This window comes from Megalops cyprinoides, chromosome 24 (assembly GCF_013368585.1).
Source record: "Megalops cyprinoides isolate fMegCyp1 chromosome 24, fMegCyp1.pri, whole genome shotgun sequence".
Classification (NCBI taxonomy): Eukaryota; Metazoa; Chordata; class Actinopteri; order Elopiformes; family Megalopidae; genus Megalops; species Megalops cyprinoides.
This window is the reverse complement of record NC_050606.1, coordinates 23,085,791-23,229,969: the sequence shown is the minus strand read 5'-3', so window position 1 is coordinate 23,229,969 and position 144,179 is coordinate 23,085,791. Positions and strand designations below refer to the sequence as shown.

The 144,179-nt window shown below is 43.1% G+C and overlaps 1 protein-coding gene across 2 annotated transcripts; it reads left to right on the top strand.

Moving 5' to 3' along the window:
- The first annotated feature begins 58,942 nt into the window (after positions 1 to 58,942).
- Positions 58,943 to 139,762, top strand: LOC118770923 (CTD small phosphatase-like protein). 2 transcript variants are annotated; one of them, XM_036518700.1, is made up of 8 exons: positions 58,944 to 59,447; positions 109,588 to 109,745; positions 117,353 to 117,385; positions 120,412 to 120,513; positions 122,493 to 122,549; positions 124,443 to 124,535; positions 138,370 to 138,555; positions 139,475 to 139,762. In XM_036518700.1, the coding sequence occupies exons 1-8, from the start codon at positions 59,372 to 59,374 to the stop codon at positions 139,598 to 139,600; spliced, it is 831 nt and encodes a 276-aa protein (XP_036374593.1). In that variant the 5' UTR covers positions 58,944 to 59,371; the 3' UTR covers positions 139,601 to 139,762. The 2 variants fall into 2 exon arrangements, with proteins under 2 accessions (XP_036374594.1, XP_036374593.1); XM_036518701.1 differs by lacking the exon at positions 117,353 to 117,385 and having other exon boundaries at positions 58,943 to 59,447.
- The last annotated feature ends 4,417 nt before the right edge of the window (positions 139,763 to 144,179 follow it).

Here is a 144,179-nt window from a genome sequence, read left to right as displayed (position 1 = left end):
AAAGCTTGTAATGACAAAATAGTAATGAAAATACAGATGTTCAACATGGTGGTCAAAATCTTGACTAGTTCTTGACGTCAAATTGACGTCAAGGTGCCCGCTGGGTAGCTAGCTACATTTGTCTTTGTAAGGTGGTATTTGTACTTTTCAGTTGAATGTGCAAGTAGCTAGCTAGCTAATTTAGCTTTCAAGCACTTCACTATCTAACATTAACGTTAACTTTAGCTAACTGGATCTCTGTGTAGTTAACATTAGCGGTTGGTCTTTTATATAGCTATATTTGTTTCTTAAAATTATATGTCGAGGTCCTTGGAGATGACAGCATTTCACAGCTGTAAGGTAGAACTTGCACTGTACTGTGATGTTGTTCCCCTTTTCTGCTTTAAAGACAAACTAATGGCGAAATTTCCACCCAGTGAGAGCATTTTTTTCCACTAGAGGCCATGATAATGTATTGGCAACTGCCTGCCTGCCTGATTGCCTATGGTTTCACTCGAGACCAGAGTGGTGTTTGTGAGACCTCGTTAAGTGTTGTAATGTGTGCGCGTGTGCATGGTAAGTATATTGTTCTTTATTTTAAAATGTATTTTAAAATTATAATCCTTCTAATAATCCCCATTTTTACTAAAAGTATCGGTAATCTGATTAAGTCTTTTTTTCTGTAACTGTAACGGAATACAGTTACCTTTTTTTGTATCCTAATTACGTAATGCCGTTACATGTATTCCGTTACTCCCCAAGCCTGCATGTAATGCAACAAATGTTCCCAACTTCCCTTAGCATTCTCCCCTTTGCCCCCAATCCTGGCCAGCATGATCTCATAGGATGCCTGCTCCACCATTAAATCCATCCACTCCCTTATCCCTAGTATCTTTTGGGATTTCCAATTCCACAGCACCACTCTGGCTGCTGTAATAATACCAACAGTCACAATTGCAAACTCATCATTTGTTGTTCTGGATGTCTCTGCTTTATCTCCAAGGAGGCATAGCTGTGGCGACACCAGCAAAGTCTGCCCTAGCCAACCCCTCAGGAGTTCTAATACTTCACACTAGAATGGATGTACCAAAGGACATTCCCATGTCAAGTGCAGAAAGGTGCCAACATCTTTCTAACACTTCCAACATGTATTATTGTTAATCAAATTCATTTTATAACGTCTTGCGGGTGTCCAATAGTATCTGTGTAGTAATTTATATTGAATAAATTTGCCCCTTGCCTCTCTAATATTTCTGCCCGAATTGCTCAGAATTCTCAGCCAATTTTCATCATTGATTACACAATTAAGATCCCTCTGCCATATTATTTTCAAATTGTCACATGTATTACTACACAATCAATTAAAGGATCTGTAAAACATTGATGCTTTCTGACATTCAGAAGGTAATTTAAGATAATTCTAACACCGGATTGTTATCATCATTAAATTCACAGTTGGTAGCCTACCTATACAATTTCTAATTTGCAGATATCTCTAGAAATGACCCATCCCTTGTAAATTATATTTTTCCTTTAGTTCGGAGATTGAAACACCCCATTTTCATATAAGTCATCAATGGTGTATATCCCACTGGATTGCCATTGCTTCCAATATATACTTGTTTTCCCTATTCAGATTTCTGGGTTATGCCATATTGAAGCGTATGATTGTTTAAAATGTGACATTTTATTTTGATGAGAGAGGATAGGATTTGATCGAGCAAAATGGTCCCCCTGATGCTGTGAAAGAATGTAGAGTGGCCGAAAAGGTGCAGCCAAACTCCGCTCTATAGTTATCCAATTCAATCCAGCATCACCTCCATGCCAGTGTTTCCCCAATTGTACCATTGTACCAAAAGATTGGTTATACAGCCTCACATCTGGTAAACCAAGGCCACCCATCTCCCCTGGGAAACACATTTTACTCATTTTAATTCTTGGTTTCTTTCTTTCCCAAAAGAAATCTTTAATAATGGTGTCATACTGCTTAAATATCTGAGATGGTATACCGAGGGGCAACATCACAGAGATATAGTTAAACTGGGGGGGCACCACCATTTTTACAACACTGATTTTTTCCCCATAGAGAGAGTTTAATTTTCAACCATTTATCCAAATTAGTTTTTATTTCACGCAATAAAGTCTTATAATTTAATGTTATTATTTTGTCCAAATTAGAACTGAGTTTAACTCCCAGATATTTCATCCCTTTTGGAACCCATCTGAAATTAAACTTTGTTAATGTGCTTGAATGACAGACTTTGGAGATTGGCATAGCCTCTGATTTATTCCAATTTATGATGATATGATTGAATAGCCTTCATTAATGAAGGTACAGAATTATGAGGGTCACTAACTAGTAATAATATATTGTCTGCATACAGTATCAATTTATGTTCCCTTCCTCCTCCATGAACCCCTTTAATTTTTGATTCTGACCTAATAGCCACGGCCAAAGGCTCCAAAACAATGGTAAAGAGAAGTGGAGAGAGGGGACAACCTTACATTTATTTAGCAGACGCTTTTATCCAAAGCGACGTACAAAAGTGCATACAGCAGGTATGTCGAGTCCTCCTAGCGAGATTGAAAAATGGTGAAACAATACCATTTGTTATGACTGCAGCCTTAGGGTTTGCATATAATATCTTTATCCATTTATAAAAGCTAGGGCCAAAACCAAACCTTAACAGGGCAGGCAGCTGTCTTACCTGCTCCGGTCGTTTGTTTGTATATAGCATTGTTTATTGTTGTTTTTAGCCTGCTAGCACAGCCTGCATTTTGTATAACTACGTACAACACACAGACACTCATAGACATTGGCTTAAAGTTCAACAACCCTTTATTTATAAGCAAAATCAGCATCACCTGGCCGAACGAGATACTCCAGAGAGCCGGCAACAATGGAGGACACGCCAACCCCGGACCACAAAGAAGGCCCAGAGGCAATGAGCAGGGATCAGGAACCGGCTGAGGAGCAGGGCACACCGTACACCTTTGCCCAGCATCCTATTAGCCAACGTCCAATCCCTGGAAAACAAGCTTGATGACCTCAGAGCCAGGCTCAAATACCAGCGGGACATTCGGGACTGTAACAATCTTTGTTTCACAGAGACGTGGTTGTCTCCCACGGTGCCGGACCATGCCATTCAACCAATGGAGTTCCTATCTGTATACCATATGGACCGTAGTCGGGCAAGTCGAGAGGAGGGGGAGAAGTCGGGCAAGTCGAGAGGAGGGGGAGTGTGCTTGATGGTTAACAACAAATGGTGTGATACCTGGAACGTAACTGTTCTAACACGCTCCTGTTCACCCAACCTAGAGCTTCTGACCCTCACATGATGACCATTCTACCTCCCTTGCGAGTTCTCGTCCATCATTTGCTTTCCGTTTATATTCCACCACAAGCGGACACGGACACTGCTCTGTCTGAGCTACATGAAGCCCTCTCTAGCTACGAGGCTAACAACCGGGATACCGCCCTCATCGTGGCTGGTGACTTCAATCGGGCTAACCTAAAGACAATAAGACCGGACCTTTGACAGCACATCATGTGTCCCACTAGAGGAGAAAAGACTCTGGATCACTGCTACTCGCCGTTCACAGAGGGCGACAAAGCCATATCTCTTCCCCCATTCAGTAAGTCAGACCACTCCACCATTTTCCTCCTCCATGCCAAAATATAAACAAAGGCTAAAACAGGAAGCCCCAACATGTAGGGAGGTGACGCGTTGGTCTGACCAATTAGTGGCCGCTCTGCAAGACGTGTTCGACATCACTGACTGGGACATGTTCCAGCGCAGCTCTGATGATGACATCAATGTGTTTACGGAAGCGGTGGTAGGATTTATTGGGAAACTAGTGGAAGACTGTGCCCCAAAAAACAAAATCAGGACATTTCCCAACCAGAAGCCATGGTTGGATAAAACCATCCGCAATGCTCTGAGATCGCGCACCGCTGCCTACAACACAGGGCTGTTAACCGGGAACATGGAGGAGTACAAGGCAGCCTTTTACAACGTTTGCAGAGCAGTGAAGAAGACTAAACAGCAATACGGGAGGAGGCCGGAACAACACCTACAGCAGTCCGACCCTAGAGGATTATGGCAAGGACTATGTAATGGACTATAGAGGACTATATATCACGGACTATAAAGCACCATGCACTTCCCTGATGAACGCCAACAAATCTCTTGCCGACAAACTGAACAACTTTTATGCACGCTTCGAGGTGGACTGCCAACTAGCCAACTTAATAACCGGCAGAGAGGAGTCGGTGCTCACTGTGACGGAGCATGACATTCAATTCAATTCAATTCAATTCGTTTTTATTTGTATAGCGCTTTTTACAACACAAGTTGTCACAAAGCAGCTTTACATTGTTCCCAGGCCTGAGACCCCCTGAGAGCAAGCCAACAAGGCAACAGTGGCAAGGAAAAACTCCCTATCAGGAAGAAACCTTGAGCAGAACCGGGCTCATGGGGGGGCCCATCTGCTTCTGGCCGGCACTGGGCAGATAGAGTTAGACACAATATTATGCAATGTACATTTGTTATTGACAAACAATAGCAGTTAACAGTAGAGTGATTATAAGAATGTCTCCTAGGATGTCCGGGTCTTGGAATGCAGTTGGCTTTGATGGGCAGGGCAGCGAGGTAGCAGGACTGGAAAACGAGATGAGACGCTTGGGCTACAGCTCCGGACAGGAGCCCGGAGCAGGGAATAGGAAGCAAACAGAAAACAGTGGTTAGTGGATGATAAGAATGGCAGGGATGTAGAACAGAGAGGCAGGAGAGGAGGGGCAGAGAAAAAGGTGTGCAACAAGGAAAGACCCCGGCAGGCTAACATTATGGCAGCATAACCTAGGGGACGGGAGGCAAGGGACCGGCATAGTCATGAGGGCGACCCTAAGACGGTCAACACCAGATCACGGCACAGGGTCCATGAAAGCAATGACCACTTAGTCCACCAGAGACTCTATGATCCACGCCAGCACCAGGCCATGTCCCTCAGCTGAAGGATTTACTATATAGATATGTTTTGAGCCTAGACTTAAAGGTGGAGAGAGAGTCTGTTCCCCGAATCTCAGAGGGTAAACTGTTCCACAGGAGAGGGGCTTGATAGGAAAAGGCTCTACCGCCTACAGTAGTTTTGCCCACTCTTGGAATGGTGAGAAGCCCGGCATTTTGGGAGCGAAGGGCTCTCTGCGGAAGATATGGATGAAGAAGGTCCTTAAGATAGGGGGGGGCAAGCCCATTTAAAGCCTTAAATGTGAGTAAGAGTATTTTAAAAATGATCCGGTATTTAATAGGTAGCCAATGGAGAGAGGCCAGAACTGGGGTGATGTGCTCAAAGCGTTTAGTTTTAGTTAAGATTCGAGCAGCTGCATTTTGCACCAGCTGAAGGGGTTTTAATGAGACGTTTGCACATCCTGACAAGAGGGCATTACAGTAGTCTAATCTGGATGTTACAAAGGCATGGATTAGTTTTTCAGCGTCGTTAATTGATACGATTTTCCTGATTTTAGCAATATTTCTCAGATGGAAGAAGGCAGTCCTAGAGGTGTTAGTTATGTGAGTTTCAAAGGAGAGCTCGGGATCAATAACAACACCAAGGTCTTTGATGGCTGCACTCGGGGCAAGGGAGACACCATCAAGGTCCAATGTAAAATGAGTGAGTTTGCTCCTGATTGAATTTTGGCCTATGACCAATATTTCGGTTTTGTCCGGGTTGAGGAGGAGAAAGTTTCGGGCCATCCAATTCTTTACATCTGTTAGGCAGGCCTCCATGTTTGAAATATTCAGAGGGACATCGGGTTTGACTGATATGTATAACTGAGTGTCGTCCGCGTAACAGTGGAAATTAATGTCATGTTTACGGATGATATCGCCAAGAGGCAGCATGTATAACGAGAAGAGCAGAGGTCCAAGCACAGATCCTTGAGGTATACCATATTTTACTCTGGAACGAGCGGAGGATTCGTTGTTGATGGAGACAAACTGATATCGTTCTGATAGATAAGATCTAAACCAAGATAGGGCATGTCCACTTATGCCAACCAGGTTTTCGAGGCGGTCAAGGAGGATACAATGATCGATGGTATCAAAGGCTGCACTTAGGTCTAGTAGCACAAGAAGAGAGATACAGCCATTGTCACAGGAGAGTAGAAGGTCGTTGAGCACTTTCAGGAGAGCGGTTTCCGTACTGTGGTGAGGTCTAAATCCGGAACTGGAAAACTTCCAAAATGTTGTTAAAGTGTAAAAGGCACAGAGTTGCTTTGATACCGCTTTTTCCAAGAATTTGGAGAGGAATGGAAGGTTCGAATGGGCCTATCAGTTTGACAGGATCATTGGGATCAAGATTAGGCTTTTCAGAATAGGCTTGATACTGCTACTTTAAAGGGCGGAGAGGATACAGTGTCCAGACTAAGAGAGGCATTGATAAGATTTAATAGTGGTGTGCCAATTGCAGGCAATAGCTGGTTTTAGGAAGCCAGTTCGGTATGGGGTCAAGTTGGCTGGTAGAAGTTATTAGATGAATTGAGAAGAAGAATAAAAGTCGCCAAATTCAATGGGTATAAAAGAGTCGAAGCGTGAGGAGGACACTCAGGAGAGTTGAATCCCAGGAGGGCGGCGGGTCCGGATGAGGATCACAGGTCGTGTTCTCAAGGCCTGTGCTAACCAACTAGCTCCTGTTCTCACAGTAATATTCAATCTCTCCCTCTCTCAGTTACATCGTCCCCACATGCTTCAAACTGTCCGTTATAGTCTCTGTCCCAGAAAGCCCCAGCCCAGCTGCTTAAATGACTATATCGCCCCATAGCCTTGACCTCTGTGATGAAGTGTTTTCAAACCCTTCATCACCTCCTCCTTACCTGCAACCCTGGACCCTCTACAGTTTGCTTATCACTCCAACAGATCAACAGACGATGCCATAGCCCACATACACCACCCTGGCTCATCTGGACACCAAGAGGGGATCCTATGTTAGACTGCTGTTTATTGACCTATAGCTCAGAGTTTAACACCATAGTCCCCCCCAGGCTGGTCACTAACTGTGTGATCTTGCCTGCACCCTTCGCTGTGCAGGTGGATCCTCAACTTTCTGAACCGGCAGACCACAGGTGGTACGAGTGGGCCGCCATGTGTGAACTCCCCCTCACCCTCAACACGGAGCCCCTCAAGGATGCGTGCTGGAGCCCCCTGCTGTACTCCCTGTACACCCATGACTGTGTGCCATTTCAGTCTCCAACATCATAATCAAGTTTGCTGATGACACAGCAGTGGTGGGCCTAGACTGTTCTCCCTACTGCCATCAGGGAGACGCTACCGCCAGCTGAAGGCCAACACCAAGAGGATGAGGAGGAGCTTCTTCCCTCAGGCCATCAGACTGCTAAACTCTGTGCAATAAACTTTCACTTCACACTCACTTTGCATTCACTGTGCACATTCACTTTAACATTTGCACCACAGTACTTTGGACTGCACCCCACTGCAATAATACTGCTGCTTCACATACAAGTGTGTATATATACTTTTTTTTTAATTTATTTTTATTATTTTTATTTTTTACTTTTATATGTCTTATATATTTCTATTCTCTATTTTATTCTTATTTTTAAATTCCTTCTGGTGTACAACGACCTCAGGTACTTAAGCATTTCACTTGCATGTAACTGTATACGTGACAAATAAAAATAAAAACTTGAAACTTGAAAACTTGAAAACTATTTTGCCCGCCTCAAGACCCTCCTGCAGTCCATTTAGCCTTACGTTGTTACCCCGGCTCTCGAGATCTTCCTCTCTCTTCCACAAGATTTCCAGCCGCTTGTTATTTCGGTCACCATCATTCACCAAACCCGTAGTAATGCCCTCCATATTGGAAATGCGGTCTTCGGCAACTACGAGTCGCTCTTGAATTGTGTTTCACGTGCATTTCTCAGTTCGGTCATAGTTTGTTTTATCGTTGACACATCTGTAGCCACGGGTTTGCCAAAGTGGCACTCCATTGTTACAGATTTCCGCACACATACTTTCCAAGCCTATACTCTGGTCTGTCTGCTTTTGTGACGGATCTGGGATAGCGTCGCTTTCCGGAGTCGGGTTACTTCTTGTGGACATTCGAGCAGCTGAGGCTCCCTTAAAATATTTCGATGTGGATGTTGCCATATTGACCAAAATCGCCAGTCTCACTTGCTAAAACTATAACACCGGCAAAAGAATTGTAACAGGGGACAAAAATATGGTCGTAAGTTGTGAGGTATGCTATCACATTTATGTTATTTACCAATGGGCTCCAAGATCTTGACCAGAGTGCTGCCCACCTTGCTCGGCAATCCCATGTGACTCGCGTTTCGTTCTTTTTTTAAATTTGGGACGTAGGCGAGGCCCGGCACGGTGGGCACGGGCCGAGTTACGTCCCCCTTAGATTTCCTTTTGTGTGTCTGTGTGGTGTGCATGTGCATGTGGGTGTGTGTGTGGAGACTCCCCTGCGGTGGTAGGACTTCCCGCCTGGGTAGTGGAAGAGAGTGGTCCTCTCTCTCCCCCGTGCCCGGTTAGCAGGGCGCCAGATCAGAGTGTACTGCAGTGGGGCACATGTGCGGGAGGCTAGTGCATGGTGTGTGGGTTTATGGTATGTGGGATTGAAGCACCTGCTTATCTGGGTTCTGGGAAGGGGGAGGACAGGAGTGGATAGCAGGGCGGGGGAAGGAGAACCTAGCTGCGGGCAGGAACAAAACTGCGGTCTGTGTTTTTACGAATTTTGTGCATATTAATTTTTTCCTTTTTTCTAATAGGAAATAAAATAAAAAGTGCTTATCCTACTCACCTTGTCCTGGTGTCCTTGTGGCGGGCGGATCCCTAGGAGGGAACGAACCGGTTGGGGAGGGGCTGGACATACTATCCACTCCCGACAGTGTCCTTTGTCTCCCTTGCTCCCCTTCTCTCCCTTGTTTCCTGGGGCCACCGGGCTCCCAGGCTCCCTGTTGCTGATGGCATCACACCCTCATCTAGCTCTGCTAGGGGGACCCCTCCTTGCTCTGGGAGGGGGGGGGGGGGGGGGGGGGGGGAGTCCTTTCCCCCTGAAACAGATGCACTTAATTTTTCTGAAATCAGCAAGCTCTGAAAGAGGAAGACTCCTCGATCACTGATGCCATCCTGAAATCAAACTGATGTATCCTGAGCTCAATGCATCGCCAAGCATCGCGAAACTCATCCTTAACTCTGGGTGGCCAAGCTCTTTGCAATGATGCCCCGTTATGAATCCACAACTGGCTCTGGAAGCAAGTCCCTCGACAATGAATGATGCAACCTTAGAGACCGAAATGGCCCGACGCGAAGCTGGAGGCTGTCAAAAAAGACATTCTCATTGAATGCGAAGATGACCGGAGCTCTTAGTCATTCCTATGTCGACGACATTTGTACCTGGCAAGTACGCCAGAAGACCTAGCTGCGGGTAATTTGTTCCCCAACAATGGTCAGGCAACGGATCTCTCTTGCGCGTCTCTCTGTCTTCAGTGACAAACCCAGGAGCCTCCGGTGGAAAACGGACTGTGGCCTTCCAGTACGCCTGCCACAGATGAGCTTCCATCCCTCAAGTCTGATGGACTGGCCCCCCTCAATAGCTCGATGAGTATTATTATTATTTAATACTGCATCGTTTATTGCTTAGCATGATTTGTCTTGTACGAAATGTGATTGGACATATCCGCGACTCGTACAACAATTTTAACCGTTACAATTACCATTACGAGACTGGTTAGACTGACTTACAAATAGATGAGCTAAACTTGTCAAGTAAGGTAACTTTCACAGTTAGACATACGTCTAATTATGTTTTGCCAGCGCATGTCAAACTATGGTTATCACTTCATGATCTCCTGTAGTTTGACTTAGCTGCTGATAACCACTCCGAAACACACAAATCCTTATCATCACATTTCCCCTTTCCGTCTTGTCCTGTCTGTCAGAACTCAGGCAGGGACTCAAGCGCAGACAGAGGAGATGGATGCCAAAAACAGGTTTAATAATCCAAACGAGTAATCCACAAAAACGAAGTCAGGGCAGGCAGAGTCAAAACCGGGCAGACACGGCGACCAAAACCACAGGGCAAGAATGAGGAACGAAGTCAGGAAAAACAGGCAAAGTCCAAAACCAGAAAAACACAGCAAACAAGAACTGGGGCAGGCGTCGCCCTGCTGAGAAGAGCGTACTAAGGACTCGATGTCCCATAATGCCGCAGCCAGCAAGCACCGAGCGGGCAATATGGTGCTGGACTCGGGCGCCTCCTTAGGTGGGGAGGACTGGCGAGAAAGGGCATCGGGCTTGCCGTTCTTGGAACCTGGGGGGTAGGAGAGAACAAAGTCGAACCTGGCAAAGAACAGGGACCAGCGAGCCTGGTGAGGATTAAGGCGTTTCGCCGTACGCAGATATTCCAGGTTCTTGTGATCGGTCCACACCAGAAACGGGATACTCGCCCCCTCCAGCCAGTGCCTCCACTCCTCCAAAGCCAGCTTAACGGCCAGCAGCTCCCAGTCGCCGATGTCGTAGTTGTGCTCCGAGGCAGAAAGCCGGCGCGAGAAAAAGGCACAAGGATGGAGTTTGTTATCTTGTGCGGACACCTGAGAGAGCACAGCCCCCACTCCCACTTCCGAGGCGTCCACTTCGACGACAAACTGCCGGGCAGGATCAGGCTGGGCGAGCACAGGCGCAGTGGTGAAGCGCCTCTTGAGCGCCTGGAATGCCTCCGCAGCGACCAGGGGCCAGGAAAAGCGTCTGGAAGGGGAAGTCAGAGAGGTGAGTGGAGAGGCAACCGAGCTGTAATCGCGAATGAACCATCAATAAAAGTTTGAAAAACCCAGGTATCGTTGGAGCTCACGACGAGAAGTTGACGTTGGCCACTCCTCGACCGCCTGGACCTTGCGACGATCCATCCGGACCCCTCCAGCTGTGACAACACACCCCAGGAAAGAAATCGAGTCCCAATGAAACTCACTCTTCTCCGCTTTAACGAACAGGTGGTTCTCCAGCAGCCTCTGCAGCACTTGGTGGACATGAAGGCAATGTTCAGCAGGCAAGCGGGAGAAGATGAGGATGTCATCCAGGTACATGTACACAAACTTGCCGAGCATGTCACGGAGAACATCGTTTACCAGGGCTTGGAAAACGGAAGGAGCATTGGTAAGACCGAAGGGCATGACCAAGTATTCATAGTGACCCGTCGGGGTGTTAAACACGGTGTTCCACTCATCCCCCTCTCTGATGCGGACCACGTGGTAGGCGTTGCGCAGATCGAGTTTACTAAAGATCTTCGCTCCCTGCAGGGACTCGAACGCCACAGACATCAGCGGGAGAGGGTATCGATTTTTCACCGTGATGGCGTTTAACCCCCGGTAATCGATGCAGGGGCGGAGTCCGCCGTCCTTCTTGCCCACGAAGAAGAAACCCGCTCCGGCAGGAGAAGACGAGGGGCGAATTATGCCGGCTGCCAGCGACTCCGGGATGTACTTATTCATAGCTTCTGTCTCAGGTGGCGACAGGGAATACAGGCGGCCCCGGGGCGGAGTGGTGCCAGGCAGGAGGTCAATGGCACAATCATAGGGACGATGAGGCGGCAAGGAGGCGGCGCGGGACTTGCTAAAAACTCCCTTCAGGTCCAGGTACTCAGGGGGCACTCCAGACAGGTCAGGAAACTCATCAGCGATGGTGGAAGCTGCAGAGACTGGGACTGGAGCGTCTTTGAGACATTGAGATGCACAGAACGGACTCCACTCCGATATTCTGTTCTCCACCCAATTGATCCAGGGGTTGTGCTTGCAGAGCCAGGGGAGTCCCAGTACTAACGGTGCTTAGGGTGTGTCCATGATGTGCAGCACGATGTCCTCACGATGGTTGCCAGACAGCAGAAGACTCACCCACGGAGTAACGTGCGTGATTTTGACGAGCGGCCTCCCGGTGATGGCAACCACCTCTAGGGGGGTCTGGAGCGGGACCCGTGGCAACCCAAGCTGCAGGACCAGGCTAGCATCGATGAAGTTCCCGTCCGCTCCGGAGTCAATAAGAACAGCAACCACCTGTGGCTGGCCATGAACAAAGAGGGACGCTGACAGCAGTGGGCGAGTGATTGAGGAGTTTGGAAGAGGCATTGCGCTCACCTGTATCTCCCCGGTTATGGGTGAGCACTGGCTTTTTACTGGGCACTTAGAGACAAAGTGCCCTGGGTTACCGCAATACAGGCAGGACCAGGTCTGGATCCGCCTTTGTCGTTCCTCCGGAGAGAGGCGCGTGCGGTCGATCTGCATGGGTTCCGGAACAGAGGGCATCGCTGCAGCAGACATGGAAGGCCTCCGAAACTGCCCCGCTGATCCCCGAGACTCTGCTCTCTCTCGCCGACGAGCAGACAGGCAGTGGTTGATGCGGATGGCGAGGTCGACCAGGGCGTCGAACCCAGCCGGCAGATCCCGGGTGACGAGCTCGTCTTTAATCTCCTCAGAAAGCCCATGGAGGAACGCGTCGTACAGGGCCTCTTGATTCCAGCCACTGGTCGCAGCAAGGGTCCGAAAGTCAATGGCATAACTGGAGACTGAGCTCCCTTGCTGACGGATCTGCAGCATCTCCCGAGCAGCCTCATGACCAGTTGTGGACCGGTCGAACACTCGCTTCATCTCCTCACAGAAGGTGGTGTAGGAGGAGCACACAGGCGAGTGGGCATCCCACACTGCCGTTCCCCACTCTCTGGCACGCCCGGTGAGCAAGGTGATGAAATACGCGATTCGTGCTCGGTCTGTGGGAAAGGTGGATGGCTGGAGCTCGAAAACCAGAGAGCATTGCGACAGAAAGGAACGGCAGGTTCCAGGCTCACCAGCGTATGGTTCCGGAGGTGGCAGACGGGGCTCCCTTCCTGGCTGAGCGGCAAGAGGTTGCGGAGCAGGTGCAGGGAGGTCTTGTGCAAGCTGGAGCTGCTGCAGTTGAGTGGAGAGATTGTCCATGCACGCCGCGAAGCACTCCAGGGTCTTGCTAACCCATTCCAGCTGGTTCTGATGTCGGTTGAGCAGGGCTCCCTGTCGGTCTAACACTGACCGCAGCTGGCTACTGTCTGCTGAGTCCATAGTTGGCCAGTTCGTACTGTCAGAACTCAGGCAGGGACTCAAGCGCAGACAGAGGAGATGGATGCCAAAAACAGGTTTAATAATCCAAACGGGTAATCCACAAAACGAAGTCAGGAAAAACAGGCAAAGTCCAAAACCAGAAAAACACAGCAAACATTCCACAAATCAGGTCCAGAAATCGTAGTCAAAAAAATAAACAGGCAAAGCAAAGGAACCAACAGGCAAACCAGAACAGACAGCGAGTAGCGAAACCACAAACTGAGACGAACTGGCAAACAAGACAGAGACAAGCAGGGAGATATAGGGCTAGGCTGATGAGGTGATGGGATGCAGGTGTGCAGGTAGGCAGGTCGAGACAATCAGGTGGGCAGAGACAGGGCGGAGAGCGGGGCAGGGCTAGAACACAAGGAAAACAAAAGCACATGGACAGGGAAAAGAAAACAACCGGCTAAGACGCCGCAGTCATGACACTGTCTCACAGTAACCTTCTCACGACTGATTCATAATCCGTTTTCTGTTGTTTGTTTAGCTATTGTAGTTTATGTCGTCTCATCTGAATTTTGTATTCACAAACTGGGCTCTAATAAGCTTAAAACACCTCATTTTATTAATTATTATGTTCGTTGAGGAATGTTAACTATCCTCGCCAAATGGCCGGTGCCTCTGTGGGGATAGTCATGTCCCCTACATAATTGGTACCCTGTGTGAGGAAAACCAACATTTCCCCCTACACTGTACACCATTGTTGCCAAGATCACACCTGTCTAATACATACGAAAAACAACTGTCCTGCCTTCAAAGCCACACATATCTGATATATAAAAAATAATTGATTACCTGCCCTGGCTTGTCTGATATCTACTTGGCAATGCCTGCCAGAGTCCCACATGTCTAAAAATAACTGATTACTTGCTTTGGCTTAACTAACATTTACTGGCATCATTTCCACAAGTCACAACCCTTCAATGAAAAACACTTGGCAGTATCAGGGAGATATGACACTGAGCAGTCTTTTGTATAACACTGAATGAAGAAGCCTAATATTTGCAACCTCCTCCTCACAGAGTCCAATTATTTTTATCTTAAACTCAAGGTCCATCTTCTGGGCAATGTCCGAACAGTGTCTAACTCCGATTATCAGCCCCAACAACAGGCCGCACTCTGAAACTCACAGCATACAGATAACTCACAGCTGCATACCCCTGCCACAGTCTCCTGTACACTTCTGACCTTTCTTTTTAGTTTTTGCTCACATTTGTGTACACTTCCAGACCCCCACATACATAGTAGAGATAGAGTAAATGGCTGATTTAATATGTCAATAACTGTGGTTAAAATCAAAAACTGACATCTACTGGCAATGCCTACCATCTTCATTCAACAATTATCTCCACCAAGTAACAAGCTTGATCGTACCACGTCAAGCTCCGCTTTTCTCTGGTGGGGTGAAAGTGGCAACGCTTATGAACTATTTCCACCACATTATATCAAACTCTTGGTATCAGAGGAAAGAAGCACATGGAAAAAAATGGAAAGAAAAACTTAGGGCTCCATTTTACCAATTTAGTTAGGCCCGTGCGGAGTTCATGATACTCTTTTATTTTACTACATACCCTGATCAATTATGAATCCTCTTTGAGTAAATTTGCCCAAGTAGATAATATATTTTTCTCCCTGTTTTTAAGAACCAACTACAAATGTGTCATCTATCCATAAGTAGTGTTTTCATTCTTTTATTAGGTTCTGCAAGAGAAAAAAAACCCAGCTGTCTTGTAACAGCCTGTTGTTACTGGTTAGAGACATTTGGTTGCAACAGCATGTTATCCAAATAACTTCAGCCCTTTTCCAAATTCCAACAGGTGGCAGCGCAATGCTTAAAAAGGAGTGCTCGCAGAACCTGCCAAGTCCCAAGCAACAAAATGAACAGAAGTGCATGTGTACCCTGTAATCTGGCCTCTCATATTTTAAACATCCCTGTTTCTTAGAATTCTGTATTGGGCGAATGCCAACTATTTGGTCTGGCAGGCCTTTGGAAAGGGCATGGCAGCAGTGCTGCCGCATGTACTAGCACTCAGCACACGCACACAATGGCTTTCTCTCAAGCAGAAGCTGTGTTCTTCACATGGGGAGGCATTCAGGATGGGTGTGTAACCTTCTGACCAGGAGAGAATGCACAGATTGTATGTTTACCTGTGTGTAATGTCAGTGTAGACAGAAAAACTGAGGTCATTAATTCAGTCATTGCTTTTATGGTATTCAGAATACAGGCTGAACCAGTAATGGAAGTGTTTTGTGGGCATTGCAGAAATAGAGGAATTAGGCATAAAATGATATGTTCTGTTTGGTTGTGTTTGTTTTTCATACAGTAAGAGCAAAGGAGAGGGAGGCTCTGGTAATGAAAATACCATAAGATTAAAATTGGGCTGTCCTTCTTCTTGCTCTGCCAGGATGCGGAGTTACCCAATAATGTAACAAAAGCTGGTGGAGTCTGGACTGCGCAGGGTCAACAGATGTGCCTAAGATCCAGCAAATTTCTGCATAGCAACATACATGTTTAATTAGATACATTTATTACACACTGGGTGGATTCCATCCACCTCCATTTATACAGATCCATGAGGTGAACTAAAATGGATGAGTTCAGATTTGTTGAAGGGTATATAGAAAAAAGTGATTATTAAATCAGTAGTAATGTACTGTATCATTAGTCACTGTAACCTCTTATCCCACTTTGATCAGTCTTATAACCTTCCAACATTTCAGTGTGGAATTTTTAACGTGAAGTTACAAGGACAATCTCACAGTTTTTTCTAATCCACAGTGAAACAAGTTATGTCCTCTACAGACACAAACTACACCTGTGTTTTACATATACATAACCTGTACAGCTTTGCCATACTGTGCGTTCACCTGAACAAAACACCTTAATGAATGAACAGCATTCTGTGCTCATATTCTCTACTGTGTGGAGTAGAAAACTGGCTTTATTATGAGAAGGTTCAGATCCTGTTAGGGATCTCAGGGATAGAAAACAAGGCATACTTATCATGTAGTGCTACAAATCCAAGCCAGCCAAGACATACATACCCTTTGGTATAGGCTCAGAGGACTTTCTTTGCTATTTTGGGTGACTTTAGCAGGAGAAATTGACAACAAAATAACAATGGGGCTGTCCTATCTGAGCATTTGGGGGTAGTTTGCTATAACTTGGACCCCAAACTCAAGTGCCTCAGCCAGTGGACCCACCAGCTCCACCAGCCAAGCCGATCTAACCTTGTGTCACAGTACTGATACAGTTATGTTACAGGTCCAGCTCATTCTTGGAGATGTCAAAGGCAGAGAGGAACATTTGTTACAAAGTTAGATATTCACCATTTAGAGCTCCTGCAACACTGGTGACTGGAACCAGGAAGGATGTCATGTATGATGCATGCCATGGCTCTTGATATATCCCTATCTAGTCTGATAACAATTCACGATTACTTTTTGTTTCAAAATGTATCATTTGAAGTGGTATAATTTACTCTTTTCCATGACACTTTGTGTATCTGAACACTTCTTCTTGAAGTGATGGCAGGCATATTAATTTATACAATAAATTTCCCCTGACTTAGGCGAGATAAATTATGCAGGGTGTCTATGGAGCAGTTATTATAGTCCAGTCAGATCAAAGGAAAACCATTTCCACCACTTTTGGATTCCCTGGTAGGCAGTATATTATTCTGGTTGAAATATGATTCACAGTTGTGACGCTGTGTAAAAGGAGTTACTTATATTCATGGGACAGATTTAGATGGCTGGGGCTAACAGTGGCTAGCTCAGCTAAGTGACTAGTGCTAGCTCAAAGAATGGTGTTGTCTGAGAGATCCTTACGCACAATCAGTGGCGTTGTTAGGTCCAATCACAGGTCCCGAATATTTTCGCCCTGAAAAAGGAAGTCTTGATAGCAAAACAAGACAGACTGTGTAACAGAGCGGAACTTGACTTGCAGCGTCTGAAGGTGTGATAATATTTATTTATTATAAAGGTAGATATAACCTCACTGTAGCGAAGGACGAGAGCAGTCACCCCACCCAGCCTTGAACCTGGGTCTACGGGGTACCAAACATGCAACCTTGACCGCAACGCCAAAAAGCCAGGCTCGTTGGTATGGTAGTCAGAGCACATACTCAACCGTAGTGACAGCACTCCGTCACACTCCCCAACCTACCGATGCCCTCCCTTCAAACAAAAAAAAAAAAAGAAGACAAGCCCCAGGCAAACTTGACTTAGCCCCAGATCTTTTCAATAGCTAGAAACGCCCCTGTGCACAATGCTCTTCTTTATTTGAAGCATTCCATTTGTACCACCTTTTCCCTGTCTGTAGCTGCATTATCTTAGGATCTGAAGATGCTGACTTTGAGTGGCCAGTTGAAGTGGCAAATAGGCACAACTGACACAATGTCTTCAGTCTGGAAAGTGGATTCTTCAACAGAACACCCAGTCTGGGATTTTCAACTGAAGCAGGAAAAATGAGGTCATTCATTCAGTCTTTGCTTTAATGGCATTCAAAGTACAGGACCTGTTTCAGGAAGGTGTGTCATCCCAGTTTTAATGAAGTCCAGTGCTAAAGTGATATAAAATTGAAATTTGAACCTCTTTTTTAGGGTGTTGCCTTTCTCAGCACCAGTTTTCATAACTGTTACCGCCATCATAACATAAGGAGTTGGTATTCCATAAAAATTAGAATATATTTCTTTAAAATGGCCATTTCATCCCTGCATATGCACCACCTTAAATCTGCATAGGTAGTCTTGACTGTCAAGAATAATAGGTTGCTGTCTTGTGCCTGTCATTTCATGGATGTGCAGCACTGAAAGTCACCTCATTGTTTACAGTAGCTTATCAAAGTTTTACAATAAGATTAATTAGACTTCTGATTGGTGCAACAAACATATAGTTGTGAGCTACAGTAAGGTCTAGCCATGCCTGAACTGAGCTGGGCAGAACATTCATTTATTATCTTACTTTGTGCCCTGCTGAATGTATGAATTACAACAGATCCTCTGCAAATGAAGATGGAAGTAACATGGATACATGGAAGTAAAGCAAGTATTTTGTTTTTCATGCAGAGTGATGTGCTCCTTTGAATATGATGTCTGAAATACATATTGAATCAGAGTCTATGTCTGTCTAAGAGAAATTCAATTTTTATTCTACATTTGGTTGGCTGATTCTAATAAAAAATGGCCAACTGTTTCTAAATGTGGATCCTGCTCACCTGAATGTGCTCCTTGATGGCACATTCTCATCCACACATTAAACACAAGCCCCCCTGGGAGTAGGTACGAGGCAGCTGTTTATTCTTGCACATCAAGTCAAAAGAACACATCAGCATCATGGGAAAATCACTTACTGTGTTCATTACATCTGCTCATGGATAACTGCCTTGGTGGTTTGATTTTTAAAGACGATTATAATTATGATTTATTATTACATGGAATTACCCCCCTATTGCATACTCATACTGTCGCTATACTTGCTGTATGCACTTTTGTAAGTCGCTTTGGATAAAAGTGTCTGCTAAATAAATAAATGTAAATGTAAATTGCATGTGTGGAGTGCTTTCCATTTTTATGGGCTGGTTACATCATGTTGTTGTAGCTGTAATTGCATTCTGAAGGCAGTGTATCTCATGAAGGATTGATTAAATAAATCTACTTAAACACCACTCTGTTGATTAATAGGTGACTATTTCCATTTTGCAGAAATTCCATTAAGACCCTATTGCTAAGCCCACACAACATAGTGCAGGACATAGGCTTTTACATTCATCATATTCTCAAAACTAAAAACAACAGCTTAATGGGCTTAACTGCTACCAAGACAAGTTGATATGGGAGATGCAACCATCTAAAGGAACAACACTCATCAGGCAATCACACTCCACACAGTCCACAGGACTATGCATTGTACATGATCAACATTGCATGTTTTGGTTGAAGTTACACACAGTGTGGAGACCGTGTTAATTACAGGGTGTATTTCCAAAAGGGTCTGAGCTTCTGCAGTGCCCTCTGTCAGCTATTCCATCACATGCTCATCATAAACAAGCCCCTGGTACAAAAAATTATTCTTCAATATGTTGAAGCAGCTCCATATTTTACTATGACAACCCCCCCCCCCCGCTATGAAATAACTGTCCTGTGCATGATGTCATCATCAAAATGGAAGGTTGTGCTCATGAAATGATGGATCAATCAGTGTTCACAGCTACACATCCCTATGATTATTACTTTCTTCCAAGATTAAGTGTGGGAAGTCACAGGAGCAATGTGGTTAAATCCCAAGACATCATTACAACATTAACTTCTCCACACTCATACAACATATATTTCTTATGTCTCATTTCTCATTTATAAAAGTAATTCACGTCATTTGTTTTTTTTTCTTCTAGGTCCTGGCTGGGTCACCAGGCTGGATGAGAGGCAGTTCCTTACTGGAAGGAAACTCATGGATTTTGTGAATTTTCATAGACAAATTAGAACATTAGCTCTCTACCTCTAGGCATTGCCTTCATAAGAACGTACCTCTTCAGACTCTACCTGGACTGACCCAGCACACAATTGCTGCCCCCCCCGCCCATCAGTGCTGTCGTAAATTGCTGTGCTTTTTAAATTGTGCTTTTAAATTTGTCTCTTGTTGCCGCCTTTACCCTGACGCTCATTGTGCCGTTTGAAGTTGTTGAAGTTTGCCGTTTGAGTGTATCGTATTAGTTGCCCTATAGGCTGTAATTGTACAAATCTGATAGTACTGCATCCTCAAACAGACCTTGCTCTCAGCTGAGAACTGTCTCATTGTGGAACTGTACACATCCTGTCCCCGTACTGCCGCTGTACTTATTGTATGCACTTTTGTAAGTCGCTTTGGATAAAAGCGTCTGCTAAATAAATAAATGTAAATGTAAATGTAAATTAGTGAGCAGAGCAATATTGGAGACTACCCTGGATGAAATAATGAAATATCAGATGAATGATATGCAATGAAATATCAAATGGCTAGGCAGTTGAAGTGGTAGTTCATTGTTTCACAAATAAATCCCTTGAGTGGTTTATTTATCACCTTTGGGGGTTTTCTAATATAGGACAAGTATTGATTCTTTATATTTAGGGGCCAAGCACCGAAGGTGCTAGGCACCTATTGTAATTGTTAGAATTTTTCACTATTATTATTAGGTGCCAAGCATCGAAGGTATAGCCATATTGGATTTTCCGCCATTTTGAATTTTTCGAAAAACCTACTTTTGCAAACTAGTCCTAGACCGTTGATCCTATCACCACCAAATTTGGCACGTATCATCTACCGAGGAGTCTGACCAAAAGTTATTCAAAGAATTTTTCTAGGGCAAACCATGTGGCTGCTGTCGTCCAATGAATTTCCATGCCAAAGACACCAAAACAGGAAGTGAGCCATATGTCAGCAATGCTTGGTTGGAGTCACGCCAAAATTGGTTTACTTTATTGCCTGGGGGAATATTGGGTACCCACCAAGTTTCATGAAATTTGGCCATATGGGGGCACTATACCAAAAAAACTGAGAAAAAAAAATTCAAATGCCTATAGCTTTGGAACCAAAGTAGATTTTTCAACCAAATTTCTTGTGCATCATCACAGTGAAGGGCCCTAGCTGGGAAAGCATGAAACCTGTGTGTCCACCATTTTGTTTTTCAGCAATCTTGCTATTATAATTTTTCTATGGCAAGCCATACAAGCCCTAGGTGGATGTTGGTGGAATCTGGCACCCTCATAGAGCACAGTCCAAGGTATCCAGGCACCAAATTTGGAGTCAGTCCATCAATCCCTGTAGCGCCACCAACAGGCTAAATTTCAGAGTACATTTTTGCTTCTTACTTTTGAAACGTTTGTCCTAGACTTGTAATCCTTATTTCTGCTGAATCCCTGGGTCATGATGAATTGAATAGACTCATCCACTGTAATGGATTTTTGAAAAAAAAAATCATATTTTCAATTTTTCAAAAAACCTACTTTTGCGAACTAGTCCTAGACCATTGACCCTATCACCACCAAATTTGGTCCGTATCATCTATACATTTATTCATTTGGAAGACGCTTTTATCCAAAGCAACTTACATAGGTTACAGTTCTTAACAATGTTATCCATTTATACAGCTGGATATTTACTGAGGCAACTGTGGGCTAAGTACCTTGCCCAAGGGTACAGCAGCAGTGTCCCAGCGGGGATCAAATCGGCAACCTTTTGGTTACGAGTCCTGCTCCTTAACCACTATGCTACACTGCCACCCCACCCCTATAGAGGGTTCTGACCAAAAGCTATTCAAAGCATTTTTCTAGGGCAAACGATACGGCCGCTGTCGTCCAATGAAATTCCATGGTGAAGACACCAAAACAGGAAGTGAGTCATATCTCAGCAATGCTTTGTTGGAGTGATGCCAAACTTGGTACACTTTGTTGGTATTAGCAACACTGGGTATGCACCGTTTCATGATATTTGGCCACTTGGGGGCGCTATACCATTAAAAATCATTAAATACCCATTACTCTGGCAGAAAAGCAGATATCTCAACTAAATTCCTTGTGCTTCATCAAAGTTAAGGATCCTATCTGGGAACTTATCAAACCTCCACATCAGCCATTTTGTGTTTCATCCATCTTTGATTTTGTCAAGAACACATTTAACCATCCCCTCCAAGAGTTATGGCACAATGAGGTTTTGTGTATTACCTCTTTGGATCATCTTTAACAGTTGTTAAAGGATGGCTGCCATGTTGAACAATGTGGCCGGAGTGTACCCACAAATTCGCCTGTGAAGGCGCCATAAAGGAAGAGTGGCCATATCTCTGCAATGCTTTTGTTCATTGGCATAAAAGTCGATACACATGCTTACAATTAGGCCTGGGTGGCACACAGCAAGTTGAGTGAAATTTGGCCACTTTGGGGTGTTAAACTGAAAAAAAACAGGTTTAAACACTCATGTGTCCATGTACTTAGATTTTAATAACATTTTGTTCTAATGGACATCACAAGGCACAGACCACACAAAGAAAATAAGATATTGTGACCAATATTTGTAGATCGTTACATCATTACATGTCAGGTCCTAACTGGGCAATAAACACATAGTTCAATGTCCAAATGGCATGGCTGCTAAGATACAATCAGTTTGTAGCACTTAAAATAGGCACATCTCCTGCACCTTTTGACCTACTACCACAAATAATACACTAAATAGTGTTGAAGAAACACTTGGACTTTCCATATTGGCCTGAATGTTAGACAGGGTTTTTTTCTACTTCAGAAATTACACCTGGAAAGTGTGGGTTGTCCGACATGCAAGGACTAGACTTTTTAATATAATTAAAACAGCAAATGGTGCCATTTATCTGAGATTGTTGAGTGGTATTGGAAGTCCCAGTAGACTAGTTTATTTTTATTTAAATAACATATACATTTGAAAATGTGATTACACTGCATTTTTATTTAAATGTGGCAATTTCATCTGAAAGATGTAGAAAATATATCACCATACCTTGTTTTATTCAGTGTGTTTTATTAAATTGATATCAAATGAAATGATTTCTTTAAAAAGTAAGACTTGATCTTCAAAAAGTCTGATATCAAAAACAGGTGTTGAGAAATGGGGGTCCTTTTCAATTCATGGACATGTTATCATATTCAGCTAATATGGTATGCTCTCTTCCTTTTTCCCAAGTTCTTTGGATTTTTTCAAATACCCAAAAATTGCACGCCTCCAACAGCGTTGGCACTTCTTATTGCGACGTCCCAAGAAGGCACACTGCATTTTATGGCACTGCTTATGTTTAAGCTTAACATATATGTGGTGAGGGGCAGAACGGTGGTGCAAACGGGCAGCACTACTGCCTAACAATATGGAGGTTTCAAGTTCAGGGTGCATCTGCGTTCAGTTTGTACCTTGTCCCTGTGTTCATGTGGCTTTCCTCTGGGTATTCTGTTTTTTCTACCATAGTCCAAACACATTCAGGTAATGTCCATTGGACATGCTATATTGCCCATAGGTGTGAGTGTAAGAGTGGGTGTCAATGTGTCTGTTCAGCCTGTGATGGATTGGTGTCTTGTTCAGGGGTTGTTCTAAGTAGTGGCCCTGAGGTGCTTGGGCCCTTCATTGCTGCTTGCAGCTATATTGTCTTTTATCTTAGTTAACAGAATAATCAATTCTGTGTAAATTGATCTGATACAGTAAAAACATGGTTAAGCAATAGAATATCAAATCCAAAGAGGACACCAAAGAGATGAATCCAAAGAGATTAAAGTCCTTTGTTTTGGTGATGTTATTATTATTAAAGTTTTTATAGTGCAGTCTGATACCATGGAAATAAATTCAACAATAGCATTGTCAGAACTCCAGCCCCCTAGCTGTTGATGTTGTGTTCCCCTGGTCTGTCAATGTGGTCAATGTGCTTTTGTTTTCCCTTGTGTTCCAGTCCTGCCCCGCTCTCCGCCCTGCCCCCGCCCACCTGATTTCCAGATCGCCTCCACCTGCCTGCCTGCTCACCTGCATCCAATCACCTCATCAGCTCAGCCCTATTTAGACCCTGCTTGTCTCTGTCTTGTTGCTAGTTCATTCCAGCATTTTTCACTGTTTCGTATCCGCTTGCTTTTCGTGCTGCTTTATTCTGTTTGGACTCCTGCCCGACCTCGGACCTCGTCTCTGCCTGCCGCTCCTGACTTGATCGTCTGATCTGACTGACCATGTCAGGATCGGAGATCAGGACACAAACGCGGACCACAGGGTATACGGATCCAAGCTTCCGCTCCGTCGATCAGGCGGGGCGGCGGAGGAGCCCGGGGAGCAGGGCAGAGAGGGCTGCAGATGACAGGCTTGATCTTGGATACGTGGAAAGTGGGGTGAATACGGCGAAGAGAGAGAGCAGGAGCTTTAGCCGGACCGCCGTGGGGCTGATCACTTTAGCGATGGGGAAGGGACCGACGAAGCGGGGAGCCAGCTTGCGGGACTCCACCTTGAGGGGAAGGTCCCGGGTGGAGAGCCACACTTGCTGGCCCTGGCGATAGCGGGGTGCTTGGGAGCGGTGGCGGTCGGCAAACCGCTTAGCCTGAGCCGAGGAGCGAAGCAGAGTGGTGCATGCGCGTCTCCAGGTGCAACAGCAGCGCTGGACAAACGCCGTCGCCAAGGGGACCCCCATCTCCTCCTCCTGGGCCGGGAATAGGGGAGGTTGGTAGCCCACACTGCACTGGAAGGGCGATAGCCCCGTGGAAGCAGAGGGGAGGGAGTTGACGGCGTATTCGACCCAGGGGAGGTGCTGACTCCACGCCGACGGCTCCCGAGATGTCAGGCAACGTAGCACTGTTTCCAGCTGTTGGTTAGCCCGCTCGGTCTGGCCGTTGGACTGGGGGTGAAAGCCAGAGGACAGACTGATGGTGGCACCCAGTAACCTGCAAAAAGCCTTCCAGAAGTTAGCCGTGAATTGGGGACCACGGTCGGACACCACATCGGAGGGTAGACCGTGCAGCCGGAACACCTGGCTAATGAGTAGCTGAGCGGTCTCCCTGGTGGAGGGCAGTTTGGGTAAGGGTATGAAGTGCACGGCTTTGGAAAACCGGTCCACGATAGTGAGGATAGCGGTGTTACCATCGGATGGAGGCAGGCCAGTAACGAAGTCCAGGGCGATGTGGGACCAGGGCCGTCTGGGAACAGGCAGGGGTTGCAGCAAACCGGTGGGAGGTCGGGTGGACACAGACTGAGCAGGCAGCAGTGAAGCTCCGGATGTCCGCTGTCATGGTGGGCCACCAAAACCGCCAGCCGATGAACGCCACTGTGCGCCAGGCTCCAGGGTGGCCGGCAAGCCTAGACGAATGCCCCCACTGCAGGACCTGGGAACGAACGGACTGGGGAACAAAGAGGCGGTTAGGGGGACATGAGCTGGGACCCGGTTCATTCTGGAGGGCGGTGCGGACAGCAGTCTCGGTGTCCCACAGCGCCGCTGCGACAACGCATCGTGCTGACAGGACGGTGCTGGATTCCTGGGAGTCTTCGGCCGGGGCGTGCTGGCATGAGAGGGCGTCGGGTTTACCGTTCTTTGAGCCTGGACGGTATGACAGGGTGAAGTCGAAACGGGAGAAAAAGAGAGACCAGCGGGCCTGCCGGGGATTCAGGCGTTTCGCTGATCTGACGTACTTGAGGTTCTTGTGGTCCGTCCATACCAAGAACGGAGCACTCGCCCCCTCCAGCCAGTGCCTCCACTCCTCGAGCGCCAGTTTGATGGCCAGTAGCTCCCGGTCGCCGATGTCGTAGTTATGCTCAGTGGGCGTAAGGCCGTGGGAGAAGTAGGCGCAGGGGTGGAGCTTGTTGTCGGCGGACGAGCGCTAGGACAGGACAGCCCCCACTCCCACGTCCGAAGCGTCCACCTCCACCACGTACTGACGAGCGGGGTCGGGCTGGGTCAGGACAGGTGCCGAGGTGAAACAAGCCTTCAGGTCGCGGAACGCCTCCTCGGCAGCCGGAGACCAGGTGAATGGACATGCTGTACATGCTCAGGCAGGGAGTGAGAAAAGATCAGGATGTCGTCCAAGTAAACAAACACGAACTGATTGAGCATGTCTCGGAGGAGGTCGTTCACCAGGGACTGGAAAACAGCCGGGGAATTCGTGAGACCGAATGGCATGACCAGATATTCGTAATGACCGGACGGGGTGTTGAACGCCGTCTTCCATTCGTCCCCCTCTCGGATTCTGACCAGGTGGTAGGCATTGCGGAGATCGAGTCTCGTGAAGATGGTGGCGCCCTGTAGTGACTGAAAGGCGGACAACAGAAGAGGCAGGGGGTAGCAGTTCTTTATGGTGATGGCGTTGAGGCCCCGGTAATCTATGCAGGGACGGAGGGAGCCGTCCTTCTTCCCCACAAAGAAGAATCCAGCTCCTGCAGGCGAGGAGGAGGGGCGAATGAGGCCGGCCGCGAGAGACTCCCGGATGTATTTGTTCATGGCCTCTGTCTCCGGTGGCGATAAGGAAAACAGGCGCCCCCGAGTGGGGGACGAGCCGGGCAGCAGGTCGATGGCACAGTCATAAGGGCGATGAGGAGGCAACGAGGTGGCACGGGACTTGCTGAAAACCAGCTTCAGGTCCATGTATTCAGGCGGCAGTGCCGACAGGTCCGGGTAGTCCTCGGGAGCGGAAGCAATGGGTGATACAGGGGTCACGGCATCCCGAAGGCAGTGGGAGTGGCAAAAAGGGCTCCAGCCCAGGATTTGGTTACCGTCCCAATCAATGTGGGGGTTGTGCCGAGCTAACCAGGGGTGACCCAAGACCACGGCGGCTTGCGGGGAACTGATGACGTTGAGGACGATCTCCTCGTGGTGGTGACGAGGAAGTTCACCGGGGGAGTGGCGTGGGTCACGCAGACCAGAGGGGCCCTGGTGATCGCGTGGGCCTCCAACGGCGAGTGCAGTGGGATGCGGGGCAGGCATAGCCAGGCTGCCAGGTCGGCGTCGATAAAACTGCCATCTGCCCTGGAGTCAATCAGGACAGAGACAGTGTGGCTCTGACCTCCGACAAGCAGGGTGGCTGAAAACAGAGGACGGGTTTGAGAAGAATGGTGTAAAGGGGTTACACTCACCTGTAATCCCCTCGCTGCGGGTGAGTGCTGGCCCTTGGCCGGGCAGTTCACTCGGCTCAGGGGCTCCCGGGGGTGGTGGTGCAGGGCTCCTGGCCGCCGTCGGGAGGGGTTGATCACGGACAGAGCTGGGCAGGCTGCTGGATGCTCTCTCCCTGCGTCTCTGCAAAAGGCGCTGATCTACGCGGATGGCCAGGTCCACTAAGGTATCGAAGCTGGCAGGCAGCTCCCGAGTGGCCAGCTTGTCCTTGATGGGCTCCGCGAGACCGTGGAGGAAGGTGTCGAACTGCGCCTCCGCGTTCCACCCGCTGGTGGCGGCCAGGGTACGGAAGTCTATTGCGTAATCCAACACCAACCGGCGCCCCTGGCGAATCAGCAGCATCTCTCTCGCTGCCTCGCGGCCCTGCCTGGAGCGGTCAAACACCCTTCTCATCTCATCAGCGAAAGCGGCATATGAGCGACAGAAGGGAGCGCCGGCGTCCCAGATAGCAGTACCCCACTCCCTTGCACGGCCTGTCAGCAGGGTGATGACGTAGGCGATCCTCACCCGGTCCGTCGGGAACGTGGAGGGTTGCAGCTCGAACATCAGGGAACACTGCGAGAGGAACGAGTGGCAGGTTCCCGGATCCCCCGCATATGACTCGGGGGGTGGCAGCCGAGGTTCCCGGCTGGGAGACGTGGGCGGAGCCGGTGGGTAGGCAGCAGCGGGTGAAAACGGTTGGCTCTCCTGGCTGAGCTGCAACTGTTGCAGCTGAGCAGAGACCCCGGCGAGGCTGGTGGCGAAACCCTCCAAAGACCAACCGGTGGAGTCCAGCTGGTTCTGGTGTCCCCCCAACAGAGCACCTTTGAGCTCCGTCCTCAGCTGTGGTAGGTCCGCTGGGTCCATAATGGCTAGTTGGTTCTGTCAGGATCGGAGATTGGGACACAAACGTGGACCACAGGGTATACGGATCCAAGCGTTTAATCGGAATCGGTAGGCAGTTCGTGGTACAGGGACAGGCAGGGTTCGAAAAGATGGGGAAGCAGTCCGGGGGCAGATCCAGAATCGGTAGTCCGGGTGGGCAGAGTCAGGAACCAGGCAGGCGTATGGCGTCAAACAGATCCGAATCGGCAGGCAGAAAACGAAGTCAGGAATCAGGCAGGAACGGCGACAGCAAACAAATCACGGGAACTAATGCGGGGACGAGACAAGAAAAATCACTGAAATGAACTAGCAACAAGACAGAGACACGCAGGGAAGATATAGGGCTGGGGTAATGAGGCAATGGGATGCAGGTGAGCAGGCAGGCAGGTGCAGGTAATGAGGAGATCAGGTGGGCGTAGACCAGGCAGGGAGCGGGGCGGGGCTGGAACACATGGGAAACAAAATCACAGGTACAGGGAAAAACAAAAACACCGCGGCTTAAGGGGGCGGAGCCCTGACACATCACTTCATTGGAAACCATTTTGAATTAAACTGGCAATATTGCAAAAATTACAAGAACCAAATTCACAGCATAAAGCATAAATAATCTGACAAGTCTGCAAAATAAAAATAAATACAAAAAAAACTTTTTTGAAAGTAATTTTGATCAGATAATTCCAGATAATGAAGTCAGAAGTGTGCATGTCTGAGCAAACTGTTTCATTAGGTGAGCCTCTGATCAGATCAGATCAGATTCTGAGTCCAGAGAGTCCAGAGGCCAGGAGAAGTCAAAGCTTCCTCCACTGCCACTGCTTTAAAAATCAGACAAAAGTGAGTTAAACAGAATACATTAAGAACGTTTAGCTCCCTCACACTGCGTTTTGGAGCTTCTTGTTTATGACGAAGTCATCCGCATATTAATAAGGTAAATTAGATAAACTTTCAATCAGGTTTCAGTTCAAACAGGCAGAGCATTTCACAAAACAAGCCTGAAGCTAGCCAGACTAACCCTTACATTAGCATCAGATGTACCAGACCTAACTTTACATCAGCATTAAACATACCAGACATCATCAGCATCAAACATTGCCGCAGCAACCTTGTTTCAGCATTAAATACATCAGACTTAACATACATAACTTACATAACTTACATCAGCATCAAGGTGAAACACTGCAAGTTTCTTTTAAACTGATTGAGGATAATGCAATGAAACCTCAATCAGCAACCAGGGTTTATTAGAACATATACATCTGGAGCCAACTAGATACAGCACACTCAAGCTACACACGTGTGGACCATGAGTCTATATGTATATGTAGGAACTGTTGAAAGAATTGCCTGCAGAGTTCAGAGACAGGATTGTGTCGAGACACAGATCTGGGGAAGGCTACAAAAAAATTTCTGCTGCATTGAAGGTTCCCAAGAGCACAATGGCCTCCATAATTCTTCAACTGAAGAAGTTTGGAACAACCAGGACTCTTCCTAGAGCTGGCCACCTGGCCAAACTGAGCAATCAGGGGAGAAGGGCCTTGGTAGGAGAAGTGACAAAGAACCTGATGGTCACTCTGGCTGAGCTCCAGAGATCTGTGTGGAGATGGGAGAAACTTCCAGAAGGACAAACATCACTGCAACACCCCACCGATCTGGGCTTTATGGCCAGATGGAAGCCTCTTCTCAGTAAAAGACACATGAAAGCCCGCTTGGAGTTTGCAAAAAAGCACCTAAAGGACTCTCAGACTGTGAGAAACAACATTCTCTGGTCTGATAAAACCAAGATTGAACTGTTTAGCCTCAATTCTAAATGTCATGTCTGGAGGCAGCCAGGCACCACTCATCACCTGTACAATAACATCCCAATGGTGAAGCATGGTGGTGGCAGAATCATGCTATGGGGGTGTTTTTCAGTGGCAGGGACTGGGAGACTGGTCAGGGTTGAGGGAAAGCTGAACAGAGCAAAGTACAGAGATATCCTTAATGAAAATCTGCTCCAGAGTGCTCAGGACCTCAGACTGGGCTGGAAGGTACTTCCAACAGGACAATGACCCTAAGCACACAGCAAAGATAATGCAGTTGTGGCTTTGGGACAACTCTGTGAATGTCATTGAGTGGCCCAGCCAGAGCCCAGACTTCAACATCTCTGGAGAGACCTGAAAATGGCTGTCCACTGATAGTTCCCATCCAACCAGACAGAGCTTGAGAGGATATGCAGAGAAGAATGGCAGAAAATCCCCAAATCCAGGTGTGTAAAACATGAACAAGTGAAGGGGTTTTTCACCTTGAGTAGGCCTTTGTGAAACTTTTTTGAAAGTAACACTAGACTGCATTTGCACATTCAAATGAAATGTTATCACAGATGCTATAGTAATCCTTAAAACACTCAAGGGAACTACAGTGCAGCCTGAGGACTAATGAGCTGCTTGACTGCAGAGACACTATTGAACATTATGCTGTATTAGGACATATTAGGCAGAGTGGCATTGAGTATCCAAGCTTGTTTAATCACACACTACTGTTAACATCATATCACTATGCACAATACATGTGTTCACAGACTGCTTCTCAGCCATGCCTATGTTCAAAGTTTAGGTAAGAACAATTTAACAGAAGTAACTGCATTGTTTATTGTTGTGGAACACTGCGTCTGCTTCAATAGACAGGATTGTTCTCTCAGGCATCCAGCAGGCCACCCACTCAACTTGGACCTCTTACTGCCACTGCTACCTCTGAGGGCCTTCTGCAACCTGTGGCTTTGAGCAGCTACATGTCTGGAGAATGTACCACATATTGTAAGGAGTCCCTGCACCTGCTGGCACTACAGTATTGTATGTAGGCACTACATGTATTATCATAGGCACATGGTTCATGTCAGTCATGTGATCTTGGGTTGCAGATGCAAATCAACTGGCAGCTGGAAGCTATCCAAAAACCCTGCCGGATTCCAGGCTTGGAGGACTAGAGCTATACACCATTCCCCTGTGTTCTGGCTGTCCAGATTCCGTGCTCATCTTTTAGCAAAATTCTAATACATTCATCTATAACCTTTGCAGACAGAGCTGTATCTTTCACACTGAGGTACAATCTCAGTAACCACATTAACAAATTTATTAATGGTGGTGGCAGAATCATGCTATGGGGGTGTTTTTCAGTGGCAGGGACTGGGAGACTGGTCAGGGTTGAGGGCAAGCTGAACAGAGCAAAGTACAGAGATATCCTTAATGAAAATCTGCTCCAGAGTGCTCAGGACCTCAGACTGGGCTGAAGGTGTACCTTCCAACAGGACAATGACCCTAAGCACACAGCCAAGCTATGCCATGTCCTGCAGGATCTGTACAGCTGAATCACCATTGATTTCAGACTAAAGATTGAGGTGTGATACCCTTTAATTCCATCTCATATGCATAAGGGTGGACACTCAGAAGCATAACTTTTTTTGTTGTTAACTTTGGAATGCCCAATGTTTTTTCCCCTTTTTTCCACCAACTTGGAATGACCAGCTATGTTCTTTGATGCTGCCCCTATTGCTGAAATGCCTACTGTCAATGCAGGAAAACATGTGCTCTCCTCTGAAACATGTAATGTCAGCTGCCACTTCTTTACACACTGCAGTTCCCATGCTAGGCCTGCACAGACTTGAGTCAGAGGATGACACTTCATACACAGCTTTATGTAGGGAGAACTTCAGGGGCCCAATCGTCTAGCGATGCAAAGGAGCAGGCTAAGCCCCCAGCCGACCAATCTTCCCCTATAGCCCTCTGCAGAACAAAGGCAATTTGTTCCACAGCAATGGGCTCCCAGTTATCGTTGGCTGATGTCACAGCTGGGATCAAACACACAGTGCTCAATCTTTCTTTTGTTAGAGCACTTTTACCGACTGAGCCACTCAGGAACCCAGGATATCTTTCTTTCAATGATGCCACAACATATAGTCTGCTTTTTGCACACAAAATAATTTGACCTATTTTTCAATGTTCTTCTTGGCGAGCAGAAACAATGTGGATGCAAAGCTTATGGATAAACCATAGATAATATTCCATGGGAACTCATTGAACTTGTTATATTCATAGCTGTTCACACATTTCTCTGCACAAATTCCTCCAGAATAAGCCTGCAACTTTGATTCTACTAATTTAACCTTGTTAACAAGAATTAGTCCGTATCTACTCTTGGGTGGCAGTGTAGCATAGTGGTTAAGGAGCAGGACTCGTAACCGAAAGGTTGCCGGTTCGATCCCCGCTGGGACACTGCTGCTGTACCCTTGGGCAAGGTACTTAACCTACAATTGCCTCAGTAAATATCCAGCTGTATAAATAGATAACATTGTAAAGAACTGTAACCTATGTAAGTCGCTTTGGATAAAAGCGTCTGCTAAATGAATGTAAATAAATGTATCCTCTGAATATCAGTGTATCTCCACTCTAATTAAAAACAACTGGGTCCATGGCTGCCTATTGCATGTAGAGATAGGACATGCCTGTGCTGGCTTTTACAACCCTGCAATTTGAGTCATGTGATTCAAGAGATTTTATTGCCATTTGCACAGGTACAGGACAGTACAGGTACATTGGAATTCTTGTGCATAGCTCACCGAGTCAGCTTTTATGAAAAAAAGGCAATTAAAAGAGCAGCATAAAAAATAAGTAATAAAAACACCCTGTATAAAAAATACACACTATGAATAAGTACACACTATACACATTATATAAAAATACACACTGAATTACTGCACAATAAATTATTGCACTATTAATTTGAATTATTGCACAACCAAAACAAACCAATGGACTGGGGAAACTCCGTATGAGACCCAGAGAGTGAGAGGGGGTGAGGTAGTTGAGTACTAAAACCCAGTCCGTAAGGTGTAAAAGTGTTGTGAGGTGTATACAGTGTGAATAAAGTGGGGGGTGTGGCAGGGGCGTTTCTGGCTATTGAAAAGATCAGGGGCTAAGTCAAGTTTGCCTTGGACTTGACTTTTTTTTTTTCTTGAAGGGAGATCGGCATTGGTCAGTTGGGGAAGTTATATCTACCTCTATAATAAACAAATATTATCACACCTTCGGATGCTGCAAGTCAAGTTCCGCTCTGTTACACAGTCTGTCTGTTGTTTTGCTATAAACACCTCCTTTTTCAGGGCAAAAATATTCTGGGCTAGGCTTAAAATATTCAGGGCTATAGCTATAGAATGATTGGACCTAACGACGCCACTGGGGTGTGGTATTTCCTTCCCGCCTTAATGTTGTTTGCAATCATTCTGGCAATGGCTGAAAAAAGCTGTTGTGGAAGTATGCCTTCTGAGTGGTGATGCTCTCTGGCCTGTGGTGGCCGGTCGTATCCTGAGTTCTTCCACCTGAACAGAGAATGAGCTGGGTGGTGTCGATCGCTGAGGATGCTCTGTGCTTTTCTCCTACAGCGACATGTGTAGAGTGTGTCCATGGAGGGGAGGTCAGAGCCGATGATTCTCTCTGCAGTTTTGATGACTCTAGGTTTCCTCTCAGCCTGGGTGGTGTTTCCAAACCACACAGTGATGCCGCTGGTGAGAACGCTTTCAATGAATCCTCTGTAGGCCTGGATGAGGGGCTGACGTCTGAGCCTGGCCTTCTTCAGCAGCTGATGAAGTAAAGCCGCTGCTGTGCTTTCTTCACTGTTGTCACAGTGTTTATGGCCCAGCTCAGGTTTTTTGACATGTGAAGGCCTAGAAACTTGTTACTGTCAGCCCGTTCCACTTCAATCCTCTTGTACATTGTTATGTCTGTGTTAGGATCTATACTGCTGTAAGCATCTCTCAGTTACAACCAATCAGTTAGTGCCCAACCAATCATTTATTTTTAAAATTTTGACTGAACTGAAGGGATCTGAATCCAGATTTCCATATGGCGCCTGGCTTTATGTTGTATAGGAAGTGACTAGCAACCATATGTGCTTCAATTTGATTGTTTACAGACATGGCCCTGAACTACATTATATCTTTATATGGGATTAAAACTTAAAGCCATACCTGTTCCTTTGTACAACACCTGTATTTACCAAGCAGGCTGGGATTTTTTATGTATAATTTTGTGCCAATTACAATGGTCAAAGACATTTCAGTTCTAATACAGTCAGTGGTGTAAACCCAAGATTTGAGCCCATACTAAGGCTATAACATTGATGAGATGTTTTTGTTTCATAACTCAAAAAAGAGACAGTCCTCTTCTCATTCTTATTTTATCAATGGTCCTTTGTGTCCTTGACAATATCTCATACACATTTCAACAGATCATAATGCTAAAGTAATGTAATATGCCCTTTTAATGTGTTTAACTATGCTTGAAAGCTATAAATAAAAGAAGAAAACCTACACTACGTTTCAGAATCCCACCAAGCCAATGTATAGGCAGTCATTGTTTATATAACATTTCTAAGTCAGATAATAATGACCTTGTGCTACAATCTTAGGCCTCACTGACTGATTGTAAGATCAAGTATTGTATCACAAATTGAACGAAAATGATTTTGTCAAGACAAAGGGTTTTTTCCCCCTTCTGTATGGAACAAACCAGAACAGTGATTTGTGTATTTTACATGAAAGCACAAGTCTTGAAACAGTGTTTCTAAGGTAATTAAAAGGTAATCTGGGTCATTGTGAAGTACAATCTGATGTTTGTGCAATCAAGTAAAATTGCACTTAGTCTCTATGATCTCATGGATTTATTTTTAAGCAGGTATTTTAGTTAAAACTGTGAGCCAAAATGTTCAGCTTTCCAAATGACAATTAATGACATAAATAGATTACATTTATTTGATAACAAATGTTTACACTTTTTAACCTTTTCTTTGATCGGTACTCTGTTGATTAAATGTGAAATCGCTGTGTAACCGCCAGGTTTTCTAACCCACTTTATGTTGCTCAGTGCACAAAATCTAAAGACCCAAATTTTAAGACCCCTTTGAAAATACCAAAGTAGGAAATGAAATACGGATTTTTAACTGATTTGCTTATGCTCATACTTAAGGTTTTGCATTTTGCATTTCTCTTCCACTGCGCAAAGCCCACGCTGCTGTCAGTTTATTCGCGCACTGTGATTTGCTGTAAGCAGAGATCACACCTATGCAGTTCGGTGTAGAGATTGGCTGCTGTACTTAACTATCAACACTTCGGGTTCCTCCCCTTAGGTCCGTCAAACACATTCCACAGCCTGCATTCTGTCAATCCAGGAGGGACGGTTTCAAGAAACCCCGCACGCACTGAGGCTCCAGTCGTGCTCGCGTCTTTTCCTACGGGCTCGATTTAATTGCATTAGTGCGGAAAGCGGATAGGAAAACTTGACAACATTAAACCAACACTGTAAATAAACAACAGCAATTGCGTTAATTTTGGTAAGGAAAGACAGTCGGGATTTTTATGTACGTCGCTGTAGTGATAAAAAGGACTGTATAAAAGATTCGCTGGTTATACTTTTCTTTTGCGGTTTGGTGCTTGTCTCACTCCACGGCATTTCCATGAATCATTGATTTTCTTTGGCGGTGGCGTGGGGGTCGGGTGGGGTGGTGGTGGTGGTGGTTAGGGGGGGGGGGGGGTTGGGCAACGACAGGTTGTATGCTTATAGTTATTTTTTATTTTTATTTTTTATATTATTTCGCAATAGAATATTTACATACCCGCATAGACACTTATGTACATGGTGGTTAGTTGATGTGTTAGCCATTTCTTTTAGTTCAACTGGAAGCATGACACTGGGGCAATCTGTCAGATTATTTTAATGAATAATTATGGTATTGTCCTTTCCAGTTGAATGGGTCAGTTTGATGGACCCCCCACTTTTTCAGTTCTTTAGTGACATTACATTTATTCATTAAGCAGATGCTTTTATCCAAAGCGACTTGCAAGTGACATGAGTTCAGATGGCTCCACTATAAGACAGGTGGCCAAAAATAAATCAGAGAAGGTAATCTTAGAAAGAAAAAAAAAACATTTGAAACACTTGCCAAGTAGCTGGATGTCAAGAGAAGCCATAGAGATTGTCTTACACAAATGCAGACAATCAGCATGTGATAACCAGTTTGGGGAACATGATCTTGGGAGGGATTCTTATTGAGCCAAACTCTTTGCTTTAACATCTTGTTTTGCTCAGCTGTACAACTGACATTTTGAAATGGCTTTAAAAGTTGTCAGGCCTCACACTGGGTAAAGCTGCCTGCATGCTAACAAGATGATAACTGTGTGCAATGGATTGATTACACTAGAAATGTATTTTTTAGAATGTGAATGAATAATTCACAGACTCCAGCAAGTCTGATGTTGCTGTAAAAGCTCATGGAAGGAGCATTAATGTTGTGAAGTCTCCACAAATTCTCACTCTTTGGAAAAGTACAGTGAATCAGCACTCTCATCCCTGACAGAGTGATAGGTGCTCTTCAGCTCAGGGCTAAATCAGCTTCATGAATACTTTAATGTTACTTCTGAAACGTTACAAAATATTCCACTGTGGAACTGATAATTTAGATTGGAAGTAGTTATTTGTTGAAAACAAAATTGTCCAGGGCATTTTAGAGCTTTACAAATTTTACATTGTTCTCCTCAGCTATGAAACCGGGTGAAGTACAATTGTTACCTGTATGTAGCATTTGTGTCCCATTGAGGATTTTAGTTCAAAACTCATTCCCAGTGCCCTGGACATCACTGCTCACAGCTCCCTGCTCAACAAAAAATACTGTTTCAATGTATCAGCTGTCTTATTCATGTAACAGAGATATTATGGTTGCTGTTTTATTCAGCTACTTTGGAAAGGTGCCCACAGCAAATTCTTTTGATTACTCTCTTATTGTGGAAAATATGAAATCAGTTACTGATTAAAATGACTGAATGACTAATTTCATTGACAGGAATTCTCCATCCTCTAGAAAAATACTTAGTATCAGTGGGCTGGCCTCTGTTCAATATAAGTGCAATGCTTTCTGTCGATAAACATTTTTTTTTCACACAACATTATGCATCTTAGCAGTCACTGTAATTATCAAAAGATGTACTATTTAAGGAAAATACCATTTGCTTAAATTGGATATTCACAGAAAAAGACAAAGCACTTTGTGTTTAGTGTGACAAGAGGTTTATGTATCATTACTGTTCTAGCAAAGAGTGACATTGACATTGACATTGACATGTTTCTACATATCAGTGTGTCAACAATACACCCCCTGGTTAAGCATTGATTGATGTTGTGTTGATTTATAGAATCAATGTGTTTATTAACATGTGTGTTGCTGCAGGGGTTTTCTGCATATAAGGAGGTATCTGTTTGTCTGGTCGACAGCAGACCTCTTTAAAGGTAGTGAGTGTTAAATGTTTCGCCATTTGATGTATACCTAAATGCAGTCATGGCAGTAGTGTAACTGTAAAAAATGCTGAAATCAGTTAAAGGGATAATATATTTGTTTGTTTTGAGCATTTATTTTGTTTTTACCCAGGTAAGCTTAACAGCCCGCTAATGTCTGAACACAAATCAAGCAATCTTATTAATTAGAAGGGGGAGGCCCCTGGTGATGTACAAATTACAACAAGTAAGCAGGACAAACAAACAACTAATGATGAATCAATTCATTTACTCTATCTCTCAGAATGAATAATTCAGTATGCTCAATCTGGACTCATTCCAAAGAGGTGAGCTGTGAAAACATTGATCTCAGCATGCTAGGCTGTTGATTTTGTTCAAAGTGAGAAATTGCACCATGCAGTAAAGTGACATCCCACAGATATGCATGATTTCATATTTATACATATATATTAATATTTTCTGTACTTTTTTCCAGCAAAACAACATTGCATTTGATAACTGTAGTTATTTGGCTAAATACTGACAGATGAATATTAATACTGACTTTTGAGGTGCTTTGTGGATGTTGTTACAATACTGGGAGTAGGATTGCATAAACAGTATTATTTGCATTAATATTAGTTAATTAAGTGATGGGAACATTAAGCTAATCTGAACGGACTTCACTGGATTCTGTTCCTGATTGAGCAGAGCTCTGTAGTGGACCCTGCTGGCCTCTCTGAGCACCGCAGGGAAATGCAGATGCCAGGGTTGTGACCACAGGATTTGGGGCTCTGCTCTGATCTTTAGTGTTGCTCTGTTAGGGACAGCCAACAGGCCACTCTCTGGGTTCTCTTCTCAGCACAGGAAAGTGCTCACTCAGGTTTGGCATTTCTGCTACCCCAGGAGGAGCACAGACCCTCAAATATTAATTAAAATATGGAGGTGAAACCTTTGCAAGTTATTTCTTCCAATTTATGGCATATTGAGAGGTCTTTCCCTCCCCCTATTTTTTCACAAGTGAGAGCCAATCATACATCAGATGTACATAAGTAAATCTGAGGTATGTGAGATGTGTTCCCCACTTGCAAACAGAATAACAGGACTTTACATGTATACATATATTCTCAAATATTATATATTATAATCAAATAGTTTAATAAATATTTTACAGGGCTTAGGATTCCAGACCCCTTCAGATATGTTATATGTATATGAGTTTTCTCAGCTAAATTAAATAAATACATGATGCTGATTGCAATGCAAAATCAGGAGATAAATGTGAACAGAACATGTTCTGTGCTCACAAGGCTGTGTTTTTCCATATTTTGAGTATTAGACCTGGTTGTTCCAGCTCTATTTGCATACATAACCATGTCAGAACTGGGGAGAAGTGGTTGGAGTTGAGGTGCTAACTATGTACACACCGTGCTCTGGAAGGAAAGGAAGCCCTGGGCTTCATGTCTCTTTGAGTATGTGCAGTGGGGCCCTGCTCATTCAGAGGACCAATGACTGATATTTAGAATGGGATAGTGCCTGCATGTGGCCATTAAGAGAAGTGCAGCATAGGGAGGTCCCCCATAACCCACTCTTCCTCAAAGCTTTTACATGATCCCAAAGATTTGGCTTGAGATATGAGTACAGGAGACATTCCCCTGGGTGCTTGCAGAGGGAATCCCAATCTCTGCAAGGAGTTAAAGGGCTGTTGCGTTGCACCTGTGCTTTTGCGTTTTTATATATGAAGACTGCTGTTTGTGAGGAGTGTATAGAGATGCTAGAAACATCACTCTGCCATCTGCTGAATCTCCATCAGCAGCTGAGGATAAAGCCAGGTAAAGTGAATATGTATTCATTCTCAGCATATACAGCAAACCTGTATGTCAAAGCACAGTATCTGCTGCATTCTGACTTGGGGCAGCAGTTTAAGATTGTGCAGAATGGGGAATCAAGTGTGCGCTGAGCAGCAATGGTTTGGGCTCTTAAATACATCCATGTGAGCTGCATGTATTCACCACCCTCTGAAACAACAGTCACCAAAGGATCTCATGTACTAGACCCAAAATGACTAATGTCGTGTGTCTAAGGTGTCTTTCATTGAAGGCCTTGGATATTGTAATGTATATGCATTGGCACTGTATGTTTCGCTGGAGTATCCGTAGTTGTTACGTGAGTGACATCGTCTGTAACATATAGAGGGAGAAACAGAAGCTGCAGTAAGTCTCAGTTCAAGTTATAAGTTGTCCGTCTGATTCTTTACAAAACATAACAGATATGATCCACAATATGCATCTGAAATCTGTTTCTTGCCTGTTTCTTTTTTTTGCAATAGAGGAGAGGAGAAACAAGGGCTTTCACAAATCTTTGATTGTAACAAGGAGGGATTATTTTGGAATGTTAATGGATGCTGTATTCCATATTGCAGGTTGAAATGCTGCCGCTGCCATAAACATACATGAGAAATATTACAAGGAATATACATAATACAAGGAATATTCTTAAAGACTTAAATAATGCAAAAATATTTGATACAATTTATTTTGTTGATGTGCAAGCTGTGATTTGATTAAGTGTGAATTCAGGTATTTATTTAGTTTGGAAATTGGACACTCAAATAAAATCTTATTAAAAATTATGTGAATAGATGGTTTATACTTGGATATAGATATAGATAGCCAAAGTATAGATCACTTATGTTAAAAAAACAACAATTTCAGTCAGATATTTAAATGCATATCCAGCTGAAGTCTGAAACTAGGTCAAGTCCACTGCAAAAAGTAAATCTGCATCACACTAAAAAAGATTTCCTGCAGAGTGTTCCTCCAGACACTAATGCCCTATAGAACCTGTTGTTGCTTGAGCAATGTAACTGATCATCCCAAAGTAGAGTTACAAACTGTTCCATCTCTTTGCTGCTGTAACAGCTTTGCCCAAACTGGGCGCGTAATGGTGACACAATGATATCACAAAAAGAGATTTTCTGAGTGGGGCTGAGATGTCTACTGAGTCGGCAAACAAAAATCAATAAGAGAACTTTACCAGCTAGTGCTCTGTGGGGAAAAGAAAACTTTTAGTGTATTGGGCATGTCTGTCTTGTTCACAGACTGACAGCCTCCTCCCCTCTTTCCCAAACAGTCTTCCTCAGAAAGTCCAGAACTTATTCAACTTAACCTGTCCTTGCTGTACCCTTGCAAGGAAATGCATTCAACTCCCAAGAGCATCTTCATCTCATCCCACAAAGAAGTCGGGTCCCAACAAAAAAGAAATTACACAGTATCTGTCTCACCTCACAAGACAGAGCAGGGTTTAAAAGACTTGAGAGGGGTTTAAAGTGAAGCGTTCGGCTTGTCGGCTCTTTTGAAACACTGCCTGTAGTCACCTTGGGGCCCTTTCATGTCGCTGTGTGCTGCAGATTGCATTGTGCTATCCATCGGAGTGGTGTTTATAAACACATTCGGCATCATGTCACTGCCTGGGTGTGTGCACATTATGTGTCCTCCGCTCTGCCAGTCCAAGTACGGTGAGATGTCACCAGAAAGCTCTTTGATTCCCTTCTTGATGGATCTCCAATGTCAAGACTCCTTTTTTCCTTCTAAAATTTGTCTCTGTATGCCTGTAAAAAATGACTGTGAATCATCTCTGGTTTCTTCCCTTGGTAAACAGCACTGTCTGCTTCAAGCAAACCTGTGTGGAATGAAGGTTGTTTCATGGCTGTGCCAGGTTCTGAGAGAGAGGCAGCTAGCTGCAGGTTCAGAGAGAGAGGCGGTTAGCTGCAGGTTCCGAGAGAGAGGCAGCTAGCTTCAGATTCAGAGTGAGAAGAGGCTAGCTGCAGGTTCTGAGAGAGAGGCGGCCAGCTGCATGCAGAGGATATAACCCGGTATAGCACATGCTTCTGAGAAGCACTATTCAGTAAACATTTTGAGTTTATGATGATGAACTACTTTACAAGCAGAATACTCCAGACTGTCTCAAAGTATCTGTCAGAGCTGATGACTTGCTGGTCTTGATCACCTACTAATTTGACCTTCCTGTTAAATGTAATCAGACCTCATGTAACAAAAACAGTTGGATGCCTATTACAGGGTACTTTTTTGTAAGATATTCATGCATATTTACATGTCATAGTTTCATGTAAAGTTATAAGCTGTGCATAATTGTGAAATAGCTGCACTATATTGACTGTTTAATTTGACTGGCCATAAGAAAAAGGGACAGTAGTGGTTGGGCCTGTGTTTTTACAGCACATTTTTTCAGCATACAGCATTAACTCTGACTCCCTGTAGCATCCAGGAGTGCTCCTTACCAGCAGGGCACTGCTGTCAGAAGTATGTTAAGTTGCGGAAACATATCCCACCTTTTCAAAAGAGCTGTATGAAAGTTAGCACATGGCAACAAATGACATGGACTGAAGCTGCAGGCACATTAGCACAATTATACATGTATAGTTAGCAGGAGAAGGAGTACACCCACACATCACAATATAGTTAGAGTGAGAAAGGGTCTAGCCACACATCACCATTCATGTTCCTGTCATTGCCACAGCTGTGGCTCCGTCCCCTTTCATGTCTGTGGTAGCATGGATTTGATTTCAGGATCCAGAATGAATGAAGTGCCACCAGGCCAGGACTGTACAACCAGCAGGGAAAACGTGACCATGATTTAGGAGTGTCACTAGGTGGGTTGTTTGGGTTTTGTGAATTAAATGTTGTGAGCCAATGTCAAGCACTGCTCACATGTAAGGATATACTTCTGGTAAGAAGTCAGGCTCAACCATTCTAATGTCTCGCAGTATATTATTCCAAAATACAGCTGCTCATTTTAATCCCTCTTTGGTAGTAGGGTCGGGTATCATTTGGGTTTTTTTCTGATACCGGTGCTAAAGCGATACTTTTAAAATGGTACCAGTGCCGACATGGAGCCTAAACCGATACTTAAAAAAAAGCACAAAACGACGGTCGACGACATTAAAGAACAGCTTTTTTATTGCTAAGTATTACGGATAGGGGTGCACCTTAGCTTAGACACCACACTTCCAGTGCCACAACTCATGCACTGGGGGGCAGGGTGGAGCTTGCCTCCTGGGAGAATAAATAAATGGGGCAGTGGTGTCAAAGGGCAGGGGGGTGGAGTCCTCAGAAGCTGAGACAGAGTGCTCGTGTGCAGAACTTCTCAGATGTTTGACCCATTTGTTTTTTTATTTTTGTCACATCAATTAAAACTACCGTCTAAACGACCTTAGTCCATTTTAATAACAATAAAAAAATCTGAACGAAAAAACAACAAAGAGCGAGGGCTGGCTGACTCTGCAGTCACCCCAAGGAGTTGGCCTGGTGTTTGTCTAGGTGGAGGTAAGCTCACCTTTTCCCTCAGTGCTACACCCTCAACATTAAATTCATACATAATGACGTCCACGTTAAAGCACACATTAGCTTAGGTTACAGCTGAAGCTCAGGCAGGGTAATTACCGTATCCCCTAGACCAACGTAGTGCAAGTTGTTAAGAGCCCGTCTAGGCTTGTATATTTTTCTGCCCTTGGGTCTCGGGTGTAACACTAAGGCAATTTTGAACTTGAAATTGAACAATATATTAACTGTTAACAGTTTAACCCTTTTGCACATAAATTATTTTTATGCTATATAGTGCACGTGTTACATTACATGGTTTGTTATGTTTTCATTAGCATTATTAAGCTTCTCATAGTTTTCAGTTAGCATTTGCTATATTTTTTTAACATTAAAACGCTGTTTCCTCAAAGCTAAAATCAGCTAGAATTTTTCCAATCTAGTGTTCTAATCGCACCGGTTTTAGCATACGCGCTAAATGGCAAATCACACCGGTGTGACCGTAAGTGCGAAAGGGTTAAAGTATACTTAAATATATAAATTAAATACAAAACACTTAACAAATTTACTTTACAAATTCACATAATAAATAAAACCTAACCCAACCACAATAATTTAACACTAAATAACAGTACTGAAATGTCCATTTCGAAGCACCAGAGGGCAAATATTTCAATCGACAGCTGACTCAGGCATTTAAGTGGCAATGAAATGAGGGACCGAAATCTGCGTGCGACTCAGTCCGGTAGATACTGGTCATATTGGCACCAGGTTTCGCTACCCAACCCTATTTGGTAGTGGCTGAATATTGATTCAGTGGTCTGGTCTGAAATGACTGTGCACAGTATGACAAATCTCTTACCTGTGCCAGAATTCATTGCTTTTCAAACTCGTGCATGTGTCAGTCCTTCCACATGATGTCCTGCTTGTGTTGTTTTTGTCTTCCTATCTGTCAGTGTGGGTATGTCATTTGTTTGGTTTTTCTTGCGTACATGTGCTTTTGTTTTTGTTTACAGCCCCACCTCCTATCCCACCTGTGGCCTGCTGCCACACCCACCACCTGAAGCCCATCCTGCACACATGTTCCCTGTTATTTCATCACCAGTCTGTGTATTTATACTAGGGGTCGACCGATATGGTTTTTTCAAGGGCGATATGATGATTATCTGTGACAAAAAGAGGACGATAACCGATATTTTGGGCCGATATTTGAATGCTTTTAACATGTTTTTTTTTCTGTGTGAAAAGAAATAGGCTGTCCCAACATTGACTTAATTACAAACCCTTTTTACTTAGTCATATGTTTTCAGGCATAAAGTTAAATAAAGAGCAAAAAGATCAAATGAAAATTCTTTCTCAAAGATAAAAATAAGCTAAAAATTGAAATAACTAAAATGATGACATTTGACATTACAGATTATCTGTGAGGGTCACATTTAAACTGCAGCGTGTGTGCAAGGGCAACATGTTCTCATTCCCAACTCGTCAAATACGGTATCTTGGTCAGTGGCCCTACGCTTCAAACTATGACGCTCTACGTACCCCTCTAGAATTTTAAGCAAAAAGTTACCTTTCACCTACCTAGTAACGTTAGTCTAATCAAATCACAGCAACGAGCTCCTCGCAGAAGATGACGTCGATGTCAGACCCGTCAGACGAACTGATTTGAATGAGTATCCAACATATTGTATAGGATGTGTAATATTACGTTTCGGGAATGCCATTGATATGATATCTTTTGGCCAGCCCTGCACGTGCAAAACTGACGCTAGAGGGGTACGTAGAGCATTATAGTAGTTTGAAGCGTAGGGCCACTGACCAAGCTGCCGTAATGAGAACGTGTTGGCGAGGGGTGCACATTCGAATGAGACGGTGTACGAGAGAGAGACAGGGCCTACTTAAAGGGGGCTAATATTGTCGTTATGGGTAAATTTCTCTATGGTGTTATCTTATTTTGGCTATGCGACAGATGCCTATCGCCATTTCAAAAGCATTCAATTATCGGACGAATGATGGCAATCATTGCGTAAGAAATAAAAGCGAATTGATACATGATTTAGGCTTTTCATCATAAAGTATGAAATATCAAACCTTAAAACTAGCCTGTGAGTCCACGCTTTTTCTAAAGTTTTTTAACTGACATCAGTACACAGTTCAACTATTTCGTGGCATGTTATGAATATACACTGGGGTCCAAAATTATTGGGACACTCACTTTTTTTCTGAAAACCCACAATATTTTTGCTGCATATTCCATCAGACATTGGGAAAGTCATATTTATGTCATTGTCAATTTCAGCTTCATCTTCTGTGACCATGTTCCAACCTTCTTAGGTTTATATAGGCTTCAGTATGAGCATTCAATTAGGGGGCAGGGCAACGTTCAATCAGGCCTAATTGAAGTGATGGTCATTTTTGTTCACTTGTCTGCACTCAATAAGTATGTAGGTACCTTTTCAAATGTCATGGAATTGTCAGTTTGTTTGGCAGAATTAATGTCATACATATTATTAAAATGTTGGAAGTAAGGGTAGTCATCAGGCAATCGTGTGCCAACCACATAAAGAGATGTTTTGAAAATGTTAATAGTTGCCAAAACATGTAACTGTTTTCGCCACGCCATAAATTAGGTTCGAGTGATAAAACTAATAGCTACATGGACACATCCTCACTTAACCACAAAATGCCCAGGTGTCCCAATAATTTTGGACCCTAGTGTACATACAGTAACATAAGACAATAGTGCCAAGCTTGCCATAAAGCCAAACAACACAGTGCATCAAATCAGTTTCTGACCACTTTGTACTATATCACATATAGGCTTACGAAGGGTATTTGTCTTTCACACATGAGTGCACATAACAAGCGCACTAACTAAAGTTAAAGTCTGTTAAAAGTGAAACATAAGTTTGTTTATATTATACTGTTAGGCTTTCATTTTCCATGTACCCTTTTTAACACATTTAGTGTATACGTGAACTAAGTTTGTGTTAAATCAAAAAACTATAAAATATGCATACTCACTCATATCCAACTTATAGTGCGCACACAATTAGAAAATGCTCAGCAACAGTGTCACCTGTTGTTACAGTTGGCTTGTAAATGTATATATATGAAATAACCAGTGTCCTACCCAGTGTTGAAGTAAACGCCTTTTTTGTGTTCCGCATATATGACCACTATCTCAGGTGATAGGTTTGCTGTTATGTCGTCCTCAATGTGAAGGCTCAAAAATGAATTAATCACAAAACCAAACATAAAAGAATTCAGATTTATTTCTTACAATTATTTTATTTTATTGCATTACTGTAGGGTTGTCAAAATAACATGTTATTTTTGATTTATTAATTATAGAAAAAAGTAATGCGTAAAAAAAATTAACGTAGATTAATTAACGCAAATTAACTGCGTATGATGTCCCTTGACCCCATACGTCACTGTGCATTTAAGCAGCTGTGATTCACTTGTAGGTACAAGGCTGCAAGCCAAGTGCCAAAGAAAATCACAGCCGTGCTCATATTCAGTAGGCCTATGACGGCACGACCTCGAGTGTGATATTGCTTTTATACAACAGTTCTGTTGTATAAAAAGCTAAGGCTGTTTATCAAGTAACGATAATTTGAGACAACAAATTATGATTTTTGTTGTTTATTCGGCTCCGCCGACAAAAATGGTTCCTTCAGGATTACATTTACATGTGTTGTCAAGCAATAGGCCTACATAAACAGTTTCTTGACTGCAGGTTAGTTAGCTAGCTAGCTTCCTGCTTTTTATTATACACGAAAAGGCTAGCTAGCTACTTTCTTTCATACCCGACAGCAGGCTCGCCAGCTACGTAAAGGCTAGCTATATGGTAGGCAAGCAAGCCACTTTTAATCATAGACCACTACAGGCTAGCAAGATACTTTGTAGCATAGCCTACATGGACAGGCTAGATATACGGTAGGCTTGCTAGCTAGCTATTGTTTATCATACCAACTGCAGGCTAGCTAGGACTATTTTCAAATGTTTTTAAATGCTTCTCACAGCAAATATTGATATATGCAATTAATTTAGATTAAGTAGGCCTAATCACAAAGCATGTAATTAATTAGAATAAGTTTGGACCTATTTCAGACTCAATGTAGTGACATATTTCAATAGCTAGGACAGCTAGCATATTGCCTCCCTGCCTCCCCGCAAACTCCGCCTATGGTTTCATTTGAAAGAATAAATATACAATAGTATTTGTTAAATGTGCAGTGCCAAACTGTTGCAACTTATAGCATAAGTGCGCCAATAAGTCCTTATTACAAGTCCTTCTTTCATATTCCAAGCTTGTTTTTTAGCTTAAGTGTAGACTACTTACACTGATTCAAAAAGGTCCAATTAGCCTAGTGCAATTTGGTTAACGGCATGGTAGGGGGACAACGACCCTTTTACTAGATACTTAACCTTCCATGCTTGTTTCCTGCAGCAGGTCTGAGAAAACATTTGATTTTCAAGTTCAGATAACGTCTGTCTCAGCCAATGAGGGAATTTTGTGGAAAGAATGTTAGCCATACCAATAGCATTTTTTTCTGACAGAGGAGATGTGTTGGGATAGTACACACATTGCTTTTAAAAGTTTTTTATTGGGAATTTAGATGAAAATATACCGATAACCGATAATCAAAAATTTGCAAATATTGGCCCCGATTATCTCACGACCAGATAATCGGTCGACCCCCTCTATCTGCTCTGTTTGTCTGCCTGTTCGTCACAGTGTGTTAGCCTGTTTTGTTCCCGCCTGTTTGTCTTTTCCTAGCCCTGTTTTTTTTTTTCACTTTTTTACTGTCCTACTGAGAGGAGAGTGGGGTAGGGAAGGGTCCCAGTGGTCTTTGAAGCATTTGAAGCATCATTTTCTGTCATTTCTAAGGTGCAAAACCAGTGCTTTTCCCCCAGGTTTTTCCATATCTGAGATCCAGAGATTGAGTGTAGCAACAAGGCCTTGTGGTCTTTATGTAGGACTGCGGAAAACACTGGAAATCAATGCCGAGTATTGATGCAGAGATCAACCAAGACGGTCTTAAATGACACAGGGAGGCTCTGGGAAATCAATAAGCAAGCTATTCAGCTGTAAGAGTAAAAGCAAATGGAACAGAAACACACTGGTAAGTGCAGCCTGTGGACTGCAGAGATGTTTTAGGCACAGATGACTGGTGTTCCACAGATTAATGTCTGTAATGCATTATGCATTTGTATAGGTCCATTCCTTAAATTTGGAAACCACTTTTCTGGAGAGGAAGAACTCTCATCTCATCACCTCATTAGATGTAGAACCTATTGGGGTGCAACTAAGCTCAACAGCTCACTATAAATGAGATGACAGCATAAGGTTTTGCTTTGCAGAACAGGAAATACAAACATTGTAACACGTTTGAATAAAACATGAATAAAATATGGTAAAATAAAAAATGTTCATTAAGTCCACTGTCACATACTCAGCTTTATTTTACAGTATATTCTACAATAAATATTAGCGCCTGAAAATGAACCAGTCATTTATCACCTATAACAATACACCATAATGTCTACAAGCAAGTTAACCTCAAGGCATACTAATTTAACCCTAATGCGACTGTACTTTCTGATAATGTATGATTCCAGTACAACCTTACAGAGTTAATCGGTCTTAATGCAGACATTTTCATGTTGCAATGTGGGAGAGTGCCATTGCTAGAGTGAGTGTGGCATGTCTAGAGCATTGTGCTTTGAGGCATTTTGATGATGTATTCCTCTGTGCGCTGTGTGGCTCATTTGGGGAAACCCAGGGTGTCAGCTGAGCTTTAACAATGCTGTATCTCTCTCTCTCTCCCACACACTGCTGCTTATGCACTGTAAGTATAAACAGAAAGCACATGCTCAAATACTCTTTTCCAGCTGTTTTGTAAGCAGTGTATTCAAGGGCAGTGCCTCAGTGGGAATGCAGGTACTTCTTTCCTGCAGACAGACAGAGGTAGTGAAGACATTCATCCCAATGGGGCTCTCTGAAGTAATTCAGGTCAATCTATACATAAGCTCCTACTGTGATGTCCACATGCATGAATATACACATAGGGACAAATGTTGCATCAAGCGCTTTTCTAGTACGGATATTGACAGGTCTCTGAGCTCTGGGAAAGACCTGTTATATTACATTACAGTAAAATAAGCAAGTCCTTCTAAGACTTTCTTTTTCCATCTGACTGGCCGAATAAACAAGTCTGATGTGCTGTCGGCCTGCCCAGAGTGACCTGGCTATGTGTTCATCTGAAAAAAAAGCAAACTTTTTTTCCCAAAACCAAATCACCAAAGCAAGCCTGCTGGGTTCAGGTTCAGGCAATCTGACCTTTAGTTTGTCAAGCCCCTTTCAGACATGCACTGAAAGCCGGAACTTATCTAACCATTACCCAGAGGACCTGTATGTGAGAACGCAAATGTCCAAATCAGTCGGAATGGACATGAGACAGACTTCACTCTGCCAGCTCCCTAGTACAAAGTCCGTCTAATGTCAGATGTTTGAAAAGAGTCCATGTGCCATGTGTGAATAGAGCAGGTCATGTTCCGGAGAATCCGCGGCGAGCGAGTGGGTGTGTTGATGACGTTTCTATCTTTCTATCATGTGACTGGCGCAAAACCGGAAGAATACAAACATCTGCTTCGTATTCTTTTCTGCGTGCCTGTATATTGCCTTCCACTCTTTTGTTGACATTGCGGATACATCCAAATACATGCTATTTTGAGTCCAGTGATCGTTAAAGAGATAGTTAGCTATAGCTATACTGCCAAAACTTGTCTCTTACGATGATTAATAACATTGGTTAGTAGTTCATTATCTGGTTAGTAGCTAGCTAAGCTGTAGCTAAGTAATAGTGTTAGGTATAGTGAGATAGGTGAACTGGTGACCTAACATTACATAGCGAACAACAAAAACTTACCTTCCTGTTATAATAAATGTATAATTAATAATAAATTATGTGTAATGGTAGCACCATTTGGATGGCTATGTCTGATATTTTTTATAGGCTACCCAAAAGTAGGCCTACAATAGCTATGTTCGCCTTCTCCTCCTCCGTGCCACATTATGTGCCCGCACCAAAGGTCTGAGTTGGAAATAGCATGCACCAGAGCCATGTGGAGAGAGTCACGTCAACTCTGTTCACTCCAATGGACCATTTTTTTACAGCAATGGCGGATCGTGGAGCCTCTCAATAGTTCCCGGATGTCAGCAGCAAATACTAGCAGTGCAGTAGAGTTGCAGCAGAATAGACTGTTTGTGATGCACTTTTAAAAGCTAAGACGTTTAAAGAATCAGATTGTATATTATCAGCACATCTGAATCAAATTAACATGTGCATTAAAGCATGTTAGTGGATTATCCCACCACTAAATTAGTAGATTTAGGGAACGTTAGATAACAGATTAGGCTATACAAAGTTAGCAAAAACATAATATTAACCACAAACAGCCTATTAATATGATTACCTCACATATTTTTTGTTGTAATCTTTAGTGATAGTAAGACTGCTCCTGCTGACTTGAGCCAACCATTTTTTTCTCTTCTCCGTGTCAGTGGGAAACCATACATTCGTACTCCCTTCTCCGAGGAATTGGAGCATCCCCATGCAGCACAGCAAACCATGGTGGAGACTATATGCAAGGATAACACGGAGGAAAGGGCACAGTCAAACTGCTTGACATGCTATTCATGTTTCTGAGTTTATGAGAGATGTATTTAATGAATTCATGACAATCATTGATAGTCACCTGTCGGTCTCATTCTGTCCTATCTGAAAGTCATAAAGATTACATTAGTCATTAAGATTACTTAGGCCCTCAGTTACCATGGGATTACAGAAACCACCATGAATTAAAGAAATGTTAGAAAATTAATCTGATCTGAATTTTGAAACATTCCTTTCCTTCCCCTCCCTCTAAATATATCAATAAACATTAGGATATGATTGCTCTTGACTACCATACAAGTTTAAGAACATAATAATAAAAAAACAATTCAAACCAATAAACAGCAACACACTCTTTAACTGAGCTCTTTAACGTTAGCCTAAAATATGTCAACAAGGCAGGTAACGCTACCTGTTCACACTAATCCTCAAATAGTACCGAATTTCACTTTTGATGTAACTACATACACATGTCAGTGTGCTATATAAATATTGTAAATCAATGCATTTATTGACTGCTAATTACCATCGCAGTAATCGCAGTTCTGTCTCTCTGTATTTACGCATTCAGATTGCCTGCCAAGAACTTCCTGGAACTATCTGAAGTCTATGTGAATCATGTGACAATCAAGCATTTTGGACTTCCATTGACGCGACTCTCTCTCTACATGGCTCTGGCATGCACACACCATCCATTGTTTTCTGATTGGTTAGAATGTGTCATTGGGGTATTTAAATCAATCACAAATGAGTACACACTGGATGCAAAAAAAGGACCACATGCTGAAGTGGTACATCACCTTCCTATAAATAATGTAGTGTAACGGGTGGTATTCTGCTGCGTTGTGTATTAGATGTTAGGTGGGTCGGCAAGCAAGCGAGTTTTGAACCAAGGTTCTCACTGCTCGCTGCCAACCCCTTAAAGCCAGCGTTGTTGCCAGTTGAGCTAAAGGCAAATTGCCATTAGCCTGTCGGCAACAACACTGCTTAACCAGGTCTCAGGGGAGTGACGTAGCCGCTGCAACCGCTCGGCTACCTGCTACCCGCTACCTAAGGCTTTTTATGCAGGACTCACATGAGCTGATCACTTCAGCTCTGCTACAGTAGTATGGTAGGTCATGGCCAGAGGTGGACAAAGTACACAACTCCATTACCTGAGTCAAAGTATAGATACTCCTGGTCAAATATTATTCCAATACAAGTGAAAGTTGTTCAGTCAAATTTTTACTTGAGTTAAAGTACTGGAGTACTTGATTTTAAAAATACTCAAGTATTCGAAAGACCATTTTCTTTTTAATTTCAACACATTGTTGTATTGTTGCCACAATGCATTTACAGAACCTAATGACTCCGAAACAACGTACTGAATGCACTGACTTGCTTGTAGAATCTGTAGAATAAAAAGCTTGTAGAATATGCTACAAAGCCTATATAAATGCCTACAGAAACACAATTGAATCGATGAAAGGTCAGCCATTGTTGTTTTCATTTTTTATTTTATATTTATACACATAGATAGCTAGGGTGTTATTGTCAAGCCAGTCATAAAACCGAACTGGCTAGCTAACGCACAGATGTCAACCTATACGGTTTGCCCGTATAAAATACCAGGATTGTACAAGGCCGGATACGGGAAATGTAGTGTAATACAGTTTTCCCCAATAGAATGAAAACAAAAATAATAGAAATGAACGACCTGTAAATAGAAAATTAAGCTGTAATACAAATTAACAAGTTGTAAACCATCTGAAAACGATGACCGGATTATGCAAATAGCATGCTAGCTCACATGCACAGTGGTTCTGTGGCACTTCTGATTTGTTTAGTGCGTAGCTAGCTAGCTAAGTAGTAAACCTGCCGGATTTTGTAGGGCAAAATGTTTCGTTGTAGCTGGACAGCTCAGCTAGAAATGTTTGGCAACTAGATAGTGATCAAGCTATTTCTTCCACAGCTAGCTTGCATTAATGATGTAGCTCACCAGTAATCATTCTCCTACCAAAAAAATTTAGTGGGAGAATACACCATTGAATAATATAATCGGGGCATATTTTTGTCACATTTTTCGTCAATGAAATTAACACTGAATTTTAGTCAGTCAATTTTATAGCCATGGGGGCTCTGGTGAGGAATTGTTATCTTTATCTGCTGTATCCTACCCATCATTACCACCGCCAAGTTCAAATTGAACTGTTCAAAAAATGCAGCAAGCACTTTGAATTTGACGGACAGCGTAGGAGCAGTTTACTGTGATTGGTCCTGTGACGAACACAAAGCATGGCCTATCGCATTTTAGAAAAGAATAGAAATTTCATCCGCTCACTTCAAAGCTATGCTTCAAAGTAATAGTGGTGTTCAAAACAATTTTTTTTTTAGTAATTCGGTTCCTTTCGTTCAGTTCAATAAAATGATTCGAATCTTTGACTCATTGATTCGTTCATTTCCATATCCAGTTGGGCGGTTCCATATCCGGTTGAGCGAATCTGTAAATTGTTTTATTGCATTTCAAAAGTTACTCTACACTGTTCCAAACATCATGTCCATTATTAGCCTGCTCTGCCGCAGCACGTGTGAAACCAAACGTCAATGAAATTAATAATAATTAAATCATAATATTCATTACGTGAAACTGCACCATGCTATTCAAACAATCATGCAGTCGCAAAGTATACTTTGTCTTTAGGAAGGTAATAGAACCCCACATTTTAACACGTATAATAGCCTAAGTACATGTCATCTACTAAAACTAAAAAAAAAAAAAAAGCACTGAGGAAAAAAGAGTCACACACATATCTGAAGCAAAAAACTTTGTTTTACAAGTTTTGAACTAACCGAGCCCAAACGTTTTAATATAGCTACTTGTAGGCCTAGTCAGTGATGTCGTATTTTTATTTGTTGTTAATGTAGACATAATGTAGACACGCTACAGGCTAGGCTTATGCATCACATTTCTGTTTTGTTTTGTAGCCTACTATGTTGATTTGGCAGTATTTATTATAAAGGCTTTATTCACATTAAAAGGAAATGTGATGTCAACATTAAATACATCGTAGCCTACGTAAAATTGCAGTTGTGATAAACAAAAACTGCAATACATTGTGCGCACCTAAAATATGCTACTGGTAAAAATATAAATATACAATAATATTCCAGATAGATGAGCAAAATAATATTTAATAATATTTTTAATTCCTATAATAATGTCACGGAAATGCTCTGATTCCTTTTGCATCATCACAGTGAATGACAGATGTAGCCCAAGCCTGCTATCTGAGAACTAGCGATTCTGGCAACACGTGGTCACCAGGTCTTCATAGTCAGTGAATCTTTGGAGTCCGAAGGAACTGGTGAACTGAGGAACACGTGAACAGTTCATCAGGTCAGTAGGGGGAGTTTAGAGTCTTTGTAGTCACCGGGTCCTTTGAGTTCGAAGGAACTGGTGAACTGAGGAACTTGTCAACAGTTCATCAGGTCAGTAGGGTTGGCACAGACACAAGCACAATAGAACGGGGGGGGGGGGGGGGGGGGGGTGAAAAATAAATGGTGATAAGCTTGGTTAGATGAAAACAGTAATGATGGACAAACGTTCGGTGTATGTTGTCACAAGTTAAACAAGCCCAGGAGCTGCTTTGCACCATGTGTTAAAAAAAATACAGTATGGGACAAGTGGCAAAAGGTATTGTCTTGGCATGATACAGATCCCTCACACAAAGCAGTTGTTTGGGCTCTTCATTATACATCAACGTTGCCAGGAGCTGTGGCCGCCAGAGCTGCTGCTGCTTCATCCATCCAAGACTGCGTGTGCAATCATAAAGTCCGCATTTATAGCGGAACATGACCTGTCTTTCAGGATAGCGCCAGCACTAGCTGACCTGTGCAAAACATCACAGGACAGAACTACACTCTCCAAACTTAGCGTGTCAAATACACAGGCCAGCTACCTATCCAATCATGACATTGCCTGTCACATTATTCTCACATTAGAAGATATGCAGGACAGGGGGCTCCAGGAGTAGGATTGAGAAACACTGGTTTAGGGAATGTAAACATAGGGGTGTAATGCGAGGAAGAGCTAGTGGCAGCTGAAAAGGGATGCATCTACACCAGGGGTCTCCAACCTTTTTTCAACTGAGAGCTACTTTGAAAAAATGAAAGTGGCCGAGAGCTACTCATGTTCTATTTTGCTCACACTTATTCACATAACGTATCAAAACACTTACATTAACCAGCTGAATTAAGCTACTTTTTGTATATACATGTATCAAATGTCAATATCCATAGCTCACATTTTGGATCAAAAGCATCTCAAATTCACATCAATAGCATGTCAAATGTATGTTCTGTATGCATATGTTTCAAATTTCAATGTGTCAAGCTCACTGTAGCGAAGGGCGAGAGTAGCCACCCCACCCAGCCTCGAACCTGGGTCTACGGGACACCAAACTACAGGTTTGACCGCGACGCCAATGTATGATAGTCAGAGCGCATACTCAGCCGTAGTGTTAGCACTCTGTCACACTCACATTATGTATCAAAACTAGGACTGTCAACGTTAACGTCAAACTCAAGTTTGACCGCAACTTCCTTCCGTAATTCCAGCGCGGATATTTACCTGGCTGAATTACTGAAAGGCGTGGCAAACGCAGATTTCGTTTTAACCCTTTCGCGCATACGGTCACACTGGTGTGATTAGCCGTTTAGCGCATATGCTAAAACTGGTGCAATTAGAACACTAGATTGGTGAAATCCTAGCTAATTTTAGCTTTGAGGAAACAGCGATTTAACTCTAAAAATATAGCAAATGCCTAACTGAAATCTATAAGAAACTTAACGCAAATAAAAACATAACGAACCAAGGTAACACGCGCCCTACATACCATAACAAATAAATTACATGGGAAAGGGTTAAAACGAAATTTGCCGTTCAGCACATCTGCGTTTGCAGACAAAAGTGGTGATCATTGATCGCTGTTTTGGAACATTAAGCCACATTAAGTCTTTTCACGTTAAGAGCTTTTAGAATGTCCCTGAAGTGGCGCCGAGTGTTGCATCTTTTACCGACTGAAACGCTGGTACCGCAAATGAGGCACACACACACTTGTCCTTCACATTCGTGGGGAAAAAACTCACGTTTCCATTCCTCATGGAAATAGCATGCTTTTTGTTCGCTTGGCCACTCTCTTTGTTAATCATAAATCTGACTATTTTATAAGCTAAACTAGCTTGCTAACACCACTGAACTCCTTGTTTTAGCTCAGTAGCTAGCCTACAATGTAGCCTAACTGATGTGACGACGCGTTGGCAAACTTGACAGTAGCGTAACTTATTTGATTGACAGCTGATATCATTTTGTGTTGGAGGGGGGTGGGACATCTGTGTATTTGATTGGATTGAAATGGGAAGAGGTTTCCAGGGGGCATTTATTTGTTGTCGGATTTTTTTGTACATAATCTTGGAACCTTTTGCCGATGTTACGAACGTAATATTGATGGCTAGCTAGCTAGCTGTTAGTCACCTAACATTACCCAAGCAAGCATAGCTACTAATTTCTCACATCAGTGTAATGTTCGACATTCATATCATTGATGTGAGAAATTAGTAGCTATGCTTGCTTGGGTAATGTTAGCTGACTAGGGTTGCCACCTTTGATTTGTGAAATGAAAACATGATTAGATGCATTTTAATAGAATATAAACTATTTATCTTAACGAATTTGGGCAACTTAACACTGACATTTCTCACCTCTTTTTCACACTTACTTTATTGCCACAATCCGTAGATAAGTAGCTGTGGCCGTGAAGCTCCGTGGTATACACTGCTAAGGTCCGCTATTGCTATCTTGTCTTCCTCTGGTGAACCTTTTTTTGTCATAAAAGTTAAAATGACTAGATTTTTGCGTTTGCTTAATATAAAACTCGGTGCTTCTTTGTTATTGCATGCTTTAAAGCGCTGTTTTCCCTTCATATTTAACTGAAATTTTGGCTTGACACAAAACACATGGAGCGGAGAGCGGGTCTCCTTGGGTGGGCCTTACCCATTCAGAAAAGTTCTCTCTTTTCGACCAGTCTGAGTTGTACGTTGTAAATCTTTTTTTCTTTGACGCTGGTGGCTCGTCCGATTTTGTTTTGTCGTCCTCCTCGCCAGTCTCTCCCCCCCCCATTTCACAAAACTGACAAAATAAATAGAAAGTTAAAAAATGATAACAACATTACCTAATATCGTTAGCTAGCAACTGAACTCACGGTGGGATCGTGGATGTGTATGTGCGCAGCAGACCGACAGCCCGGGCAGTTGATAGGCAATAAGGTGAGCTTTCGTATTTCCGCTACCAATCAAATAAAAGTATAGACATGGCCAATCGTCGCTGTGTTTTACCCGTTTTACGGGCACAAAATTGGATGTATAAACATAACCAGGAAAAAACAGAATAGCAGTAGAAGGAAACCAAATGAGGTTTTTTTGAAACTATGAAATTCTAAATTAGAAGTACATTTTCACAAAAAAAAAAACGGGACAATTCGTATCCCGGGAAAGATTATTAATTTTCTGGGACAGTCGCTCAAAAAAGGTCAATCCCGGCAAAACCGGGACAGGTGGCAACCCTATAGCTGACCAACAGCTAGCTAGCCGGCTACCGTAACCTTGGTAACAGTAGCTAACGTTAGCATGCTACTTTCTAACATTGCCATTGACTCACCTACCAATGTCACTTAACATTTGACGTCACAAAAGGCTAACGTTGTATAAAGTGTAGTGGACGAGTTTGTTTTTTTAAAGCACTGTTCTCTTATTTTTGTTGTTTGTTCCCGCTAGCTTGCAGTGGCGTCTGCAAGATAGCGAAACATTAGTCTATGCTCGCGAAACACTGCAGATGAAATTTGTGTGCTATTGCGAAAACCACAGCATGAGTTTAATTAACAAGGATTTCAATCTGAATAATTAAGTGGCAAGTAATCCCAAAGCTTTGTCACATTGTAGCTTTCTTGTGTTACAAAATACAAATTACAAAACGTAGCTAAATTTAGTTAAATCGCTTTAAATTACTGAGAATAAACGTTTAGGTTAGGTTGAGTTCAATGAACAACAGCCTAACGGTTCGCTTGAGATAAAAAATGTCCAACTCGTGTGAAAGCCAATCACCTTCAAGTAGGGCTAGAAACCACACCCCCGATTAAGTCGATTTAAATTACTGAGAATAAACTTTAGGTTAGGTTGAGTGCAATGAACAATAACGTTTAGAACACAGAGCTCACAAAAGCTGTGATGTGTCATGAGCATTTAACGTAATTTAAATCGATAAATGCCATTCTTGTTAATTAAACAATCTCACGTTATAGCTTTAGCAAGCACACAAACTACAGACAATCTGTGAATTATTTATTTTATTGCTAATCAAGGAGGATAATGAGGAACAGTTTGGAAGTAATGATAGATTTAACGGTAGTGTTTGGGCCTCCACTGTTTCCACTTCACCAGCCACGACTGCTAGCTTGGCGCTAGCGGGAAAGCGGAGACGCATACAGTGACGTAATGACGTGGCTCTCTAGCCCGTGAAAAAGCAAACTGGTTCTTAAAGGGTTTGCAAGTTGAACCAATTCCGAACTGGCACTGGCAACAGTCCGGAACTAGCACCTAGTTCGCGTTGATGGAAGAGAGAGCTGTGATGTACTGTTTCTTGTGACTCCACCAAGCATGTACTCTGCTATACGTTATTTTGACCCTTGCCTATACGTTATTTTGACCCTTGCCTTGTATATGTTATTTTGACCCTTGCCTGTTCTCTGGACCTTGCTTTTCTTTGGATGTGTTTGTACTGCTGCTTTCCTGTTACCGACCAGTTTACGTCCCTGACTACAGTATGTTTTCAGAGATTAAAGATTGTTGACCGCACTTGGATCCCAGTCTGTTTTCATTACAGTGATTATAAACATCCATTTAGGCATTACAGCAATTAAAATTGCAATAATTGGATAAGTATGATGATTTTGGAATGATATCATCAAAACTGAAATATAAATATTAAAGGCACATGCACATGTCATGAATACTATCAAAAACGTAAGACTAAATACTTTTCATAAGCCTGAGTTTACATAGCATGGGAAAAGCAATTTATTTTTGATTTGGTCAAACCTTATGCTGCTTGAAGTGTGAACTCATGCTGGGATCCACGCTACAGTTAAGCACACTGAGAGAGACTGGTTAGCGCGTAATGCCTCAACGTCTGAAGGCCAAAGAGACACACGTCAAAGGTAGTTCATCCAGTACATGTCAGAAAACTTGCAAATAAGCCATGTTACAGTCTAATATATTTTTGGCATTTATTTTTGGATGCAGTTCGTTATAAGTAGACATGAAGGCAAGCGTTTTCCAGTTACGTGGCAACTGCGTAATCTGTATCTCTAGGCTATCTATCTAGTTTAGGGCTCTCGAGATATCAAAGGTCATCCTCATGACCTCACCTTACCATCCAAGATACCAGCTACCCAGCTCCTCTGCTCAAAGCACAATAGTGACAAGAAATACACAAACACAGTGCATTAACGTGCTAACCATTTCTCCTTAAAACTCCTGACAAAATAATTTAGGGTACATCTGCGGCATTGCACTCACCATTTCGTTAATAATGAATGTATAAGACGTTTGCGCTCACGTCGAGCGAATGAATATAATGACGATACAGTATATTGCATCGTCATCATACTCAGGTACTGTAATGTAGGTATCCTGTACTGTGAGAAAAATGGTCATCCAAATTTGACGTGTCACGTGTAACGTTGATAAACATTCGTTAAATGCTTCATTGTACCTTCCCGTTTCAGACAAGGTTACCAATCCTGTTCGCCACATGTACAAAAATGGTTTTCTAATGGTAAATCAAAGATGGTCACACAAAGCAAATATGTTGATGTCGTGTTTCAGTGCGCCTAGCAGGCTTTTATTTTTAATAGAAGGGGAGGGGGGTTCCTAGAAACCGCCTCCTTATTCAGCGCCTCTGCTGCTGCTCTGTTTGTGAATTTCAAACACTCACCGCCTCCATGTTGGAAAGAACACATATTAACGATTCCCTTTTTAATATAAGATACACTGAAAAAGCAGGATTCATTTATCATAGCTATATAGTTACTGAAACGTTAACCCAGCGACTGAGGATACAGAGGAGAAAGCTGTTTTTTCCTTTACAGAACGAGCCTCTGTGCCAATGCTGGAGCGATCTTCTGGCTTTCAGCAGGCTCACCTTTTTATTTTTTCGTTATTTTATTTTGTTGTTTGTATACGTTTAGGCAACACCGGTGCTTGATGTTGATCAAAAAGGGTTGTCTGCGCTGAAGCGGTGTTTGCTATTTGACCACTGATTGCGAGCAAGCTGGACTTGTAGAAAATAGCTAGTCATAGCTAGCGGTTGTTTAAAAAGAATAAGTGAATAAAAAGGAATAACACCCGTTTCCATGGACCACACGTCCATAATTACCCAGGTTTCTAACCCAAAGGAGGAGGAGATAATTTCTTCTAGTCAAGAAAAAGGTAAGAGCATTTTACTGAAATGGCTTTTGTAGCTAGCCGGGAGGCTGCCAGTAGAATATCGCTTTCACTTGTTTATACTTCATTTAGCAAACGCTATGCAGCGGGACTTCCACACTCGATTCATTTAGGATGCAACGTAGCTAGCGAGCATATTCAGATTATTTTGTTGTTACGTGACTGAAGAAAGGAAAATTTTCATTTCAGACCAGCCAACTAAACTGTGCCCTGTACGGCAGCAGGAGAAGTGTTTGTGTTCTTTGTTAGCTGGAGTAGCTAATTGTGAGATGGTTGACAGAGCTAGCTAGCGTTAGCTGTCCTGCTAGCTTGCTAGCTAACTTTGCTACTTGCAAGGTCAACAGATGTTTTGCTCAGCTGAGTCAACTACGATAACGAAACGGCAACAGAGTAACGCTGGCGATGTGTCACTAGTCTGTATAGTGTTAGTTAATTAGCAACACATCTATAGTTAACCAGTTTTATCTTGTTTTTTTTTTTAATTGACAGGGCAATAGCTAAACTACTAGACCATTTGTTAGGTGGCTAGATTATTCATTTGACAGCTTGTTGACTGCAGACATTTTTCAGCCAGGTGGTAATAGGAAGCCGTACATACGCTAAACATAGGGAGCCAGCCAAGTTATCTGAATTCATTCAGATTAAATAGTTTCAAAGAAACAGCTAGCTGGCTATTATGTGTTGTCTTTCGCAAACAATTAAGATACCCAGCTACATAATCATAATGTATCCTCAAAGTTTTGATTTAGTACAGAGAACCTTAAGCTAAGTAGTTAGCATGACTGCTGTCTTCCGAAAACAGTCACTGTTTTGGCAAATTATTATGGAGCTGTCCTTGCTGTCGTGCTGCCTAAAACATTTCAGTTTGTCTTTCCTTGTAAGGGCAGGTGGCTTGGCAGATAGCTACAGTGAGTTAGCTAGAAGTTAAAACCTATCCAGCCGGTAATCCATGCCAACAACATGGCCCACCCCACTCTGCCAAATATCTTTCGCTTTGCACTGTTAGCTACAAGTTAACAATGCAGTTGTCCAGCACTTTTTTCAATGTAAAAATCTTATTGCATGTAGAAGTTGAAAATATGTAAATAAATTGGTAATAAAACGTTGATAAATGCGTTAGGGAACTTGCCGAAGCTAATGCTCGGAAAGTAGCAGGGAATGGACAGTATTTGAAAGCGCCGTGAGAAGTGAAGTTGAAAGAGATTGTTGAGTTTGAATGAAAAGATAACCAGAGAACAACAGCAATAGTTCAGCTTTGAATGATTGATGTACAGACTCTGGCGCTGTCTGGGGAATTTTTATCTCCGATTTAAAGAAGTGAGCTCTGATCTTGGATCAGCTGTAAATCAAGTACAACCCCAAATTATTGAGTGGTTATCAATACATCAGACACTGGTATTTAGCAACTGGCTCAAGGTTCCTCAGCAGACCCTACGGAAAATGCTATACCAAAGTGGCAAAGCTGCGATCACCGGCCTTGGCTCGTCTACCCATTGTGAATATTCACATCATTATTGTCCAACGCTATTTGTGCTGCTGTGTGGGCTGTCCTTTCTGCCAGCCCTGTGTCCACGTTCATGGTTTTTAGTTTTTTTTACTTTGTGTTGGGTGTGCAAAATTCAATATTCGTTCCTCCCTTCCAATGGATAGCCTAACTCTTTCAAAAATGAATTGATGTTTGATCAAAACATTAGTTTAATCTATGAGATTAATCCTTTATGGGGTCCTGTCCCTAATTCCTGTTTGTTGCATAAAACAGTAATGCTGGTGCCAGACTTAACAGAACTCTTACTGATGTTTTTATGATCATTTTTGTTTAAACCACAGATTTTGTATTCAGATGGTGAGTTCCTGGTGGGATAACATTTTAACCTGTCCTCTAATAATTTTCTTTGGGTTTTTTCTTCTATGGAAAGATGCCTATGTGGATATCACTAGCAGATAGCTAATGATCTAGTTTGGGTTAGAGATCATCTGGGACTCACCACTTTGGAAAGTTTTGACTTGACATGTCATAGTGTTGATTGAACCATAAAGCATGATGTGTGGTATAGAGCTCCTCATGCCTGTATGCTTGCAGTTTTAAGTATTGCCTAGCTAATTATTCAAGGAGTTCACACATGTGTTAATGTGTTGGTATGAATTAGGAGTATGCGGCACCCTATGAAATAAGTCCCTGTTTTTTGTGCCAGTTGACATTTTCATTCTGCCAGTTGCAGATCTTTTCGGGTCTCAAAGCAGTAGTACACACTGCCTGCAGGGAGTGATGACTTAGTGATAAATCTGGGCTTGGGTGCTGGTGTTTCTCTGTGTTCTCTCGTACAGTTTACAGTACCCCATTGGACCAGGTGAAAAGGGTCCGTACCGCATTGTGCCTCCACAACATGGGCTGGTGCCGGCACTCTTCTCCCCAGTCTTGCTGAGCAATTACCTACCTGTATTTTATTCCTCATGACTCATTGTGACAAAGGCACAGGTTATTTTTTTAATGTTTTGCTCAAGTGCAGGTTGGCTGTGCTGGATGCGTTTGTGTGTTGGAATTGCCTTATATATTGTGTCAAGTCAGTTTGACACAAAGGGTACAGATGACCTTTTTAACACAAGTGGTTTTAATCTGTTCATTTTAGATGCCTTTGCTAGAAAGCATTTCTGAAAGAGGGGTTTACCCTGTAAGAATGTCTGTTTCTCACGCTACATCTAAGGCTTTTATTGAGAAAATAAAAGCCTAAACTATGAGTGCTTCTAAAAGTTTAGTTGGTAGTTTCTAATTAAAATGTAGATCTACACAGTAATTCTTGAAAAAAATCTTGTTAGTTTGTACTTACATGGCCTCCGTCCATAAGGTTTTCAGTTAGGACCTATTGCCTGTCTTGGAAAAACTTAATATATATTTTCAGTTCATGTAGATTGATCAAGTGTAAAATTTTTGTACTTTAGTTAAGAACAGTACTAAACAGTGCTGCCCCCAAAACTTTGAAAGTTCATGGGAGGTTACAGGAAAGAATCGGCCTAATTCTTTTATTGCTGTTATTTTTTATTAATCGTTTATTTAACCAGGAAACCCCATTGAGATGATATCTCTTTTTCAGTGGGGACACAGTTACATTTCTGAATCAGAGTCTGGTGTCTGTAGGCCTTGAGGTTCTCGTGCTCATTTTACCTAATGAAATCATAGCTAAAATACTCTTATGTGGCACAGCTTAAAAGGACAAGCGGCAGTGGATTTCTCCCTTAATGGCCTCACCTCAGCCAGTGTCTCAATGCCGCACTACTACACGGGTATGCGCTATGACTTTTCTACAGTGTGATATTTGAGACCCCAGCATGGTATCTTGTTTCCATTGCAGAAGTCATCACACTGGATGTGACAGAGCTGCAGCTGCCCTGTCACTCTCCAGGCCTTGGAAATGGTGGCATTGTTTGCCTCATTCAAGCCGAGTTGTGGATATCTGAAGTAACAATGACAACAGTTTTTACTGTCATGGTAGAGCAGGCCCTCATGTCACTGTCCAGGTTCTGCTAGGCCCAGCCCATTACTGCCTGCATCACAGCTCTAGGTTTTTCCCCTCAGTGCAGGAGCTGGAAGCCTTGCCCACTGGGTTCTCTTTGGCATTGCTGTCTCCAGGTAGTTTTGCTCCTGGTCTTTTAAGTGCTTTCTTTGCATCACTGTTTTTGTGTTTCCGCTCAAGGTGTTTAGGCTGAAATACACTTGTTAGTAAGGCTGAAAAATCTAAACTGTTCATCGCATCACCTCATTGTTGGAGCAGCTGGCTAACCTTTGAAAGGTGAGGTGGTTGTTCACTGCTGGGCAAACTCCATACTGATTAGTTTTTAATATGAAAGTGCCATGCTATCATCGCGTTTTGATTTGGCTCTCCTAAAATGAGGTTTAGTGCACTACAGCCAGAAGGTTTGTTCATGGAGCAAAAGGTGGCTGGAATTTTCAAGGGGTGGGATTAAAAAAAAAATCAATGTGCTGCTCAAGCATAAACTAATCTTTCCCATTAGGGGAAACATACATCTCAACAGGACAGAAAGACACAATGGATTTTGTCATTTTTTTCTGCTTTTTACTGATGTATTTCAGGGAGCAGAGCTCAGCAGTAGTCTGTGTTTTTTCCTCATTTGTGCAGTTTTGTCAATGCTTCAATGTTTCCTGTTGAGTCTATTTTTGATATTCGTTTATGTTGGCTTTGTATAGCCTTGTCGATAGAGGGGAAAACAAAGTGTGTGTTCATGCTGGAGTTTACAGTGGGAACATTCAGATGCATGTTTTCGTGGTCTGGAGTTGTTGGTAAAAGCAGGTAGCTGAATTTAAGAAATTAGCCAATTTTGGAATATTTTGGAATCCCATTTAATGGTGATCTGCTGTCTCATTAGTAGCAGCTTCTGTCTGACTAGTGATGTTACGTTAGCGACTGATCCGAGTCTTTTGAATGACTCTTTGGTACAAACGAAGGGATCCGAGTCTTACTTGAGAGCCGTTCATTTTATCGTTGCGCCCATATTTAACTGCGTGCCTTAAGTTCAGTCAGTGTAGCATAGTGGTTCTGGAGCAGGAATTGTAATTAAAGGGTCGTTGGTTCGATCCCTGCTGAGAGAGAGAGAGAGTGTGAGTTTCGCCTTCTGATTGTTTTAATGGCGGTTACGTTGTAAAGCACACATACACAATGACATTAGGTCTGGCAATACGAGTATCATTCTACGATATGTTTATTTCGCAGATAAACCTAGTAATCCCCACCCACTAAAAGAACAATGAGCCATTCTTTTGAACGGCTCTCAGAAAGGTATAAGATCTGGCTCCCTTCAAAGAGCCATTATTCGCATTATGTCTGACTCGCCTATGTTCTAAACAGCCAAGAAAATCAGTAGATCAGATCAGATCCTTTTTTAAGGATTATGTTATTCTACAGTATTGTTGTTTGTACAGTCATGCGCTGCTTAACGTCCATTCGGACAACGTCATGAAAACAAACAAACAAAAAAAAAAAAAACGTGATATACCGTGAAACCGCCAGAATCTTAAAAAATACAGTGATACAAATTTTTGGTCATATCGCACAGCACTACCGTGACGTTCACTGCTGTGAGTGAGAGGGATGTCAGGCGCCCAAGCTGAGATGGTATATATTTCCACATTTTTACAGTGCAATTAAAAAGTATACGTATAATATAAGAATGTGCTGACAAAATGTATTTTGCAGTTTGCCTTTATTGATAGACTACGTTTAGGGAAAAAAAACCCAATATCCGAATCCCAAAATTGAAAACCGAATACCTACCCAACGAACGAATATCCAAATAGTCAAATATTCAGGTCCAGTCCTAAAGATCAGTCAGTCGGGTGGCCAGTCTGTCACTCAGGCTATTAATCAGTTAATGGATCAGTCAGGGCTGTTGGATACATCACCCTTTATGGTTACAGGCATTTCCACGGCGCATTGCAGAGCTTTGCTTTGCTCAGGTTTCATTTGAGACAGTCCTTGGATGAATGATTGGATTGAGAGAGATTTTTGAAGGGACAGCACTTTGGTTGTGCCTCTCCTGTTTACCCATGCTGAATTCACACACTGCTGGACATCCCTAGGCCTATGCCCTGATCACTCCATGAACCATACCAGCCACTGAAAACCAAATGTGGCCACAGCATTCTTTGGATTGCTAGGAGTCACACTGGGTAATGTTTTGCTCAGCACACTGATCACTTATTTCCTTTTGAGGGCTCTATCTCTGCTCTAATGTCACCATGTTTTGTAAAAATAGCACTGATGTATGTATGAATCGCTGTATGAAATACTGTATTAATAAAGATTTGTTGTTAAGTGATCACATAGACAGTGGTTGTCTGGTATGGTTGTGGTACGATCAACTGTAGTCAGGGGAACATTTCTTGCTTTAGACTGCAGACTTGTGTGCTCCTCTGGCTCTGTCTGATGATCTCACAACTGTGGAATGGGGGCAGTACAGTGGGGCTTCACCCAAGCATTGATGACATGACTTCCTTGAGAGGGAGTAAAGAGCAGGACTATGGAGCTGCAGCAGTGCAGCATGGGAGTCAACAACAAAGAATGCAGGCCAAGATGCCAAGGTGTGGAGCCACCTTTCCTCTGCCACATTTACTTTGTTAAAAAAAACACTGTTCTTTAACTGTTAAGTATGTCTTAGAACACTTTTTCTCCACTGCTTTAACTCTGTTTTAAAATACTGTTCTTTCACTGCTTTAAATCTACTTTAAAAAGATGCTGTTCTGCCACTGTTAACTTTAATATGCTGTCCCTTGACTGTATGCAGTCTGTTTCAAAAATCTGCATTTCCTCCTTCCTGCTTGGATGTTTCACTTTGCTCAGTTCAGCATGAACTGTGTATTCATTTTTAGCACTTCAGTGTGTGTTTGTCATCAGGGTGTTTCTGCATGTGCCCTGGGCATTGCCGGGAGCCCCAGCCAGCTGCAGCGAGTGTCGGTGGAGGGGATGCTGGTCCCTCACAGCACAGTACTCTTCATGGGCAGTGACCTGTTACCCTGGAAGCACTAGCCTAAGTGTCTGCAGCTCATAAGGAATCATGTGACGTACTTTGCATCAGATAGAACTCTGTGTGTGAGGTGTATGAATGTTAATGTGTTTTCTGTTGTTTTTTATGCCTTCCCCCTGCAGGCTGGCCAATCAAGTCCCCAGACTCGAATAATTTAAAGTTTTACTGCCACTGCCACATTTGCAGTCAGGAGACACCATGCAAGCACATGTTTAGTGCTTTAGATGCACTGAACCCAGTCCTGTTACATAAGACTGATTTCTGCTGACCCTGTGAGTGCCTTTTAGGGTGTACTCACACTAGGCAATCCGTACCATGCCCGAGCACGTTTGACCCCCGAAGTCCAGTTTGTTTGACTAGTGTGATCGCTCAGTATCGTGCCTGGGCACGGTGCGGGCCCACTTGAAGAGGTGGGCTCGGGCATGGTTCAGTTGGACTCAGGCACAGTACGCATCAGTGTGATCGCTAACTGTGCCCGAGCACGGAACTCGAACATGACGTTAATGATGCGACTGTCCCATTTAACAAATATATCCGTTATAGCAACAGTTAGCTGGATATCTGTTAGTTACACGCCCAGTCATAATAAATCCTTTAAACCATCATTTGATTAGCTAGCTGACTTCCTTATATATAACAATCTGGCTACCACCAAAATGATCTTTGATTGGTTACTTCTGTAGATCTATACCTAAAAATAACTATGGATCCCCACATTAGCTTGATCACTAGCAAGCAAAATAAAACTAACCATAGCCTACTTTACGTGGCAATGTAAACATTGCTGTTGTCAGGGGCTTAGTCAGAGTATCACAAATGAAGCAGCCAACCTATTGTAAGTAGCTAGTCTTCAACAATCGTTCAGATCAGTAGCCTGTTAGCTAACTAGCTATGTTTGTCAAATCTATCGCTAGATAGCTAACGTTAGCTCTCCAGCCAGTTAGCATTGATTATGCAACGCAGCAATTTTCAGTTAATCGTGCTGCACGTATATGAAGATTTTTACGGAGGCAGCTGACATTGAGGGAGGAATTTGGAGTTTAACTCGCCGACTACAATTCACATTCATCAAGAAGGTGAGAACCAGACCCGTTATTAACCCAAGTATTCTCAAATGAATTGAAAAGTGTACTATCCAAGTAGTAATAGAAGATGTTTGTTGTTGCAATGATGACAGTAGCACACACACAAGTAGTAGCCCTAACTGGTAAAATTAGCTAACATTATTGTGATTAGGGTACTGTAATCTGACACAAAATATTGGTCTGTCCCTTAGCATAATGACTGAAATGTCAGCTGCCTTCATAAAAATCTTATTATACGTGCAGCACGATTTAACTGAAAATCGCTGCATTGTATAATCGATAAATCTATTAGGCATGTAAAAGGGCCGTGTTTCACCGCGCCCGAAACGACTCCAAATAAGCCACAAAGTACAATCATGAACTCCATTGTGATGTGCGAGAGCGCTGTTCTTCAACACAAAAAATCGCATCATGATGACGTAAGCGTGCTCGGGCCCAAAATGTTCAGTGCAATGTGAGCGCAGGCCAGCGGGGGAGTGGGGAGAGGGGACAATCGTGCTTGGGCACGGTACAAGGCAACCGGGCCTAGTGTTAGTACGTCCTTAATGTGACCCAAAAACCATTCACCTGCTGCAGTCTTGTTTGTGGCTGACCCTGATCCAGTTGCATTCTCCTGGTCTGCCTACACACCCCTTTAAAGCATTGGCAAATGGGCTAAATGAGCTTGTTTGCTTGCTAAAAGTGTGGGGCCATTCACTGGCTTGCAAATGAGGAATAAGTCCTCATTACTGTGCTCTCATTGTTACTGTGTTTGAATGGCCACCACAAAAACACACTGCATATGAGCTGGTTATAGGGCTGCCCCCTAATAGTCAACCAAATGTTAGTCGATGAGAAGAGCCTTAGTTGACAAGTTTTCATTGGTCGGTTAGTCGCAGAAAAAAACCTCTCAAACTCCATTCGGGAGCTGCGCCTTGTCGTTAAAAAGTTATTAGACTATGTCAAGCAGGAAATCATCCAAAGTATTTGAGCGTGTAAAGGACGACCCCAAGAAGGGGACATGCAAACTCTGCAGACTTATCATCTGAAACATGTAGGGGAGAGCCGGTACAAAAGTAACACGGGACAAAAGTAACACAGCGATTTTCTCCGAGCCCATACAAATCTGATATGCCTGACTGCATCAGCATGTACAGCATGCAATGCTTTCCAGACCCCTGAAAAATCGTGTGGATACATCATACTTTCTCGGAGCTATACCCGAGAAGCTGTTTTCGATCACGGAAAGTAAATTCACTCAAGCGGTATTTTTTTTTGAGTGACAAGTTGTGTCTATTGTTTTATGTGTCATAGTCATGATCATTTGACAGATTAATTTACTTTAACACATCATGTCAGAGTTTCTCAGTTTAGAAGCAAGTCAGGTTTAACTGTCAGGAGTCATTGTCGGGACTAATGTAACAGTTGTTTCTTTAGTCCCTCTACAATAACAACTATACCTATATTATTATACCGAAGTCGTTCCACATTTGTACAAAATAGCACCTGGTGTTGATAGAACACACACGTGAGTTGTTGATCACAAGGAAAATTAGTGTCTGTCTGTAATGTTAACTTTTAAAATGACGTTTATCTGAAAAGTCTTACTTTCGTCCCGGCTCTCCCCTAAGTAGCCTAACATTATTATCCCTTTTGCACGCAACTTATTTTTATGCAGTGTAGTGCGCTGTTGCGTTACATGGTTCATTATGTTTTCATTAGTGTTATTAAGCATCTCATACTTTTCAGTTAGCATTTGCTATATTTTTTAATGTTAAATCACTGTTTCCTCAAAACTAAAATTAGCTAGACTTTTTCCAATCTAATCACTGGTTTTAGCATAGGCCTACACAAAATGGCTAATCACACCGGTGTGACCGTAAGCGCGAAAGGGTTATTCCATTATGCTAAATAAATAATGGCTTAATTAACATTAACGAATTGCAAAATTAAGGCCATGTGTAGATAAATAAATATATTGTCATATGTGCTATTAGGCTTTTCCAAGTGTTCGTGGTGACTGGGGAAGCTAAATTACCTCGCTTACTGCATGTTTAACTTCATGGTCTGTTTTTTATTTATAATTTTTTTTATAAATTATTTCAGTTGGTGTTACAAGTTCATAAATTCTATTATGTTATATTGTGTTGAAATAAATTAACAAAATGTTCAGTCTCCTTGCTGGTTGTTCTGACACATTCAGAATCATTACCACTTTTGCCGTTAGCATTGTCATTAACAGACGGGTCGCCCTGGAACTCAAACCATTTTCTGATGCCCCCAAAACATATATATATATTTAAGTAATTAAATTAATGTCATAAACATGCGACGACTAGTTGACTAATGGCTTGAACTAACGACTAGTATTCGACTAGGAAAATCTTTGGTCGGGGGCAGTCCTAGCCATGGTACCATATGGAGGACAGCCACGCCCGCCTGTGATAGACCTCCCGTCCAGGATCGATCCAGAGTTCGGCTCACTCAGTCATGACAAACCCGTGAGCAAGCCAGCGTAAATGAGGCAGGAACAGAAGCTGCTGCGCTCCCTCCAGAGGTGGCCTGCTCGGAGGCTGCTACCAGATCAGGGCCTGCAGCACGCGAGACAGGGGTGAGCTCAGGTGCAGACGTGCTTACCAGAGTGTCCTGCAGATGTGTGATAAGCAAGAGATCATGGGCACCTCTCTCTTGTTCTCTGTCCTTGTGTGTTCTCTACTGCAGGTGGCTCTCAGCAGTTGTTGACAACATTATCCCCGGGTAACGGATGCCTCCACAAAGATTAATGCACAGCTTCCTTAATGATCTAGCAGCCATCTCATAACAAAGAAGAATGATGTTCAACTGTACTCCTCCCCAAGGGAAATGTTCGACTAAGGCAGTTTCCCTCGTGACAGTCTGATGTGTCTTTCCAAGAGCCCAATATGACATGTTTTTCTCAATTGGTGGTTTGAGAGCTGTCAGTATAGTTTCCTCCTGATCCTGTGGGGAATTACTAGCTGTGGCCAGCTCTCTTTGACTCTCCCACACAGTGCAGCTGTATGTATCCACTAACAGTGCCACATTAGGAATTGATTGACAAGCCTCGACTTTGCTGTGTTGTGATAAGGAAAGCGTACTCCACACTGGAGTTTGGTTTCCTGTGTAATGTGTTGTAGATGAGTTGTGAATCGGGTTATGAAGCACCGTTACAGTCTGGTTGCCTGCATTATGTAATGCCTCTAATGCCTCTGATAATAGAATGTGAGCGGACATCTCCTTACACTGGAAAGGAAGATGGCTGAAGCGCTAAGTAGGGCTGGGCGATATGGCAAAAATATCATATCACGATTTTTTTCAGGCAGGATCACGATCCATGAGCTTATCACAATTCTTTTTCATGTTGGTTTTTAAGACTGTTTTCGCACTGCACAGCTTCCAGTCATGAATGAAATGAATGGTCAGACTCAAATAAGGTTCTGAAGTGCGGCTAGACCATAAATCAGATGTTGTAGCAAAAAAACTGGACATTTTGAATTTTGTGTTGAATCTTGTCGCAGTATTTGGAGTACAGCCGTGGAATGGCCATGCTGGAAAAATATTTGCGGCTGGGTATCCCGTACCGTGGATAAACTATTTTGAGCAGTCTTTTGAAGCCCTCATTTTCCGCGGTTTTTATGGGAATCATATCCTTGGCCAGGTAAAATGTTGCTGCATCAGTTACCTCTTTCCAGTGCTTACTTGTCCTGTCATATGGAGTGCCTTTCTCAAATGCCTTCGTTACCCTGCGCTCACACCGCCAGTGACTTTGTCGCTGCCGCTTGCAGCCAACTTGTGGGCATTGCTAACATAGTTTTGAGGAAGTGGGCTACAAATGTATTGACAGGAAATGCATCACCTTTATAAAAAATGTATATACTAATATATATTATAAATATATGTTGTAGTTTATATTTAGATATGTTATATGTACATCGTCTTTGCTATATTCATCGTGGAGTTGTATGTTTGTATTTTCTTAAAGGCAAGCCTATTAATATATTGCCCAATATATGCGTGAACCCACAAATCAGGTGCATTCCCGCTGAAAAATGTTTTGGAGGGAATTTATTTTCCTATAACCGTTTCACCATGGATCGCAAAGTAGTATTTACAATCGATGCTAACCATGCGCAGAGACAACGCCGCCGGAGATCCTTGTGGGTGCAGAAGAACACATCTGCCCTTTGATTGGCCGTCATTCGACTCTGCCGCTGCTCATTTGCATAAAGTTGAATTTTGCTTAACTTTTTTTTTTTGTTGTCAAGTTGCGGCGATTTTGTCGCCAGGTGACTCGCCGTGCCATGTCGCTCAGTGTAGCCCAGCGACCATTGGAAATGAATGACTTCCGGCTGCTTGTTGTCGCTGCTGGTGTGAGCGCAGGGTTGTTTGTTTTGGCCTTTTAGCCTCTGGCTGCGTGGTTGTAGCTGATGCACTCACGTGGGATCCCCTCACTGTTTGACTGTCAGCATACTTTTTCAAGTGCTTTCTTTTGAGGTGGTTAAAAAGGTTTGTCGTGTTGCCATCCGACGTGCGAACCTTATTTTTGCAATATTTGCAAATAACTGTTGTTTGCGTGTTGGTTTTGGAAAATCCAAACCAGTTCCATATTACCGAATGTCCAATTCTTTTTAGGGACCAACTCCTCCGTGTTGTCATCCATGCTGCTATGTTGCCAAATAGGGAATGTGAAGGTACGTCACATGGTGTTGCATGTTGGGATGGGGGCGCCAAAGGGGGAAGGGAAGAAATCCAAGGCACTACCCGCTGTTTGCTATTTTTGTTTTATCGGTGTGTCGAAATGGATTTGGAAATCATCTTTGAATGCATGTATGAGCCATAGAACTGCAACTGATAGAATGTGCACTGTAGCACGATACTAACGATCTCTCTGTAAAGGCAGATCATGGAGACATTTTAATTGTTCACGATCTAATATCGTGAATAATCATATTGCATACTCCTAGCACTGAGTTTGGCAGAATGCGAGGTGCACGGTGCTCCCAGTGTGTGGGGGTTGTGACAGGCAGGGGTTGTGAGCGCGCCCCAGGGTGTGGGTGTAGAGGATGCCCTTATCATCGTCAGGTCTGTTAGGATAAAGCCCTCTCACACTGGGTGGAAATGCTCTGACATCTGCGTTTCACAGGAAGCCATGTGAAGCCGTGTCCATGCTGCTACTTTCTGTAGCCTCCTGTAAGCAGGCTGTGTCTGTGCTGCTGCTTTCTGTAGCCTGGGGACAGAGACAACCCCCTCCTCTACAGCACTGCTGTGGGAGGTTGTCTGTGCTGTGTGTAGGCTATACTGTTTTCCTCAGCAGGGGGAGGTTGGTTGTGCTGTGTTCCTCAGCAGGGGGAGGTTGGCTGTGCTGTGTTCCTCAGCAGGGGGGGTTGGTTGTGCTGTGTTCCTCAGCAAGGGGAGGTTGGCTGTGCTGTGTTCCTCAGCAGGGGGAGGTTGATTGTGCTGTGTTCCTCAGCAGCGGGAGGTTCATTATGCTGTGTTCCTCAGCAGGGGGAGGTTGATTATGCTGTGTTCCTCAGCAGGAGGAGGTTGGCTGTGCTGTGTTCCTCAGCAGGGGGAGGTTGGCTGTGCTGTGTTCCTCAGCAGGGGGAGGTTGGCTGTGCTGTGTTCCTCAGCAGGGGGAGGTTGGTTGTGCTGTGTTCCTCAGCAGGTTGTCACTCAGGCTGTGTGGAGTTTTCCAGATGACAAGGGCTCTGTTCACTGCATTTTGAATTAAGCCGTGATCTCACAGCTCCCTTGTCAGCATTGTAATGAATAAATATTTAAATAAATAATTTAACTCCTGGTAAATTCAGGGCTTATGTTAGAGCTTGTTGCACCGGCCTGTGGAGCAAAGTTGTCCTCCCAGCCAATATACTAAATTACGCTCTCTCTGAAATTCTGTTGTTCACAGAAAGCTGTGGAGCCTCAGGCTCTTGGCTCCCCATGAAACACAAAGACATTTAGCCACATGGAAGCCATGGTCAGCTGGTCACATTGAGCAGTGATGGACCTCAGGGGTGTCCTCCTTTGGTAGGGGCTTCAGGTGAAAGGGGCATGTATCTAGCTCAGGTGTTTTCCTTCGGTGCTGACATTTTCCACCCAGCTGCTGCCAGCTCAGATATGTGCCATCTGAGGTTGGCAGTCCCAGGTCAGCCTCATGTCCTGCAGCATGCTGGAAAATGTCACTGATCCCAGGTGTCCCATGTACAAGTGCAGTAAAGTAGGAGACATTTATAAGAGTCTCTGGGTGACTGAGAAGGTATGCAGCCAGCCAGTGCAGTGGGGTTTAGCCCGCGAACCCTGTTTGCCCACAAAACAGAGAATGAAGGAGCATGTGTGACATCATTTTAATGGACACCTTTGTGGGTACTGGGGCTGAGATGGTGAAACCCAGGAGCTCATGTGGAGTGTGATCCAAGCATCTGCCAATGTTTACCTGCAGCTGTCACTGGAGTCCAATATTAATGGTGGCATCTAGAATGTGAAAACCCACTTTGCACCTCATTGGCTTAAAAAATGAGAACTGTTAATAAGAAAACTATTCAAATCACTGTTTGTTAGGCAAGAAGACAAGACATCACATTGGATTTATAAAAGACTGAATAAAGTGTCATATGGAATCTATAATGGCTTTATCACTGCAGTGGTATACAGTTACCCTGCTTTTATTGAAGGCAGGGGTTTCTTCTGTGTGATGTGGCTCTGGGCTGTTATAAGAGCTCAGCTGTGATTGAACGCATGGCTCAGGTTTATAGCTTGAAGCTGCTCTGTCTGTGCCTGGTCTTACTCACACTCACCGTTTTCCACCAGAAAACTTAATCTAATTTACAGCATTGATCAGGTAGTGTAGATGTGTCAGAAGATAGATTCATGGTAAATATTGACACATTTTAATACAACAGCCTTAGACCCCATTGAAACGACCTGTGATCTTTAAGTGTCAGCTGATGTATCATGCTGACGCATGGCCTAGTCATATCATTATTCTGCTTACAGGAGGCCCTCACACACATAAAGCACATGCTCTGTAGTCCTCTGTAGGCGCATGTGCACTCCAGTGAGTCAACGCTCTCCAGCAGGGTGGAATTGGCGTTCTCCTCCCTTGCTTTATCCCCAGCAAGTGAGAGAACGTGGGCAGAGGGAACACTAAATGCACACACACACTCTCACGTCATCTGGAGTGAGAACAATCATGCAGCTTCCAAACGGAACAGGAAGCAGGCTGCTTTTAAATGACATGGTGCTTTTAACATCTCATGCGTAACACATTGGTATTAGTCATGGGATGTCCGTGGCTCAGTGGCTGCAGCCTGCTAAACAAAGGAGGCTCTCGCATTCTGTCACCCCCCTGCATTGTGCAGGTGCGATTGGTCAGCTTCTTTGTGATCCTGGAAAGTCCATGCTGTTCCCATTAAGGGCTGTCCTGAGTGTCTGTGTTGTGGACACAGAACCATCAGCCCATCATTCATTTCTGTTGTTCTTCCCACATCAGAGCAGAATTGAGGCCCATCCCATGCACCTGTGGTTGAATTTCTGACTTCTGCCTCCTTGACACACTCAAGTTTGTCAAAAGCGGGAGGATGTATGTGTGTTTGGCAGTGGGGACAGATTTGCTTTTGGAAATGCAGGCCATAATCGCACCATGCCTAACAGTCTGTGTATGCGGCTCCACGTACGCCCACCCCCAGTGTCGTACCTGCACTCAGGCTAGGCAGGGGAGAGCATCGCTAGTGTACAAAGACATTCAGGCCCCAGTAAGTATCTGGCCTCCTCACCTTGTTTTTGGCAGTAACAGCTAAAGTATTCCAATACCTTTGTCCTTCATAGGAAGAGTGAGGAAGATACTCAGGAGAAGTAAGTAAATAAGGAGAATACTCAGGACTGGCTCACCCCCAGTGGCTTTTGGATTTGAATTTTTTTAAAGCACAGTGTAGCTATTTTGAGGAGCATATCAAGTTTAACTGTCAGCACAAGCAAAGCTGATTGAGGTGGAGCTAGAGTTTCTTCCCAATTAAAGGCAGTGTTTTATAGTAGTGAAAATAGACGGGAATGATACACTCAGTAAATTGATGTTGTTTCTCCCCCACTCTCACACTGTAGTGTGAGCCTCCTGCTGGGATTCTTGGTGCTCAACAGAATCTAGGGAATTGATTAGTTCTGGTATACAGACAGGATACTTTGATTGATAGTGCACCTCACATCTTTACAAAATGTCTACCAGCTGACCATTTTTTATTTTATAATTGTTCCTATCAAGCTCCTACGTAAGTATAATTTGGCCATACTGAACATGCACTAAGAAAGTGACTTTTTAGGGGTTACATATAAGTGCTTGGTGTGTCCAATCAGACACTTCCCGTGGGTTTAATTTTTCCAGGGTTAGCTTGTGGAAGATCTGACTCGGTGTACAGCAGATTGTCAGCACTCCTCTGGGCTTCATCTCTGTTACCAGAAGCAGCATCACCTCTGCAGATAACCTTGTAAACTGTAAAGGACCCATGAGATGGTCATTCATCCAAAAAATATGTGTCTCTGGACTGCATACATCTGACTGGGGATAGATGGAAAACATTATATGAGGGACTGCTTAGGACCAGGTCCTGCTGTGATTTATCAAGGGAATGATTAGCGTGAAGCTCAGCTGTTTATCCAGTTTGATGAATGCCCCACTAGCTTTCTGTCCAGAGTACTTCTCTTCTGTGGTTCTGTGAATACTCCATTAGCATTACTATTACTCCATGAATAGGGGTGGGAATCACAGTGTAACTTACGATGCAATATTATCACGATACATTGCCCATGTTAACGATGGTATCACGATACTGCGATTCTGTGATACTCGATACATTGCAAGACAATCATCTACGATACATCACGATATCTGTGTAGCTGAAGAAGAGAAAATACCCATAAAAAGGCAGAAAGCAGAAATTATGCATGTATTCACTGCATTGTGGTGTCAGTTTCACAGAATTTGACAATTATATAAACTTCGCAAATTCTGACTCCAGAAGGCGTCGGAAAATGCAACTGTTGTTACATATTTTGCAGCAATTAAAGTCATTCAATTCAAGTCATGAGTTCATTCTATATTTTACATTAGATGTAATCTGTATGGCCTCCATATGTATTGAAATACAGTGGTTAGGCTAGGTGACAAGCTAGATCATGTGCCAGCTAGTGTTTCTCAATCCTGCTCCTGGAGGCCCACTGTCCTGCGCGTTTTCCATCTTTCCCTGCTCTTCCTACCTGACTGAACTCATCAGTGGCACTTTTGATTAGCTGAGCACACCTGATTTAATCAAGAGCATGTTAATCACACTACTCAGGTGTGTTTGGAGCAAGGATAGACAGAACATATGCAGGACACTGGGCCTCCAGGAGTAGGATTGAGAACACTGAGTAGCCTATTTCCCCATTATCAGCTGGCTCAGTTATTTCTTGTAGGGACACGTTGATAACCAGCTCCTATGTGTCATGAACTACCTGGATTGGCTTGTAATGGTTACATTGTTCAGTTTAGTTTCCGTATTAGAGCGCTACACAACCCCACACCCCGTAAGGGAAGACACAAACCATGGAAAGCCCTAAGCACTGCTGCTCATCCGTATATAGTGAATTGTTTATAGCAAAATTCAATGTGTCAATCACCATATACAACAACCGATGTGGTTGGATACACTTTCAACTTCATTCTGGGAAATGGTACCAAGACATTGGATTACATCGTAAGAGGGGGTTAACGTTAGCTAGCACACTAGCTGATATGTCTTTAAACTAACTTTGGTAGAAAAAAGCAGTGTGATGAGGGACCGGTTGGTCGACTTGACAGCCGTAAGTGAAGATATATTTTTCCTTTTTAAATTGCATAGTGTTACTACTTTGCCAGCTAAGAAATGCTAGCTAACTTAACTAAGTTAAGTCGATGCCCTGTTTTCATCAACCAATTATAGCTAACCAACTAGCTGGCTAGCTAGTTGATCCTACAGTTGTTACATCTTTATGGCGGTCAGTTGTCCAATAATAACATAAGTAGGTCATCAGATTAACCATAAAGCAGGTTATTAAAATGAACATCTGCAAGTTTAAGGATTATGCAACGTAATGGTGTAAATTCGTGAGCTAGCCGTGAACTAGCTAGTACCACCGGGTTGTAGGTTCTGGAGCTACGTTCAGGGTGGTCAGAGAAAAGTCTAGGTAATGTTAGTTAAGTAATTGCTATCGGGAACCAACGACGAATTTGAGCTGAGACTGTGATGCTTTAACCACTTTGTGTTTTTTGGATAAATGATATGTAGATAAGCTTTTGTTTAAATGCATAATCACACAAAATACTAGCGATATAATTGTAAAGTACCTTTCAATTTAAAAAATTTTGTAAGTAGGAGCTACCTAGCTAAGTTGGCTAACTACTCAACTGAAGCTAGCTACTTATATAAACTGCCATCCAAACCGTTTAGTCAGCGTTAAGTACTGAAATTGAGTTGGACAGGTCTCATTTCCAGGGGGGACTGAGAAGGAGAAGTTGTGCACATTTCTTCACCGCAGGTTTACCCTCGTTCATTTGATAAGCACCACCACAAGGAGTCATGAAGTAGTGACTCTGGTAAGTCAAATTGGCGGGGGAATCAGTTTAGAGTGCCTGCATGTTTTAATAAAAATATCAATATGTATCGCAAGGGGAAGTAATACGATATCTTCCTGTATCAATATTTTGTCCCACCCCTATCCATGAACATTAGCTTTGACTCCAAAGTCCTCTCTGCTGTGAAGGGTTCTGCTCACACAGTCTAATAACTTCAGTGGAGGACGCTAAGCAGAATGTTGTGATGCATTGGTGAAAAACCTGAGCAGATTTTCTGTAATTACTTGAAGTCATCCAGGTATTATCGGATCAGCACGGGTTTGCCTTAATCAGACTAGCCTGTTGGAGCCATCCTGCCCCTTCAGAGTGCATGCTGCCTCTGCCCTGCTCTGCCTCTCCTCCTTCATCAGCTATCAGGAGGGTACACAGGCAGCAGCTGGGCTGTTAAGGAATTTCCAAGTAATGTTTGCATGTTAGCCTTTAAAAAGCAACCAAACTGAAAACTCAAATGTGGTTTATGTAATGTGTATTATTGCCAGCTTATTAATTACAAACAAGTAACAGAGTACTACAGTTTGTAGTTTCCTTATTACTCCTATTATACTCCCTGTAGAAACTGGAAGTATATTTGTCATGAATTTTCTGCAATATGTAAAAAAAAAAAAAAAAAACATTTAAGTGAATATAAATATTTTGCACAAATGTTTTTTAATTGAAATAAATGTATCGCACAAAAAAAGTTTTTTAGGAGCAATGATTTCCTGCTGTAACAAAATATTTTGTAAGAATTTATACTGCTACAACTGACAACTGCAGTTGATATTGTGGATAATCTTTTAGAGCACAGTTAATATGTCACTCTTTTTCACTTGCATGGTGCTGTCAGTCAGTCTGACGGGGTTGACGGGTCACCAGAGCCTGTGCATGGGCACGAGGGAGTCCTTAGTTGGTTATTACCAGACCTTAGTTAGACTGTACTCTGCACAGGCTTACAGATTCCTCACATTGGGAATGTGACAGCTCCTGGTGTGGAACTGTAAAGCACTTGCAGATGATGCTGCAGTGGAAGGGCAGCACTCCATCACAGTCGTACACTAATGTGGGCAGCGCCCCGTCACAGATGTACAGTAGTGTAGGCAGCGCCCCGTCACAGACGTACACTAGTGTGGGCAGCACTCCATCACAGACGTATACTAGTGTGGGCAGCGCTCCGTCACAGTCGTACACTAGTGTGGGCAGCGCCCCGTCACAAATGTACACTAGTGTGGGCAGCGCCCCATCACAGTTGTACACTAGTGTGGGCAGCGCTCCGTCACAAATGTACACTAGTGTGGGCAGCGCTCCGTCACAAATGTACACTAGTGTGGGCAGTGCTCCATCACAATAAGATGAAATGACTTTGTGCTCTTGTGTGCCATATTCATGTCATATCATTTAAGGCTGTATTCACATATGCTAGAATATCTAGAATATATATATATCTAGAATATTAAGGCACAGGGGATTATTCTGCTCCTTTTCTGAATTCTGAGGGTGTATAGGTATGTCAGATCATGGTGCGTGATGGGGTACCCTTCAAAATGCCGTTTTCCATGTGAGTGCAGGACTCTGCATCCTGGAAAGAAAGTGCCCCTCCTTTGTCCTCCAGAGGCTAGTAAGTACACTGATCACATTCAAATCAAATGGCAGTTTGGAACAGTTGTATAGTTCTCAATGTGATTACACTTAATAATCCAGACTTGTGTCAGATCGGTCTCTCCACTTGAGGAATGGGGAGATGCACAGCGTGTGTTCTGTTCCAGTAAAGCAGTATGAACCAACTTTTCCCCACATCCTGTGGTGGCCATTCAGGTGAATGCTTTGTGGTGCTTCTTTAAAATCTAGTTGCTTAAGATGAGTGCTACATTTTACATTTCTTACTGAGTAATTGACAAACCCATAAAGTTGTTTCAGAATTGAAAAAAGGGCAGCATTTAAATTCACTAATGAAAGTTCACTAAGACAAAGCACAGAGGCATTAGATTGAATTTCATCTCCTCTGTTAGTAGGATTGAAGCATCCTCACTGCAGGGTTCCCACGGTCAAGGAAATCCTGGAAAAGCCACAGAATTTTAAAATCCCATTTTCCAGGCCTGGAGAAGTCATGGAATTCAGTAAATTCATTTCAAGTTTTGGAAAAGTCATGAAATTTCATTTTGTTATACCAGGGGCATAGGAGATAAAGCATATCTTATTGTATATTTTATGGATTAATGCGAGTCACAAAATCCAGTCGCTTCCTACTCCCATTAAAGTGTGGTAACAGAGAGTGAGGGGAGAAAACACATTTTGTCCAATCTCGTTTCATTCTCCGTGAGGCTTCAGTCTGAGCTCTGCCCTCCAAATCATTCACCGTGTCCTCAACAGTGTAAATGAATAGGAAATCTAATTTTGGTTGTCAGACATCATGATGATAAAATTGTTCTATTTCTACACGGTGGGCATATTCTATTGAAAACATCAATGGCCAAAGCCTTCTCTGGATTTGTCTGATAACAACGTGACTGACAGTAAATGCTAGCAATTTACTGCTGTTTAATTGTCATTTAATAATTAGACCCATCCTGTGGAGTAAAGTACGCAATTTTGTGTTGTAGGTAGTAAAAGGTCATGGAAAATTCATTAAAGGTGATTGAAAAGTCATGGAAAAGTTTAAATCCTGTCAGTGAAAATGGGTGGGAACTCTGTAATTGTTGTCATTATTATATTTATGCACAACTATGTATGAAAGAATCAGTAATTTATGCGTTTCCTAATGGAAAAAAGCACATACACATGACTTTTGCTTAAGGGAAAACCAGTGTGTCCTTAAAGTAACCCACTTAAGGCCTTCATGATGTAGGTCAGTGTGCATTGCTGTGTCAAACAGTAGTCTTAGACAGCCTCACTGTATGGCAGCTTTTCTGTGCAGTATGGATCACAGGACAAGAGTTATGAGTTTTGTCATGTAGTGCTGCAATTGCAACACTATTGTAATAAACCATGTGCGCTCTAAGTGTCTGCTATTGCATTACTGCTTTTTATCAGTGGTTTACATGTCCCTGCAACTGTGTGAGTACCTGTGTGTCACTGATAATGTCACTGCTGCCTTAAATCAGTCTTGCTACTATGGTTCAAGTAACAGATTTCAGCAGGTGCATGTTTTTTCACTGTGCATCTTCCTGGGTTTTAATTGCTGAAAGTAATGAAAAGTATTGTGCATTAAGTTAAAGAGGCTTTTTCTTGCTTTAATTTAGCACTTAAATTTGATGGGGACATTGAAACAGGGTGGAATGTTGGGTTCTAATTCTGATATGGGCTACCAATGGTGAAGCCTCTGGGGGCAGAGGAGCACTTGCGATGTGGCAAGTAGTGTCAGCATGCATCTGTTTCATCTGTGGAAAAACCTTCTTTGGCCAGTTTGTGTTATGTGATGGAAGTTTCACTCAAGTACTGGAAATTAGGCTTTGGTTATCCTCTTGTCTCATGGAGGCATTCAGTGTTTCATCACTGCAGTGTAGTGGAATCATCGGTCTGATATTAAACATCAGAGTATGCTGCATTCACAGCCGCTACCTCACTGGCATCAATTCTCTTGTACAGCTCATTACCTGCTCTGTCTGTCCCAGCACAGCTCTCACTGTGAAACCTGCTCCAGCACACCGGCCTGAGCACCACTTAGAGTTCAGCTCCAGTTCAGTTCCTAAAACAAATCTTTAATGCCACCTTCATTACTGGTTGTATTTCACCTTTATAGTGTAGAACAGAGCAGGTTTTGGGAAATCTCAAGTCGGCTGGCAGTGCAGAGCATGTAAAGGGGAAGGGTAGCTGTGTGAACCTGCTTCTTTATCATACAGAGCTTTGACTCGGGCAGACGTGACTCAAGACGGTGGGCTAGGACTGACATATGGAGCCAAGGGTGCAGTCTGCACTCATGCTGGTCTGTTGCTGTCCTGCCCATAATCACTGCAGGCTTTCAAACTTTTCATGAGATAATAATACAAATACATATAATTGTATTTATCTTAAATATCAATTATTAGCCTTACCATGTGATGACAGGCTGTAAAACTGACACAACAGCTAAACGCCTGTCATCACAGGTGAAGTCATTTACAGGGACAAAATGAACTCATCAACAATGACATTTGGTCTCATCCCCTGTTATTTTAGTGTGGCCTCTGTGATCTGGATTTCAGCTTTAGGGGCAGCTTTCATTTGCAATCGTTGCCAGAAGCTCCCAAGGCTAAAATAAAGGGTGCTAACTAGACAGCTTAACAACATGTTTGTGAAGCCTATTAACCTCACAGTCATCATTTCCTCAGAGAACATCTTGCTCAGTGTGAAGCCGGTGTCGATACTGGGGAAAATAATGATCACAATACTTGTGTGTTGGCATAGTGTCTATCTGCAACATTGACTATAATGGAATTAACTGAAATTTGTTAGTATTTTGCAGATAGAGGAAACAGTGGTGTGGGTCAGTTCTCCCATGAATTGTTCACTTCAGGAATATCTCTTTTAGCTGGCCAGAAAGAAATATGAATGTTATATTTTTAATGAAGTCCCGCTTCTGTTGAGTTTCTGAATTGTTTCCAGCTGAAAAAAATGTGTTTTTACATTAAAAACATTACATGTTTTTAAATGATGGACATCATCTTGAATGTTGAAATTCTACAGTTGTGGTAGATGAAAAAGTGATGCGGGCTTAGGCCTAGGGCACTCCCATCTGTAAGTATTTTTGTTGTGGGGAAAAAATCAGGGTAAACAAGGCAAGAGGAGAACTCAGCATGTAGCAAAACCTACACAGGTTGGAAGAGCACAATCATGAAGGGGTGAAGACTTGGAGGGGGGCTGTCCATCTATCACTATGCCATAAAAATTGTTTGACAGCTGAAACTATTCTAAAAATACTTTAAATGCCTTTAACAGAATTCTTGCAGTTGGTGGACATTCTTGCACAGTGTCAAGGGTGTGGTGTTTGTTTCTCTGCCGCACTAATGTTTTTGTTCGAGAAGGGTGTATGTTTTTCCTCAAAGGGGGTCTATTGCGGCTGACAGTGAAAACCACCCCATCTTTACTTCATTTCCATGTTTGGCGCGGTTGAACCCATTGACCCTGCAGCAGCTGTGGCTGGCCAAAGAACTCTTGGTCAGAAACATATTTACACATTCCATTCCAGCTTCCTCCCAGCCCAGCATCAGGGACTGAAGCAGCTTAAGACAAGAGAGGCAAACTGAGGAAGGCTTCCTCACACCTTGGTGTCCTATTTTGGGAAACTGTTTCATTTTAGTACTTGTTATTAACTGTTTACAATTAGTTCTCATTCATGAGAACAGACATTAAAACCATGGACATTCACTGATAATTATTTGCATGATTTGATGCTGTAGTTTCTTATTTGTGTAATACGGTTGTGTTATTTGTGGGGGTAGCAGGCCAAAAAAACTCCCATGCAAATTTCACTTGTGTAAAAGTCATAGAATAATGATATCCTACTCATTGCATGAATTGCATGTGAAATGGTGGTTTATGTAACACTGGATATAAATTACTGTGAGGGTTGATCTTTTTTATACCTTGGTTACTGGTCATGTCTGATCCCTGACTCCAGGTCCTGAACCCTCTTAGCAACAGCAGAAGCAACAGCAACAGTAATGGATTCCATTTATATAGTGCCTTTCAGCGTTCTCAGACCTCTTTACAGTGATGTGTAGCATCCTGAGTCAGCTGCTATTTTGCAGAAATGTTCCACACATCAGTGGGGAAGGGAATTATTGAACCAATTAAACATTTTTATGGTCAAATCGAAAAAGCCTGATTGGCAGGGTCAGATGGCTATTATTATATCCATTACTCTCTCTGGGAAGTGTGATAGGATTTTTACTCACCACTGCAAATGAGGACCTTTGTTTATTATGTCATTCAAGAGACTGTGTCTCCTACAGCTCAGTGTCCCCCATCAACACAAGACTGCCCTCTACTGGCCAACTTACACCATTTCCATCCGCAGCCTGAGTCTCCCAGGTCTTCTATTTGAAGTACTAACCAAACCCAACCCTGCTTAGCCTCAGCCATCAGGCAGGAGAGAGCCACAGCATGCTTACATGTACTCCAGCAATTAAGCACACATTTCCTATTTCCTTCTCTATCTAAGTGAACTTGAGGAATGATTTCTGTCTTCATCAGCACCACCAACTCTGCTTTGGAGTTGTTTAGATTTAGGAATGCGAAGAGATGCTAAAGCAGGGATTTTAAAGTAGAGCTCAGTGCTGAGGATGTTAAATCTGAGCTTAGAGCTAAAGCTAAGCTCAGTGCTGGGGAAGCTAAAGCTGAGCTCAGTGCTAAAGCAGGAATTTTAAAGATGAGCTCAGTGCTGGGGTTGTTAAAGCTGCGTTCAGTGCTAAAACTGAGGGCGGTGGTGATGCTGACAGTCAGTGGCAGCAGCCTGGAATACTCCCCCCATGCTGGGGGATTCTGCATTTGTCATGTTGAGGAGAGAGCAGTGTTGCCTTTCTGACTCATGCATCTCAGTGGGACAGTGTGTTGGCGCAGTAATCCCTCTGTAAGTGTGGAAATGCTGGAGATAAGATGTCACTGGGAAGGCAGGGAGTAATCCTGTTTTGTTTGGTGCATTCATAATTGTCTTAATCTGGAATTCACAAAGCTACAGTGAGCATATGAGGACGTGTGTAGGATCCACGCTCATCTCCAGGGGAAACCCGAAACGTTAGCATCCACAACATGGCTTTTCTTCCTCTTTTCTCACCATAACTCCTCCCTCTACAGGTCCTGTGCACCATGTGTGCAGAACAGCTAACCCGTCGAAATATTAATAGTCTGAAGGGGCGCCGTAAGGGGGAGAAGTTAGGACGATTCCAAGGGCCCAGCACTGACAGGGGGCCCTTATAGAACACTCTTATTATCATAAGTAAGTTAATGTCATTAAAATTATAACTTTATCTATTAAAAAGTTACACATGAAACAAACTTGTGGTTTGTTTCTTCATTTTTGGCAAAATGATCAGGATAGCCTTTATATTTCACCCCTCTTGCTATTCACTGCATAGTTCAGTCTTACGTAGACACTTTCCAGCTATGATTACAGAGCACGCTAGAATCTTTGCTTTCCAGTAGGTGCGCTTACAAGCAGAACAGATGGTGAACTGTCAGTAGATTTGACATGTCGTCATCAAAGAAGTCGGGATATCAAAAACGAAAAGCGAGGCAACAGAAAGCTGAGAGGGAGAAAAAGGGCCGACAGTTAGTCACCCAGCTTTTTCCAAAGAAAGTTATATTTATTTACTAGGGGTGTAGCGGTATGCAAAAATCACGGTTCGGTACGTACCTCGGTTTTGAAGTCATGGTTCGGTACGTTTTCGGTATGGTGAAAAAAAGACATGCAAAACATGAAATTTCTTTTCATTTACTATGAATTTAACTTGTAAACATATAAACTTGCAAGCAGTGGCAAACTGGCCATAATCTCCTGAACACATAAGGAATGCACATAAAGGCAAAAACCTATGGCGGTTGTTATTGCTTTTGCCCAATCTAAATTAGCAGGAGAGATGTTAAATGCCACGAGGAGCAGTGTTTGCACTCCACTCTGTTTTTTCCTTGTACCGGTTATATTCACATTTGGATGATGCCATCTCAAATGAGTAATCATGTTTGACATACTGCCAGCAACATACCCGATTTCAGTTGAACAATGATATGAACTATCGATTATGCTACGGTAGGACATTACGCAACTGAACATGTGCTAATTCAGTTGCTGTGTTCACACGTAGCGTCTTTTTTGATGAAAAACGTTGGCCAGAGAATTTTTTCAAGTAAAAAGACGCTGACAGCGTTTGTTTCAAAAAGCAGTTGAGAGCGTCTTTTGTTGCCATAACAACAGTAGCATGTACATTGTTAGTGTCTAGCTGGCTATACATTGTTGCAGAGCTAACATTAGCTAACAGGCTAGTTTTGCTAACAACAACTTCAAGCATTAAACACACTTTCCAGAAACTCTTAGGATCCGTCCAATTTGACTCCAAGCAGCCTCTTTATGATGAATGTTATGATACAGTTTAACTGTCATGTTGTACTGGTCACTGTGCTCAGAAACTAGCACAATTAACTTCTCCACTGCTACCTTCTCCATTTTTGGTGGTTGTTATGGGAAACGACAGGTGTCACTACTCCCCTTGTGATTGGCCAGCTTTCAAAAAAGCGCTTGGTGTAGGGTAGGGTGTTTTTTTCTGGAGAAGTTGAACTTTTTTCAACTGAAAAAAATACCCTGAGCTGCAGAAAAAAACGCTGGTGATGGTGTTAAAAATAAAAAAAAAACGCTCAGGACGCTTATGAAAACATGGTCTACTCCATGGGATTTTTATGTAAGACAGACGCTGACAGCTTCAAAAAACACGCTACGTGTGAGCACAGCCTTACGGCTCCATTATGAAATCGCAAAGGAAACTGAGTTTTTTTTTTTTTGTTCCGTACACAGAAATGTAGAAGAGAGGGCACACTGTGTCTTGTCAAGTATCATCAAGTATCACTTTATTCACGAACATTTTGGTCGACTGACCATCAGAGCATAAAAAAGTTATGCACGTAACGTGCGTGGTTAAAGCTAGACTTGGATCACAATGCACACCAAACCGAACGTCCTGTACCGAACGGCACAGTACAAATACATGTACTGTTACACCCCTATTAAATAGAATAATAATTTCATGATTTACATGCGTTATAGTGTTAATTGTGAAATGAAAAATGAGTTTTGTTACATTAGTAACGTAATGAGAGCTGCAGCAGGTTGGGGTTGGTTGGCGGGGATGTTTGTATTGTGGTTTCGGTTTTGGTTTCCGAACCGTTACACCCCTATTATTTACGGACCTTCCTTTGGCGCCCATTAACATGTAGCTACCTAGCCAACATTACTATTGTGGCTTAACCACTGCCTGGATGGATGATCTAGCTAACTAACAAGTTAAGTTAACTTACAGTGCAATGTCAGTGTCATTTCGCTTAAATATTCGGTAGGTTAACTTTATTTGCCACCGAAAATGAGATGAGTGTAATTTTGGTCCAAATATAGTTAATGTAGCTCAGTAAATGTTAGGGATGCAACTAACAACTATTTTGATAGTCGAATAATCGATTATCGATTATAGTAAGCAACTCGATTATTGAAATGAATCATTGACTATTCGGATTATGAATCGTACAATTACTCAATGGCTCTTATTTATCTATCGGCTTGAGGTTGTTTTAGGCAAATGCTAACTAACAAAGACAATAAAGATGAGAAATTCATTCAAAAATAAATCTTTTAATGAATGGTTACCAGGACTAATTCAGTGAGGGCAGTTACTTGCTGGGGAGTACAAGTCTGCTTCCTTTGAAGAAAGCCCTCCATAGTAGCACTACGAGATCCAACAAACCTATAACTCGTTCAAATCAATTCAAATGCAACCCACATTGGGCACACACGCATAGACACGAGTTGTAGAAATCTTTCGCGATTTAGAAAGTATCAAATTCGGGGACGTCATGTGACACAATCGAAAATGGCTGCTTAGGAGAGTAGTGCTGCACATCATTGTGTATATTTATATTATTTCATAGTTTAAGGCAATTGCTTTAATTCTCTAGTTATAGTAAATCGAACTGCAGCAAGCCACTGACATGTCCGAGGCTTCAAAATCACAAAAACAAGACGGTAGCAGGCATTATCAGACTAGGCTAAGCTCTCCAGATTTGGTTGAAGAGGGTGACACCATGTTAGCTGTTGGAGGCAATGTGTCTAAAGACATATCTAATGCTACCATACATGCACTGTTGAAACAAATGTTGGAGGACCAGAAAAAACAGCTGGATGAGATAAAGAAGACAACTTCATCAATCGAACTTAAGCTGTCGGAGATCCTTTCTCGCCTTTTGGATGACGAGGGCCGACTGGATTTCTTAGAAGATGCAGCGAGAAAGGCAAAAGCCAACCCATTAGCAACCATGGCCGAGCTGGACATGCTTTGTCAGAAAGTAGACGACATTGAGAATAGGGAGAGACGATGCAACGTTAGATTCATCGGCTTCCCGGAGGTGGATGAATGTGCTGATACCCTAGCTTTCTTGGCTAAAACAATCCCGGATATATTGGCGATGGACTTTCCTGATGGCATCGCCCTCAAGAGGGCTCATAGATTAGGCCCACGTAGGGAGCAGAACGATCGACCCAGACCCATTATCGCAAGATTTCTATGATTCCAGGACAAAGAATGCATACTGCGGGCTGCGAGGGGTAAGGAGGAAATATGTTGGAACAAGCATCGTATTAGGGTCTTTCCAGATTTCTCGAAGGACTTGCAAAAAAAACATTAAATTTGCGCTTCTGTACCCAGCGGTGTTGAGCATCTCCGCCAATGGAAGCAGGCAACGGTTTGAAGATCCCCAAAAAGCAATGGAATTCATCAAGTCTTTGTAAGCTGTTTTTCTTTCCATTCTGAGGCTACAATGCTAGCTTAATGATGTAGCTTGATGGCCAGCAAGGGAGGTAAGGATATTGTTAGATGCAATTTAAGTTGTGGGTCTAGTGTTCCTGTCTCATATTTTGGTTAAGGGAACCCACACCGGTTTTTCTAAATGCGGTTTTATTAAGCAATATAGCTATATTATGCGATTGCTAATGCTAAAGCTATGCCGATGGTGTGTGCGGCGTAGAGTCAACCTGAGTGGTTTTGGTTTGCGACTCACGGACTCAATCAAAGTTTCAGTGGATTTATTGTTATACTTTTTTATTTTCTTTTTCAACCTACTTATTGTGTTCAGGTTCTTGTTTCTTCTGATAGTCATGTTTTTTATGAGCTGTTTGTTTTTGAGTTTTTTTTCGCTTCCTGCAGGTGTGCTTTTTAACATGTATAGGTTTCATGTCCCAGTGGTAAATGCTGAAGTTCATCACATGAAATGTGAAAGGCTTAAACCAGGTAATTAAAAGAAAAAAGACTCTCTACTTTCTAAAACAAAATAAACCTGATATTGTCTATATTCAGGAGAGCCATCTCTTAGACGCAGAGGCAAATAAGATACGCAAGGATTGGATAGGCCACGTTTATACGTCAGTTGGGTCCAGTAAGAGCAGAGGTGTAATGATTCTAATTAATAAGCATTTACCATTTAAGTGTATCAAAACATCTAATGATGATAATGGTCGGGTCGTTATCCTTTTAGCGGAGATACAGGGGCATCGGGTAATACTAGCCAATATATATGCACCTAATTTGGATGATCCTGCCTTCTTTGCTGACATAGAACATAGACTTAATGAGTTGGGCAATTATCCTATTGTTTGGGCAGGGGATTTTGGACCGTAGTAACCCATTCTCTACTGGTAACCGCAAATCTGGCAATGTACTTAACACAGTCTCTGGAACTATGGGTCTAGTAGACATCTGGCGACTTTTAAATCCCACAACCCGGGATTATACATTTTATTCTCCTCCTCATAATGTTTTCTCTAGAATTGGCTTTTTCCTAATTTCCAAATCCTTAATTTCTTCTACCATTTCCTGCTCAATAGGCAACATTATGATATCTGACCACACCCCAGTGACACTTTGTATGCTCCCATTCTCTAAATCTGGCAGGTCTCCCAGGTGGAGGTTTAACTCTAATCTTCTGATGGATGCAGATTTTATGTACCAATTGAAAATACAAATTGAAAATTTTGAATTGATAAATATACCTACAGTGCCGTCCCTGGGAGTAACATGGGAGGCCCTTAAAGCTTATATTAGAGGATATGTGATTCAGTATGCTGAATCACATATCCTATAAGTATAAGTATAAAAAAACAATTGGACCTTGAGAACGAAATTAACTTGGCAGAACGTGCATTTAAATTGAATATGTCTAGCCCCAAATTACACCAGCTAACAAAACTTAAATACGAATACAATACCATTCTTACACAGAAAGTAGAATTTTCTCTTTTCAGAGCTAGGCAACGGTACTTCGAGGAAGGAGATAAGGCTGGGAAATTATTATCATGGCAGATTAAGCATAAGGAATGTCTAAGCGTAATCCCAGCACTCAGAGATGAACTAGGCTTTCTAAGAACGTCAACACAGGACATAAATGATACATTTAAGGATTTTTATAGTACCCTATATAGCTCAGAATCCTTAGCTCAAACCCAGGAGATAGAGGCTTTCTTAAGAACATTGGATCTGCCCACCTTATCGAGGGAGCAACGTATAATGCTTGAAGCTCCTATAACGGGGGAGGAATTTAGGGACGCAATAAAATGTTTAACACGAGGAAAAGCACCTGGGCCTGATGGTTTTACGGCCAAATTTTATAGGCATTATTCTGAAGATCTAGTGCCAATGTTACTGGATATGTACAATCATTCACTTGAAATAGGCTCTTTACCCCCAACTCTACGCAAGGCATTAATATCCTTAATTCTTAAGAAAGATGAAGACGCCTGTGACTGCAGAAGCTATAGACCGATCTCGTTGATCAACTGCGATGCAAAGCTTCTTGCAAAAATTTTATCAAATAGATTGGGTAAAGTCATTTCATCACTAGTGCACATGGATCAGGTTGGTTTCATCCCCCATCATCAGTCCACGGACAACATGAGACGCCTTATTAACATTGACAGATCTAGCTTGTTTGTGATATTTAGATTAGCGTCATGTAGTTTTGAGATATTTACATTCTCTCTCATGAGAGAGATTCTGGATGTTAATTTCCTTGAAAATGTAGGAACATTCAAAACACACTTTCCTAATAATCCTTAGAATTGAGAGGCGTTTATCTGCCCCAATGGCACATAATTACTTCTCGTTGTGAAATGTCTAATTATGTGCCTGTGCACAATGGGCCTCTCTTCTGTGCTATTTCTACACTGTCAGCCTCTACTGCATCTATAAGCAGGGAATTAGAGAGTGGAGCCCTGGATCACAGCACTGTTCGTCTGATCAGTGTGACTGTCATTACTTGCCATTCAGCTGCACTGCAGTCATAGGAAGTGCTGGGGAGATGAGATGAGAGATGTGCTATTGCGATATGCATTTTGCTTTACAGGGCTATGACCACAAACATCAATGTCATGCTTCAGGACATTGGTTCGAGAAGGGGTATCAGAGAACAACGATGGGTACTTCTCAACAAGCTGCCTGATATCCACCTGCGCAGACTCTGACAAATGGGATATCTTCGAGGGAAGCGCTTGGAGGGTTTCGGAGTTTGGCAATCTTGCACACGGGACGCTGGCGCTACCCTGAAGGAGTCCGTCAATCTCGGGCGAATATTCTGATGGGGACACTACCTCCGTTGAAGCAGCAACTGTAACAATAGGCGCGGGCGAGGTAGGAACCTCAAGCCTGGAACAAGACACATAAGGCTTGAGCATGTTTACATGGCACACACGAGTCTTTCTCTTTCGGTCGGGCGTCTTAATCACGTAGTCAGTGTCACTGATTTTTGACACGACTACGTAGGGGCCAGAAAACTTTGCTTGGAGAGCAGAACCTGGTATGGGCAGCAACATCAACACCTCATCCCCAACTTGGAATGAGCGCTGAACCGACTTTCGGTCGAAGCGAGTTTTCATACGAAACTGAGAGGAAGCTAGAGAGCGTCTGGCTAAGTCGCACATTGTGTGTAACCGCTCACGGAAGGTGGATACGTAATCCAGCACATTTCTATGACCAGACTGCACCTGATCGGAGGATAACCACTGCTCTTGCAGAACCTTCAGTGGACCACGAACCGTGTGACCGAACACTAATTCGGCTGGACTAAATCCAAGGGATTCTTGCACTGTGTCGCGAATGGCAAACAGAAGAAGGGGAACTGCTTCATCCCATTCTTTTCCCTCAGCGAGGCAGCATGTACGCAGCATTGTCTTCAAGGTTTGATGGAACCTTTCCAAGGCGCCCTGGGATTCTGGGTGGTAAGCACTAGAAACCTGGTGTTTAATGTGTAATTGTTTAATCACATTGGCGAAGAGTTTGGAAGTGAAATTCGATCCCTGATCTGTCTGAATAAATTTTGGCAATCCAAATGTCGAACAGAATTTCACTAGGGCTTTAATCACAGTTTTTGCTTTAAGGGTGCGCAGAGGTATGGCCTCAGGATACCTGGTGGCCGCGCACATCAAAGTTAAAAGATACACATTTCCTGCCCTAGTCCTGGGCAGCGGTCCAACACAATCAATAATGATTCTCTCGAACGGTTCACCCATCACAGGAATTGGCCTTAGCGGAGCAGGGGGAATGACCTGGTTGGGCTTTCCCGAAATTTGACAGGAGTGGCAGGAACGGCAATATTTAGTAACGTCAGATTTCAGAGCTGGCCAAAAGAAATGTTTCAAAATACGATGATATGTTTTCTTCACTCCAAGGTGTCCAGACTGTTCGTGATCGTGAGCTACTGCCAGAACGTGACTTCTGGAGGACCTTGGAACGACTACCTGAAACACAGAAGTCCACTCATGTGCGGACCCAGGCGGTGTCCATTTTCGCATGAGTACCTCACCATCAACGAAATAAGCTACAGGATGTAGTGACAAGTCCGCCTTGCTTACGACCGCAGCGAAACAGTGGGACAGAGACGCGTCAGCTCGCTGGGCAGCAGCGAGTTGCGCTCTTCCCAAAGGCGGAAGAGGTTCAGTGTCATCTGTAACAGGTGACTCCATCTCAGACACACCGTTAGTTACAGGAGGATCCACAGTACATTTAGACCCACGTTTCGAGTCCTCGTCACACAGAAAAGTGTCAGAGAGATCCACCACATCCTCGAATTTACGAGCTTGAGCGCGCGTGACCACGCACGCTGTAAACACAGAGGGAAACTCACGCCCCAACTCATCGGTGCGAACGTTCACTTCAGGGTCGCCAGTGACTTCGGGCAAAGAAAACACCTTCCCTCCCGCTAAGTCGTTACCAAGGATGAAGGCGACTCCTTTAACCGGCAACTTTAGACACACGGCGACCTTCACGAACCCAGATACGACATCTGACTGTAGGTAAACAGTGTGCAAAGGGATCCTCACAATCCCTAGCTCGATGCCTTGCACGAGCACGTCCGATCCACAGGACGATCTCTCCGAAAATGGCAAAGCACTTGCCAAAATGAGGGACTGGGCTGCTCCAGTATCTCTAAGGATGCGCACAGGGCAACGTACAGTGTCTGTATCGGAAAGCGAAACAACCCCATCTAAAAGAAACGGTTCAAATGAGGGGTCAACAGATGACATAACTAACCTGCTGTCGACAGGGAGAGACGGAGTGTGAGTAAGACCTACACTCTTCGCAGGGCCTTGTGCTTTCTGTAGCTGAGTTTTACGTTTCAAAGCTGGGCAAACAGCAATGAGATGTCCAACTTCATGGCAATAAAAACATTCACGGGTTTCCCCAGAGGGGAAAAGGGGACTTGGAAGACTTGGGTACACTAGGTGATGATTTTGAACTGACATTACGTTCCGTAGCCTCTCGCCTCAGAGACGAGAACGTACCCTTATGCGTGAGCACAAACTCATCCGCCATTACAGCTGCTTCAGATAGCGAAGAGACCTTTTGCTCATTTAGGTAGAGGACGATCTTTTCGGGAAGGCAACTTTTAAACTCTTCTAACAACAATAATTCTTTCAACTGCTTGAAATTTGACACTTTGCTGGCAGAGCACCACTTATCAAACAAGGTAGTTTTCACACGAGCAAATTCAACAAATGTTTGATTAGCAGCCTTAGAAGTGTTCCTAAATTTTTGCCGGTACGCTTCTGGGACTAGTTCGTAAGCTCGTAATACAGTAGTTTTGACAACATTGTACTCTAAGCTTTGCTCCAGAGACAAAGCGGAGCACACTTCCTGCGCTTTCCCAGTGAGCTTACTCTGAAGGAGTAAAGACCATACATCCTTTGGCCAACGTAAAGTTGCGGCGATTCGTTCAAACACCGAGAAGTAGGTATCCACCTCACTTTCCCGGAACAGAGGTACCAGTCGAATGTGTTTAGTCACGTCAAAATCAGGGGAGTCAATAGAAGCACCACCGGACACAGGCACAGGAGAAGAGGCGCGAATGGGCACAGGTGCAGCGGGAGAGGCAGGTATCGGAGAAGGTGCAGACACTGCAGAGCCAGCCGCCGATGGAGATGTGCCGGTCTTTGACCGTCGCGGGAAAGGAGTAGGAGCGGGACGAGGTCTGTCCTCGACCGCTAACTCTAGCTCTTTAAGCTTGATTTCCCGGTCAGTTTCAAGCTCAAATGCCCGAAGTTGCAGAAGCCGGTTCTGGTACTCCTGCCTACACAACTCCAATTCGAGTTCCTTCATGCGCAGCGCAAGCATTTGATCACCCCGAGGCGAGTGCGGATCATCGGGATCTATGCGGGCGGGCGCTTCGGCTTCAGCTGTTGCCGCAGCCTGTAGCGTCCGGGCCTGAGAAGCAACACCCGAGACCTCATCTCCCTCAGGGAGGATCTGCTGCAACACCAGCTCCGCGTACAACGCGGCCTTAATCTCCTGCTTCCTCGCAGTACGAGGCACCGAAACATCAAAGAAGTCCGCTACTAGGAGCAAATCCTCTTTTCGGCACAGCTCGAATTGTTCCAGGGAAGGGCAAAGAACAAACTGCTCAAAGTTAAATCTTGAGGCCATCACCACAAGCCAATTGTAAGCCACAGTCCAACAAATACGAGCACCTACACTCCCCCACCGCAAGAACAAGCGCGGGAAAAGAAAAAAAAGCGGACGAGCCCCCAAATCTGTTACGGCCCGGTCTAGGGTCAGACCGTAACAGGGGAAAAGAGGGGAGACCACGGTCGCGAACACTGGGGAAAGTGTAACAGAATTTATTACACTTAACATTTAAAGACAAATAAAACATATAAGATAAATCAAGTGGGTAACCGGGAACACAAACTCAGGAGTCGACAAGCCAAAATAACAAACAAAACACAATCTAACTAACGAGAGAGGGAAACTAACTGACCTAACAAAATAAATCTCAAAACAAAAGATACAGTAAAACTTCCCTATCTCCCTTCCTAACGAAACCAACGTGAAAAAGAGATGGAAAAGAAAATGGCATCGACTCCCTACTTCCCACACCCAACCACAGTGTTACGAAGACCAAAAACAATACTCACAGAAACATAAGGACGAGAACCTAAACATACGCACAACGATGTACAATCAATAATAACACAATGCAGAAACAAGTGGTCTCTTCCCTTGCGCGGACTGAGCCTCTTTGAAGGGAGCGGGCCGGCCAGGAAATGAGGGAAGGCTCCAATCACGGGCGAGGGGAGGAGACACCCAGCGAAGGACACACCTCCCGGAAGGGATGAGACGGACCTGGGGAAAACGTAAAACGACGCACGCACGCAGCCGGAGCAAAACACATATATCGGGGAAAACGAACAAACACAAACAGTAACGACCATGGTCGTAACATAGGGCATGTGTAAAATCTGCTGGTTAGGTGTTGAACCTAGTAACCAGAACAGTGCAGGTTCTGTTCTCAGACAGAATACTGCTGTTGGGCAGTATGCTTAATCTGATCAACTCCAGTAAGTATCCAGCTGGATAAATTCATATAACGTGAGTGTCTTCAATAAATATTAGATATGTGAAGGGGTAAAATGTGAATTAAACTCATCCTGGGAAACCTGTACCTGACAAGCAAATAAATGATAATACAAGAGTGTTTTTCAATGACAGCTTGTGTTCCCAAGTTTTCCAGTTCAAATCCAAACAGACGCATTGTGATGGTGATTAGTGCTGACTCGGAATGCTCAGACATGTAGCCTAAGCTACGTTGCTTTACTGGCGTGAACAATAGAGATGGCAACACCTTCACGACCACAGACCTCAAAAGTGTGGCAGCATTTCACTCTTAACCCTTTTGCACGTAACTTATTTTTTATGCTATGTAGCAGGCGTGTTACATTATGTTTTCATAAGCTTCTCATAGTTTTCAGTTAGCATTTTCTATATTTTTAATGTTAAATCGCTGTTTTCTCAAAGCTAAAATTAGCTAGACTTCTTACAATCTAGTTTTCTAATCGCACCGGTTTTAGCATACACACTAAATGGCAAATCACACCGGTGTGACCGTAAACGCGAAAGGGTTAACTCTGCCAAGAAAGTTGTGGACTGCAACATTTGCAAACCTGACCTTGCCTGGAGCACATCAGTTACGCTCAAGCATCTGAAGTGGTGGCACGTTAGCTCTCTGGATGATGAAGACTCATCTTGTTAAATTAGTTAGCTAGCTAGCATAGCTAATGTTAATGTTAAAAGCCATGTTACTTCATGTTATGAGCTGTAATCAGTGGCGTAGCCAATGGACGGGCTTGACGGGCATAGGCCCGCCCACAATTTGAAATTATTAAAACAGTTATATGTTATTTTTGTTAAAGTGGTTTATAATTTTATATTATCAAATGCTCCTGAAATTGAAGAAAATGGGATTGATTTATATATTTGACTGACATCTGCATTAGCCAATTAAACAAGTTCTCTTGCTTCAACGTTACATTGTATGTTTACTTGCACGAGAGTATTGAGTTCTCCGGTCAGTCTTCGCTGTGCATGACATGAGATTTTCTAAGTAACAAATTTATGTCTTTTCTTTTTTTATTTGAGTGGATATGCGTTCAGACTAGTTGCAGCAGCAGTGAAGCAGAAGCAGTGTAGAGACTGTTCTCGGTAGCTAATCGAATCAAAACACGCTTACGGTCATCAATGACCACACTCAGGCATAGCAACCTGACCCTGTTATCATTGGAGCGTGACCTTGCGGACTCCCTGGACACTGATGAGATTATTAGACTTTTTAATGCCAAGCCTCGTTGTTTCTGACTCAGTATGTAACGTGTCCTATGCTGGCAAAACAAGGGACAGAGCTAATGCTGCGTCCATTTGCATTGGAAGTCGGAGCTGGGAATGACATCACACCCGAGTTGATCGCGTCCCAGTACAACAAGTTGGAAAACCAAGATGGACGTCTCCAGGAAAACCTTTATTGTGCTTGCTCTTTCGGAATACAGACAACTACAGAACAAATATGAGGTCCACCTCAAAAACATCATAGAAGTATGTCCACTAATGACTGAATGGCCTGGCGCACTTAACGCTAGCTAGTTAACTAAAGTTAAGTTGCTAGCTAGCTAGCAAGCAAACGGTACTTAAGATCAATCAATACCTCGGCTTGCAGTATGAATATAAAATTAACTATTTGTTTAGAAGAGACATGATGAAGTTGTACTTGTTTGATAGCTAGCTAGCTAGCAAAGTGCGTGAAAGCCAAATTAACTAGCTAGCTACTTGCACATTCAGCTGAAAAGCACAAATACCACCTTACAAACACAAGTCTAGCTAGCTAGCTAAAATACAAACAAAAAAATAAACGTAACTAGCTAGCTACTATCACATTCTGCTGACAAATACAAATATCCCCTTGCAAACAAACACAAACACATAGCTAGCTACAATAATAAAAAACAATGAACCTAGAATGCTAGGTAGCTTTCTACGCTTTTGGCTTTCACACATTTTGCTCAACTGTCATATTACTAATATTTGGCTATCAAACTAATACAGCCTCATCACGTCTCTTCTGAACAAATAGTTAATTTTACCACAGCCACTGCAAGCAACCTGTTGTGACAACTTTAGTACTGTAGCTAGTTACCCTGACCCGCTATCGTTAGCCATTGATAGCAATACCAGTTGATAACAACACATTACGCAGTATTTTGAATTGGTTTAGTCTTGACTCTTGGGTGACAGTGTTGGGGGATGGGTAATGTATTAATGCTCCAGTGCCAAATCAACACAAATGGATAAGGAAAGGTCTAAGCCATCAGGTGCCCAGTTTAGGAAAAAGGAAAGAAGAAGAGGAGAAACGCACAAAAGGTATGCAGCTATGTCATCTCTTTATGACTATAATATTATGCATGTAATGAAATAGGCTAGCATAACACTTACTGCATGTTTGTTAGCCTATGTTGCTAGTGTGGCAGAGCTGAATTGAATAGTCCGTGTGAGTCCTGAGTAAAGCCTGTGGGGTAGCGGGTAGCAGGTAACCGAGCAGTTGCAGCGGTACATCACTCCCTGAGACCCGGTTAACTAGCGTTGTTGCCGACAGGCTGGAGGCAATTTGCCTTTAGCTCAGTTGGCAACGACACTGGCCGTAAGGAGTTGGCAGTGAGCAGTAAGAATCTAGGTTCGAAACTCGCTCGCTCCCTGACCCTCGTAACATCTAGCTAATATACACAACACAGACTACGCCCATTACACTTGCTATGCTATTACACATAGGCCGGCAGTATTCCATTTTCCATTTTTTTGTCCAACTACCTTACATAACGTTGGATATAATTTCAGAGTTTCATCATGATAATGTGTGTAGCTTGCAGCAAAAAGATTACAACCTAACTAGCACATTATTGATTTGGTTAAGGTGGTATTGATTTGATTGAGGTGACATCATAAATGTTTTCTGTGATTGTATTGACTAGGTCCTGAGCTCAGTAAGGGGAATTTCCAATGTTCTAGGCCGGGGGTCTCCAACCTTTTTTCGTCTTGAGAGCTACTTTGAAAAAATGAAACTGGCCGAGAGCTACTCATGTCTTATATTACTCACACTTATTCACGTAATGAATCAAAACACTCAAATTAACCAGCTGAATTAAGCTACTTTTTGTATATACATGTATCAAATGTCAATATCCAAAGCTCACATTTTGGATCCAAAGCATCTTAAATTCACATCAATAGCATGTCAAATGTATATTCTATATCTGTATGTTTCAAATTTCAATGTGTCAAGCTCACATAATATGTCAAAACATCTTAAATTCACATCAAAGTCATAGAAAACACAGAAAACATTACTACTTGTTTACGACGTGAGATGTCAGACAAATTTGGTGATCATTTCAACGCTATTTTGGAACTTCCATGTTAAGCCTTTTCCTTATAATGGGCGTCAATGGAGAGGAAAACGCTTAATGCAGGATAATGTCCAAACTCCTAGGATTTTGGTTTTGACTTTTTGTCAGGTGAAAGTGTTTATGACACGATATTTGGTGATCATTGATCGCTGTTTTGGAACATTAAGCCACATTAAGCCTTTTCACGTCAAGAGTTTTAGAATGTCCCTGAAGTGGCGCTGGACATTGCCTCATCTGCAGTACCAGTGTTTCAGTCGGTAAAAGATGCACACATACTTGCCCTTCACATTCGTAAAAAAAAAAAAAAAAAAAAAAAAAAAATTGCATTCCCATTCCTCATGGAAATACTGTAGTATGTTTTTGCTTTTTGTTGGCCTGGCCACTTTCTTTGTTCATCATAAATCTGACTATTTTATAAGATAAACTAGCTTGCTAACACCACCGAACTCCTTGCTTTAGCTCAGTAGCTAGCCTACAGCGTAACTGACGTGACGACATGTTGACAAACTTGACAGTAGCGTAATTTGTTTGATTGACAGATGATATCATTTTGTTTTGGAGGGGGGTGCAACATCTGTGTATTTGATTGGATTGAAATGGGAAGAGGTTTCCAGGGTGCATTTATTTGTTGTCGGATAATCTTTGAACCTTTTGGCGAACTACTCAAAAACAAGCAGCGAGCTACTGGTAGCTTGTGAGTAGGGGTGGGAATCGCAGAGTAGCTCACGATACAATACTATCATGATACGTTGCCCACAATAATGATGGTATCACAGTACAGTGATTCTGCGATATTCGATACATTGCAAGCCAATCATCCATCACGATATCTGTGTAACCGAAGAAGAAAAAATACCCCTAAAAAGGCAAAAAGCAGGAGTTATGTATTTATTCACTGCATTGTGGTGTCAGTTTCACAGAATTTGACAATTAATTATTTAAACTTTGCAGCCGTTGTGTTACATATTTTGCGGCAATTAAAGTCATTCAATTCATGCGTTCATTCTATATTTTACATGAGATGTTTTCTGTATGGCCTCCATGTGTATTGAAATACAGTGGTTAGGCTAGGTGACAAGCGACATAATGTATTTCCCATTATCAGCTGGCTCCGTTATTTCTTGTAGGGACACGTTGATGAAGCTCCTATGTGTCATGAATTACCTGGATTGGCTTGTAGGTTACATTGTTCAGTCTATTTTCCATATTAGAGCGCTACATAACCCCACACCATCAGTACAAAACTGTTTTTACTGAATACACCCTCTCTCCGGACTCCACTGATGTGGTGATGGTGTGTGTAGATGATCGTGAGCGTGAAGAGGCATTTCTGAGGCCAAGCCGCAGTTCAAATGGGATTTGAGGAGGTTGGCTAACCATAAGGGAAGACACAAAGCTCTAAGCATTGCTCCTCATCCCTTTATAGTGAAAAGTTAACAGCAAAATTCAACGTGACATCACCGTATACACCAACCAATGTGTGTGGATACATTTTCAACTTCATTCTGGGAGAGAGTACCAAGACGTTGGATTACATCATAAGAGGGCGTTAACATTAGCTAGCACGCTAGCTGATGTTTTTTTAAACTAACTTTGGTAGAAGAAAAGTGTGATGAGGGACTGGTTGGCCGACTTGACAGCCGTAAATGAAGATATGTTTTTCCTCTTTAAATTGCATAGCGGTACTACTTTGCCAGCTAAGAAAAGTTAGCTAATTTATCTCAGTTAACTCCGATGCCCTGTTTTCATCAACCCATGAGATTATAGCTAGCCAACTAGCTGGCTAGCTAGTTGATCCTACAGTTGTTAGGCTACATCTTTATGGTGGACAGTTGTGCAATAATAACATAAGTAAGTAGGCTAGATCTAGGCTAGAAAATGAATGTCTACAAATTTAAGGATTATGCAACGTAAAGGTGTAAATTCCGGAGCTAGCCATTAGCTAGATAGTACCACTTGGGCGTAGGCTTTAACCACTTTCTGTTTTTTTGGATAATGTTAGGTAATGCCTAATCATGCAGAATACTAGTAAAATAGGTGTAAGGTAATGCCTAATCACACAGAATACTAGCAATATTACATTTATTCATTTGGCTGACGCTTTTATCCAAAGCGACTTACATAGGTTACAGTTCTTTACAATGTTATCCATTTATACAGCTGGATATTTACTGAGGCAATTGTGGGTTAAGTACCTTGCCCAAGGGTACAGCAGCAGTGTCCCAGCGGGGATCGAACCGGCAACCTTTCGGTTACGAGTCCTGCTCCTTAACCACTATGCTACACTGCCGCCACGCAGTGGTGAAGTAAAGTACCTTTAAATTTAGACAATTTTGTAAGTAGCTAAGTTGGCTACCTACTCAACTGAAGCTACCTACTTATATAAACTGCCATCCAAACCGTTTAGTCAGCGTTGCTTACTGAAATTGAGTTGGACAGGTCTCATTTCCAGGGGGGACTTAGAAAGAGAAATTGTGCGCATTTCTTCACCGCAGGTTTACTCTCATTCATTCACTAGTCATGAACTAGTGACTCTGGTAAGTCAAATTGGCAGGGGAATCCGTTTAGAGCGCCTGCATGTTTTAATAAAAATATCGATATTTGGCGCCAATGTATTGATAATGTATATCGCAAGAGGAAGTAATACGATATATTCCCGTATCAATATTTTGTCCCACCCTACTAGTGAGCGACGTGTTGGAGACCCCTGGGTTAGGCACATTATTGTAGAATGGGGTTCAGGAGGTGAGCAGGTCCAGCAGATGACAGGCGAGTGGAGGGTGACACACCGCCCTTTCACTGACGAGGTGTGAAATGGAATCCAGGTGAGATTACACTATGATGTTACATTACATTTATTCATTTGGCAGATGCTTATCCAAAGAGACATACAAGTGAGGTAGAGTGCAACACAAGTGAGAGCCATACATGGAATCACGATATTAGAAGTGATGCATGACCAACTTTCAATAGTTAGCCAGACAAGGTACAAGCTAGTGGGTAGAGACACAAATGTGCAATTTTTTTTTATGGTGTTTAGGACATGGCTTTATGTGTTAGTGATTCAGGTGATCAGGTGAGTGTGGAAGAGCTGTGTCTTCAGATGTTTCGGAAAAATATAGATAGAGAGAGAATCCGCGGAATGGATGACATGGAAGTGGTGAAGTGATGAAGGTCATGCCACCAACGGGGTACAATGGCAGAGAAAGTTCTGCATAATGATGCCGTTTGGTAGCAGAGCGTAGTGGTTGGGAGAGAACATAGGCTGGTAGTGGTGCGTTCAGGTAGGTAGGTGCAGCTTTGTTGGTTGTTCTGAATGCAAGCAACAAGACCTTGTACCTGATGCAGGCAGCTACAGGGAGCCAGTGGGCTGAGACAAAGAGAAGTGTAATGTGGGCCCCCTTCAGCTGGTTGAAGATCAGACGTGGAGCCACATTTTCTGTGAATGACGTGAAGGAGTACGTTGTGTCTGCAGTGCATAATGAAGTCCTTGTGGTTCAAGTTTGGTTTGGGCCTGAATGGACATTAAGTGTTGCTGACCTTTGCTCATGGAGCTGCTTCTTCACTCCCCTGCCCAAGTGGGAGAAAGCCGGTTGGAATCAAATTTTACTACTTATATAACTTTATATATACTTACAAAGGTCATTACAATTTTTTTATATCTGATGCAGATGGTAATTATTTGTTGCATATTACCAAATAAATACGTTATTGCACAAGTAATAAACTATTGTGTTGCTTAATGTCCCAAACTATAGTAATTCCTTTAGTATAGTATAACTTTTAAAAGTAGTGTAACTAACTCCCCAAATATAGTGTAATCCCATTAATCTGGTTTGATTCTCTAAACAGAGAGGGACTGTACATGTTGTGTGCCTGCTGTTAAGCGCGGTATTCCCTGGTGTCTAGTTAGAGAGGATCCCCAGGCCTGGAGTTAAGTGGACATGAAACAGTAGACGTAGTTAGCATAATTTAGAAGATGAATTCCCACTCTAAAAATCCTATAGGTTTAACACTGTCAGTGAAACTGAATTAAAAATAATAAGTGATCTAAATTACATTTTTGAAACAAGTGTAGCGCCATCTTGTTTTAGCGTAGAATGCGACATCATGAGGTTGGTTGAAATTCTACATTAGTTCACATTAGCTAACTAGTGACAGCACTTACAATCACTGACTCAATGGAAAATAAGAAAAGCCAAACTAAAAGGCGATGCAAGGTGGGGGGTCACTTTTGTATTGCCCCTGGATGCAGCAATGAATTTTATAGAGTCAAAAACCGAAGAAAGATTGTCCACTTTCATACTTTGCCTCTTAAGCAGCAAGCAGTTCTTTATCGTTGGCTAGCTGCACTGAAACGAAAGAATCCCCCAGTTAGCCGGGATGCTAGGGTTTGTAGCGAGCACTTTGTAAACAAGGATGATGTGGATGAGAGTCAGGCGTACTGGTGGTTCGCCGGACCAACAAGCTGAAGTCCGAGGCCGCTCCCTCTGTGTTTGACTTTTCCTCTTATAAGGTTGGATGTACATACCGTCCGACCCAGTCTAATAGCAAAGAAGTAGCTGTGCGCCATAAGGAAAGGGCCCAACGGCACACCCATCTGGCAGAGCAGAGAGAGGTATGACCAGGGTTATGTTATCTCTTGTCTCATCAAAGCACAGCCATCTATCTTACAAGATAAGGATTAGATAATATGTAAGGGATAATGTACAGCGAGCCGGTTGTAATATTTTTTGCGAAATAAACCCCGACGGGGTGATGCTGGACTCCGACGGGAGGCTGTACATTATCCGCTTATTACACGGCTACTTACTAAAGAAATCAATAATTTGACACAAAATATTGATTTAAAAATGATTTTATTGAATTTTTTAATTACTTTTCTCTCAAACAACAAGCAAGTTTCTCTCAAAATTCTACATACCACCACCGCAACTACTGTCTTCCTTGGTCGACTTTCCAACTAACCAACCTCATGACATAGTCAGTGATGCAACAGCAATATGGCGGCGAGCCAGAGCGAAAGCATAAGTTAGTACCAAACATAAATCTATTATAATTTAACATGTAATCCTTTTATATCTAAAATTTTCGCAAAATGAATTCCAACACATTTAGTTATGTACAAAACTCATCAAAATAAGGCTGTTTCATGTCCACTTTAAAAAGCCTGGTTATACTGAGGTACTGGGCAGCATCCTCAGCCAAGCTGCTGCTTGTGGAAGCCCCTTTAGTGAGCTGAGAGTATGGACAAGCGTATGTTCCCTCCCAACCACCTGAACCCAGCGTCTTTTCCAGTAGTCTTACTGAACCTCCGAATGTCCAGCATTTCCACTGGCTTTGCTGTTACCTCTGTGCTGTAAGCCTTCTCCTATAAGTCTCTCAGGTTGTAGACCCCCACAAAAGAGCCATCTGTAAATAAACAGAGAAGGGGCTCATTCATCATGCACTAATGCAGGGTGTGAGTTTTTCTGTGCGGCTGGTATTTTTCCACTCTGTGGGTCCCATGGTTATTGTCTTTTCCTGCCAGGAACGCAGGGAATTTCCTGTGTTTCCTTTTGGGAACCCTGTCGGCTGTTTTGATTGGGTGCAGTGCTCCTTGTTTTTGTGTGTTTTTTCACTACATTGTGTTCAGTTGCGTGGGTGCTAAGGCTCTGCTCACAGCCAGGCTAACAGGGTCTGGGCAGCATCTCTGAGGGGTACTCAGTTGTGACCTCCAAGCTCTGACATCAGGTTTGGTTCACTCCTTAGTGGTAGTTAATTTGGATGGTAACCAGCCATAAGGGTGGCCGTGGTTGGCCAGAGTGACTGTTGGTATTGTAGGATGTTGTGGGTGCTGTAGGATAGTGTGAATACTGTAGTACAGTATTGCAGTTGTAGGACAATGTGGGTACTGATTTTGTAAGACTGTGTGGATGCTTCTTATTGTAGGGTGCTACTGTTGTAGGGCAGTGTGGGTAGCAGTGTTGTAGGACAGTGGGTTCTGTAGGACAATGTTCGTGCAGTAGGACAGTCTGCGTACAGTAGGACAGTGTGGTTGCTGGTGCTGTAAGGTTGCCATCTGCATGATGAATGCCCTATCCAATATCCAGGAAGGATTAAACTTTCCCACAAGACAGCAAACACTAGCCTAGCAGGGCAAAGGTTTCAGCAAGCTGGGAAACATGCTAGTGGTAGTAAATGGGGCTAAATCTGAGATTGCTGCTCCACTTGTCTTCAGGGTTATTTCAGGTTGATCAGCAGTGTAGAGCACAGATCATATTCCCGTCCTGTGATAATAATGCAGCTATTTCTGTAATACAGATGCACTTGTATCGGCAGTAACACGGGAGAATTTTATTATTGTAATTAACATTAAGCCCAGCAATACCCTATCAAAGTGTAGAACAGGACTACAAGGACTACCTTTTCTCTGGCACCAAAATTTTTTAGGTGAAAAGATGAAAAACTGGGATGGAGTGTTTACTGACTTCTGTGTACAGAGTTGAAGGCTCTGCTCTGTTAAAAAGGGTGGACCTATATCACTGAACAGCATTTTCTTATTGTCAAAAGGTTTGTCTGTCAACGGACAGAGCCTTTTCCACCATGCCACCATGCGCATGCCGCTGTAAAATGCTAGATTTTGGGCATCCACTTTGGGCAGAGGTGGCTCATTCTTTCCACTCAACACTGTTTTCTGTGTTTTCTTGTGTGTGTGCCTTTGTGTGTCTGTGTGCATGTGTGTGTGTGTGTGCATGTATGTCTTAGAGAAAGTGTTATTACTCATTTTCACTTGCACTTCTGCCATTACTGAAAGAAGCAGCAGCCACAGCAGCTGGGCAGGTTACAATGGGGAAAAAATTTGTAAATAAACCGATCAGTTGCTTCATAACACATGATCGTCCTGAGAAGCAGGTAGTGGATGCTTGCTGCGCTCCCAGCCTGGAGCCTTGCTCGTACCTTAAGGCTCAGCCTGTGTTCCCTGCTGTGATGCAGCCTTGGTGTGTTACGACATTATTGTGTAATACATGGATAAATGACACAGTTCTGGGTGCACTGCTTTTTTTGGAGGAAGTGGGACTGTTGAGATTTTAGCACTGATACTACTAAGGACTGTGTAATCCTCTGAAGCTCTGACGTAGCCTTTTGCAGGGGTTAACGTACCCACCTGGCATCTGTGTGTTTTCCCACAGCTATGAGTTGATAGAAGCCCCCTTTAATTACTGTGATGGATTCACCTTAATTTGATTTGGTTAGTCCTGCCTAGAAGAATGTCAGCAGATTGCTTGAAGAGGTCAATGGTAAGAGCGAAATTCAAAAAATGTGATTGTGGTGATGCTGCTGCAGCCGCTCAGTGCCTTTAATGATGGTGCTGTTGGGTAAACTTTGGCCAGCAGAGCCGTGGGGTTTGACAAGACTAACCTTTTCACTTTGCAGAATGCAAGCGCAGTGGGCGCGCTGCATCAATTATCTTGTTTTCCGAAAGGGCCTGAGGAAAAAACATGTTTTCGGCTATGTTCTTCTCATTTTGTTTTTCTTTTCTTTAAGCAGATATTTAGATGCGAGCATAGCTCGCAGTGCTCCTGAAGTGTGTTTAGGTTAGTGCTTAGTGCTCCTGCAGTGTGTATAGATAAATCCTCAGTGCTCCTGCAGGGTGTATAGATTAGTGTTCCTGCAGCGTGTATAGATTAGTGTTGCTACAGTGTGTTTAGCTTAGTGTTCCTGCAGTGTGTGTAGATTAGTCCTCAGTGCTCCTGCAGTGAGTGTAGGTTAGTGCTTACTGCTCCTGCAGGGTGTATAGATGAGTGCTCCTGCAGGGTGTATAGATTAGTGCTCCTGAAGTATGTACAGATTAGCACTCCTGCAGTATGTATAGGTCAGTGCTCCTGCAATGTCACGTCTTGATGCTTGCTTTTTTCTAAGGAGCACATGTGCTCTTAAGTTGAAAAATTTACGAGCGCATAAAGAACTTTAGGGGCCCAATGAAAATTTATCAAATGTGTTTTTCCTTAATAAAAGGGTACGAGGAGACATTCACAAGCAAAATGATTTAATTTATTTGAATACAAAAAGTACACTAGGTTTTTAATTATTTCTGCTTCAAACTGTATTTATTTAATACTTATGTAATTATTTATACTTTAAACTGCTTTAAACTGTATAAACAGTACGAACGGTATGAACACCTCTATAACATAGTAGTTCTTCTTAATTCTAAATGCCAAAAAAAGTCTGCTCAGTCCGTTTAGACACAAAGGATATCACTGGTCCAGCAGTTTTTTTAAGCAGGTCGTCAGGCCCGCTTTGAGCTCAGCCAGCGGTCCACAGCAGGACTGGGATCAAATTGCTCTACTGAAGGCCCCCTCAAGCTGATCCGCATCAAGTCTTCAGTTGTGGGCACTCCAAGGCAGCTTCTTGTTGAACTCTTTATGCGGTTTTGGTGAAGTTCTTTCTTCACAGTTATTTACACATTACTTCAGCGGTCACATGCCAATACCAGAATTAGCTTACGATGATTACCAGGAAGGCGCTTTAAACTGTGAAAAAATATTTTCTGATTGTTTTGTAATTCTGAGGATATTTTTAGGTTTTAAGTAAATGATGACTTCTAATCAATCTGTTTCCCAACATTGTTGGCTAATTTGGCTAACGTTAGCTAATATTCCTTATGATTGTTCAAAGAAATCCAGTTAGAAACTCAATTCGCCAAGGTATCAGTTTTTTCTTGGCTGGTTACGGTTAGATTAGTAAAAAAGTAGAGGCTGCTTGGGCTTAATTTTGTAATACTTTTTATTCACACACATGCTCCTTAATACACTTTACAGTTCACACACATCTATTTTTAGTCATAAATGCGAGTGGAAAGCTTGCGCTGTTGAGCCCTTAATGTGTTTAGGTTAGTGCTTAGTGTTCCTGCAGTGTGTATAGATTAGCCTTGCTGCAGTGTGTATAGATTAGTGTTCCTGCAGTGTGTATGGGTTAGTCCTTAATGCTCCTGCAGTAGTGACTCAGATCACACAACAGCATAGGGAACAACAACACAGGGAATGAAGTAGAGCCATACAGTTTCTTCCAAAATTGATATCGGTGAGATAGCAGTCTTTTCAGGTTGAGAGTTTAATAAGTGTTAATAAGAGTTAACTGATCTATGGTAACAGTCTTTTTATTTTATCAATAAAAAGACTGTTTGAGGAACAGTTGAATAAGAGGCATGAGAACATCTTGTGCAGAGACACCATCAAAGTTATTAAAATTATCACTGTCACTAAATAAAATTTCTCAGAGAATAGTAGTGACTAATGTGAACTTACTTTTTCTCAATATCTTATTTATCTAGTGGTTTTCTGTGGCATTGGGACAGTTAAAGTGCATTGTGAGAGGATCTGTCACAGAGGTGTGCCATGCAGTAGTGCTGTGAGAAAAGACTTTCCTTCTGTCTTTTCTCTCAGAGAGAAGACAATACCATCAGGGAGATCGGCCCTGCTCCTTGGGCAGATGTCACACACAGTTCCTCCCCACAGATGGACTGCATGTGGACAGGATACTTGTGTCAGATCCTGGCAAATTAGTGAAATATTCTTAGCGCGGCTATTAAATTCACAATGTGACTGTGTGACTATTAACAAATTGGCCATGCCTTTAGCCATACATTACACATCATAGTTTTCTCTGTTTGGCTTGTGTTATAGCATCGGCTGTGTTATACCTTACATGTTATACATCATAGTTTTCACTGCTGGGCTTGTGTTATAGCATAGGCTATATTAATTCAATTCAATTCATTTTTATTTGTATAGCGCTTTTTACAACACAAGTTGTCACAAAGCAGCTTTACATTGTTCCCAGGCCTGAGACCCTCTGAGAGCAAGCCTAAGTGGCAAGGAAAAACTCCCTATCAGGAAGAAACCTTGAGCAGAACCGGGCTCAGAGGGGGGCCCATCTGCTTCTGGCCAGCACTGGGCAGATAGAGTTAAAGACAAGTTATGCAATGTACTTTAAGCCATTTACGATTGATACACAACAGTAGTTAACAGCAGAGTGATTATAAGAATGTCTCCTAGGATGTCCGGTTCTTGGAACGCAGTTGGCTTTGATGGGCAGGGCAGCGAGGTAGCAGGACTGGAAAACGGGATGAGACGCTTGGGCTACAGCTCTGGACAGGAGCCCGGAGCAGGGATAGGAAGCAAACAGAAAATAGTGGTTAGTGGATGATGAGAATGGCAGGGATGTAGAACAGAGAGGCAGGAGAGGAGGGGCAGAGAAAAAGGTGCCAGTGTGCAACAAGGAAAAACCCCGGCAGGCTAACATTATGGCAGCATACCTAGGGGACAGGAGGCAAGGGACCGGCATAGTCATGAGGGCGACCCTAAGACAGCCAACATCAGATCACGGCACAGAGTCCATGAAAGCAATGACCACTTAGTCCTCTATGATCCACGCCAGCACCAGGCCATGTCCCTCAGCTGAAGGATTTACTATATAGATATGTTTTGAGCCTAGACTTAAAGGTGGAGAGAGAGTCTGTTCCCCGAATCTCGGAGGGTAAGCTGTTCCACAGGAGAGGGGCTTGATAGGAAAAGGCTCTACTGCCTACAGTAGTTTTGCCCACTCTTGGAATGATGAGAAGCCCAGCATTTTGGGAGCGAAGGGCTCTCTGCGGAAGAAATGGGTGAAGAAGGTCCTTAAGATGGGGGGGGGGGGCAAGCCCATTTAAAGCCCATTTATATTATACATGTATTATATAAGATTCTATATAAGAGAAGAGATTTTGAACCTTGGATGCAGGTAGAAATGCCAAAGGTGGTTCTGTTGCCATTGTAGCCTGCACTAGATTGATACTGCAGCTTCCTGGCAATCAGTGACAGATGATGATGTCAGTAATGGATGATCACCATGATTAGTATGCTGTAGAATATGGTTCGTGTGAATGATGCAGCTGAAATTTCTCTGCTTTTTGCCCTCTTGTAGTCTCCCAGTCAAACAGCAGCTTGAAGAAGCAGCGCAGCAGGAGTATCTTCAGCACTTTCTTCTGCTGTTTCCAAAACTACAATGTGGAGCCTCCATCCACGAACAACAACATCAGCTCCCTCCCTCCGCCTGTGGAGGAGAATGGGACACTTCCCAAGGTGAGACCCGCCAGTACTCCACCAGTAGCCTGCAGTCTGAGTGCGTGACTTGGTCAGTAGGGTGTAGGAGTATGTGTGAATGATGTTACTACACTAGGCGGGAGTATGTGTGAATTAACTTAGCAAAAGGTAAGAGGTGATAGCTGTCAGTCCAGAATAATATGTAAAATTTATTTTAGGGTGTCTTAATTTTGTTTGTTTTTTTTTGGTTTTTTTTTTTTTTTCATACAATGTGGAGTGAATCCTGTGTGGCACATAAAAGTTGTTTCACATACAGCCCTGAATGTGTTTTTGTTTTTCCTTTTTAAATTAGAGGTAATTATTTGTTTCTGTTTGCACAGAATCCAGGCACCAGTTTGTCAGTCAGCACCTCACAAATTTTCCACCATTCTGAACTCGTTGAACTCTTGAGGTGGTGTACCTGCCAGACCAAGAGTGGGTCGGCGCAGTGCCCTAAGTTCTGACTTCAGAACACCCGCTCTCACAGACACACGTACACACACACACACACACACACACCCTGCCTGGAAAGCACTGGGCGTTCTTTTATCCTCATAAAGTGAGGCCTTGTCCATGTCCTAGATGATGGATGGCCATGTCTGGGAATCTTGCACCCCTCACACACACTGACCACTCTGTGATGTTTAATGGAGCAGGTCCAGACCACGACTGGGAGCACACTCTACAGCCCCCTTTCCCTCTCAGGGCTCAGAGACGTGAGCTGAAGTGGCCCAGAGGAACACAGGGTATAATGCAGAGCTAAAGCCCCCTTGAGGAAGAGAGAGTTACAGCTGCCCTGAGTAACAGAGAGACGTAAAGTTGCTCTGAGTAACGCAGAGATAGAGCTACCCCAAGGAACAGAGGTAGAGCTACCCTGAGGTACAGAGCTAAACCTGCTCTGAGGAACAGAGAACTAGAGCTGCCCTGAGGAACGGAGAGCTTCTCTTCTTCTCTTCTAGGGTCATGGTAGGAGGGTCCGAACATCTGTTCACACAGCCCTGGATAACCAACCAACCCTACCACCACCACGTACAATAACAGCAACTACAAGACCATTGTAGGCCAACAACATGCCCAGAAACACAAGCAGATATAAGTGCAGACCTTTTCTAAGACCTACACTCACAGTCATCTCTGCCAGCGTTGAAGGGATTTCTACTGCGAAACAAAATCTTAGCCGAGCTGTGTGTCTCCAGTGTGATGTCCTGTGCCTTCGGGAGACATACAGAGAAAGTTCTGATTCACCCTCACTGACAATATGGCAGTGCCATATTTGTTAAAGCAGGCTCAGTTATAGAGGCAACATCAGTTTCTGAAGAGAATAACATTGAGGTTGTTACAGTTGAGCTAAACAACATTGTCATAACTACTGTCTACAAACCACCACCAGTAGACTTAAAGTTCCCCTACTCTGTTCCAAGTGTACACAACAAACCACAAACTCATCATTGGAGACAGCCATTGTACCCAGTGGGGGTACAAAGAAACCAACAAGGATGGTGAAACTGTAGAGAAATGGAAATGGACACCCACCAACTCAGTCGCATTCATTACCCCCAAGCTCCCACCTTTGTTTCACAGTGCCCTTTGGAGACGCAGTTACAATGCTGTGACCAACAGCTGACTGACAGATCCTGTCCCTCAGAGTCAGCATCACCCAGTCGCCATTTAAGTTAATGCTGCAGTAACACCTACAATAATGCCTTTCAGAAGGCGCTTCAACTACAAGAAAGCTGATTGGAATGGTTTCACACAAGAGGTAGGACAGAAAGTTAGGAGGATTGTCCCCAACTTCAAAGAACTATGATAAGTTTGCTGAACTAGTAAAGAAGACCACTCGAAGCCATATCCCATGTGGCTGTAGAGTTGAATACATCCCTGGACTTCATCAAGAAAGTGCTAAACTCTATGACGACTATGTAGACATGTACCAGACCAATTCTTTCTCAGATCAAACGACTGCCAAATGTGAGGTCAACCATCAGAAAGCTATGTGATGACCTAAAAGCAGCCCCTCAGCACCCAAAGGTTCCTACCAGCCAAGTTGCCCACCAACTGCTTGTCAACAGTAGAAGTGGAAAGAGAACAAGATCAAGCTTGAACGCAAAAAGTACAGTGATGACCCTGGTCTCACCATGGAGGAGCTGAACATGGACATCTCTTGATGTGATGGGACAACCACAGCAGCCAGGCAAAAAAATTCCAAAAATGGAGCTAAACAACAAATGAAGTGACAATGGTATTTATTGGTTCCCAGGTGTGCAGGTGAAGGTGAAGGCTATATACAGTGCAAGTGGCAAAAGTATCACAATAAACAAAAAGCAGAACTCAAGCAACAAAGAGGCAACAAAAAACAAACAAAAAAAAAATAAAATAACAAACAGGTAAACAAAACTATTTACTGGGTTTTCCAGTAATACCCAGTCACTCACTGACTGACTAGTCTTCACTCCCAACCAACCAACCCAAAATGAGATTGAAGACTCCCTTAAATACCCTCCTAGCTGGCTGGGATGATCCAATCCAATTCTTTTCAATCCAAACTTTTAAAATCGCAATAAATAACAGAAATAAATTACATTGTAAGTAGCATTTCAATTATAACACATTTTACACATTTTCCGATTTACCCATGTTCAGAAAATAAACATATATGAAAACTGGTGTTAGCTGGAATATGCCACCCGATATACATTATATTATAAATACAGTCCCAGCGCAACGAATCACCCTTTGCTTCCCGTTGCCCTGGAAACAGTGGCTGCTGACTGAGACACAAACAGACGTGTGGTAAGAAGTTTGCTAATTAGCACACTAACACAGTACCATAAAACATTTAAAACAAAGCTAAAACTGTAAAGCTATGTTTTTTAACAGCCTGTAGCTTCACTACCCTGTTAGTTGGCCACCCTAACAACAACAGTGTAGCCTGACAGTAATTTAAAACTTTGTTTTGTAAACATGTGCGCAGTGTGCTCAGTTGCGTACTAACAAACTTATGTTGGAATTCTGCAAACTGTTTTTGTACAATAAAGGAGTAAGTAATGAACAGTCGTGTACATTGTTATTTATTATTGTCCCAATTAAAGAGGAATTCCATAATGGGCTAGCAGCTGTGTAACACCTGTCAAAGCTATTGGCTTGGATATCATCACAACTTAGCAGATCATGCACTTTGGTCCTGAGGCTAAGAACTGGCTTCTAAAACTGTACAGCTACTGCTTGAGATACCATGAGCTACCTAAGATCTGGAAGAAAGCTCATGTTCTCGCTCTGCTAAAGCTGGGGAAAGATCCATCAGTACCCAAGAACTATCAGCCCATCTTGCTACTAAGCCACACCTACAAGCTTCTTGAGTGCCTCATTCTTAACAGAGTTGCTCCTGCCATTGATGAACACCTCATCCACGTACAAGCAGGTTTCCGTCCAGGCAAGTCAGTGACTAGCCAAGTACTCAACTTCACACAGTACATCAAAGATGGTCATGAGGAAGGGAAGGTAACTGGAGTCATGTTCATCAACTTGTCAGCTGCCTATGATACTATCAATCACAGATGCCTTCTCTATAAAATCTTGGAAATGATTAAGAACATCAAGCTGACGGAACTCATTGAAAACATGCTGGCTAACAGGCGCTTCTTTGTTGAATTGGGTGGGAAGAAGAGTAGATGGAGAACACTCAAGAATGGTCTTCCACAGGGGAGTGCATTAGCACCACTCCTCTTCAACATCTATGCTAACAACCAACCACATAGTGAGGGAACCAGATGGTTCTTTTATGCAGATGACTTTGGTGTAGGAGCTCAAGGCACTGATTTCGAGAGTTGTAGGAGAAAGACTCTCCAATGCTCTCAACTAGACTCTCAATGAACTGACACCATAATATGAAGAAAACCACCTTTGTGGTAATCCATGCAAGACACAGGTGTGTGCCTTCCACCTCAGAAATCATGAAGCTAAGCACAAGCTTGAAGTTACATGGTCAGGAACAACCCTCGAGAACTGCGAACACCCAGTTTACCTTGGAGTCACCTTGGACAGATGTCTCTCCTTCAAACACCATGTAGAGAAGACTAAAAGCAAAGTGAGCTCCAGAAACACCATCATTAGTCAACTGACTGGTAAAACTTGGGGAGCAAGCCCAGGAACTCTGAGATTTTCTGCTCTAGCTCTTTGCTATTCAGCTGCTGAATATGCCAGCTCTGTATCCCCATGCTAAGAAACTGGGTCCTGCTCTCATTGCTACATGCCGCCTGAGCACCGGATGCCTAAGACCAACTCCAACTGACAGTTTCTACATCCTAGTGGGCATTGCCCCTCCTGAGATCAGACGCAGAGTATCTAATATGAAAGCACCAGCGCCAATGGAGATGAGTGGCATTCCCTGTTTGGTCATGTGCCAACACATCGCCTACAATCAAGAGAAAGCTTCTTGCACAGTGTCAACCCACTTGAAGCCTCACCAGAAAGTATCAGAGTTCTAAAGTGGGGGGAAAGACTACAGGACCTCTCACCAGCAGACAGAGGCCTCTTTTTCACCAACGCAAACTAGGTGCTATTTCTGGGCTGTTGCTAGTGCCAGTTAGGAGTTGGTTCAACTTCCAAACCTTCTAAGAACCAGTTTGCTTTTCCACGGGCTGGAGAGCCACCATAGTGCCACGTCATTACATCACTGTATTAATCTCTGTATACGTTTCCGCTTTCCCACTAGCACCAAGCTAGCAGTGGTGGCTGGTGAGCTGGAGACAGGGGAAGCCCAAACACTACCTTTAAATCTGTAATTACTTTCAAACTCTTCACCTTTATCCTCCTTGATTAACAATAAAACAAATAATTCACAGAATAATTGACACCAATCGCGTAAATAGAGTAAATCATTTTGCTCATGAAACAGCGCAGATTGTCTGTAGTTTGTGTGCTTGCGAAAGCTACAACTTGAGATTGTTTAATTAAAAAGGATGGCATTTATCGATTTATCGTTTTATTAAATGCTCATGACACATCATAGCTTTTGTGAGGTCTGTTCTGTTCTAAAAGTTATTGTTCATTGCGCTCAACCTAACTTAAAAGTTTATTCTCATTAATTTCAATTGATATAACTAAATTTATCTCCGTAATTTGAATTTTGTGATACAAGAAAGCTTTAATGTGACACATTTAAAGCTGTGGGATTAGTTGCCACTTAATTATTCAAATTGCCGTCCTTGTTAATTAAGCAATCTAATGCTGTAGCTTTAGCAATAGCACACAAATTTCAGACAATCTGCGGTGTTTCGCAAGTGTAGTGTTTCACTAGCTTGCAGCCAGCACTGCAAGCTAGCGGGAACAAATAACAACAATAAAAACAAGAGAACAGTACTTTAGAACACAAACTTGTCCACTACACCTTATACAATGTTAGCTTTTTGTGAAGCCAAATGTTAAGTGACATTGGTAGGTGAGTCATTGGCAGTATTAGAAAGTAGCATGCTACCGTTACCAAGGTTACGGTAGCTGGCTAGCTAGCTGTTGGTCAGCTAACATTACCCAAGCAAGCATAGCTACTAATTTCTCACATCAATGATACGAATGTCAAACGTAACATTGATTTGAGAAATTAGTAGCTATGCTTGCTTGGGTAATGTTAGCTGACCAACAGCTAGCTAGCTAGCCATCAATGTTACGTTCGTAACATCGATGTGAGAAATCGGTAGCTCTCTAAACAGCTAAGAAATACATAGCTGGCTGGCAACAAGGCGAAACATTTGAAAAATAAAACTCTGGTTTTTCTTCTTTTTCTTTTTCTTTTTAGGCAGACTAGACACTACACTAGCTCAGATTTTTTTGGCGGTCACAAAGTTTTAGTTGGTCTTATTGGTCACGATAATCCCACCTCCAAAGTGTTGGTGCTGCTCTTGAACCAGTTTTCCTGGCTGAGAGCCGGTTCTCTGGCTGTAGAAACACGAAGAACTAGTTCCAGATTAGGCACCGGCTCTGAACCAGCCCTTGAACTGCCTTGGTGGAAAAGGGGCAAAAATGTTCTTGAATATACAAGAAGGTCTTCCTCCAGGCTCTGATTTACATCGGACGAAGTGAAAATGTCTTCGCAGATTAAGACGCTCCAGGGGGTGCCTTAACAAGTGGGGATACCAAGACAGCCAGGATTTCACTTGTATATGTGGTACAGAACCACAAACCATGGAGCACCTACTAAGATGTCATCATTGAAGCATCTAATGTACGGCACAGGATCTTGCAGAATACAATGATGTTGCTGCAGAATGTGTTCAGTTTTGGTTGAATAACATCTAGCTTTGTACGTGGACTTGCCAAGAAGAAGAAGTTGGAGAGCTAGAGCTGCCCTGAGGAACAGAGAGCTAGAGCTGCCCTGAGGAACAGAGAGCTAGAGCTGCCCTGAGGAACAGAGAGCTAGAGCTGCCCTGAGGAACAGAGAGCTAGAACTGCCCTGAGGAACAGAGAGCTAAAGCTGCCCGGGGGAACGCAGCACTGAAATGGCCCTGAGGAATGGAGAACTAAATCCTACTGGTGAGGTGCAGAGAACTGTCTTTCTGATGGTGTCTGACGGTGCAGACCTTAGTTTTACATGACAGAGACTGTGTCCTCATCAAAATAGTGAGAGTATCACCCAAAAAGACCAAGAGCAAGAACGCCAGCCATGAACAATTGATACAAGAGAAGGAATGCCCAACATTATCGATGGATACAAGAGCAAGAATGCCTACCATGAATGAACGATTCAAGAGAAAGTTTTTTTAATATGAAACACAGTTTAGTATGTTTTTTTTTTCAGAGGTTTTTTGAGCCTGACTGTATTATTAATGACTGTGAGGATGTACTCTTGTACTTTGTACTTGATTAATAATTGATCTCAGCTAGTCTTGTATCTTCCCAAAGTGTGGGAAGTTCTTGTCCTGCAGATGAATTAAGTTCATATCTAGCCAGTGACAAGGTCATTTAATTTTACGATATGTTCTCATGGTCATGAAGCATTTCTCATTTTCTGATTTTGCAAAAATGGATATTTTGTGTCATGCTGAACGCTGAAGCACGTATGTGTATTCAGACAGGATGCATATGACTGGCTTCTTCTGATACTGCAGTCTGGCAGGGAGAATTCTGACACCTACATACACCTCCGGTGTCACTAATATGTGCATGTGTGCATGCATTCACCTCAGCTGTGAACTTGTATGGCCTTAAAACCCAGCTGGTTATTGAGTTTCTGTATGTTTATGTAAGGCCTTTCAGATTAGTTAAGTCCTTTGAAAGGCATGGCTGAAGACTGGAAGAGAGATTACACTTAGAGAAACTAAGGCCAGCTTTCATTCAGACTGCAATAGTGCTTCCTCCTTACTCTTCAGTTTTGAGTTTTAGTTCGCTGTGTGGCTGGTATGTCGCACAAGAGTAATACTTGACAGAATACTTTTCTAGAAATGTGTGTTTAATTTCACTGAGTGTGTGCGTGTGTGTGGGTGTGTGTGTGTGTGTGTGTGTGTGTGTGTGTGTATACGTGAGTGTGTGTGTGTGTTGTTTTGTAGTGTGCTCTTTCTCTGTGCATTTCTTCTTCTCTCCTTTGATTTTCATTCTCTCTGTGTTTGATTTCCCAGTGTGCCCAGGTCCAGGTTAGCCCCAGCCCCAGTGTATGTATCATCCTTTACTTTCTTTTGGCATGCTAAAGGGTGGCAGTGCTTAATGGCTGAGTGTGTGTGTGTGTGTGTGTGTGGACGTGTGCGCAAACATGTTTGTACATGTGTGTGCATGTGTGCACATGTGCCTGTGTGTGTATGTATATGTGTGCCTGTGCATGTATGTACATGCGCACCTGTGTGTGAATGAGCATGTATGTGTACCTGCAGGAGTGCGTGCGTGCGTGCGTGTGTGTGTGCGCGTGAGTGTGTGTGTGTGTGTGTGTGCGCGTGTATGTGTGAGCCTGTGTGTGTGTACATGTTTGTGTGCTTGTGCTTATGACTCTGCTTACTAGCATTGACTGTTGTGTGAACAGGTGAGTGTGAGCAGTTTCCATGTGGAATTCAATATGGGGTCAGCCTTCTTCCCTTTGCTTTCCTATGCAGTCTGCCACTGCATTTGCAAGTTTAGCCCATCCAGTTACATTTAACAGCCTGTCCTTCAGTGCTGCACTGTAGCTTTTAATAGGAAGGCACTGGTACCTTGTGAAATTAAGAACAAGCAAACTACATACCTCATTCCTTTAACCTTGTTTACAATGGTGTATTTACTGCCTATGTGTGTCAATTGGTAACTGACAGAAGGGGAAGCCATTATCTGACTGTGGCCCCCCCAAAGGAGCTGCAGCATGTTCCTTACTGAACATTAAAGGATATCTCAAATCGGACATCAGTAAAGACGTTCTGAATTCAGTGTTCTTGCCACTGCAGTTACTTCTGCACAGTTTGTCAAATGACATTACTTTAGCAAGAAACAAAACTTTGTTGATGACTATTATGATATTGACTGCCGTACAGATACAATCAATCGCGCAGTCAGTTTACTTCTGGAAAAAACAGTGCTGCTCTGATTGTTTAAAGCATGAGCTTGTGTACTGATTATGAAGTCTGTTTATAAATATCCTTTGCTGTCCACAGCTGAGATGGACACTTACACACAATGATAGCCTACTATAAGCTGTCTGTCAAGCTAGACACCTCCAGATAGTGCACTGCACCTCAGCACAATGCGCTAAGCAACACTAGGTCATATGGATTTGGAAACAGACCAGGTTAGATGTGTAGTTGAGGGAGGCAAGCAGAAGCTGCTGTTGTGAAGGCACTCTATGTGGCAGCTGTGTCGGTGTGCTGGCTTCTGCCTTTTAGAGCACTCTCTCTATTACAGTGAGTGAGCTATGATCCTCAGTGTTAGTGAGAATGTGGTGGGAGGCAAAGGCAGGGCGGAAAGACAACACAGCTCATATCATATGATATTATACTCTCAGTATGCACAGCTCCTGTTTTGGAATAGCTCAAATGATATAATATTATGCTCTCATTGTGCAAGGTGCCTGTTTTGGAAAAACAGACTTTTAGTCTTTCAGTTTATAATTCGATAAAAGTGAGAATGTGGTCCTCAATTGGGTAATTGATGTCTGATTGGAGGGCATATGGTTTGAGCTGAACCATCACTTATAAGCTTGTTTTTTATTTATTAAGGCATATGACCTTATTTAAAGATTTAGCAGATGGTTTTATTCACTGCTGAGCAGAAAGTCTGTTCCACTCTTTCTACCCTCCTAACTGCAGCAGAGGTTTGGGTGGCTGTCTTTCAGATGAAGTGGCTCAAACAGCAGTACAATCCAAAGGCAGCTTATCGTGGATGACCAGGCCTGGTCTCTGAAAGACATGATGCTGTCAGCTTCATGTCTTTCAGAGCCTTCATTTTCATCAACCAGGCCTAATTGATCCAATTGTAATCAATCAAGCTTACTTTAAGATGACATGTGCTCCTGGGGTTGATCTGAAGTTCACACAGATCATAAAAGCTAGATGACTGACTCTGAGAATTCTTTTTGATCCAAACTGTTGTTTTTTTTTCTCACCATTTGAAAGAGCTGTGGATCCATGCTTTACCTCCCATGGCTACCTGCATGTGGTAGCTGATTGGAAGGAGTATTCATCTGTAGTGTGGCTAACATCAGCATTGGGCTGAGCCCCCAGATGCGGTCTGCGGCCTCCTCTTGCACACCCCCCGGCGTCCTAATGCGCTGTCCGCGGCCTCCTTGTGCATGCTCCACAGCCTCCTCGTGCGCTGCCCGCAGTCTCCTCATGCATGCTTTCCGCAGCCTTCTCGTGTGCGCTCCAAGGCCTCCTCGTGCGCTGCCTGAGGCCTCCTCGTGCGCTGCCTGAGGCCTCATCTTGCGCGATCCGCAGCCTTCTCATGCGCTCTCCGCGGCCTCCTCGTACGCTCTCCGCGGCCTCCTCGTGCACGCCCTCTGCAGCCTCCTCATGCATGCTTCAAGGCCTTCTCTTGCATGCTCTGTGACCACCTTGTGCGCACTCTTCTTCGTCGGGGTGGTATGTGTCAGTCAGGGTGAGTGTTCACAGGGCCCCTGTTTGCAGGCTGTTGCATCAGTGTTTGTGTGTAGCGATGTGCAAGGGCTCCAGTGCATGGAGGGCTGAACTCTCAGAATGAGGCCCATGCGCGCGTGTCCGTAGATTACATTAGCTGACAATTTATTGCCTGTTTACACAGAAACTTGTTCAGCACAGTATAAAAAGCAGACGGTATGCAGTACATCACATATCAATCATATTTATAGTGTCTCAATCACAATAGTAAAAGCACACCATACAGAGTGCTAAGGCTTATATACCACATGCATTGTAATCATTTGTTTGAACCCTTAGTTATCCCAGTAGGAGAGTGAGCGGCAAACATGTATTCTATCTGTATGTGGTGTTTCTTTAACTTAAAAACAAGGAAATGCAATAATTAGCCCCTCTTACAGCTAAAAAGCTCTGACAGCTTCCCAAAAGAAACAGAGCTGAGTGTTCTAGTCAGAGAAGTAATAGTAATGCATCCTCTCTCCCTCCCTGATAAGTGTCAGACTCTGAGTGGCTTCCAAGCTTGCTGAGCCCAGCACCCCTTCCTCCTGTCCATCATCCCTTCCTCCCTTTCTCCCTCCTGACATTCTCTTTTCTGTTTCCCCCTGTAGCCTCCCACCAAATACCTTCTACCTGAGATGAAGATATCTGACTACGGCAAGAAATGTGTGGTGATCGACCTGGATGAAACCCTGGTGCACAGCTCATTCAAGGTGAGTAAGCTCAGCCCTGCTGTGTGTGTTACTGATTTCATTTATGTTAAGCATATAGTGAGCAGGCTTTGCCCTGTTCACCACGAAGCCTTCTTGAAGGTTGTCCGCTTTACTAATTGAGACTCCAGGGACATCAACACCCCGCTAGCCAGTCTTAGACCCACTCCTGCTTCATGCAGAGTTATTTGGGAAGACTCTTTAGACTTGAGTAGGCCTTGGAGATGAAATGTGCTGTATTCTAAATGTCATCGTAGTCTCCGTTGGAGATGAAATGTGCTGTATTCTGTCTGAGTGATATCTCTATGAGAGAGAGGGGGAGGGAATAGGCAGGAAAGAGGGGATAGGAGGAGGGAGAGATAGAGTGGGAGTAGGAAGGAAGGAGTAAGGGAGAGAGAGAAAGAGAGAGAGAGAGAGCGAGAGAGAGAAAGGGAGTGAGAGGGAGGTAGAGAGAAGGAAGGAGGGAGAGAGAGGGAGAGAATAGGAGGTAGAGACAGACAGGAAGTAGGAGAGAAGGAGTAGTAGGGAGAGGGGGGGAGTGGGAGGGAGAGAGAGTAGGTGGGAGAGACAGAGCTAGTTGGACAGAAAGGGAGTAGGATGGAAAGAGAGAAGGAGAGAATAGGACAGAGAGAGAGAGAGGGAGTTGTCTGTGTCAGAGAGGGGCCCAGAGGGGGAGAGAAGACAGCGATACATGCTTGAGGACACGCACGCGCACACACACACACACACACGCACTCTGGGGTATGTAAATCTGCAGACTCAAATCCCCACACAGTCCATCAACATTGGGTGGGGAAAGTCTGCTGGAAGACGAAGCGCTCCAGTGTGGAGTATGATTTCCTCAAGTCAGAATTCAAGGATCCCTCTTTGTTTTTCTTTTTATTTCCATTATGGTGTAGCTGTCTTCACTAGCTCTGTTTTCACTTGGACATGTTCATGGCTTTGCCTGATTTGACTGAGCAGCAGAATGCGTGAAAGGGATTTCTGAGGGAGTGATCAGTACCTCCATAGAGAAATGATGGAAAGCAGGCACTGGGTGACGTTGGTGAGAAGAGTCTCTGTTCCTTCCCATTTCTTTTATTCAGGAAAAGGTTATTTATGCTGTGATAGCCTGGAAGTCTGGAGGGCTGGGAATCTGTAAGCATTACACTGGCTTTATCTCTGAAACCTGTGATTTTAGAAACAGCAAGATTTACTGCTGCTGTGGCCTGTCTGTGAGAGAAATACAATGGGGGGAAGAACTGGAGCTGTATGTAACATGCACTACAATATTTAAATGACAAGAATGCATTCTTTGGCTGAGGGAATGGTTTCAGAAATCATTCAAAATAATCTGTATGTGGTGTTTCTTTGACATAAAAAAAAAGAAAATGCAATAATTAGCCCCTCTGACAGCTCAGACTGTTTTGTTCAGTCTTAAGATGCAATACTATGCAGTTACCATCTAGAATCAAATTATAAAATCAACAGCAGAGACCTCAGTCAGAGGGAAAGCAGCTTGTTTTCGTGATGGGCAGAATGTTGTTGGAAGAGGTAAGGCTGAATTCTTACACTGTGGCCAAGAACTGGAGCACAGCTTCAGCAGAGCACAGGCACCCCCTATTGCTGCACCTTGGTACTGCTCCGTCAGCCACTTGCTTGTTGCTGTGCAGTAGGTGTAATGTTTTGAAGTGCATAGTGTACAGAGGACTCATTGTGTTTGTGCACTTGCTGTTTCAGTCAGAAATGTTATACAGCTGGTCACTCCTGTCTGCAGCAGAACATCCTTAAAAATCCATCTCCAGCTACAGCAGAGAATGTCCCACTGTGGACCTCCAGGGAGCTGCCCTGCCTATCAAGCCCCCTGTCATGGCAATCTCATGCCCCCGCCTCTCAAATGTCCATGCACGGACCTGTCTCTGGATGGACAGACGGGGGCGGGTGATGTGTATGTGTGCTGAGACAGGGCTCACTAACGAGGTCTGTGCTCTCTTCCCCTGCAGCCCATTAGCAATGCTGATTTCATCGTGCCAGTGGAGATCGATGGGACCGTTCATCAGGTACAGTAACCAAGCTCTTCAGGCTGTGGCCAGCATGTCCACTATATGATTGGTCATATTTCACAATCTCACAGGTTTCTGTGCTTTCCCCTTTTTTAATCTTTCTTTTCATTTTGCTTCATTTGCAAAGGCTTGGTTTAGGAAGACAGAGACTGGAATATTTTGAATTTACCTGCTGAACCCTGCCTGTCTGCAGTGGTGAAGGTGTGTGATTTCTGTCAGCCACAGGCTGTCACTGGCTTACCTGGAGCCCCCTCTGACACAGAAGTAGTTCAGATTTGTTTTGAAACAGTCTTCTTCAATGTTGTTTTTCCAATTTCATTATCAATGGCTGAATTGGTGGTTGGGGCCACTGCAGAGAAAAATGCCATACCCATCACTCTAAACTGAATCAGAACTACCCTTCTTTTAATATATCTGCCTTGGAAGCTTACTTGCTTTTGAAAGTGGAGGCTGATGAAGGTAAGGGCAGCTTGGTTAAGGATGGAGTGCCCATAAGATTCATGTCTGTTTGAGTGTGAGGAGTGAAAGCCATGTGTATATGTTTGAGTGGAAGGAGTCAAAACCATGTGTGAATGTTTGAATGGGAGAATGAGTCATTTACTCTGAACCCCTCCCCCAAAGTGCAGGTGGACGTTTGCAGGCTGTGACCTGGTTCAAGTAATCCAGGATAGGCTGTTTGTATGTAAATTGGCCTATTCACGATTACTTGCTCTAGGGGGCAGCCAGTGGTTCTCCAAGAAATTGAAAGAAGAAGAGGATGCAGTGGATATTTTTTTCCACATTTATCTGTCTGAGAAGGCCTTATGTGAAGGATCTTAACAAAATGCGCAGGCTAAACCAACAGCAAGGCCTACATTCACAGCTGCAAAAATATTTGTGCATAAGCTATGTTGTGCGGGCTTGACAGTTCTATGATATTAGCTGATTTTAACTTGCAAATCCTGGGTAATAGCACTTGTTTTCATATTACCCTTTATACTGTATAGTGTAAGATTGTTTCAGGTATAAACAGAGAAGACACCAGACAATGACATAATCTTGCCAAATTATATTTAGAGAATTCCATTCAATAAGTCTTTTAGCACCCTGGATAGCAGGGGCTTCAAGTGGTGAAATAAAAAGCATAGGTGAAAGCATAAAGTTGAGGCAAAAGCATAAAGAATGGGAAATTAAAAGGGTATAAACCAGAGGTTTTCAACCTTTTCCATGGCACACTTCACTTTGCCTCACAGCACACCGGTTGAGAACCACCAGTATAAACAAAATAAGACAAAATCACTCTGTGATTAAAGTAAAAGGCAGGACCCAGAGGGTCTGTTCAGAGTGCAGTCTCAGAGACGCACAGTGTGTGCGCTTGACAAAAACAAAAAGAACCAAATAACAGATTAAACATCAGGAGTTATAGTCTGAGATGCCCAAATGCCCCTTCTAGTTAACCAATCAAATGACTTTTTGGCACCTCACAAAATCTGAGTTATAAAAAACCTTTAGAACTGAGACCAAAACTTGATGTTCCCTCTGTAGGTCAGATAGGAGGACTGTCTGACCTAAAGGGGTGAGATAGCATGTAGGACTAATTACGAAAACAAGGAACATGTACACTGGTCATATGCCCTCTCAGGCCATTACAATTTGAAATTATGACACCTAACTTTTTCAGATTGCCTTATGGTTAGGTGTGACAGCAGTGTGGCTTCTCCCAGACACTTTCACAGAGAGTAATGAAGGTTTTGTGATTTCCCAGCTTCTGACTGCATTTCAGGCTTTCTCTACATGGTGGCAGTACAGCCCGGTAGAGTGGTTGCACTCTGCTGAATGCTGGTGGTGTCTGGTGGTGTCTGATCATGTCTAGGCGTGGTGGTGATCCCTCACCTTAGTGTCTCATTGCAGGTGTACGTGCTGAAGAGGCCACACGTAGATGAGTTCCTGCAGAAGATGGGGGAGCTGTTTGAATGCGTGCTCTTCACAGCCAGTCTAGCCAAGGTCTGTCCGCACACCCTCTGTGTCTCACTCCTTTGTGTATGTGTAGGTGTATCTGTGTGACTGGCTGCTCTATGTGTGTATCTGGCTGCTGTGTAACTGGAAGTAAGCACTAAAATGGTAAGTAATGCTCTTGGGAGCATTGGTTTTATGCACGCTAATGGAGGAAGCAAGGCTATTTTACCCTCAATCCCCTGGTTTCCCTAGTTCCTTCTAACCTATGGGTGTCGCTGGCACGCAGGAGGCCCTTCCCAGCAGCAGCCTCTTAGTGCATGCACACTGCTGCACACTCACACATACTCACATACACACACACACACACACACACACACACACACACACACAGATACAGAAATGGCAAGCCACCCTAACCATACGTTCACACCAGGATCGGCGAGAGCGTCAAAACTTGCTCTGGCTGCCCTGCTAACGACGCTGTCAAAGAAGTGTACGCTCTGACGTAGATGAAATAAGCGGCTACAAGTTCATTTGGAATGCTTGGACTTGCAAACGTTATTTAAAGGGGCTGCAAACAAACGTGTCGGCGTGTCAAACGTGTAGGGTATAAGTTAACCTCATTAAATCTTTTAAATGTGAAGGTAAGAAATCGATCAATAAAGGAAAGAAATGAACAATTATAATTAGGCTACATGTTTGGTAACGAAATAAACTAATTAAAAACCATTTGTGTGGTGTTACTTTTGTGTTGATGCTAAGTGTAGTTTACTAGCCTTGATCTTTAATTAACATTAACGTTAATTTGTGTGTAGCCTACGTTAAAGTAAATAATGGGAAAATGGGCAATTATCAACCATTGTGCTTAGGAACTAATGTTTGGTGGGAACAAAAGTTTACACAGTTGTGTTCTCTAGAATTCTCTAGAGCGGAGCACAACCAACTCCAATTGGTTGCCGCCAAACCGCGTCATAGCTCATTACCATAAAGTTGCCCGGACTTCAACTTTATTCTGATGCCCACACCGCCCAAGACGCACCGCCAACGGTCATGGCGCTGCTCACCACCGAGAGACGCTGGCTCACATAGAAAATGAATTACTTCTGGTCGCTTTGATGCTCTCACTGTTCCCGGTGTGAACATACAGTAACTGAGATGAACACTGCATTAGTTTCACATTGCTTTTTTTCACCAGCCTATTGTAGACTGGGTCTGCAGTTGCCATTTCACCGTCTGCCTCAGACACCAGGGCAGTGGACTGGTAGCACTGGTATTGCTCTGCTCAGTCACGCCAGAGCTAGCTGAGGTGCCCATGACTGTGGCAGTTGGAGGGCCTGGCGTAATTTCATTCTCGTCTCTACAGGGTTTAATGTGGCACATTGAGGCACAGATCCCGATAGGGTTTAGTGTGGCACCACAAAGCATAGCAATTGACATTACATTACATTACATTTATTCATTTGGCAGACGCTTTTATCCAAAGCAACTTACAAGTGAGGTACAATACAACACAAGCAAAAAACCATACAGTCACAATATTAGAAATACTGTGTGTTCCAACGGTTGGCCAGGCGGGGGTACCAACTAGCAGCCATTGCCTAGCCTACAAGCAATAGCTGCGGCGCTACAGGGGTCGGCGAGCTAGTGCCCTCCTCAAGTGGAGGAGGAGAGGACACCGCACACCGCTCCCAGCCATCTGCATGTCAAACGTACACTCTCTCTATAAAATAAAATGGATGAAGTCAGTCTACTTTTATGGACCAATAAAGGTTTTCAGAGGAACTCTGCATTATTCTTCTGCAAAACCTGGCTGCATGATGACATCACCAACACCACTGTGGATTTACCTGGATATCAACTTATCAGAGCTGACCGGGCCATAGCGGCATGTGGGAAGGGAGGAGGTATGTGTTTTTACATCAATAACAACTGATGCTCAGTTGCAGTAAAGACATACCAACGTTGCTTGAGTATCCTGGAATCAGTTTTTATCGAGTGAAAACCATACTACTCCCCGAAAGAATTCTCATCTGTCATCCTTGCGGGTGTTTACATCACCCTGCAAGCCCCCATTCAAGAAGCACAACACTTGCTGGCTGAGCAAATTTCCTCCATGGAAAACTCTTGGCCAAACTTGGTAGTTCTTGTCATGGGAGATTTCAACTCGACCATCAAACATACCCCGCTTGCATGCATACCGCTCCATCTCCTGTGCCCCTCTTGGACACTCAGATCACTGCATAATACAGATGGTCCCGACATACAGACAGTAACTGAAGAGGGCTAAAACAACCAGGACCACAGTAAGGAGATGAACTTCAGGAGCAACAGACAAGCTTCAGGCAGGGCCGGCCCAAGCCTTTATGGGACCCTAAGCAGAATTTGATTTGGGGGCCCCCCACCACCTTGGCACCGCCAAAACTATTGACTATTGTCAATGCTTGATCATTTGCATGGACTGTAACCCAACGTTAGTCTGACTTACTGTGCTTGCATGATAGGCCGTAGCCAGGGCAAAATTTTAACTGTTGTCCAGAAGCACAAGTAGAGCGGGTTTGTTTTATAGCTGTACATTTGTACTTTTTTATTTTTTCCCAGGAAAATTTATAATTCTAATAGGCTATTGTGTACCAAAACTGTAGGCTAAACAAACATCCCTTCTTTCTTACCACCAATTCAGTTTTAAGGAATTTTGAACCATTCCTGTAAACTAAGTAGGCTGTTCCCTTCTTGTGTGCAAAGATGTTTCTGTTATGGACATGAATGCGTTAAAAAAGACAGCGGCCCGACCAAAGGCATTTCTAGCTATTGAAACGATCTGGGGCCGAGTCAAGTTTGCCTGGGGCTTGTCTTTTTTTTTGAAGAGAGCTTGGCATTGGTAGGTTGGGGAGGTTATATCTACCTTTATAATAAATAAATATTATCACACCTTCGGATGCTGCAAGTCAAGTTCCGCTCTGTTACACATGTTGTTTTTCTATAAACACCTGTTTTTTCAGGGCAAAAATATTCGGGGCTATGCTTAAAATATCCGTGGCTATAACCCCGAATGATCGAACCTAACGACGCCACTGGGCCCAAGGTGACCAACGTTAGCTAGCCAATCTTAGCTAGCTAACCTTGAGTACTGTAAGTTAGTTGATACAGCAACATATAGTAACACATTCCACAGGTAACGTTAATGTTCAAAGCTGTCGAATTATGAGGCTAGCCAGTGCTGTAAGATGAAATCACATTGACAAGAAGCAGAGCACCAGCCAGTGCTGCGCTTGTGATTACTGACGGGTTTGTTACAGTTTGGTTAACGTTACAAGCTAGCTAGCTGTTTCAGAGACGTGTGACAGTTGCCTCACTGTTGCTTGGCAACAGAGCTACGCGCTGCCTGCTACCGCTCTCTCTCCCACTCTTTCCTGAGCAAACACAGTTTTTCTAAAACTTTTAGGCAGGATCTTCCTGAATCATTTTTTGTCAATTAGTAAACCATACAATGGAGTATTATATTTAGCATTTGATAACAGTGAGCATGAGCTAGCAGGCCTAGCTAACTAACAATAGATTACATCAGCTAACGCTAGCTAATTGGCTAGCTAGCTAGATAACATTTAGCTGATACAAAATGTCATTCGGAAGCGCCACTGTCCCACACGTAGTGAATGGACTGGTTCAACAGATATGTGAACATGGTAAATATGTAACATAGTATTAGGGTGACCATGTTTTGGTTTTAAAAAAGAGGACACACAGTTAGTAGACACTAAAATGTTACTGCTGGTAGGCTCTCATTGGTCTTATCCCTCCAACTATGAGACATGACAGAAACACGGTCGCTTATCACTGAGGAATAAATTCTGATTGGCTGAAATAAGTCTTATTTGGCGGATCGATATGACCATAGGGTCTTACATTTGCTCAGATTTGTTGAATGTTCTGCCTAGGTTATGGTCTAACATTATCCTAATAGATGCGTCGGCAGGGGGATTTATACTGATGTCAAAACTGCCCAGTGCCGGCCAGAAGCAGATGGGCCCCCCCCTCTGAGCCCGGTTCTGCTCAAGGTTTCTTCCTGATAGGGAGTTTTTCCTTGCCACTGTTGCCTTAGGCTTGCTCTCAGGGGGTCTCAGGCCTGGGAACAATGTAAAGCTGCTTTGTGACAACTTGTGTTGTAAAAAGCGCTATACAAATAAAAATGAATTGAATTGAAAACACTTTCATTCACAAAATGACATCATGTTCATTCACACACACATATAATGCAAAACGTCAGCCTGAGAGGAAAAAAAGTACAGAGGTCCAGACCTCAGCGACCTCATAGCTGGCTACAGGGATGCTTGCATCAAAATGCAGTTAACGTCCGTTACTGTACAGTGCAGCGGGAATTGATTAAACCAGTAGTATTAGCTAGCCAGCCGGTTAACATAATATTGTGTTTCTGTATGATTACCATTGACATAATATATCACAAAAAATAACATTTCAAGCTCTCTTGTGGGACATTTCAAGCACTCTTGGGGGCCCTCTGGTGGCCACGGAGGACCTAAGCAGACACTTAGTTCGGCCGGCCCTGGCTTCAGTACTGCATGGAGTCCACTGACTGGGAGTCTCTGATACCCCTTTCCCACCAGCACGAACTACATGCTAGTTCTGGGCTGGCGCTAGTGCCAGTTTGGAGTTGTTCCAACTTGCAAACCTTCTACGAACGGGTTTGCTTTACCACGGGCTAGAGAGCCATCATAGAACCACGTCATTATGGCACTGTATACGTTTGTATATGTGTTTGCTTTCCCGCTAGCGCCAAGCTAGCAGTGGTGGCTGGTGAGCTGGAAACAGGGGAAGCCCAAACACTACCTTTAAATCTATCATTACTTTCAACCTGTTCCCCTTTATCCTCCTTGATTAACAATAAAACGAATAATTCACAGAATAGTCGACACCAAACGCGTAAATAGAGTAAATGATTATGCTCGAGAAACAGCGCAGATTGTCTGTAGTTAAAGCTACAACATAAGATTAATTAACAAGGATGGCATTTATCGATTTAAATTACGTTAAATGCTCAGCTTTTGTGAGGTCTGTGTTCTAAACGTTATTATTCATTGCACTCAACCTAACCTAAAAGTTTATTCTCAGTAATTTAAATTTATTAAATTTAAAGTAATTTAAAACTAAATTTATCTCCGTTCTGTAATTTGAATTTTGTGACACATTTAAAGCTTTGGGATTAGTTGCCACTTAATTATTCAAATGCCATCCTTGTTAATTAAACAATCTCATGCTGTAGCTTTTGCAATAGCACACAAATTTCAGACAATCTGCGGTGTTTCACGAGCGTAGTGTTTCGCTAGCTTGCAGCCAGCACTGCAAGCTAGCGGGAACAAACAACAACAATAAAAACGAGACCAACAATCTAAATGTTAAGTGACATTGGTAGGTGAGACAATGGCAATGTTAGAAAATAGCATGCTAATGTTACCAAGGTTACGGTAGCTGGCTAGCTAGCTGTTGGTCGGCTAATGGTACCCAAGCAAGCATAGCTACTAATTTCTCACATCAATGATACGAATGTCGAATGTAACATTGATGTGAGAAATTAGTAGCTATGCTTGCTTGGGTAATGTTAGCTGACCAACAGCTAGGTAGCTAGCCAACATTGATGTGAGAAATTAGTAGCTCTCTAAACAACTAAGAAACACATAGCTGGCTGGCAACAAGGCGAAGCGCTTCTTCTTTTTTTTAGGCAGATTAGATGCTACACTAGCTCTGTTTTTTTAAAAATGGCGGTCACAAAGTTTTAGTTGGTCTTATTGGTTACGATAATCCCGCCCCCAGCCCCTGAAGTAGCGGTTCTTTGTTCTAGACCAGCAAAGTGTTGGTGCCGCTCTGGAACCAGTTTTCCTGGCCAAGAGCCGGTTCTTTGGCTGTTGAAATGCGAATAACTAGTTCGAGATTAGGCACCGGCTCCGAACCAGCCCTCGAACTGCCTTGGTGGAAGAGGGGCATGAGAGGCCCTAAGGATAACAACAACTCATTTGCTGACACTGTATGTTCATATATCAACTTCTGTGAGCAGATCTGCTTCCCAACCAAAACCATCATAATGTACAATAACCAAAAGCCAAGTTCTCCAAACAACTTAGAGAACTCAGGCATCACAAAGAACAGGTGTACAGGAAAAGTGATATGGATACATTCAGGCTGGCTGGACAGAACCTCAAGAAGGCCATCAAATCTGTCAAGCAGGAGTACAAAGCCAGGCTGGAGCGTGATTCAAGCACAAAAGACTCTGCAGCTGTCTGGAACACACTCAGGACAATCACAAATTACAATAAGAAAAGCCGTGCAATCACCCAATCCCCTGGACTTGGTGACAACCTCAACACCTTTTACACTGGGCTTGAGAGGTTCCCTATCACACACACTGATGGCCCATTGTCTGGGCCATCCCCATCACTTCAAGACCATCAGCCTACCCCCACCCCATCTCAGGAATACAATCCAGAGCCATTAGCTGTGGAATTCCCGACTGACATCCGTAGTCATGAAGTGCTTCGAAAGACTCATCCTGTTCTTCCTCAAACCAATTACAAACCCCCTTCTGGACCCTCAACAGTTAACCTACAGAGCCAACCGCTCTGTGGACGATGCTGTTAACCTCAGCCTCCACCACATACTACAGCATTTGGACACGCCCAGCACCTATGTCAGGGCTTTGTTCGTGGACTTAAGTTCAGCCTTCAATACCATCCTCCCTGACCTTCTGCACACTGAGCTGCTACAGCTGCAGGTACCCCGCCCCACCTGCGAGTGGATTATGGACTTCCTGACCAACAGGAAGCAACAGGTGTGGCTCGGCACTCACCTGTCTGCCCCCCTCACCACCAACACTGGAGCTCCACAAGCTTGTGTTCTCTCCTCATATCTGTACTCTCTGTACACCAATGACTGCACCTCCAGCCACCCCTCCATCAAGCTCGTCAAGTTTGCTGATGACACTAAAGTACTAGGCCTCATCAAGGACAATGATGAGTTGGCCTACAGGACTACAGCTGTGTCACAGCTGGCAGCATGGTGTACAGAAAACAACCTGGAGCTCAATGTCAACAAGACAGTGGAGATGGTCATGGATTGCTGGAAACACCCACCTTCACATCTCCCACTACTCATCAACAATGTAGCCGTAAAGGTGGTGGATTTCTGGGTACCACCATCACCAATGACCTGAAATGGGAGACACACTCATCTAATGTCATCAAGCAAGCTCACCAGAGGATGTTCTTCCTCAGACTGCTATGGAAGATGAACATCCTTGAAAGTCTGCACCCAGTTCTACAGAGCCACCATCGAGAGTGTCCTCACCTCCTCTATCATTGTCTGGTACCCCACATCCTCTGCCCACACCAAACACAGACTGGAAAGCATCGTGCGAACAGCCAGCTGGCTCACAGGCCAGGAACAGGTGCCTCTGAGTGTGAGTCTCTGCACGATACCAGAGCCAGGAAGCAGGCTAGTAGGATAGTGGTGGACCCATCACACCTGGCTCACTGCCTCATCAGAAAACTTCCATCCGGCCACAGGTTCTGCTCCATCAGGACCAGGATCACCAGACACCTGAATAGTTTTTTCCCTAAGGCCATCACTCTCCTCAACAACTCATCCTAGCTCCCACCTCATCCTCTAACTGCCCACCATGCATTGTCACCAATGCCCCCCCAACATACACACACACACACACACACACATGCACGCACGCACATGCAATTCACACACACATTGTATGGGACAGTGCAACCCCTTACTATGGACCCAACCTTCCTGCCAGGACTTTGCAATATGTAGCATAATGTAGCATACATTATTAGTTAACCTGTACACATATTCTTTTACTTAACTTGTATATAGATTATTATTTACGGTTATTTTACTTTTTTATGTTTCTCCTTTTATTCTCACATTTACTTAATCCTAGTGTGCTCTTCTATGTCTTACTCTGATATTCTGTTCTGTTCCACTGCACTGTATCACCAAGTCAAATTCACGTGTACATTGTATGTTTGGCGAATAAAGCGATTCTGATTCTGATATGCATCATTAGGTGTTCAGTGTATGCAGGTTTATGTGCTTCAATGTTGGGACTGTAGAGCAACTCCCACATGACACATCTCTGTGTTATTCTTCTTTTACAACTGCTGTCTGTGGATGTGCTCTGATTGGTGCTCTGGTCTTTGTGGAAGTGCTCTGAGAGGTGCTCTGGTATCTGTTGATATGCTCTAATAGGTGCTCCGGTATCTGTAGATGTGGTCAGATGGTGCTGTTGCCTTTTTCATTGCTTTCGTGTCCTCGCAATTTTAGAGCATATTCAGATCTCATCATGGGCTAGTTATAAAGACTGGATGTCTCTGTGACTTTCATTCATATTTGCTATTAATTGTGAAGGAGGGTTCGACTTGCCTGTGTGTTTTTGTGTATGTTTGGTAATCTGTCTGATGTGCGTATGCCTCTGACCACCAGTCTTTCTGGACACCATGTATGTGTTTGTGTGTGCTTGTATAAATGTGTGCAATTCTGTGTGCCTGTGTGCATTTGTGCCTAACAGTGTAACTGTGAATGTTTTTTTTTAAACTTTCTTTTAAAAAACCCTAATAATTTACGAAGTTTAGATAATTGTCAAATTCTGTGAAACTGACACCACAATGCAGTGAATAAATACATAACTTCTGCTTTCTGTTTTTTTATGGGTATTTTTCTTCTTCAGTTATACAGCTATCATGATGTATCGTAGATGATTGTCTTGCAATGTATCGAGTATTGCAGAATCGCAGTATGGTGATACCATCGTGGGCAACATATCGTGATAGTATCGTATCATGAGTGAATCCCACCCCTAGAAGAAACCTTGAGCAGAACCCGGCTCAGAGGGGGAGCCCATCTGCTTCTGGCCGGCACTGGGCAGATAGAATTACAGAGAATACTTAAAGTTGTACGGTGTACTTTAAGACATTTGAGTTTGATAGACAGTAGTAATTAACAACAGGGTAGTTATAAAATCTATCCTAGAATGTCCAGTTCTTGGCATGCAGTTGGCTTGATAGGCAGGTCAGCAAGGTAGCAGGACTGGAAATCGGGATGTGACGCTTGGGCTACAGGTCCAGGCAAGAGCCCGGAGCAGGCATAGAGAACAAATAGAAAACAGTGATTAGTGGATGTTAATTGCAGGAATGGAGGAAACATAAAGGCATAAAGGCAAAGGGGGGAACAGAGGGTGGACGAGGGATGCATGTGTGTAATAAGGAAAAATCCTGCAGGGTAAGCACTATTGGCGGCATACCTAAGGGACGAGAGGCAAGGGGCCAGCACGATCATGAGGGTGACCCTACGGCAGTCAACACCAGACCACAGCCAGATCAGCTGAACACAGAGTACCCAGGCCATGATGTAGTGACAGCAATGACCACTTAGTCCACCAGAGACTCTACAATCAATGTCAGCACCATGCCATGTCCCTCAACTAAAGGATTTGAAATAAAGATACGTTTTTATCCTAGACTTAAAGGCGGAGAGAGAGTCTGCTCCCCGAACTTCGGTTTGTAAATTGTTCCACAAAAGAGGGGCTCGGTACAAAAAGGCTCTACTGCCCATAGTACTTTTACCCACTCTTGGAACAATAAGAAATCCTGCGCTTTGGGAACGTAGAGTTCATTTTGGAGAATATGGGCGAAGAAGGTCCTTAAGGTAGGGAGGGGCAAGCCTATTTAGAGCTTTAAATATAAGGAGAATTTTGAAATCAATGCAGTATTTGATAGGTAGCCAGTGGAGAGAGGCTAATACTGGGATAATGTTCTCAAAGCGCTTTGTTTTGATTAGAATACTTGCAGCTGCATTTTAGACCAACTGAAGGGGATTTAGGGAGGCATATGCACATCCTGACAAGAGGGCATTACAGCAGTCCAATCTGGATGTAACAAAAGCGTGGATTAGCTTTTCAGCATGGTGTATTGATAGAATTTTCCTGATTTTGGCAATATTCCTCAAATGAAAGAAAGCAGGTGGAGGTGTTTTTTATATGTGTGTCAAAAGAGAGCTCAGGATCAATCGTGACACTAAGGTCTTTGATGGTTGCACTTGAGGCCAGTGAGACACCATCAAGATTTAATGTAATATTGGTGAGTTTGCTCCTGATAGACTTTAGGTCGATAACCAATATTTCTCTTTTGTCCGAATGTAGAAGGAAATTTTGGGCCATCCATGACTTTGTCTTTGAGGCAGGCTTCCATGTTTGATATTTCCAAGAACACATCAGGTTTGCCCGATGTGTATAACTGGGTATCATCTGCATAGCAGTGGAAATTAATGCCATGTTTACAAATTATATTTTCAAGAGGGACCATGTATAATGAAAAGAGCAAAGATCCAAGCACGCATCCTTGTGGTGTCTTACTCTGGAGAGTTTGGAAGACTTATTGTTAATGAAGACAAAGTGATGCTGCTCTGAAAGATAAGACTTGAACCAGGATAGAGCCTTTCCACTTATGCCAATCAGGTTCTCAGGTCAGTCTAATAGAATAAGATGGATGATGGTATCAAAGGCTGCACTTTGGTCTAGGAGCACAAGTAGGGAGATACAGCCATTGTCAGAGGAGAGAAGTAGGTCATTAAGTACTTTTAGGGAAGTGGTTTCTGTGCTGTGATGAGGTCTAAACCCAGACTGAAAAATTTCCAAATTATTATTGGACTGTAAAAAGGAGCAAAATTGCTTTGTTACAACTTTTTCTAAGATTTATGAAAGGAATGGGAGATTTGAGATGGGCCTGTAGTTCAAAAGAGCATATCAAATTCAATTTTGAGGAAGGGTTTCTCTTTGTACAAATCAGGGGAAGTTGCATAGTTTCTGTCTAACACTGAAATATGATGTGCAAGGTTAGAAAGAGTGAGAGAACATTTTTTACTTTTCATTGGACACATAAGATATTAACTGAACAAAGTTGGCATCAGATGCATGCGTGTATTCAATCTCCAAGGTGGGCGAGAAATAGTTTTTTGTTCAAATCTCAAGTTCATTAAGAGGGGTGAGTGATTGGAAATGACTATGATATGATAATCACAGGTCATAACAGATGGTAGTATTTTTTGTGTATAAGAAAATAATCTATTCACGAAAAAGTATGATGCACTGGGGAGAAGAAGGAATATGTACGTGCTAATGGGTGCAGACGTCGCCATACATCAGTCACACCATAATCAACCAGAAAAGTGCTAATGACCCACGCAGATCTTGGCAGGGCAGCTTGTACGACGACTTATCTTGTGTTGGATCCAAACAGCAATTAAGATCCGCTCCAGTGATTACACAATGTGAATCAATGTTTGTTAAGGGAGACAGAAATTTAACATCAGAATTTGTTGTTGTTTAACAAATTCATCATCATGATCGGGGGCATAGACGTTCGCCAAAATTAAAGGAGTGTTGTATAGAGTACCTGTTACAATGACAAAGTGGCCATTACGGTCTGCTATTACATTAGTTGATATAAACGGAATGGAATGAGGACCGCCACACTTCGTGCCCTATTATTAAACAATGAATGGTAGGATTGAGACACCTGCTGCCTGTGTATTTTGGAGTGATCTGATACTTTCAGATGTGTTTCATGGATAAAGACAATCTTTGCACCCAAGCCATCAAGATGGGAAAGCACCCTGTTAATTTTTGTAGATTTACCAAGACCTTCCAACTGGCAAATGAAATAATTATGCCTGCGTCTCCATAAGTTGAGTCACTAGAATTAACTGAAGTCATAAAGTCTATGGCAAGAAATGAGAGATACAACTAGCGTCCAAAATAGTGTTACATTACATTAACACTATATATTATACAACATTATATTTCTTAAAACACCTACCAAGATATGAAAAGATAAGAATAAAAATAAAAACACTGGATGTAGCAATACAGGTCCCCATTAAGAAGCACTTCGTAGACTATCCTAAACGCAGGTAAAATGTTTATACAAAAACAAAAAAATGCAATTTAGGGTGAGTAATTAGTGTATTAAGATATATAGCAGACAAAACATTTCAAACAAGAAAATGATCAACGGATAGGGGAAATTTAACAGCGCACAACATAGGCAATATTTAACATTAGAACATGGCCCACACATGCTAATAGCTAGGCTTACCATGAATATAGATATTAATTCTGATAGAGTTAGTATGCTAGCATTTGAGTAGTGTTGGCATATGCGAAAATAACATAAAATTGCCTGGAAAACATAAAAGTAGCCTACCATAGTTAAGGCAGGATGATCTCTTATCACTCAGAGAGAGACAAAGCACAGCTGTCACCTTCGATGCTCGATGTTTAGCTGACAAGCCAGCTAAAAATAGCATAAAGAGAGCAAAGTAATCATTTTGTCCCTTTGTCATTTGTGCTTGCTGACTCCGAGGTGGTGGAGTGACTGGAGTTTCAAAATCCATAGCCATCTGTGGGTCACTAAAGAGATGTTCCATTTGCCTGGGCAGAGTGATCCGAAACTTGGCAGGGTAATGAAAGTCAAAACGAGTGCCTTCAGTGTTGCCAAGTTGTTTTCTCACTCCTGCAAAAGTCACTCTCTTCTTCGCCTCATCAGTAGTGAGATCAGGAAAGATGTATATCGGACTCCTGTTGCAGGATAGTGGTCTGACCTGACGAGCCTGCCAGAGAATGAGTTCATGAATGTGGTAGTAGTGAACCCTGACAATGAAGGGTCTTGGAGGCTGACCAGACTTGGGTTTAGGCTGTAGCGAACGCTGAACTCTATCCAGCAAGGTTTTCTCATGTAGGCTGAGCACTTCATACAGATGGTTAGAGACAAAGTCAGTCGGTGATGTTCCCTCAGCACCCTCCACAATTCCCACCAGTCTTATTATTTCTCCTAGACCTGCTCTCGAGATCTTCGCATTTTAGCTGTAGAGCTCTGACTTCAGACTGGAGCTTGGAAACAGTAGTTTCGAGAGCAATTACTGTGTCACTCGTTTCAGTTGCAGATTTTTCGATATCTTTCAGACGTTCGTCTTGAAGACTAAGGGACCTCTGCAGAGCTGCCACTGATGAAGTTAGCTTATCTTTTACAGCGACAAAGTCTGTTTGTACGTCACTACTGGCAATTTCTATCTTCGAGCAGATGTTACTTTTTAATGAATCTAGAGCTCTAGTGAACATTTCTGCAGTGAGTCTGTCACTATCCTTCAGACTTCCTACCTCATGTTCGCCGGTTAGCAAGGCAGCGTTAGCCTCACGAGCCCTAGACTTAGTGTTAGTCAAAGATTTATTACCCGAAGTTGACATGTCTCAAATCCAAAATTGGCCAAGTGATGCACTGGGAGTTTAAGAAATTGGAAATGGTCTTTGATTTACTATTGAAATGTAAAATGTCTGCTTTGTGAAGAAATTAAAAATTCACCTCAAGGAACTTGGAAAAAGTTTGCCTACATCGCTAATGCGCAACAGCCCCCCCCCCCCCCCCCCGTAACTCTGTATGTGTGTCTGTCTGACTGTATGTGTTTGTGCTTTGGTGCAACCAACCATGTACGTTTGTGTTTGTATGTCTCTGACAGTCAGCGTTTTTATTATTGACTGTGATCGTAGGTCTGTCACTGTGAGTATTTGTCTGTCTGGCTCTGTGTGTTTGTTTTTATGTCTCTGACCATGTTTTCTTGTCTCTATGAGTGTTAGTATTTCTGACCATGTGTGTTCATGTGCATGTAGTCTGACCATGTTTTCAAGTCTCTGAATGCAGGTATAAAGTCTCTGATGATGAGTGTTCATGCCTTTGACTGTCAGTGTCCATATCCATGTCACTGACCATGAGAATTCATATCTCTGACCATGTTCTGTGCTGCGGTTCAGTATGCGGACCCTGTGGCAGACCTGCTGGATCGTTGGGGGGTGTTCCGGGCCCGCCTCTTCAGAGAGTCCTGTGTGTTCCACCGTGGGAACTACGTCAAAGACCTGAGCCGCCTGGGGAGAGAGCTCCGCAATGTCATCATAGTGGACAATTCCCCTGCATCCTATATCTTCCACCCAGAAAACGCAGTAAGTGCCACCAGGGCCACTGAGAGAGGGAGCTACCGCAGGGTGATGGTATATGGAGGCTATGTGGATCATTTCAGAGTGGGGTTAAGTACCAGGGCAGTGTGTGTGTGCAGCCCTTTGCATCTGGTGCTTAAAAAGGCAACATAAAGGAGTTTGATTATGTAGATGGAAATTCTACTGCCTTTAGAGCCAGACTACACAATCAATGAATCCTCCTTTACAGGACTGTTTTTAATAATGAATCTTAAGTCATTATGAATACAAGAGTTCCAGGAATTTGGTATAGTTTGAGGAATAAAAGATCGTTTTGGTCTCAGTCTTGTATACCACTTCCTGGAGCCGCTAGTACATGACACTCAAGGACACATTTGATTAGTAGGGGTTCCTAGGACAACCCGAACATTTTTATCAGTTATACAGTATGACGAAGCGATGGGGGCACCCTAAACATGGACCCCAGTGCTGTTTTGGTTGATGAAGCCCAGGCTTTGTGTAGGTCAAAGAGAGATGAAGAGGCCATTGACAGCCCTCCATTGAGACTGTGGAGTGGTCAGACCACGTTCCGACTGAGCTGTGACACCCTCCGGACCTGACGCGATCCCAGCATGCACCTCTAAAGGCATTCCTCCTTTTAGTGAGAACAGAAGAGTGCTGGACTCAGTGCTAAATATTGACCCACCTGCTAATCTAAGAGTACAGCTAGATGGCTTTTTAAGGGATTGTACAGGCAAAGCGCACTTTGAAAATGTGGGGGACCAAGGCACTGAGGTGTTTGTAAGTAGGAGAAAACACTGAAACATGCACTTATCTCACTTGTGAAGTTTGATATGAACAGTGTGGTTGCAGATTGGCAAGAGGGTACTGGTATACGACACAGGTACTCCTTTCTCACTCACAACCCTCATCCCTTACTTTGCAGGTCCCTGTGCAGTCGTGGTTTGATGACATGGCAGACACAGAGCTTCTGGACCTACTCCCTTTCTTTGAGGGGCTAAGCAGAGAGGAGGACGTTTACAGTGTGCTGCAGAACCTCAGGGCAAGGTAGCGGAGCATCTGCCCCTGATGGCTGACCTCTCCTCTCACCCCCCCCCATCCCCCCCCCCCCCAGCGTGACTCAGGTCCTCTCCTGCTACAGCTTGAAGAGGACCGCAGAGTCACTCCATGGAAAACCGCCCCTTCTGCCCCTGGATTATTAAACATATATATTTATATTTCTAATTTGGAGGGAAAAAAGAAACTGCAGTGAACTTCATTTTTTTTTTTTAAATGAGAGTTACTATACCGTGAAGCTCTTATATTTACCAAAAACCAACTTTACTTTCCTTTTTCCTCTTTCATTTTAAGGAGGAAAACAGAGTCATTTTTAGTCCTTACATTGTTGCTATGCAGGCAGTCTTTTTCCATCTTTAGTAGTTTCAATGACTGTGATCTTCCTCTGAATTGAAGTGCCTTTTTCCAGTGTTGTTTTTACAGGGAAAACACCGTTTGTAAGTGGCATATTTCCAGAGAACTGAAATCTTGTAATGAGTATGTGCTTTAACACAGAGCAAATATGAATCTTTATATAAAAAGCAGTTATTTATGCAGATGTTTTATGGGTTGTTTTTTTTAAATATCATTGGACGCTGGGTAAATGTCTCCATAATATTCTAAATGGTGTTTCTTTCAGTTGCCTGTATCTGATACCATTATATAGGAGTGATTTTGTTTCTTTCTTTAGTTCATTTTACATAGAACGTGTTAGTCCCTTTAGCCTGCAGTGAAGTGGAAGAATGCACTCGCACTGGCATTTGCATTTGCAGTTGTGATGTTACAGTTTGTCTCAGCGACAGACTCCAACAGCAAATCTTTGTTGTAAGAATCTTGGGCATGTGTAACCCTGAGGTGCCAACTGTATTGAAACGATGCCATACACTGGATTTTACATGGTTGTGCTGGATGCCAAATTGATCCCACTGAATTGACCATGTGTTAGATCTGGTATTTAATTCTGGAATGTAGTTGAAAGCATTATGCACATCATGCCACAAGACACTACAAATCATAAATACCCATGTACATCTCTTTATTCTTTTGTTATTGCTGTTAACTTCTTCATGTTGTCGAAGTGGTCAGATTCAGCAGGTGTCTTTTTTTCCAGATTTTGGAAGTACCACTGAAGTGTCATTGTTTTCTGAGCCTCTGCTGAAGAGGACATAAATATCCTTCCCAAAGTACACCAGTGGAACACAAATGCAAATGTGTCCTTTCCAATTTTGCTCAAACAGCTCCATGCTATGGAAAGCATATTGGTTCATTGTTCTGTTATTATTTTTTCCTTATGGTTTTCATGAGGGGAATAATGGCTCCCTGGAGCCGTCGATGTTGGATTTTTAACTTTTTCTTTTGAAGTGTTTTTATTTGGTTTTATGTGCACCATGCTTCTGCTGGTGTACAGTGACTATGTGGAGTTGGCCGTGGGCTGCCCGAACTGTTCCTCACCACCGTGCCTATGCCAGGAAGAGCCACGCCCCCCTGGACCCTGCTTGCTTCACAGCTTGCCCTCGGATCCTGCCCTTAAGTCATCTCCTTCAATCGTTATGCTGCTTGTGCTTCTGGTGTGGTTTTTATTTTCAGTTTCTGTTCTCACTACTTGGTTTCAAGAAAGAGAAAAATGAAAAAGGTCTCTTGCCCAGGTTTATTTGGGCCAGTGCCATCAACCACGCCTACAGCAACTCTCTTCCCACATGCATATTCATACATACATACATACACACACACACACACATACAGCTACACACAGCCACACACATACGCACGAATAATCATACATGCATACACACAAAAAAAAACACATGCATATACACACATACACACACGCACACGCATGGATATTCACACACTCATGCACACATGCACACACACATGCTCATATACACCTTCACACACAAACACACACAGCACACATGAATCCACACTCGGTCAGCACCATTCTCAGCACACTCTTCAATGTCACATTTTCAACTGTTCTGTACTGTACTTCTCCTTCCCTCATTATAGAGGATTGTATGGTATCGCAGGTTATACATTTCCTACACCATGGTTTCTGTGTTGTAGTCATTAACATCCTATGTTTGCACAGGATACCACATGTGTGGTCAGGGTTTATACTTGAATTTGTGAAACAATTCATCATACAGTATCATTCAGTCATTTTATACAGTTTGATAAGCTTACAAATCACCACAAAATTCTTAAATTTCAACTGAATGCAATGGAGTGACTTCCTGACCTGTGAAGAAAAGCCTTCCTTAGAAGCTGTGCTGCTTGCATTGCTGCGCCTTGTCTCGCAGTGCTACAGTGGAGCGACGCTGCACCTTGTTTCGCAGTGCTGCAGTGGAGCGTCTCTGCGGCTCGTTTCGCAGTGCTGCAGTGGAGCGTCTGCGCCTCGTTTTGCAGTGTCGCAGTGGAGCGTCTCTGCGCCTCGTTTTGCAGTGCTGCAGTGGAGTGTCACCATTTTGCCACGTATTTTCACAGAAATGTTACATGGTTTGTGGCATATATCATAGAGACATGTCATACTTAAAGCACCTTTTTTAAAGATGAAAATTGAAAAGTTTTCTATGACTAATAACCTTCTACTGAATAAACCGCTGAAATACACCTTAAACTACCAGTCTGACCCAGTGATTGCAGTGTCCATTGTCTGGCTGTGTGACTGTATTTACCTTCCCCTCTGTGTGGTGACTGCTTGCCATTATGCTGGCGTACTGCTGATTGAGTCAGTTATACATCTGCATCAGAAAGCAAACACACCAGGGGGATTTCAGGAATCCTGATTAAAAATATTCTTTAAGGGAATCATTAGGGGTACCGTTGCATTGTTTCATTTGCAAGCAGAAGAGTACACAATCAAATCAGTGCTGCCTGCTCACGGCACACACATCCGAGCCTGTGTGCCATTTTGCAAGTTCAGAAAAGCAAAAGTAGTTTGTATTTTTTATTGGGCTGATCAGTGAGTTGGGGTTGATTTGATAGAGCAGACTGTGTTAAATAAGAGAGATGCAGCCCATACTTATTTTACATGCGAGTGCCCTTCACAAGAGGGCATGGGGGGGTTACAGTAGAGGAATATAGAATCTGACTAAGTCTGTCAAAGGTCTTCTCTCAATTTAATAAGATAACATGGTTTCTCAGAATACAGTATCATGTTGTGCTTTGTCTTGTGAGGTGCTGGTGCTGGTGGTGCTCCTTAGACATAGCAAGCCATACAGGTCAAATAAACTTTAAATCTGACGGGAAGGAGATTTCACTTTTAAAATATGTATGTATTGGTCCTAATTAAAGTTTGTGACTGCAGTTGGGAAATTGTGTATTACAATGCCTGTCTCTCTCCCTCATTCTGCTACAGAATAACAAGATGTTCTGTGATTCAAAGCTGCTTGTGCACCTCACTTTCACATGGAGGCAGCGGGTTTCAGGAGCACTGATAAATCAGCCTTTGGACCAGAGAGATCACAACTTTGGTCACTTGACCAGCTGCAGGCACATGGAGGATGGGAGTCATTTACCTCATGTGCTAGCTTCACAAAATCCAACGATGAGACTGTTCCAACTTTTCTCTCTACATATAGCCAGAAGTGTTCTGATCCATTGATTCCACATTGCACAAAAAAGCATATTTCAAAATTCAGAATTAAAACTATTACACGGACACAAGCACACAGACCACATGCACAGGAAGTCATCTATAATCAGGTTAGTGATTATCTGTAAAGATTGACCAGAAAGCAATGACCCACATGTAAATATATAAAATATATTGCACAGGAAACTAGTCACACTTTCAGTTGAGAAACATTTGCTGCACAATAATGCCCATGTGACCAGAGAAATCATCTGGTTTAATTCCAATATTCCTCGTTTTTACATTGAGAAACAAGACAGGGAGTATCACTATCTGGGTGGAAATGCCAATGGAGTCAAATCAAATCAAACAGTCTGGCCTGCTCATGGTCTTCTGGAGACATATCCAAGCAGAATGTGAATATTGAACCTCTGGACATAATTTTCAGTAATCATATGATCTCAGTAAAGATAGACATAAAGCAGCTGTTCTGAACACTAATACTGTATTTTGAAGCTTTTACTTTGTTAATGACTTACTGGTGTGAGCTGCCTACCCATCACTTCCTCCCTCATGCTAAATGCAACTTACTGTATTGAAATGTTGATGGCAAAGCATTATTTAAATTAAAATTCAAAATAGTACTTCACACTCCTAGGAATCAAAGGGGACAATTTTACTGACCTGGCTTGGCCCATGGCATTCCCTGTGTGAACACCAGACCTTCCTCCCTGTCACCTGGTAACAGTTGCTGAGCAACTACAATTGCGGGGAAGCTGATTGGTGGATGTGGGTTCTGATAGGATAGGATACTGGTGTTTATAGAAGAATGGAACAGGATTTGAAGGGCTGTTTAAATGCCTTCTCAATTACAGACTACACTTTCAAATGAAGCAAAACACCAGCCTATATACACAAATAGTCAGGAGAATGTTTTCACTACTGAAAGTACAAATGATATTTTCCTGCAGTACATTTTTCTTCATTTGTAAGAAAAGTCACAGCTACTGCTATCAAA

What these genes read in the sequence shown, in the direction of transcription:
- LOC118770923 (XM_036518700.1), top strand. Translation starts at nt 59,372, where the DNA reads ATGGACCACACGTCCATAATTACCCAGGTTTCTAACCCAAAGGAGGAG. An exon ending in AGAATGGGACACTTCCCAAG is followed by an intron (nt 109,746 to 117,352) that starts GTGAGACCCGCC and finishes TTGATTTCCCAG; the next exon opens with TGTGCCCAGGTCCAGGTTAG. An exon ending in AGGTTAGCCCCAGCCCCAGT is followed by an intron (nt 117,386 to 120,411) that starts GTATGTATCATC and finishes TTCCCCCTGTAG; the next exon opens with CCTCCCACCAAATACCTTCT.